Source organism: Amia ocellicauda, chromosome 8 (genome assembly GCF_036373705.1).
Source record: "Amia ocellicauda isolate fAmiCal2 chromosome 8, fAmiCal2.hap1, whole genome shotgun sequence".
Lineage (NCBI taxonomy): Eukaryota > Metazoa > Chordata > Actinopteri > Amiiformes > Amiidae > Amia > Amia ocellicauda.
This window is the reverse complement of record NC_089857.1, coordinates 2416005-2560183: the sequence shown is the minus strand read 5'-3', so window position 1 is coordinate 2560183 and position 144179 is coordinate 2416005. Positions and strand designations below refer to the sequence as shown.

General features: G+C 39.4%; 4 protein-coding genes and 1 non-coding gene across 7 annotated transcripts in view; 1 reads left to right on the top strand and 4 right to left on the bottom strand.

The window, feature by feature from the left end:
- Nucleotides 1-3635, top strand: part of rhobtb3 (Rho related BTB domain containing 3) — a 9175-nt gene extending 5540 nt beyond the window's left edge. Inside the window, exons 5-9 of the mRNA XM_066711705.1 lie at nucleotides 149-254; nucleotides 350-523; nucleotides 934-1100; nucleotides 2572-2668; nucleotides 3339-3635. Coding sequence (XP_066567802.1) covers nucleotides 149-254; nucleotides 350-523; nucleotides 934-1100; nucleotides 2572-2668; nucleotides 3339-3457 — 663 coding nt within the window. The 3' untranslated portion in view covers nucleotides 3458-3635. The remainder of the gene's footprint in view (nucleotides 1-148; nucleotides 255-349; nucleotides 524-933; nucleotides 1101-2571; nucleotides 2669-3338) is intronic.
- Nucleotides 3636-21858: 18223 nt separating this feature from the next.
- Nucleotides 21859-21935, bottom strand: LOC136757809 (small nucleolar RNA SNORD66). Its single transcript, XR_010819629.1, has one exon. It is a non-coding gene; the product is annotated as a small nucleolar RNA SNORD66 (small nucleolar RNA).
- A 23611-nt stretch (nucleotides 21936-45546) lies between these two features.
- On the bottom strand, nucleotides 45547-50604 carry glrx (glutaredoxin (thioltransferase)). The gene is made up of 3 exons (XM_066711819.1): nucleotides 50258-50604; nucleotides 47630-47759; nucleotides 45547-46446 (listed from the first exon to the last, which is right to left on the bottom strand). The coding sequence occupies exons 1-2, from the start codon at nucleotides 50462-50464 to the stop codon at nucleotides 47646-47648; spliced, it is 321 nt and encodes a 106-aa protein (XP_066567916.1). The 5' UTR covers nucleotides 50465-50604; the 3' UTR covers nucleotides 45547-46446; nucleotides 47630-47645.
- Nucleotides 50605-56463: 5859 nt separating this feature from the next.
- On the bottom strand, nucleotides 56464-108613 carry ell2 (elongation factor for RNA polymerase II 2). 3 transcript variants are annotated; one of them, XM_066711815.1, is made up of 12 exons: nucleotides 108427-108613; nucleotides 86926-86973; nucleotides 84353-84474; nucleotides 83936-84099; nucleotides 81156-81415; nucleotides 78036-78160; nucleotides 77630-77765; nucleotides 75603-76197; nucleotides 64494-64560; nucleotides 63953-64124; nucleotides 60336-60380; nucleotides 56464-60119 (listed from the first exon to the last, which is right to left on the bottom strand). In XM_066711815.1, the coding sequence occupies exons 1-12, from the start codon at nucleotides 108556-108558 to the stop codon at nucleotides 60003-60005; spliced, it is 1983 nt and encodes a 660-aa protein (XP_066567912.1). In that variant the 5' UTR covers nucleotides 108559-108613; the 3' UTR covers nucleotides 56464-60002. The 3 variants fall into 3 exon arrangements, with proteins under 3 accessions (XP_066567912.1, XP_066567913.1, XP_066567915.1); XM_066711816.1 differs by having other exon boundaries at nucleotides 77669-77765; nucleotides 108427-108612; XM_066711818.1 differs by lacking the exon at nucleotides 108427-108613 and adding an exon at nucleotides 93211-93345.
- Nucleotides 108614-127206: 18593 nt separating this feature from the next.
- Nucleotides 127207-135593, bottom strand: LOC136755328 (globoside alpha-1,3-N-acetylgalactosaminyltransferase 1). The gene is made up of 3 exons (XM_066711814.1): nucleotides 135374-135593; nucleotides 130462-130524; nucleotides 127207-129998 (listed from the first exon to the last, which is right to left on the bottom strand). Exons 1-3 carry the CDS (start codon nucleotides 135405-135407, stop codon nucleotides 129073-129075), a joined length of 1023 nt encoding a protein of 340 aa, XP_066567911.1. The 5' UTR covers nucleotides 135408-135593; the 3' UTR covers nucleotides 127207-129072.
- Nucleotides 135594-144179: the final 8586 nt, after the last annotated feature.

The following is a 144179-nucleotide window of genomic DNA, read 5'->3' as shown; positions in this document are numbered from 1 at the left end:
AAAAATAAATGTATAGAATTTTTAAGTGCTTTTCGCAAGAAGGAACTGATCTCAAAACACTGTAGCCTACAATGGCATGATTCAAATGCTGTCTGAAACTGATAATCATATTGTTGACTCTCTTCTCTCCCCTCCATCTCCCCAACAGTGCTCAAATGACCATGGGCCCCCTAGGATCCCCCAGCAGGACCCCATCTCTCTGGGCAGGTTCCTCAACAGCCCAGTGTTCTCAGACATCGTGTTCATGCTTGAGGGTCAGCAACATATTGACCTGCTAGGTCTGCTTAAAACAGTGCATAGTCAGTGCTCGCCTCTGTGTCTGAATATCTATGTCTATTACTCTCTCCAGGCACGCCTGTTCCAGCCCACAGGGCAGTCCTCTCAGTGCGCTGCAAGTTGATGGCCATAATGTTCAATGGGAAATATGTGGAGGCCAGCCGTAGTGAGTTTTCCTTCCTTGGCACCTCCAGAGAGACCTTCCTGTCTTACCTGGAATACATTTACACCGATGCATGCTGTCCAGGTGGGTGAACTGTAGAGTAATATAGTCTGTGTTATTGATTTGGCAGACACCTCTATTTAATGCATGTACAATTTTGGCTTATAAACATTGATATTTGTACAACCGTACACTATGTTCTGTAGAAAAAAAGTGTCTCTTTAAAATCATTCCTTCTGGAAGGAAGATGTGTGTGTTGAACAGACTGTATTTTGGTTAGATGACGGAGTTTTGTAAGTGTTTTAACAAGGGATAAATGCAAATTTCTGTATTTGGTAATATCAATTTAAAGGAATTCCACTACACATGCAAACGAGAATGGCATTAAACACTTAGCAGTAGTTTTTCACAAGATTGACATGGTTTTAAAAGTGTTACAGAAGCAATGGTAGAAAAAAACTGGCCAACTCTCCTCCCTCCTGATTTCCCCCCAGATAGTCTCCAGCAGGCCATGTCTTTATTGGTGTTTGCGGATATGTACCAGCTGACCCGCTTGCAGCACTTGTGTGAGGCGTGTGTGTGCAAGTACCTGGAGAGCATGCCCAGCAGGAAGCTGCTCACCACCAGCCTAAATATAGTCACCCTTCTCAGGAGGGCCCAGGTAAGAGAAACGGATGGGGATTGGGGGGGTGGGGGGATTGTAGAAATATTTAGGAAAATATATTGGCGGTATTATATGCAATATAACGTGATTTCCATATAGTGAGGGGAAAAAAGTATTTGAAAGAAACGCAAAATAACTGTCAGTCTCCCTCGGTCTGGGGCTCCTCGTGGAGTTTCAATGATCATGAGAACGGTGAGGAATCAGCCCAGAACTACATGGGAGGATCTTGTTAATGATCTCAAGGCAGCTGGGACCATAGTCACCAAGAAAACAATTGGTAACACACTATGCCGTGAAGGACTGAAATCCTACAGCGCCTGCAAGGTCCCCCTGCTCAAGAAAGCACATGTACAGGCCCGTCTGAAGTTTGCCAACATCTGAATGATTCAGAGGAGAACTGGGTGAAAGTGTTGTGGTCAGATGAGCCCAAAATCGAGCTCTTTGGCATCAACTCAACTCGCCGTGTTTGGAGGAGGAGGAATGACCCCAAGAACACCATTCCCACCGTCAAACATGGAGGTGGAAACATAATACTTTGAGGGTGTTTTTCTGCTAAGGGGACAGGACAACTGCACCGCATCAAAGGGACGATGGACGGGGCCATGTACCGTCAAATCTTGGGTGAGAACCTCCTTCCCTCGGCCAGGGCATTGAAAATGGGTCGTGGATGAGTATTCCAGCATGACAATGACCCAAAACACACAGCCAAGGCAACAGAGAAGTGGCTCAAGAAGAAACGCATTAAGGTCCTGGAGTGGCCTAGCCAGTCTCCAGACCTTAATCCCATAGAAAATCTGTGTAGGGAGCTGAAGATTCGAGTTGCCACACGTCAGCCTGGAAACCTTAATGACTTGGAGAGGATCTGCAAAGAGGAGTGGGACAAAATCCCTCCTGAGATGTGTGCAAAGCTGGTGGCCAACTACAAGAAACGTCTGACCTCTGTGATTGCCAACAAGGGTTTTGCCACCAAGTCAAGTCGAAGGGGTCAAATACTTATTTCCCTCATTTAACATGCAAATCAATTTATAACTTTTTTTGAAATGTGTTTTTCTGGATTATTTGTTGTTATTCTGTCTCTCACTGTTAAAATACACCTACCATTAAAATGATAGACTGATCATTTCTTTGTCAGTGGGCAAACGTACAAAATCAGCAGGGGATCAAATACTTTTTTCCCTCACTGTATTGTGGTAATGTTATAACACAAGGTCAGTACTGTAACAAATTATCATGAAGTTGCTATATGAATGGAAATGTACATGCAAAATAACATCATGAAAAGAACAAATATGTGTTGGTAAAGAGGCATTATATGCTGTGACTTTCATTGATGACAGTATTTTTTGCATAGTGAATTGCAGAAGGGCAACTGCATAAAATCAGGCTGTATCAAGATTCTATATTTCCTACCGAACGGTTAAACTTGTCATATTGGTTGATTTGCGGTTTTGTTTTCTGTGCTCCTTAGCGGCACAACTCACAACAGTTAGCCACCTGGCTCCTTCATTTCATCGCCAGTAACTTTCTGATCTTCAAACAGAGAGATGACTTCCTGTACCTCACTGGTAAGAAATGTTGGGATGGCGAAAGCACCAGTTCAGCTCAGCTCAGAGTTGGGTGGGGGGGTCTTGAGTCAGACCTAATGGACAGATTTGTCATCTTATGCATTTTATAATTGAGTGAATGATTTATTGATGCATTTGTACATTTAGTTTCCTGTGCTCCAAGATTTAAAATGAATATCAACCAAAGAGTTGAAAGTCAACCATATAGAATACAATTGACACACTCATTGTATATATAAAAATGTGGATAAAGTTGTTTTTAATCACAAGAAATAAATGTGTAGCAGCTGAGTTTGCTCTTAACCAAGATTGATGCCAGACCCTGGGAGGACGGGACGGTTTTCTGAGCCATAAATGAACTTGGGCCTTGCACATAGGAGAATAAGACTCCCTTTCATGTTATTCTAATAACTGCTCTGGGTCACTTCCCCTGCTGGAGTGCCTATACTGGGCAATAAATGCAGCCCAGTGAAGCTGGAACTTGAGGAGTATCACTGGCAGCTCCAGTCTTTAATAAGCGGATTGTGCAATAACAAGGATGACTTAAAATACAGGGAATGGAATGCAAAATAAGAATAGAGAATATAATTAGAATAATATAAAAGCACAAAGTGTGTGTGTGTGTGTGTGTGGTTCATATTGTCACACATTTCTGCCTGTTGCATTTCAGAGGAGGAGCAAAAGTGGGTGGAGTGGCACAGGTGGCCGAAGGAGTATTACCTACGCAGTCTGTCTTCGTACCAGCAGTGGGTCGACAGCCATCACACCGAATACTGCACACTTCTATGACTGGGACCCTGGTGTGAGAGAGAGGGGGAGATTATCTGGCATTTGCCTCTGCAATGCACAGTTGTTTTTCTTTTGCCTAATTAAATTATTTTATTTTGGAGAGCTATGCGAGAAGTGGCACCCCCAGCTGTACGCCAAGTACGCACTGTGCATACCATAGCAACATCAGAATTTGTATATAAACTGTCTATAATTGTAAATGTGTAAATAAAGTATTTCCACGTTTTGAGAAAAATCAAATGTTTCTGTTACTGTACTAACACTAGTAACACTATCATGTGATCTGATGTGGGCGGGTTTATTATTTTTTGATACACATTTTGGAGCAGGATTGGTGGATCAACGTTTTATCCTTTTCCCGCCATGATCAGTGTTCTTATGACTGATCAAATGCACTTGCCCAAAAGAAACATGTTGATGAAAAAGTGAATGTGTATGTGTAATAGTGTGTATGTTTAAGAAAATATTCTCCGGTATTCAGTACAGGACACCTGTATTGTTAACACAAGATTGTCAAGTGTAGTGTGTGCTGTCAGACTCCGCTCACCATCTGCACAGCCTCAGCAGCAAAGCAATAAACCCACTGTGCCAAATACTGGTCCTGGTCTGAAAATTCTCCCAAATTAGGTGGAGTGATGTCACCATAACAGATTCATTTGCACTGTGGGCCCTGTTAAACCTTAATCCAATGGACTGGTATATGTCATCGGCATGTGCACAGATAGACCCCAGGGTGGGGCTTGTGCTCCTGCCCTTTTAAGAGCTGAAAATAACTGGCAAGATTGAAATGAGACAATGATTAGTTCCATTGAGGGTTTTATAAAGAGCTCAGTTGGAACGAAAACCAGCAGACAAAGTGTTCCTACAAGACGAGGGTTGATGAGGAGGAGCAGGTGTAGAGAGCTTCAATAACCAGGTGCCTCACACTGCCCCAACAGAGGCAGCCAGTGTACTATTCAACCCTGTGTGACAGCATGGGTCATATAAGGACATTCCAGTACCTATAATCTACTGACATTACCATTGTGTATAATAGGGCTGTCTCCTCAGATAACTATTCCCAAAGCCAGGCTTTTCCAAGCACTGGTGTAGCCAGAAATTTAAACCACTGGGTCCAACTGAAGAGTGTATGCTGGGGCGTGGTTTGCAAACAAAATTAAGAGTTGGGGGGGTGGTGCGGACAAACTGATGAGGAGACCTGATGGGCGACTGGAATGACTGCCACATTCGGACACATCTTGGCTGTGCTAGAGATTCCAAATCACTTATTGAAGTGTTAGGCCTTGTAGTTTTGTTTGTTTGTTTCCTTGAGCTGTGTTAAAGTTATCGGTTGGAAATTGTTAATATATTTGTCATTTGCAAATACATACATTTTACACTGGTTTAAGAGCATGATGTGTCTAAATTAGTTCCCTAATATACGTTTGTTTGTTTTGTTGTGCTTCATGCATTTCTTCAACACATGACTAAACATCATCAAGTAGAGGAATGGATTTTGTATTTAGTCAATGTTACTTTAAACCAATCATATCTGCAATACTATAAAACATTACAATGTTGGTTTGATTCTTAAAATATATTTTCAATAAGATCTTGATATTCAATGAGATAAAAGCTTAGTTTGCTGACATTGAATGTAACAATAATGTGATATATTGTGACAAGTGTAAGTCACACTGGAAGGGCGTCTGTTAATTTATATTTGGGTTTAAGTATCCCAGGCGGTACAGGGTGGAGAAATATTATGAGGAAATACAGGTCAAGATAGACACGATACTAACAGGTGCAAAATCATGAGAAAATGACTATATAGTGAATACATATGTTCTGGCACCAAAACAAATACTGTAGCCTATATAAACATATAAAGGAACGGACATTATACTTTAGAGTGGTTTTCTTTTTTACCTTTGTTTAATTGCTTTTTTTTTTGTGATGTGTGTCTATTTGAAGTTATTTCTCCCGTACCTGTGTAATGGATGAGATGAAATGTGTCCCACTAGGCTGGATTATGGGTAATATCCCATATAAATTGGTTAGTGTGCTTTGTTGGCTATGGTTGCAAGTGCATCTTATAAAACATGGCATAGAGCAGGGTAGCATATATACCAAATCTAAATGTGAAGTATTCACAATACAAGATCCGTCTGTATTTGTCTCTCTAGCACAGATTCACACGTTTTCTGACACACGCATACTAAGTGCTTTTCATACAAAATTGTTTTTAAGGACAAATTTTATTGTATTTTATAATTCATATGGATGCATTTTCGTTATTTTCTGCAACTACAGAAACGAAACTACAATTAAGAAATCACTGTTTTAAATGATGGTATAATCACAATTATGTATTTATATAATTATTATTATTATTTTATTTTTTTTTATTTCTTGGCAGACGCCCTTATCCAGGGCGACTTAATTTGTCTTGTTTTATCACGAAATTGAGTACAAAACCTTTAGCAAATAAAACTATATAGCTGAATTGTTTATTTTAAAGATGATTTTGTAACACTCTAACTAAAAATATGGAATGCATGGTCAATTAATACATTAATTAAGGAAACATACATACAAGGAAGAATACATTTCTGATACAGTTTTCTCTCAATATATCGTTAACTGCGGGAGTTGGTGCAACAAACATTGGGCAGTCGTAAAAAAATATACTGAAAATACTGAATTTTATTTTTGTATTTTATGTTCATACTTTAAAAACTATATGCAATATACATTCTTCGTTTTCAAACGGAGGGTTTTTGTTTTGTCTGTATTAATTAATTTTTAACCCAAATCGGTGTGGACAAAGCAAGATCAATTTTAAAACTATAAGCTACATAGCCTGGAAATGTCTGCTTTTCAAAGCAATCCCGTGGCTGCGCAATCACATGCGATGATATTTCGCTGAGGGAGGAGGCCGGTTTAAGGAAAGTGATGGAATTCACTGTGGTGGTCTCGGTGTCGGAGGTCGTGGTCGATTGCTCCGGCCTTTTTCCGTTGTAAACCAGCAGATCCCGGTGGAAAGTGCTCTCCTTGTAGTCCTTCAAGCAGGAGAAACACACTTTCTTCTCCAGCTTCTTCAGGTACACATTGTCAGTCTTGAAGAATAGATATACGTAAGGGTTCACCACACTGTTCGACACCACGAAGATGCCCAGCACAGCGATGACCTCGTCGTCCAGCTGTGTGATGGAGCCGAAGGCCATCTTCTTTTCGATGATGAAGTAGGGCAGCCCACACACTATGAACAAGATGATGATCACCAGAGTCATTTTGAGCGTTTTGATTTTGGCCCGGGGGATGGTGCTGTTGGTAGCCACTAACCTCAGGTGCTTCTTCTGAGGGTGTCGCGGGTCTGAGAACATGGGCTCCTTCACATGCTGTTCTTTGCGCCATATAGTCCATAGGATCCAGATATATGCACCGCAGAGGATACAGAAAGGGGCGAAGAAAACGGTAATGGCGCCGTATATGATGTACATTTGCAGGTGCCACCTGGGCAGGTGGGAGAAGGTGCTGAGGCACTTGTCTGAGTCCCCAACCCCCTGGACTTTGAAGACAAAAGCCTGTGGGAGGGACAGCAGCAGGGCCGTGAACCACCCAACAAACGCCAGCAGTTTGGTGGGCAGAGGGGATGCCAGTGGGTTGACTATGACATGATGCCTCTCCAGGGCAATGATGGCAATAATGTTGCTAAATGCTATACTGAAGAGCCTGAATCCAACCTGTGCAGCACATCTGTGCTGGCACCTACTAACTTCCTGATATTTTGCAGGATGTGAATGGCAAGCAGTGCATCGTGTGTCCCTGGCACAAGTACAAGATCACTCTGGCAGAAGGGGAAGGGCTGTATCAGTCCATCGACCCTCGTGATCCCAGGAGCAAAGCCATCTGGTGCTCCAAGGGGGTAATGCAGAGGACTCACTCTGTGCAGGAGAGGGATGGTGATGTGTTTGTTACTCTCTCGGACCTGAGCAGGAAGGTGGAATCGGACTACTACCAGTCAGAGAAGTACAAACAGGCCATGAGAGCTACCATGAAAAGATGACAATGTAAGAAATATCATGTGTAAGGAATCCACAGGACCACAATGAATCATCAAGATATTTATTAGATAATGGTAATTCAATTATATAGAGAAACAGGTGACAGAGACATGGAGGATCCCTAGATTCAATGAAGGTTCTGAGCCTCGAGAAAAATAGGTGCGGGCATTTATTGGTTGAGACCTCGAAAGCGAAAAATGAAGAAGTCCATATATGTGACTGGATATATATAACTGGAAGAATCAAAGTCAATGCATTAAATACTAATTAATATGCAAGTCTAACATTATATTGACTACTGAAAAATCAACAGAGCTAATGAGTTGATATGTCAAACACTCCACTTCTGTAACATTGTGGACAACTCTCAGAAACTGCTTGAAGCTTTGTTATCAACGTAACCATGTTTACCTTGTGCCCTGAAAGTATCAAGACAAGGAAAGCAAGTGTTTTGGGAACTGAGTGTCTCTGTTTGCTACAGACTTCTCGACACAGAAGAAAGGCAGATACACACAGGCCTTGTATAAGTCAAAAATAATTAATATGGATAAGTTTAATATAGTTCCTGATCAATACTAGAACTTCTTACATTAAATTGTGTCACTGAGGACACCACAGTGTCCACACACCATGCTGGTGTTAGACGAGGATAAGCCATAGTTTGGAAATGAAGGATCATAGTTCATGCTACATAAGTTGCGTCCACAACATGACATGTCCACTGCATTTCAAATACAAAGTATAAAGATGAACCTCCTGTCTGTACTGACTTATCTTTCCTGAACTTCTTCTGAGTCCTCTGGCTCTGGGAGGCTTGAATAAACTGCTTGTCTGTTGACTTTCTCAGTCCTTTTCAGGATCATGAATACCTCACTTAAAATATTCCAGCTCTTTGGTGCAGCATAAGGAGATGATTATTTTAACCTATCAGTAGATGGATCATATCTCTTTCAGTCTTTCAATCACTGTGTTGTCTTCTCTGGGCTCTCTTTTTCAGCAAAGCACTGTGCTAACAAATGGACTATGTTATATTTGAAACACCATACATCACACGCTAGTATCACAACCTTCCTTACTTGAATGCTTCAATTTGCTAAATACGTTTTGTTTTCCATTATTATTTCTGAGTTCTATAATTACTGTTTTCTAATGATACAGTTATTAAGTCAGAAAAAAACATATGAATCCAAATTATTTACAGCATAATTGTAAATCTTGAAAAACTACTCACTTCTGAATCTTTTGTAGTCATTTTTGTATTACGTTAGTATAAATACATGTTAATTTGGATTAATATGGTTTTTTTTTCTGACATTATGTGAACGAAAAGACACAAATGCGCCTGTTTTCTCATTGGAAATAGGTACATTTCAAAATGTCACTATCCTGGTCACAAAACCAAAGGTTGTTTGGAATAATAGCCATTTTCTATACTTTTGAGGAATAAGCAATTAAGAAATAACACTTGAATAAGAGAGCTGGGGATTTGCAGTGGAGGGTCCTCCACGCCATCATTGCTGTCAGCTCCTTCCTGTCGCTAATTAACCCTGCACAGGTCTGACAGGTGGCCTGTTTGTGAGGAGCGGGAGACTGTGTTTCATTGTTTAAATGTCTTATTAAGGCCAGGATTTTACTTGACTATAGGTTTTATACACTTATACAGAGGGGGAACTCCTCTTTATGTTACCATTCTAAGTTTTTTATTTTTTATTTATTTAGGTTGTCTAATGGTATTGCTTTTACTGATTGTTTCATGTTTCCTTGGTGTTTGTTTCAATAAAGTGCTTTGTAAAACTCAAAATGCTCTCTCGCTCTCACTCTCTCGCTCTCTCCCCAGCCCTCGTCACTCCCGCCTCCCAATCACCGCCCCCGGCCACAAAACCAAAGGTTGTTTGGAATAATAGCCATTTTCTATACTTTTGAGGAATAAGCAATTACTACGCAGGAACGAAAATTGTGTTACATAGTCTTATCCATTGTTTATTACATTATTCACTTATTATTCACAAAACAAAAAATGTAATGAACTGATAATGTAATAACTTTCTCAAATCACTAAGTCATTCTTATTGGCAATCAAGTGTCATGCTTCCATAACACTCACCCCTACTGTTGGTTTACCTGCCAAAAATCTGTTCAGCGGATTGTATACACCAAACCTGACTACTGAATCTTAGTCCTAAATAGTAACACACACACTATGCAGACATAGGGTCATGTATATACTGTGGCACAAACACAGACCTGCTGCCACTACACACCCTGTAGCCAAACCAACCTTCTACAGCGTCGGCATTTCACACAGGCATGAAAAAGGGAATATTCAATGTCTTCTGAGCAATGTTTCAAGCAATGTATTATTATTGTAATGTACTCTTGCACACCATGGCAAAGCCTCTACAATAAGAATACATTATATTCCCCTATAGAAGCCGGGAGGTAGAATGGCATATTAGCCACTGTTCGCAATAAAACATGCTAACAGGCTTGTGACTGTTTTTGGAAAAGGTCTTCAGTGAGTGCCATAACTAAGACACATATCATATCCCTCTACAGCCAGTAGGGGTCACCAGTGAACTGGAAATTCATGAATATATTTTGAAAGTGTTTTTACTACCCATTCTGGTACACACGAAAAAAGAAAACAAATAAAGCAATCTAGAATATTATGTATTGACTTCTGTTGTACAGAGTAGAGAGTAAACTCAACTCTTTTCATGCAGCTTGACTATAGGTTTTATACACTTATACAGAGGGGGAACTCCTCTTTATGTTACCATTCTAAGTTTTTTATTTATGTTGTCTAATGGTATTGCTTTTACTGATTGTTTCATGTTTCCTTGGTGTTTGTTTCAATAAACTGCTTTGTAAAACTCAAAATGCTCTCTCGCTCTCTCCCCAGCCCTCGTCACTCCCGCCTCCCAATCACCGCCCCCGGCGGTACCTCCCCCCAGAACTCAGAGAGAGCCCTCATTAACACAAACTGGGTGAAAATTGAATGAAAACTGAAGGAGTTATGATAATTTATTTTATATGTATTATATACATTTCCCCTACTTTGCAAGTCATTTCTCCACACAGCAACATCCGATCTTCACAATCTTGCTATCATTTGATAGTTTCCAGTGATACAACAATGTTTCTGGCCAAAATAATGCGTTATTAATAGATACAGCTCAACACACCGGCGTATTGAAAACATTGGGGCTGAATTCAAAGAGTTCAAGACAATTGTGCAAAAGACACAGCTAGTGTAGATAACCAACACAGTCCCGTGTGTCATGTCATAAGTCTGAATGGTCAACAATAGTTTTTCACTCCGAAAGCAGGAAGCTGGTGTTGCCTTATTGTGTCGTACAGAACACAACCATGTGACAATTCATATATGTTTTAAGTTATTGATTACATGTTCACAGAATGTTCCATAATGGTTAATGTAATGTTGGTTAACTTTATTTTAGTTTCTATTTTGTGTTTTTTCTTTTCTTTTGCTGTATGTTTGTTGCATGTTTACCACTCTGGAAAGCGCTGTGTGGCTACCCTTTTCTGCTACAGACACACAGAGTCTGACTTGTGAACATTGACTGTTAAGAGACCTGATACAACCACAGCTGCTTATAGACTGTTGATCCTTTCTCTCAGCTTTCAATCCTCTCACTTTTTCCTCCTGTTAAGTAGGGGGAAAAAAGGAAAAGCATTTACCTTCTAAGAGGGTGAATTGAAAGTATTTGTCCCTAGTGCCACCACAATGGATTTGAAAGGAAACAATTAAGATGTGCTTTAAGTGTAGACTTTCATCTTTAACTTGAGGGACGTTACATCAAAAGTAATTGGACATAATCATGAATCCTTTGCAGTCAATGACTGCCTGAAGTCTGAACCCATAGACATCACCAGATGCTGGGTTTCTTCCCTGGTGATGCTCTGCCAGGCCTGTACTGCAGCTGTACTAGTACTCATATTGTTTATTTTGATTTCCCCTATGCCCCCATTCTTAGCTCTTAACGAAGTCTGGATTTACTAACTTTTGCAATCTAGGATGTAGGACTTGTATTGTTTACTGTATATTTCTTATGCATTTGTGTAATTTGTAATTTGCATTATGCTTTGAGCTGTACTGTATTGCACTTTGTATTGCTCTTATATTTTGTAAGTGGCCCTGGATAAGGGCATCTGCTAAGAAATAAATAAATAAATAATAATAATAATAATAATAATAATAATAATAATAATAATAATAATAATAATAATATGCATATACTAATAGTATAATTTATATATAGCCCTACACAATTATAGGCTATATTGTTGTGTGTATATATACAGTAATCCTACTATGAAATGTAATCAGTTTAATGTCTCAATGTACTCTGAAATTGAAGCATAGAACAAATAAACAATTAGAGATAAATAAATCATGGAATCATTTTGTTTAACAAAGTTTAACCCCTTAAGCTGACAAACCCATCTGTACCCTTAAAAGTTTTTATTAATGATTTTTTGTATTCTTTAAAATCCATGACAGGCTTGTTAAAGGCTTCTGAGGGTCCCCATGTTAAGTGTAGGAGGAAAAAAAAGACAGACAGAGGTGGGTGGATTCCAAACAGAAAATCGAAATGTTCAGTCCAGGCGCAGCTCATCCCAACACTTCATACATCCACTGTCGTCTTCTGAAATGTCCCAGCTGCATCTCCAACTGACCTTTTTTTTTTTTTTTTGCATTTCTCCTTAATCAGAAATAAGTGCATTCCAATCTTCCTACACCTAAAAATATATAATCACCTACTTTATTATCAGTGTCATATATATATATATATATATATATATATATATATATATATATATATATATATGCCACCACATACACACTGTTAAGAGCAATCTTACTTTGTTTCTGTTTTGGATTGATTAGACACCTTTATGTTTTAGGTTAAACATTCACCAGAGAAGAATAAATTAATAAATGTTGATCCATTATAACTCCAGCTTTCATCTGTGTCAGAGAAGGATTGGTGCTTCAATTTTTGAAATTATCATTTTAATTGAGGTTTTAATGTATATATACACCCCCCCCCCCCCACCCCCACTCAATTTCTAATGCCAGCCATGTTTAACAGAAGTCCTCCGCTCTCTCTTCCTGGCCTGCTCTGCTCTCTCTGTAAGGCGCTCCAGGGACCGCAGAGAGGGCAGGTCTTTACGGAAACGCCATTTGTAGAAGTTCTCCTCCTTAATATCGTCTTCATCACACAGCGTGTTAAAGGGGGGAAGAGAAAAGAAAAATTAGTTTGCGATTACAGGTTTGGTAAGCTTTACAACCCATTATCACTTATTTTCTTCTATTCTAGCTTCTATACTGTGTCTCCAGTCTGTTGGCCAGCACACACAACCGTCTCTTTGCCCTTGGCTCTCTCAGTCTCAATGGTTTCGGTTACTAAAAAATATGAACTCACAATTGGAACATAAGATGGGGACTGGGACTCAAGGACTGAGGCTGGAAACGTGCAACACTTACACTGCGCTGCTATCCTGCTCCAGCTGGCAGAGACTGGCGTATTTAAGCACTGTAGTGATACATCAATGTGCCACAATTTAGAAACACCAAGACCAGACAACCCATGTTAACAGAGATGCCAAGTTGTCGAGGGTCAATAATGGGAACTACCTACCCTGCTCAGCGGGCTTGGAGCCAGAGTCGCCGCTGCAGCCCTTGGCCCAGGAGAGAGAGAAAAAACAGGCAACCGAACATGCAAATTAGTTCCTTCCCCACATACAGGCTTCAGCTAACAAACTCTGCACTATCATGTCATTATTATCATGTTTATCATGTTAATCATGTGATAATATCACTATTATCATGTTTTCAGACGTCAAATAACACTCAGTCAAAAAGACGTTCCTGAAGAACAGTCAATGCAAACTGGGACGTCTTTTAGTAACTGGCTCGGTGGATAGGTAACACACATACATTATTCTAACTAACAATCACAATTACAAAGCAGCTGACAAGAAACATGCAACATGGTATATAAGTACAAATGAAACCATCCAATATCAACATTAAACACATCCATCAGAACAATGCAGAAAATAAGAAAATAAAACTCTAGGGTTCTCTAGACAAGCAGGGCTGCATACCTTCTCCAGGACCACATCGGTAATGTGGAGTTTCTGCATGCTGGCACAGATGGACTCTAAGTCCAGCAGGAACTGCTGCTCAAGTTTATCCTTCTCAGTCTCCTTTGAAAGAAAGGATGGAAAGAAATGCAAATAAATGCTACAATTGTTCCATTTCCCCACAATACTTGTGTCAATTATATATAACTATTATTATTTATTTTTTAGCAGACGCCCTTATCCATAGTGACTTCCACAATATGGAGAATACATATATATACACTCACCTAAAGGATTATTAGGAACACCATACTAATACTGTGTTTGACCCCCTTTCGCCTTCAGAACTGCCTTAATTCTATGTGGCATTGATTCAACAAGGTGCTGAAAGCATTCTTTAGAAATGTTGGCCCATATTGATAGGATAGCATCTTGCAGTTGATGGAGATTTGTGGGATGCACATCCAGGGCACGAAGCTCCCGTTCCACCACATCCCAAAGATGCTCTATTGGGTTGAGATCTGGTGACTGTGGGGGCCAGTTTAGTACAGTGATCTCATTGTCATGTTCAAGAAACCAATTTGAAATGATTCGACCTTTGTGACATGGTGCATTATCCTGCTGGAAGCAGCCATCAGAGGATGGGTACATGGTGGTCATAAAGGGATGGACATGGTCAGAAACAATGCTCAGGTAGGCCGTGGCATTTAAACGATGCCCAATTGGCACTAAGGGGCCTAAAGTGTGCCAAGAAAACATCCCCCACACCATTACACCACCACCACCAGCCTGCACAGTGGTAACAAGGCATGATGGATCCATGTTCTCATTCTGTTTACGCCAAATTCTGACTCTACCATCTGAATGTCTCAACAGAAATCGAGACTCATCAGACCAGGCAACATTTTTCCAGTCTTCAACTGTCCAATTTTGGTGAGCTTGTGCAAATTGTAGCCTCTTTTTCCTATTTGTAGTGGAGATGAGTGGTACCCGGTGGGGTCTTCTGCTGTTGTAGCCCATCTGCCTCAAGGTTGTACGTGTTGTGGCTTCACAAATGCTTTGCTGCATACCTCGGTTGTAACGAGTGGTTATTTCAGTCAAAGTTGCTCTTCTATCAGCTTGAATCAGTCGGCCCATTCTCCTCTGACCTCTAGCATCAACAAGGCATTTTCACCCACAGGACTGCCGCATACTGGATGTTTTTCCCTTTTCACACCATTCTTTGTAAACCCTAGAAATGGTTGTGCGTGAAAATCCCAGTAACTGAGCAGATTGTGAAATACCCGTCTGGCACCAACAACCATGCCACGCTCAAAATTGCTTAAATCACCTTTCTTTCCCATTCAGACATTCAGTTTGGAGTTCAGGAGATTGTCTTGACCAGGACCACACCCCTAAATGCATTGAAGAAACTGCCATGTGATTGGTTGATTAGCTAATTGCATTAATGAGAAATTGAACAGGTGTTCCTAATAATCCTTTAGGTGAGTGTATATATATATATATATATATATATATATATATATAGCTATATATATATATATATATATATACACACACACACACACACACACACATATATACATATATACACAGTACTGTACAAACGTTTTAGGCAGGTGTGAAAAAAAGTAAGAATGCTTTCAAAAATAGACATGTTAATAGATTTTATTTATCAATTAACTAAATGTAAAGAGAGTGAACAGAAGAAAAATCTACATCAAATCCATATTTGGTGTGACCACCCTTTGCCTTCAAAACAGCATCAATTCTTCTTCATGTTTTCCAGAGCTGTATAGCGGTTCTCTCCTGAATGGTGCTATACTGCATCTCAGTTTCATCTGTAATATAAGCATGTAAACAACTACACAGCCTGCCAAACCACTCAACTGCTGCCAACAAAACAGGGCTCAGAAACTGGGGTTTTGCTGAAAGTCATTGTAAAAGTCAATTGGGTAGCACTATACTTAGGGTTATGTAGACAGTGGAAAAGATTAGTGTAAAATCTCCAAAAGTGGATGGGTGTAGTGGGTGGCAGCATTTGTGTGTCTCTCAGTTACCTTTGAGATCTTGCCGAGGCTGCTGGTGTCAATGGGCCTGTTCTTGGAGACAGGGACACTATTCCTGCCCCAACGTCGGTTGTCCTGCTTGTTCATGAGCTGCTGTTGCACCTTGATCTGCTCACGGTGCTCATCCAACTGGGCTTCCTTGTGGATCAGATCAATTGTCTTAGGGCCCTGGTCACCCCTCCTGGGCACCCAGTTATCCTGAGGAAGGGGAGAACGAGTCAGTGACTAGTAGAGAATGACAAAACAAGAGGCAGACAGGGAATGGGGGGATGGGAAGCTGAAAGCAAGGAAGATTTCTATTCTCCCAACAGTCATTACCCTTCTAAGATCCAAGACGTCCTGCAGCATGAAGCGGATTCGAGAGGAGGTCTTTCTCTGTTTGACCATCTGCTCTATCTGGTTGAAGTACTGGTCCATGGGGGGCTTGTAAAAAGGTCAGACAGAACGATTAGAAAATAGTCCAGACAGTATGGCAGAGCAGTACCGTCATACTACTGAGTGAAGCAGCATTCCTTCTGGAAAGCTCTTGCAGATGCACAGAAACAGTTATTCAGACCACTGTCTAGAGGCCCGGTGACTCTAAAAGACTGATGGCAGAAGAAAGGCTAGTATGCTCATTTTAAAACAACGCAGGAGTGTCAGTGAGACGGAATTTACTCTTTTGGCAAACTGGCCACCCCAGTTTTGGCTCATTATGTCTAGAGAAGAATATGAGGACCAGTATGCAGTCTGACGTGCCTGGATATTTAGCCAGGGCACAGTTTGTCATAGCGGCCTTACCTTTGCCTTCTCCGAGTCCAGGTCCTTGCCGATAGTGGAGAGGAGTCGGCACAGGCACTCCAGGGACTCCTCGTCCTGCTTTCTCAGCAGCTTGACGATGATGCAGTTGTGCATGGTGTTCTCATTGAGCATCTTCACCTTGAAGAGCTGCCCGATGAACTGGATGTTGCCCAGGGCCCGGCGGTGACGTTGGCCCTTGGCCTCCTCGCCCTGCAAACACAGACAGCACTTAATGACAGCCCACATTGGCATTCACAGAGAGGGGACCTGCACATTGTAGAAAGGAGGGGTGCCGGGTAGGGAATCCAATTCTGGGCACTGTTATCAATCCCGGGATTTTGGGATTGTTGTTTTTAAAACAACAATTAAAAAGAGCTTCCCAGCTAACACACATATTAATATGTTGCTGCAACATTGTGGCAACGTTGTGTATTAGTGGGGTCATTTTCGTTTTTATTTATGCATCATGTCATGGATCACATTGAACGTTAAACAGATTGTTGTACTACTAAGTAGCCCAGAGTCTCGAAGATGAGACAAACACATTATTAGAAGAACTACAATGTAGGCTATATACTAGACTAATATACAGCTCTGTAAAAAAATAAGAGACCACTCCAAGTTCAGAAATCAATGATACAGAGCTGTACAACTCCAATTCCGAAAAAGTTGGGACAGTATGGAAAATGCAAAAAAACTAACAAAAAGAGTCATTTGAAAATTCAATTCACCCTGTACTATACTGAAGACACATTATTTGATGTTTTACTTTGTGAATTTAATTTATTTTTGAAAATATACACTCATTTCAAATCTGATGACTGCAACACACGCCAAAAAAGTTGGGACAGTCGACTGTTTACCACTGTGTAACATCACATTTTCTTTTAATAATACTTATTAAGTGTTTGGGCACTGAAGACACCAGTTGGTTAAGTTTAGCAAGCAGAATTATCCCCCATTCATCCATTATGCATTTCTTCAGCTGCGCAACTGTATGGGCCTTCGTTACCTTATTTTATACTTCATAATGCGCCACACATTCTCAATCAGAGACAGGTCAGGACTGCAGGCAGGCCATGCTAGCACCCGCACTCTCTGCTAATGCAACTATGCGCTTGTAATCCGGGCAGAATGTGGTTTGGTGTTTGGACTTCCCTGGAAAAGATGACGTCTGGATGGCAGCATATGTTGCTCCAAAATGTGTACATATATTTCTGCATTAATGGTGCCCTGACAGATGTGCAAATTACCCATGCCATGGGCACTGACACACCCCCATACCATGACAGACATTGGCTTTTGGACCTGACGCGGATAACAGCTTGGATGGTCCTTTTCCTCTTTTTCCCGGAGAACATGACCGCTTTTGTCCAAAATCTATTTGAAATGTTGACTCGTCAAACCACAAAATACGATTCCACTGTGCTACTGTCCATCTCAGATAAGACCGAGCGCAGAGAAGTCAGCGGTGCGTCTGGACAGTGTTGATGTATGGCTTCTGCTTTTCATAGTAAAGCCTTAACTTGCATCTGTGGATGCAGCGGCGAATGGTGTTGACTGACAAAGGTTTACCAAAGTATTCTCGAGCCCACGTCAGGATATCCATTACAGACTCATGATGGCCCCTGTCCCAACTTTTTTGGAACGTGTTGCATACATAAATTTCAAAATAAACATTTACCTTAAAATGGGCCGGTTGCACTAAAAAGGTCTTACTTAAAGCCCTAGCCTTAGTCTAAGTCCTGTGAAATTGGACTTATGTAAGACCTCACGGTAAGACCGTTGCACGAAACAAAACCCCGCGGGTCCTATGTTAGCCCTGGCTTACCTGATGTTGCTAAGCAGCAAAGTTTGGTCTTATTGTTTTTGTTAAGAAAGGAAAAAAAAAAGGCTGCTTCTAAAGTTAAAAAATATAAATTTCACAGAAGATGAAAAACTTGCGATAGTTGAGCAACTAATCATAAGAACATTTTTGGGGAAATGGGGAAAAATCCTGGAATGAAATAACACAAAATGCAAATGCCATGAATCCCACCGTAGTGCGCACTGTAAATGTATTTTTAAATTCGTTTTTTAAAAGTACTTCGTTTTACTTCAATGTTTATTGTATGTTTAAAAAAGTACAATCAATAAAAGAAAGTGTATACTATGTTTTCACGCGTTCAACGAGTGGTTTTTATACATACAACTCGCTGACATCTACGTTTAATAAGCACGTTGAGAGGGGCGAACACTTCCTGCTTGTCCTCATCACATTTCTTAACCCTCTAGTTACATTGACAGCTTCTGCAAACCACACAGAGAGACAAACCTCACTGTGCTCTATCATCTGATATAATAGTTGAAACACTTGTTATATTAAAAATATATAAATGCATCACATAATATGCATATTGTTTTGGAGTGGTGTTTAATACAAATACAAATTTTAAAGTATGCCTATTTGTATAGTTACAATTATTAATATATGTTGCTTATTTTACAGCTGTTTTACCGACAACATTACAACAGGACATTTACTTATTTAATTCCATTTTCTGAAGATGTTGGCCCATTCAAACCAAAAAAATAAAAACTAGGTTTAAAGAGAGGACCTTTAAATCTTTTGTTGTAAAGGGAAAAACTAGAAATCAAAATGTTAAAGTTAAAAATGGCAAGATTCGAGTTTGAAGGGTAAGGAGAAAAGTATAATTGTAATGTATTAAGAGTTGTTGGTTATTAATACAGTTGTCATTCTTTATAATAGATACTAGATAATATATTTGAATTTATATTGTAATAGTCCACCTAAAATATTAATACAGTTTTTATTAATTAAATTAAAAATGTCAGTGTCAAATTAGTTGAAACTATTATTAGTTAAACTTCCATTAATTTGTATATATGCCCATTCATTTAAAAAAATCTAAATTACCTGGCAAATGTGCTGCCATGTTGGTTTCATGTCAGTTTCTATAGCAAGAGATACCTTTTTTCCCATTTAAGCCTGGTGTAGAGTAGGCTTAAAAAAATACTTAAATTTAAGACCAAACTGATTTATTTTTTTGTGTGCAACAGGCCTATTTATGTTGGGCTTAAATGTAAGTCTAAGACCTAAAGAATTGTCTTAAAAGCATTTAAGACCTTTTGTGCAACCGGCCCCTTGTCTTTATACGTTTTTTGTTTAAATACATGTCAAAAAACATTTATAAATCACTCCTCTTTTATTAGCATTTTCCATACTGTCCCAGCTTTTCTGGAATTGGGGAATTGTATATAAAAGCCATTATGTACTAGAATAAGCCATGATTTTTATGTAACAATCGAGAAAACATAGTCAAGGCATGAATTTAGACAAGTGCACAGTTGCGCACAAAACAGTCACAAGCACTAGACTACTACTACTACACTAAAACATACACTGAGCAGTTAAACATTATATACGATAGGCATATATGTTTAGGTTTTGTTTATTATCTGTTACTTAATACAGCAAATTCAGCTATTGTGTATATGAACCCTGCCAACATAAAATGAAATCGCTATGGTGCGATTGACTGGATTAACCTCATATTAGCTGCGTGCATTAAGTGCCTTTCAGACGGTAGACACGAACACTCTGTCACCTTGCCAGCTAAGGAACACTACATTGCATTGCTAGCGTCTCTCATTGACTCAAATTCAAACAGCTGCAAACACTGGTTGATGTTACTGTAGCTAGCAAATGTCAGCTATCCACTAGCCAACATAAAGAGTGACCTGTATGTAATTCAATGCAGGGAAAATGAAGATGTGTCGATTATAATTGTGTTTCATTGTACTGTTTGGTAGAAGTAAAGAAATGTCTAACATATCCTTTGTTTGAACTACTTACTGGAGGTCAGCCACCAATGACAGACTCTGTCATATTCCCACACATGCACTGTACCTACATCATGAGCCAGTGCTTTTATTGAAATTACATAGTTATGTTTACAGTGATATATTGGTGGGGACAATGCAAATGCAAATGTCACTGTTTGCAAAGAATACAATCTCATACGACATTATGAATCTAAGCATGGTACTTTCAAAGTGGCCTTCCCACCCTAGACAGAGGCCCGACGCAGAACATTTTAAGCTTTAACTGCAAGCTACACACACGGCAGCAGAATCCTCCATCATGGCCTGACCCAACAACAGAAGCTCACAAGTGCCTCCCTAAAAGCATCCTGGGTTCTAACCAAACACAACATGCCCTTCACAGACGCGGAGGTATTTAACAAGTGCATGGTGACAGTTTCGGAGGAATTGGCTACCAACAAGTCCCATGGATAGTGTAATTGCATCTGCCAAACAGTTGCCCATATCAGCGTCAAAATGAGCTGATCGAATTCCAGACGTCGAGCCAAATCAGGGATGCGCATAGGAGTGCCGAGTCCTTGTGTGCATTTTGGGGGGCATGCTCAGAGGAACAGAGCACTGTGACAGGCCGCTGTCTGTCACGGCACAGCTCCCTCGCAAACAGGCTGCGGACTCACGGCTGCGGGCAATGAGCACCGAGGCAACTGTGTCGTCAGTGGCAGCTGTGCCTTCTCTATTTAATCCCTCTACTTCCCCGACGAGGCAGCTAACCGCCGAGGATTGACACTACAACCCCTGACTGTCCAGAGCCCCCTGTTTGTGTAGACATTTGCGTGCTTGTTTTGCTTTGTTTTTCCCCTTTTTTCTTGTGTTCCCCTACTGGTCTGATCCAACCCCCAATAAAACCCGGACACCACTGGAACCCGAGACACTCTCTATCCTCGTGTATTAAGTCCGGCATTTACAAGCACAATAAAGAAACTTGCGTTTTACGTGCTAACAATTTTTGGATCAACTTACACCTGGGAGTCCTCATTTTCCTCTATGAACGCAATCAAGACTCACGACAGGAACTGGCATTCACATGAGTCAATCGAGGACTGCCTGCGCATCAAAATCACATCCCTCTCACCTGCCATCCACAAGATTGTGTCCGAGGGGAATGCAACTTTTCCCATTAAGTAAGTAACTTAGTATTTAATAAATAGTTACTGAGATTGCACAACCAACCTGTGCCTTATTTACAATAAAGGACTATCAAATTTCAGTTAAAAAAATAAATAAACAATTTATTTTTTATTACCAAGGATGCATCCAGCTGCTTCTGCTTCTTCTCGACGACCTCATCGCTACCCTTATCCTTCTCAAACTACGTCTTGCAGCGGCTCAACAGCATCTTCCGGAAAGTCACAGTCACGCCCGGCTTGCCAGTGGTAGGGACGTGGAACTACAGAAACAGGAGGAGGGAGAACATAAACCGTAAGCAAGATGGCAACTTGAACTAGCTAAGCATAGTCTGTGTGCCATATAGCTCTGGAGAGGGATGAAACTGAAAGTGTTCAATGAGCTCCTCAGATCCTCTCCTCCATCACTAGATGCCAGGGGCCCAGACACCATGGCACTAATAAGAGATCATCACTGGAACTCTACACTTAGACACACTTGGAACAACCGACACCTTGGCTTTCACAGAGTGTGGGTGAGTGATGGCGAGAGCACTACTACCATCTCAGCAATACTTGATATGCAGTTCACAACAACGGAATCTGCTAGTCCATTCAAAACTGAGCTCCCACAAATTACAATTCCACAGCAAAATGAATCTGATCCATGTAGCATCTTCGCAACCCTCTACCATCCCCTCCCTCCCTCTTTTACCTCACTCTCACACCTGCCACACTCCTTCTCTCACCTCCATAAGGCAGTGGCACATATTGGCGTATGTGACGGAGAAGTTGGGTTCGGAGATGGCCTTCTCAAAGATTAGGTCAACGACACCCTTGAGCCGCTCCTCTGTGTCGATGGTCAACTCGGTCACTTGACGCATCAGCTGATGGAACATCTGTGGGGTCAGTTTGTTCAGGATACTGTGCATCCTGCGGAACAGCTCCTGTTGAAGGGGAAAGGAGGGAGGAGGGAAGGAAGGAAAAAGGGTTAGTTCTGTAAACCTTGGCCAAGTCCATGGTATTATTTGTACTGGTGAGGTGGGTGCTTGTGAGCATATGTAGCCCCTCAGTTCCACTTCTCTATCATTAGAGGTCCAGACACGATCATCACAGGGGCACCAAGTTTACCCACAATCCCCTTTAAGACTAGCAAGTTATTTATCCCACCCAACAAACAAGAACCATGTCCACTGCTCCTACATACCTCTGTTTTGATGGTCTCGGGGTCCGCTGTGGTAGCCTTCCTTATGCTTGGCTTCCAGGCCTTCTCAGCCTTGTTGAGCTTCACTTCACTTGTGAATGACACTCCTGTAATGATCTTACGTGGCTCCTTATTCTGGCCCTGCTGGGAGCCTCGGGGGCCCATTCCTGAGGGCTGGGGGGACAAAGAGTCAGTCGGCTGGTCGGGGCAGGGCAGCACAAATAGATTCTCATGCCACACAATCTCTGAATTGCCTACTTGAGCTGTACTCAAGCGGACACTTTACATTAGCTGTTGGATATTCAAAGGGAACTTGTACAGGAAGAGTCACACCTACAATTTAGACAGATTGAATGTGTTTACAAGCACAGAGGAAGAGGAGAATGAAGAGAAGTAATGTGTCACCATATAACACCCCTTCTCATGTGTTAGTTTAGCTGCCATGTTATTGCATATGTGATTGATTAATTTGAAAAAGATGTTCCTGCACACTGTCTCTACTAGCAAGTGTTATAATTCAATAGAATGCAATATTTTGATCAAAGACCTTATAACACTTGCAAGTAGAAACTGTGTGGGAGCATGTTTTTTCTATCCAGATCCTTTTCCTTCATACACACCTGTCTAGTCTATACAGGTGTGCAATTAGCTTTTGTTATGGTGATAGATTAATTACCTGAATAAATGCCACGTTTTAACATGTTCACCACACATTTACACACCCTCATGCATTTTTGGGGATGTTTGCCTTTGGCTGGTAAAAATACCAAGTGGCTGCTAAGTGGCTAGTGGCCAAAAAAGTTAATTTTATCCCCTGCAGGGGACACAGAGGGGACTTATTGGCCTGGAGAGAGGGGAGGGAGGGAGAAAGGATCAGACCAAAGCCGCTATTCCTTCAAGCCATAAAACAGTCTTCTAGTAACTTCTAGTAACGGTTTTTTCATTTGTAAAAACCTCTGTGAAATACTCATTTAGAACATTTTCCACATCTTGTTTGTTTTCCAAGATACTCCAATTTTTGCTGTTCATCTGTTTCACTTCCTCCTTTATTGACCTCTTGCTGTTATAGTATTGAAAAAAGCTCTTAGCATTAGTTTTAGCTCCAAGAGATATTGTCTCCATCTTAAATAACATAACACTCCCAAAGTTCAGTAAAGAACAAGTAGACAAATTAGACGCACCTTTTTAGCAAACGATTTTGAAAAAGCAATCAACTCCATGTCAAACTATAACACCCTAAGATGCCACACATGAACACAGCCCTTATCTCAGTACTAGTTAAACCAAACAAGGACCAAACACTATGCTCTAGCTATCCCCTCCCCATCTTTAATACATACAGACCTTAAGATAATAAATAAAGCTCTAGCCCCCCTGATTAGAATCTGTAAATCCATTGCTTATCCACCCACGACCAAACTGGAAACCAGAGTACCCAGAGGAAACCCACACAGACACGGGGAGAACATGCAAACTCCACACAGACAGACTCCACTCAAACCCAGGACCTCTGGAGCTGTGAGGCAGCAGCGCTAACCACCACGCCACTGTGCCACACTTTAATGAACATAACAAAACTAAATAAATTAAAAACAATAATTGTATCATTAGACACAGAAAAAGCTTTTGAAGGAGTGAACTGGACATTTCTGGAAGTATTTACAAGTTGCCACAGACAGACACAGGAGAGTACAGGTGAGAGGCAGCCATCTTGTTGTTTGACTAGTTTCAGACCAGTCTTAGCATTCTTCATTTTGTTTTAAGTTTGCCTTAATTGAATTTAGCATTGTCTGTAGTTTGCCTAAATTGAAGTCAATTCAGTTCAGCTTCTGAGTGAAAGCAAATAGGTTGTAGAAAGGTGATTTCGTAGCAGGAATTCTGTTGCAGGTGGGGTCAGTTAGATGTGAATTGGGGGCAGGTAGACAAAAGCTACTTAAAGCAGCTGTTGAGAAAGAGCTGTGCTGTTTCTCAGTCACAAAAGTTAAGCAGTTGGCTAGGTATCTGGAACCAAGAGACTTAAAAAAATAAAAAATAATAATAAAAATAACATTTAGAACGTGAACGTTGTTGGCATGTTGAAATCCTAGAGATCAAGGTTCGTGATCTTCAGGCTCAGCTTGTTGATCTGCGCTGTTTTAGTGATATAGAAGAATTGGTCAATCAACCCATGAAAGAGATGGTGTGCACACCAAAACCTAGGAGAGTTGAGACTTTAGAGCAGGACAGTGTAGAGAACTGCTGGGTTACAGTAGGTCATAACCACAGAAAAGGGCCCACACAACCCCTAGCCACATCCCAAGAGCTAGAAATGCCAAACAGCTTCCAACTACTGGACACCGAATTGGACAGTGACAGCTCAGAGGGTGATGGGAGGGCAGTTGAGCACCAGAGCACCATGGTGCCCACTCCCCCCCAGGAGAGGGAGGTAGTTATAGTAGGAGATTCAATCCTTAGAGGTGTAGATCACACAGTGCGTTCTAGTGATAAGGAGACCTGCATGGTATCTTGCCTGCCTGGTGCTCAGGTTGCAGATCTCCCTAAACTGGTAGACGGGCTACTGGCCAAAGCAGGGGGAATCTACTGGTCATGGTCCACATTGGAACCAATGACATAGGAAAAGGTAGGACAGAAGTTCTGCATGACTAATTTAAAAAGTTAGGAACAAAACTAAAGAGCAGACTTCTATACTTCTGGTACCATGTGCATGGCCATTGAGACAGGATGAGATTAGAAAGTTTAACACGTGGTTGAAATCTTGATGTAGGGAAGATGGTTTTAGGTTTATGGAGAATTGGTCTGTCTTCTGGGATAGATGGGACCTGTACAAACCGGACAACTCAATTGAAGGGGGGCTAATGCATTGGGAGAGTGTATGTGAAGAGTAATTGAGAATAATTTAAACTAGGGACCAGGGGGGCAGGGAGCTCTGACAATGGGAGATGTTCCACTAAGGAAAGAAAACCAAGGGAAACTGCTAGTAGGAAAGTCCTGAAATGTTTGTACCTCAATGCCAGGCAAGTGATTATGATGTTGTAGGAGTGACAGAAACATGGCTTACAGAAAATTATGGTAGATGAACACAAGTTGAAAGGATACACACAGTTTAGGAGGGACGGGCAAAATCGAAGAGGGGTGGGGTAGCATTATATGTGAAAAATGACATTGAGGCAGAAGAACTCAAATTAGATCCCAGTAATGGAACAGAATCTTTTTGGGTCAAACTTTTGAACGAGATCCAGAGAATTAGTGGTAGGAGTGTGTTACAGACCACCCAACTCAGATATTCAACAAGATGTTTCCGTAGCAAGGATGTGGCTGTTATAATGGGGGATTTCAATTTCCCAAACGTAGACTGGGAAAGCCCAGTTGGGACTACAGAAGCAGAAATTGAAATGATTGAGATGGTAAATGACTGCTTTCTAACTCAATTTGTCAGGGAACCAACCAGAGAAAGAGCATGTGTTGACTTGATATTTTCAAATGACCAAGATAGAGTCAGAGGGACACTAGTTAGAGAACCAATGGCAAACTGTGATCACAATATGATTAGCTTTGTGGCATTCTTTCAAAAAACAAGGACCAAGTCTAAAACAATGGTCTACAATTTTAGAAAAGCAAACCTTGAAGGTTTGAGGCGGAACTTAGAGTTAGACTGGATCACACTGGATAGAGATTCAGTCGAAAATGTATGGTTATATTTTAAGAATATACTATTTTAATTTAGCAAATTTCTTAGCAAAACTTAGCAAATTGAGGACCAAAAGACATTGCCCAAAATTGCTTAATAGAAGTATGCAAAAAATATCAAGAGAAAGAAAATGTTGTATAGTGCATACAAAAGGGATGGAGATGAAACAAAATACAATGAATATGTTGAGCTGCAAAGAGACCTTAAGAAAGGAATCAGGAAAGCAAAGAGGGAAATAAAAAGAAACATAGCTCTTGGAGCTAAAACTAATGCAAAGAGCTTTTTTCAATATTACAACAGCAAGAGGTCAATAAAGGAGGAAGTGAAACAGCTAAAGGGCAAAAACAGAAGTCTCTTGGAAAGTGAACAAGATGTGACAAATGTTCTAAATGAGTATTTCACAGAGGTCTATACAAAATAAAAAAGGGAAAACATGCCACAGATTAATAACCAGTCCACTCAAACCCTAAGAGAGATCAGGAGATCAAATGAGGAGGAGGTACTAAAGGGACTAGCAGAATTAAAAACGAGGGAATGAAATGAGGGAATTTATTTTTAGGCCACTAACTCAAATATTCCAAATGACACTTAGAACAGGGGATGTGCCAACTGACTAAAATATGGCAAATGTCATACCAATCCACAAGAAAGGGGACAAAACTGAACCAGGAAATTACAGACCAATCAGTCTCACCTGCATCACCTGTAAAATGTTGCAGAAAATGATTCGACAGAAAATAGAGGAGCATCTTAATGAAAACCACTTGGAGATAGTCAACATGGATTTAGGTGAGGCAGATCATGTCTTACTAATTTATTGGAGTTTTTTTAACATGCAACTGCAGCTGTAGATCATGTGAAAGGATATGATATGATATACTTAGATTTTCAAAAAGCTTTTGATAAGGTTCCACACCAAAGACTAATCCTCAAATTGGAAGCTGTAGGCATTCAGGGTAATGTAAGTAGATGGATTATGAACTGGTTGATGTATAGGAAACAGAGGGTGTCGATTAGAGGAGTTGCTTCTAACTGGAGTGAGGTTGTTAGTGGAGTTCCACAGGGATCAGTATTAGGGCCTTTGCTTTTTCTAATCTATATTAATGATCTGGACTCTGGGATAGTTAGGAAACTTGTCAAATTTGCAGATGATACTAAAATAGGTGGCTCAGCAGATACAATCTCGGCAGCACAGGTTATTCAAAGGGACTTAGATAATATTCAGTTGTGGGCCGACACCTGGCAGATGAAATTCAATGTGGACAACTGCAAGGTATTACATGCAGGTAACAAAAATATCGACTATAATTACACTATGGGAGGAATAGAACTAGATGAAGTAACACATGAGAAACATCTAGGAGTCTATGTGGACTCCTCACTTTCTCCATCCAAGCAATGTGGAGAAGCAATAAAAAAGGCAAACAGAATGTTAGGGTATATTGTCAAAAGTGTAGAAATTAGAACAAGGGCAGTAATGTTAAGACTGTACAATGCACTAGTTAGACCTCATCTGGAATACTGTGTACAGTTCTGGGCTCCACACTTCAAGAAAGATATCGCTGCTCTAGAGGCAGTTCAGAGGAGAGCAACCAGACTTATTCCAGGTCTGAAGGGAATGTCCTACTGAGAGACTGAGGGAACTGAACCTTTTCTCCCTGGAACAGAGGAGATTACATGGGGATTTGATTCAAGTCTTCAAAATCATGAAGGGCAACGACCACATCAAATGGAAATTGGGACATTCAAGATGGAAAACAGGAGACATTTCTTTACACAGACAGTTCTGGAACAAACTCCCCAGCGATGTGGTTGAAGCTGAAAATTTGGGAACATTTAAAATCAGACTGGATAGGATCCTTGGATCACTCAGTTACTAATGGACACCAAACGAGCATGATGGGTCGAATGGCCTCCTCTCATTTGTAAACTTTCTTATGTTCTTATGTTCTTATAATAATAATAATAAATAACACATAATATGTTTTATTGTTGCACATGGAAAAGTTCTTATGGTATTGTAATGTAAGAGTTTTACATAGCCTATAGCTCTGTGATCTAAAGTACTAATTTAATATACAGTTAGATCCATAAATAGTTGGACAGTGACACAATTGTCATTAGCTCAGATAATCAGGTAGGGTCAGTGGACACTTATGTAGGACCCTGGCACTGACCCTGTGCTGTGCTGGTCTGTGCCGAGTGGGAGAGGTGCTGATGGGAGTGCTGGCGGCGCTGGCTGGGGTGGGAGCTGCCGGGACCGGTGTGCTCTGGAGCTCGAATGACGGCAGCGCTCCTTCACTGCCCTGCGCTGTTCAGCTCTGGGTTTTGTGTTGAGGTGTTGAAGAGCAGGGAGCCTCGGTTTGAGCTCAGTGAGTGAAACACAGGACCGCTGAGGAGGGAATTGAGTGTAAATAACTGAAAGGTATTAAAGTTAAATAGTTTCTCTTTAATTTTATTTTACCATTGTGTTTCCTTACAGCTAGAAATAGCTAATGGTTCTTAATGTTAAACTGTGTAGTGACCCCAGGGGTTTGAGGTGAACCCTTGATACACAAGGTACACAAACACACCTCCACACCCTCCTACACACACACATATATACAGCTAGGTCCATAAATATTTGGACAGTGACACAAGTTTCATCATTTTGGCTCTGTACGCCACCACAATGGATTTTAAAGGAAACAATGTGTATGCTGGTTTAAGTTCCAACCGAGTTAATTACTTAATTGATCTAATTACACCTATCCAGGTCCAGGATATTTTATAAGCAACTATAACTTGAATCAAATGCACTTTTAGACCATCAACTGTATAATACCTTGCATGTTTTGTTTTTTTATATATAAAATTTAATAATTAATTAGACACATTAAGTAATTGAGGACTCGGTAGGAACAAAAACTAGCATACACATGGCCCTCCAGGAATTTACACTGCTAAAACAAAACGTTGCCACAACGTGTTAGCTGGGTAGTTTGAGACCCATGAAGCAGGCAGCTTCTTGCACAGAATGAAGGGATGGTATCTTCAAAAACAATATAAAAGTAATCAAGACAAGAAGCATTATAATTACAGTCAGATACCGTACGAGGAGAATACTAACAGGGCATTTATGAGAATGAGATGAAAATGGATGGAAGAATATAGATAAAAGTAATTCTGAATATACTTCACTCAACAAATTCAATATTAATGTCCATGTTACACAAAATATTAAAAGAAATCTCTACATATCACAAATTGTATAACAAATTGTAAACTCCAATACAACAACATTCTAACAATTATATATTTGGACAAACAAATCCCCTAGGAATGATGGCTTACGAGTGAGTTTTGTAAAACATTTAAAAACCAACTGATCGATTTCTTATTTTTTATGTTTTGTGAAGCTATTGAATTAGGATAATTACCTGCATCTCTAAAACAAGTTATAATTGATCCTTAGCCTAATCAAGATACTCTCAAATTAGAACATTGGAGACCAATAGCTTTAATAAATAATGATACAAAACTGTTAACTTTAATATTTGCAGATAACTAGCAGGCAGAAGATTTGCAGAAGAAAGGACTGGGTCAATCTGGCTTTATGAGGAGTAGGCACATATGTAACAATGTTCGTATGGATTTACTGGACCAGGGATGGCAAACCTTTTTTGGCTGGAGTGCCCAAAGTCTGGTTTGTATACTTTGCTAAGTGCCAAAGGGTGCCAATGATAAATGAGGGATATAAAAGTATACACAGGGGCTAAACAGCATATATATATATATATATTGGTTTTAATTAAGTTATTAAGCAAACATGCTAACAAAACAATCCGCAATACAGAAAAATCTAAAAACCATGGACAGATAGAACAACCCCCACCACCACCTTGAACCTCCCCCCTTATCCCCCCTCTGTAGTCTGAGAGCAAGTGCAGCTCCAGTCTGCTAATGGGAGTCTGCTGCAGAATATGAAGCTGAATGAAGCGAGGCACACATTCTTCCCAAAAAAGATTATAAATATGCAGGTTCCATTTTTCACAGATTATTGTGAATTTACAAATATAGAAAAGCAATAGTAATAGCACTTCATTAGCTCGATCATTTTTGGAATATGTGCCTTTTTATTTTGAACAATGAGAATCTTTAATCCTCATTCAAATGAAATCAATCATGCCAAAGCATGTCACAACATTAAAGAATAAAGAATAAGTGCATCATACAATGAATACATCATGCAGTGCTACAGTGCAGTAAAATGCATGAATCACATTTCATCACACTTTATGTTTGAGGATTGTAATGCAAAAGTACATTTAAAACCCCCATTAAATCACAATCTACCCCCAAAACTAAGTCCCACAGGTTCTCCCACTGCCCTACCATTACACACAAGAAGTAGAAGTTTGTTCATTTGGCTGCATTAGTAATCATTCCATATTGTTTTGTTTTGTTTGCACTTACACTCAATGATTACCAATGTGCCTTAATTTTTTTCAATGTATATTTGCTTAATATCTAGTGCTTTTACATTTTGTAAAACAACTAAAACTGGTAGATTAATGCTGTGTTCCATTTGTACTCGGAAATCGGAAATTCACAGTTCCCATTGGAATTTTTAACTGGAATGCCCTCTCAAATCGGGAGTTCCGACTCAGAAACTGAGACGACCCGCAACAACCCCGACTTCAGAATCCAAAATGGCTGCTCAGTCCATCAACAGTAAGTGAAACAGTGGTATTTTACAGATTTAGATTATTAATATATTACACCGTGTAACAATTTTTTTTTTTTTTTGTTCCTGGGTAGTACATGTTATTTCCTAATTGCTTATGCCTCAAAAACATAGAAAATGGCTATTATTCCCCACAAACTTTGCTTTTGTGACCAGGACAATGATATTTTGAAATGTAACTATTTCCAATGAGAAAACGGGTGAATTTGTGTCTTTTCGTTCACATAAAGTCAGAAAAAAACAACATATGAATCCAAATTAACATGTATTTATACTAAAGTAATAAAAAAATTACTACAAAAGATTTAGAAGTGAGTAGTTTTTCGAGATTTACGATTATATTGTAAATACAGTATAATCATAAATCTTGGAAAACTACTCACTTCTAAATCTAAATTCAAATTCACAATTAGGAAAGATCACTTAGTTGTTTGTATTCCAAAAGAGAAAGCACAACAAAGGTTTGCCTGGATGCGTCCATCTTGGTTTTCCGACTTGGTCAACTCGGGTGTGACGTCATTCCCAGCTCCAACATCCAACTTCCGAGGTAAATGGAATGCAGCATAATATACACTATGTGGCACTTATGTTTTAAGAAAAAATTATACAGTAATTACGAGTATGCGCAAATGCACTCTACAAATCAAATGCATAATTTATTTATTTTTGAGAATTTACAGGTTTCTTTTGCCAACTTTTTGAAGTGTTTTAATTGTCGAAGAGTTAAATATGAATGATTGTGGCCATTTCTCCATTTGATACAGGAGATAACGGTATACATAATACTTTCCCCCGCAAACACGTCCACTGCTAATCACAACAGAACAGACTTACAGTTTTTGTCATCTTCCTCCTGCACCCACAGTGCCACACTGCCGCATAAACAGTCATTATAACATTAACACCTCGTCCGTGAAGTGCAGATATTCGCAGTTCTGCGTGGGTATGCACAGCTCCACCAATGGGACAGGAGAATTCTGCAGTTCTGCGCATAACAGTGAAAATTTGCGCACAAGAACCCGACCTAAAACATGAATATTAAGAAAATAACGTGAGCGCTGCTCAATTACTTGGGGACGGTGCCATCACTGCCAAGCATACTGACTGGTGCCAATCAGTTTAGACAATTGGGGTGCTGGCTGGCAATAAACTAAAAAAATTATTTGAAAATAATACAGATAGTCGCTCACTTGGCGTGCCAACCAATATGGCTCTGCGTGCCACAGGTTCACCATCCCTGTACTAGACTATAGTGACCTTATTCATACACAGTTGAGCATGAACTTATGTTAAAGAAACACAAAAATATTTTGGGTTTGGTCAATATTTTCAGAAAGTTATTTGGACTCTATATAATGAATGTAATAGATCAATCGAACTGGCAAATGGGACACCGCACCGCACCTGACCCTTGTTTTCCTGCCCTACATCCACTCTATATAATCCCTTCACGCCCTTTGCGTCTCCCGAAGTACTGTTTACGCCAAGTATCAATTCCAAGCCTTTTGTCTCCTTATTGCCTTTGTATTACAGACTGTTGCTACTCCTTCACGACTCCCGATTTCTGGATTTCCTTCTTTGCACTGTTTGACTGATCCCAGACCTCTTGCCTGCCTCTTTGACCAAGCCTCTTGGATTCTTCTTTGACATTGTTGTTTACCGGCCATTTGACCTCAGATCTGTCCTCGGATTTCTCTTGCTCTGCATCTGGGTCCCCCACCTATGGTAGCCTCCCCGTTACAGAATACTTTGCCATGGTTTCGGACCCAGCAGAGCAGACTGAACTCAAGGCTACACTCGCCAGCCACAGTTGCGCGTTGGGGAAAAATAACCAGATGTTTCAACAAGTAGAGTCAACCCTGGATCGCCTTCTGAAACGTCTTGACTCGACAACTCCTGCTCCTCTAGTTTCCTCTACAGCTGCTGCCACGGCACCTTCACCTGCACCCGAGAGCAAAACCATTCGTCTCGCCGTTCCTGATAGATTTGATGGTTCCCCAGAAGGCTTCCTATTGCAATGCTCCTTGTAATTCTCCCATCAGCCAACTGCCTTTCCCAGCAACTCCACTAAGATTGCCTTTATAATTATGCTCTTAACCGGTAAAGCACTCCAATGGGCCTCTACAGTCTGGACGCAGCAAGGAAGCATAACACGCTCCCTTAGTGCATTCCTGGGACATTTCAAAGATGTCTTTAATCACCCAGCGGAAGGACAGGACGCTGGCGAACAGCTCCTCATGCTAGAATAAGGCACTTCCTCGGCAGCCGACTATGCTCTTAATTTTCGGAGACTCGCTGCTAGCAGTGGATGGAATGAGCCTGTGTTGTTAACAGTCTTTCAGGACTTACTCCCAAACTACAGTCCAAATTGGCTTGCCGGGATGAGGATCTTGCTTTGGAGGATGTAATTTAAGTAGCTGTCCGCCTGGATCATCTTCTCTGAATCCAAAGAAGATCAACACCCGAAGCATCACGCTGCACTGCCAGGTTTTTTCCAGCGCCCCAACCTGTATCCATGCCCGAACCCATGCAGTTGGGTCGTACACAGCTGACAGTGGAAGAGAAAAAGAGATGGATTTGACTGTGCCTGTGTCTCTACTGTGGTCAGGAGGGACATTACCGTGACAACTGCCCTGTTCGCCCTGGCACCTCCAGAGACCCCGCAGCAGGGTTCGAATTCCAGGGGGGATTGGGGGGTTTAACCCCCCTAATTAAGACTTGGACCCCCCCCCCCCAGAAATAGGTAAAAAAGTAAAATGTGGTCTGGAACTCCCTCCCCCCCACTCTCACGCTATTTCACCACCCACCCCCCACTCTCACAGCATTTAATTGTCAGCGCCCCCCCCCTTTAGATCCACAAACGACAATCTATCTGCACCTCTGGTTGCCCTCATCTGTTTGACACTGCTGACCCCCCCCCGATTGTTATTGTATATTTCGCACTCTGCCCCACACTGAGTAGCACCCAATGCCCACTAGTTACCCATGCACAGAGTCTCATCAAAGCGAAAATCTCTTGGGGTCCTAATGCTCTTTTTGTTTCTGCGCTACAGTGACTCAACTAGGCATTCCTCTCCTTCCGTGCGTGCCTCTTCTCCAGATAACGGCTATTGATAACCAACCTATCGGCTCTGGTCGTATTTGTCACCGAACAGTCGCTCTCCAGCTTCAAACAGGCATTCTCCATATCAAAGAAATCTCCCTTCTGGTTATGGATTCCCCTGGCGCAGATCTCATTCTGGGACTTCCATGGCTTGCACATCATAATCCTACTATTTCCTGGAAAACTGGTGAAATCCTCGACTGGGGGTCGCACTGATTTTCTTATTGTCTGTCTATTCCATGTCGAGCCACACACATCGAAAATCCCCTCCTATCCCTACCTCCTGAGTTTCCTTTGGAATACAAAGATTTAGCAGCCGTGTTCTGCAAAAGCCAAGCATCCCAGTTGCCACCGCACAGGCCTTGGGACTGTGCCATTGATCTCCTTCCAGGCTCAGCTCCTCCTAGGGGTCGTATTTATCCTCTTTCCCTCCTGGAATCTCAGGCCAAGGAGGAATACATTAAGGAAGCTCTGGAACAAGGCATCATTCGTCCTTCCACATCACCAGCTGCGGTGAGCTTCTTTTTTGTGGCCAAAAAGGATGGTGGACTTCGGCCATGTCACTGTTAAATACCGTTACCCTCTGCCCTTGGTACCCGCCTCTCTGGAACAGGTACGTGGACCCCTGTTCTTTACGAAATTGGACCTAAGAAGTGCCTACAACTTGATCAGATTTAAAGAAGGGGACGAGTGGAAGACGGCTTTCATAACTGCCAACGGCCATTATGACTACCTTGTTATGCCCTTTGGTCTTGTCAATGCCCCCTCTGTTTTTCAGGCTTTCGTTAATGAGGTACTGAGACCCTATTTAAATCGGTTTGTCATATATTGATGATATTCTGATCTATTCCCCTATGTTTCCTGAGCATATTTCCCATGTCTGCCAGGTACTCCAGTGTCTGTTGCAGAATGACCTGTATGTAAAAGCTGAAAAGTGTGAATTCCACCATGAACGCATTGCATTTCTGGGTTACAGACTGGCCGCAGCCCCAGACAATCAAGGAACTACAGCGCTTTCTCGGCTTTGCCAAATTTTAAAGGCAGTTTATTCTTAATTTCAGTTTGATTGCCTCCCCTCTCACATCTCTGCTGAAAGGTTCTGCCCGTTTCCTAACCTGGTCCGAAACAGCTACTGATGCCTTTAACAAACTCATAAGGTTGTTTTCTTCGGCTGCTATTTTAAAGCAACCCGAACTTCCCCTTCAATTCGTAGTAGAGGTTGATGCTTACGAATCTGGAGTGGGCAATGTGCTATCTCAATGCCACGGCTAGCCATCCAAACTGTACCCATGCACCTTCTTTTCCAAGAAACTCTCTCCTGCAGAATGAAATTATGACATTGGAAACCGTGAACTTCTGGCCATCAAACTAGCATTGGAGGAGAGGAGACACTGGTTAGAGGATGCAAAACATCAATTTCTTGTACTTACTGACCACCATAATCTAGAGTACACACAGTCCACAAAACGACTCAATACCCGACAAGCCCGCTTGGCTTTATTTGTTACCCGATTTCAGTTCATTCTCACATACCGGCCCGGCACCAAGAATACAAAAGCAGACACTTTATCACAACAATTTGATGATCAGACTTGCTATATACAGAACCCATCCTTCCTTCCACCTGCATTGTTGCTCCCATCCAATGGGATATATTGGATCAGATACAACAAGCACTCACTACTGACCCAGCTCCATCTAATTGTCCACCTAACCGCACATATGTCCCTGCCTCTGTATGTTCCCAGTTGCTTCATTGGCTTCACTCAACCCCTGCCTCCAGTCATCCCGGGATTAATCGTACTGTCACTCTGTTCCGAAAAAGTTCTGGTCGCCCACCTTCTTTACTGACGTCACCCGCTTCTTTGCTTGTCTGTCAACCCTGCACTCAATCTAAATCCCCCCATCAATTTCCTGTTGGTCTCCTTGAATCTCTTCCTATACCTCATCGACCCTGGTCTCATATCGCTATTGATTTCATTACTGATCTGCCAAACTCCCTGGGCTATATGATCGATTTTCTAAATCCTGCAAGCTTGTTCCCCTTAAAGGTCTTCCTACTGCATTGGACATTGCCGAAGCCCTGTTCCATCACGTCTTCAGAGTCTACGGTTTGCTGGAGGACATCGTGCCTTCTTTAAAGCTCTGCATGTTAACATAAGTCTTTCTTCAGGCTACCATCCCTAGTCCAATAGCCAGACTGAATGACTGAATCAAAAAATTGGATGGTATCTACGGACCTATTGCAGCAACAACCAGAAAGATTGGAGCAGGTTTTTACCATGGGCAGAATATGCCCAGAACTCTATAATAAGTTCCTCTACTGGCCTTTCTCCTTTCCAATGTGTCCTAGGATACCAGCCTCCCCTGTTTCCATGGACCGAAGACACATCTGATATCTCCGCTGTTTATGACTAGCTTAGCCGAAGCGCTGCAGTCTGGCAAACAGCCCATACGCATCTCAACTGAGTCATCCTTCACCAGAAGACACAGGCAGACCGTAACCGGAGACCGGCTCCTCAATATTAGACAGGGCAGGAAGTATGGCTCTTGACCTGTGACATTAAACTTAAACTCCCCTCAAAGAAACTAAGACCTCGTTATATCGGACCCTTCAAGATCCTGAGACAAATTAACCCTGTTTCCTATAGATTGCAATTGCCACCACATCACTGGATTTCCCCAACTTTTCACGTCTCTCTGTTGAAACCTGTAGGATCTTACACAGCCACGGCCCAGTTGTCATCCCCGGAGTCACCTTAGGCAGGGGGTACTGTCATGTCCCCTGTTTGACATTCCCTTGCTACACTCCCCCATGTCACCACTAGATGTCACCCTTGCTCACTTTCTCCAGTATTTTCACCTATTGAATCATTGCTTCTCCCTACCTGCACTAATCACCGCACCTTTTCCTGCCCTACATCCACTCTATATCATCCCTTCATGCCCTTTGCTTCTCGCAAAGTATTGTTTATGCCAAGTATCAATTCCAAGCCTTTTGTCTCCTTATTGCCTTTGTATTACCGACTGTTGCTACTCCTTCACGACTCACGATTTCTAGATTTCCTTCTCTGCACTGTTTGCCTGATCCCAGACCTCTTGCCTGCCTCTTTGACCAAGCCTCTTGGATTCTCCTTTGAAATTTTTGTTTACCGGCCATTTGACCTCAGATCTGTCCTCCGATTCCTCTTGCTCTGCATCTGGGTCCCCCACCTACGGTTGCCTCCCCGTTACAGTAACACAAACTCTGGCTCTGGCCAAATTAATAAAAATAAACTCAAGGTTTTTGTTAAAGAATTGAAAAGTTGTCAATTTGCAGATAACACTACAATCTTTTTGAAAGACAAAGGGGAAGTTAAAAAGGCTATTGATAGTATAACAATGTTTCATTCTGTATGTGGATTATATTTAAATATTATAAAAAATAATGAATTATTTGCCTTAAAAGACTGTGATTTAAGCAACATATGTGACATTCCAATTAAAAAGGTGAGAGCATATTTTGGAATTAAAATTGATAAAGATCAGGAAGAAAGAAGTAGGTTGACCTTTATGCTCATTATTGAAACAATTAAAAGTTAACAATTAAATGTTATTCTTGGTTTTCAAGGGATTTATTTGTATCTGGCCATGCACAATTATGAAAGTCTGCAGGAGTATTTAGATCAGTCTATACTTTATCTCTCATCTGTTTGTTTTCTTAATATGATTTGAGCTTATAACAGGAATCTGGGGTTGTTATATTCAAATGGATTGAAAATGAATAATTTCCTACAGCTATGGAAGACCTGCGGTCTCCTCTGAATCTTGATCCTCCACCAAGCTCCTCACTTCCTGTAACACAGCTTAAACATATTTTGAAGGATCATGTCTTACCTGCCTTCAGAGTTCTTGTTGAACTGGTCCAGCTCCAAGTCCCATCAAAAACTGGTCCAGCAGCACCTCGTCCACATGCTCAGCTAGTGCCCCAATGCAATTTTACTGTCACTAGATGCACCTCAGGAGGCCTATATCCATCCATCCATTTTCGAAACCGCTTATCCTGGTGAGGGTCGCGGGGAAGCCAGAGACGATACTGACAGGCATAGGGCACAAGGCAGGAATACATCCAGGATGGGACACCAGTAGGAGGCCTATATATTAATATTAAAGGAGCTTTTCATACGGAAAATCAAACCTCATTATTTAAAGAAAGATATACTTAAAATAAATTATTTGGAATAGTTTTTTATGCAATTCCCAGAGGGGCTTCATAACCTCTAAAAGAGAACATAGGGAAGTTTGCAGGCCAGATACTGTTCAGACATCATCCTTATTTTTAATTACAGTAAACAAATTAGGAATTTTTTACACTTTGCTGGAACCTCATCCCATAAGGCGCACAAAGAATATTGGGTTGGATGAGGAAGGTATCACGTGGCATGATTGTCCTGATTGGTCAAGATCATTCTCATTGGTCAAATGTATTTGTCTCGTTCTGACTGGTCACAAACCAAATAAAGCAGAGCTCATTATAGATTTATTCTAATTGGTCAACATAAATGTTTTTAATTGGTTCTCGAATTTGAGCTTCCCTTTCGATAATTGGCACAATCTGCAAGGACAAGGACAAGGACAAACACACACGCCTTTATGTAAAATATGCCTATGCCAATATAATAATACTATTCAGATACTAGCAATAAAAGATGGGATTCTTATATATTTTGTTAAAAATGTAGTTAATTGTGTTTTATGAACTGTAGTTTGAAGAATCTGCACTATTTGCTACACCGACCTCCATTATTAAATGTACAATGGGTGAAAATAAACAATAAATACGACTTTATTGATACTTTTATTATTATTATTACTGATTTTACACATCAACACTGTATATATATATATACAGTGAGGGAAAAAAGTATTTGATCCCCTGCTGATTTTGTACGTTTGCCCACTGACAAAGAAATGATCAGTCTATAATTTTAATGGTTGGTGTATTTTAACAGTGAGAGACAGAATAACAACAAATAATCCAGAAAAACACATTTCAAAAAAAGTTATAAATTGATTTGCATGTTAATGAGGGAAATAAATATTTGATCCCCTATCAATCAGCAAGATTTCTGGCTCCAAGGTGTCTTTTATACAGGTAACGAGCTGAGATTAGGAGCACTCCCTTTAAGAGAGTACAAATACAAATACTTTTTTCCCTCACTGTATATTTGTTTTCCATTAAAATGCATAGAAATACAAACTTCAATAGGGTTTGATTGATTACATTTACCGATAGTTTTTCCCCAAAAGTATATTTTTAATTGAGTCTTGTACTTTTCAATGTTTACTGTTGAATGGCTGAATTTGTTTTGGCAATTTTAATGATTTTACAGTGTATGTTTTGTTATAATAGATGTAAAGCACCTGTAGGTCTAATTGCTTGATAAACTGTGTACAATGCCACGAATATGGAATATGTTAAATATCTACAATAAAAACAGACATACATTTCAATGCCTTAAATTCAGTTCATAAAACAAAAAAATATATATTTTCCCAAAATATGTAAAAATCTAATTTTATTGCTAGTATCCAAATACTATTGTTTTGTTGGCATAGAGATATACATAAAGGCTTGCATTTGTCTGTAGAAATAAAATATAATTTGTCTTCAGAGGAGAACTTGCAAATTGCACCAACCGTTGAAAAGGTCAGATATGAGAACCAATATATTAGTTTTGGTTGATCAATAAGAAAATACTTAAAAGGAGCCCGACATGGTTTGGTTTGTGACCAATCTGAACAAACATTTGACCAGTGAGAAGAATCTTTGGACTTGACCAATCAGGAGCAACAAATACTTTTGTCATCACTAGTGATGGAAATTCTGTCTCGTTTTAGTGAGCCAGACCATTTTGCTCAGCAATAAGAGCCAGCTCTTTCTGCACCCCCATCGGCTCTTCATTTAGTACCACTTCTGGCTTTTATAATTCAGCCAAATTTGTCAATGTTTTAACCTATGATTGGTATGTGTGCACATACATTATGCAGTTTTCCATTATGCTTTTAATTAAGTTTTTTTAAATGTGAAAACAGTATTACACATGTGTATTGAACATTTTATTTATATTGAACTATCCAAAACAAACCATTCCAAACAAACCACACTCAAAATGGAATGCGCAAAACAGCAGCATCCAACAGTTCTAGTTGTTTTTATTACCAGTGAAACATTGTAACATTGTCTTTAGGGCAGACTGGCATTAAGAAAGACTAAGTGCCTCAGGTTAGATTGGCTGATCCATTTTCTTCTCTGTATTATCTGCCTGGTTTTGGAGAAGATGCTGAAGGGACTGATGTTGCTATGATGCCATCACCTTGACAAGTCGTGGGTAGACTGAAGCCTTGGTCTCCCACCAGCTCAGCGGGTCTGCAGCTCTTTGGATAAGATAGGATCTTAATTCCAGTATTGACCTTAATTGATCAATCACCCCAACCACCTGCAATCCATGAGCAGGCAGGGAGGGACAATTAAGCTCCTCCCTGCCACAGTGGTATATGGACTTTGTTTTATTCTTGTCTATTATTACTGCCATTCACCTCTAATGTACAATTTTATAATAATAAATAGTGTAAAAACAATTGTCCACTGTACCTGTCTGAACTGTCCTCTAAACCTCTATTTGCTGTGTTTGTCAGGGAGACACTCGAAGATTAGGAGGGAAATCCCTGACCCGACAAAGCCCACGCTGTCAAAACCAGGTGAGTTCAGTGTGGACTGGAGCTACTGCAATGCACATTAAACCTGGAGGGCTTCATTATAACAGATGTCCCCCATTCTACTGCTAAATCTTGGACATCTGAAATTGTAAGTGGGGTTGGTGTAATTAGGTGTAATGCGAGACAAATACTTCGGATATAGACGACTTTGCGGTAGGCCACCTACCAAACCACCGTAATCCCCAAACATTAAAAACAATGCTTTTCTAATGTACTCTGACCTTATTCAATGGCAGTTTGTAACATGGTTGGTAATGTGTGACTTAATAATCAAAACACGCAACAAATAGTATGCATGACATGCACAGTCTCTGAGTTATACAGGGGCAGCTCAGCTGAAGGGCTGCTCCTTTGGCATCAATCAATCAATCAATCCTTATTTAATAATGTAAATAAGTGTTCCAGGTAGGCCAAAAGGTAAAGGCTTATCTATGCCAGAGCAAGTCATTCCAGGCTTCTTTTTGGCGAGTTTGCAGCTTGATGCTGCTCTGATTTTTAAATAAATATTTTAATTGGATATATTCCTTTAACGATTTTTGTTTGGTTTACAGAACTTGCAGTTTTCTGGGCAATAGTGTTTATAATGCATTATATCTGTGAGGAATAAAACTGAAACTGGGTAAATTCCAGTCTACATTTATTGTATGATTTCTTAGCAGACGGCCTTATCCAGGATGATTTACAAAATATAAGCGCATTACAAAAGTGCAATACAGTATACAATTACAGATCAAAACCATAATACAATTATGAGTTCAAAATTACATAAGTGCATAAGAAATCTACAGTTAATACAAGTCCTACATAAATGCTCTTGAGCGGTATGCTGATTCGCAGAAACTGGACTCGGTTGCCTGAGGGCTGGGGGTCTCTGGTATCAATAGCACAACAAAAGGTTGGTGAAGAGATGGTCTGTGTACCAGCCTTGTATCAATAGCATCTCAAAAGCTATTGATAAAGATGAGTGAGGAGATGCCCCTCCCAAAAGCATGTTAGGCAGGTTGAGTTAATGAGATTCATGGGTGTGGGAGCAAATATGGGAGAGGGGTGAGGGCTCCATTGTGACCTTGTATGCTAATGGGCAGTTGCCGTTGGTCACTCTTGAAGGTGGAGTAGGACAGGCGTTCGAGACGGACTTGTTCATCGAGTTTTGGTATCAGTTTTGCCCTGCTGTACCCAGTTAATTATTTTAAACAGCAGGGGGTTTACGTTAAGTATAGAATTGTATAAAGAACTTATGAAATAACTTTTACACATTTTAAAAAGTCAAATCTAAGCAGATTGTTACTTCAATTAAGTAATTGTGAACTGAGGTCTAACAATAAACAACCAGGTAGGGGACCCCGAACGACCAGGATTGGAAACCCCTGGTCTATTGGTATGGAAGGCTGCTCATGTAGTGGTGTTCGTACCAGAGTAATGTGATTCAGTTTGTTTTAGTTTGACGCCTTGCAGTGCCATTTTGAACTAACGTGTGGATGGAGTACATGTAGGGCTTCCCAATAATACTGACTTGCAATATTGTTATGATGTAATGGCATGCTAACTCACTCTGCAGGATGCAGAGAAATTAATGCATCTTAAATTTGCAAGATTTCTCAGCTGAAAGTGTGCTGCTCTAGACACGCTTTCGAGCTGCGAGTTAAAGGAAAGATCTGAATTAAAAATCCTTTTAGAACTTTGTGTGGTTTCACTGCAGCCGACATTAAAGCCATCTCAAATGAACAGTGTAGTTTTAGCTCGAAGAAGATCCCAGAAATGAAACTGGTGTCTTTTCTGAGTTTAGCATAATGTGGTGCCTTAGGGGTAGATCTTAACTTTTTTTTCCCACTAGCCAGCAAGTTTCACTAGCCCGCCAATTCGGATCCAGTCATTATTTAAAATTATTGTCAGAAAAAGAAAATTGTTGAAAATATTGACAAATTGTGTTATATAAAACTGTAACAAACTTTGTTCCCCTGAAAGGAATAAAAAATGATTGTAAATATGTAAGTAATGATTAATCTACTGCTTCTTTGTGCTCCAATTTTGTATGATTTTCTGTTGTAGGTGAGTGAAATTGACCAGTCCACCCTTACTTGCCTAAAGTACATTGAGTCCCTGCACAGTAGAAAATATGGTGGCAGTGTATTGCACGACTTTGTGATAGAACTAAGCACTGAAACTTTCCTTTTTAATGGATACAGTTGCACAAAATAACCTGGTGGAAGTATTTCTGTTGGGTGCCTGTGAAAATTCCTGTCATTGAGTGCATGATTTTCACCTGCTTACGGCTTTGTAAATGGAATGCTTCAAGATTAAAACATTATTTTGAACTTAACCACCTGAGGCATGAGTTAGGTTTTGTTATTTAATTTGCACTCACTGTCACTCCATGGTTTGTCAATTTGCTGCATCATTCAGGCTTCTAAATGTGCTGTATTTGAACAATACCACTTAAAACGCATGAAATACAGAGTATTCAAATCCCAGCTGCCATTTGGGCTGAACTGTAATATTTATTAAGAAGTCACACACATTGAGTGACATTGCCTTCAAGAATCAAAACATTTAATAAACATGGAACCATCCATCTCATAATACTTTTTAAAACCAATTTTTGATTAATTATCAATTCACATATTCATATACTCCTGAGCATTCTGAGGCACAAAGTGAAAAGTAAATTTTAAAAACAAGTCTGAGAGTAGAATATCAACTCCACAATATCACTCTCTATGTAATATATACATTGGCTTATATCTTAACTTACTGTGTAGCTTATTTATGGTCTATGTAACTGTGTTTAAGGATTTATACACAAGTTTTGTTGTTTTTTGGCTTTGTTTTAGGATTATACTCACATTTAATGATGCTCTGGTCACTCCACAGACCGCCTCTGTTGTCTGCTGCAAGTGGTACATTCGATTACACCTTGACATGTGTGAGTAGCAATCATTTCCAGTACATTTCTATATATAATACTACCAGAGTAAGGCTGGAGAACACAAACTGAACATGACTGCTAGCACATGGTCGGTAGCGTGCATGCGTGAAACTAGCATACCGAAAGTAGTGTACTGAGGACGAAGTCATGTTGTATGGCATAAATCACTGAAAAATCCGTAGATTTCAATCGTAACAGCTCTAAAATGTAATATCTACTAGTCACATGGACTACTTTCTAGAGAATCTGTAATGGCCCGCAGTGATCTACACTAGCCATTGGATAGCAGGCTATAGTTAAGATCGACCCCTGTGTCTTCACATTTTTAAAGTCAATGAGACATAGGAGATAAGGTAAACCGTTCGTGGAGGGCATGTCATCTGGCTTCAGGAATTCATGTAGTTGTGTTATCAACATAACAGTGCAAGTTAACAATTCTGCGGACAATAATGCCTAGGGGCAGCATGTATGATGAGGTTTTGCATGTCTGTGTGTGCTGCTTTGAAATTTTAAGTGTAATAAAACTGTTGAATGGGAAAGAGAGCCATTTGATAGTAATGCATGTGATGTCTGCTTTGCCTTTAGGTTGGTATGGAACAAGGAATTGAAAAGAACAGGGTTTACTGACTGCATTTTAGTTCTTGAGACTGATAAGAAATGCCTGCTGGTTAACCTGCAATCTGTATCCAGGGACAACTGCCTCATTATTGTGCAAATTCCTGGGAGCTAGTGTAACCTGTATAGGTCTTTTGTGTTTTAGTTAAGTGAGTGTGTGTATCCTGTTAGCATAGAGAACTTGTGTATGTCCTATATGTTAGTGCACTGAATCAGTGTGTGTACCACGTCTGTAAGTGCTGACCTGTGCTTTTCCTTAGACAAGCTGCCGGTGGTGAAGGTGGAGGAGTCTAACTGCAGCCTGGACTGGCTGCGCCTTCTAGAGGACTGGCAGTTTGTGGATGTGGCATTCTACGCGGAGGCTGGGGGGGATGTGCTAGGCTGGGCACACAGGGTGGTCCTGTCTTCCTACAGTTGCTGGGGGGAGAAGGGGAGGTGACGCCTGGCTCTTGTCTGCCCTCCACATTGAGGGCTCCGCTCAGTCTTATCTCAGCGAGCGACAGCACTGTGCTGCCCATGGACTCCATCCAGAACAGCTCACACGGGAGTAATGGATACCCCCATTGAGCACGTCTGGGACCTGTTGGATCGGAGGGTGAGGGCTAGGGCCATTCCCCCCAGAAATGTCCAGGAACTTGCAAGTGCCTTGGTGGAAGAGTGGGGTAACACTGCACTGCAGTACTTAATGCAGCTGGTGGCCACACCAGATACTGACTGTTACTTTTGTTTTTGACCACCCCTTTGTTCAGGGACACATTATTCAATTTCTGTTACATGTGTGTGAAACTTGTTCAGTTTATGTCTTAGTTGTTTAATCTTTTTATGTTCATACAAATATTTACACGTTAAGTTTGCTAAAAATAAAAGCAGTTGAAATTGAGAGGATATTTCTATTTTTGCTGAGTATAGTTTGTATTATTGATTTGGCAGACCCCTCTAAGTTAATTTTGTACCAGGTCTGTACAAAAAATAGTTTCTCTTTAAAATCAAGATGTGTGTGTTGAACAGACTGTATTTTGGTTAGATGACAGTTTTGTAAATGTTTTAACAATGGAAAAATGCTAATTTCAGTTTTTGGTAATATCAATTTATTTAAAATGTAAGGAGTTCCTTAAAGCAATTCCTCTACACATGCAAACAAGATCGGCATTAAACACTTAGCAGTAGTTTTTCACAAGATTGGTTTTAAAAGTGTTACAGAAGCAATGGTAGAAAAAAACCTGGCCAACTCTCCTGCCTCCTGATTCCACCCCCCCCGCAGATAGTCTCCAGCAGGCCATGTCTTTATTGGTGTTTGTGGATATGTACTAGCTGACCCGCTTGCAGCACTTGTGTGAGGTGTCTGTGTGCAAGTACCTGGAGAGCATGCCCAGCAGGAAGCTGCTCACCACCAGCCTAAATATAGTCACCCTTCTCAGGAGGGCCCAGGTGAGAGAGAAACGGATGGGGATTGGGTGAGGGGGGATTGTAGAAATATTTAGGAAAATATATTGGCGGTATTGTATGCAATATGTAGCAGTATATGCTACATATAATAACATGATTTCCATATTGCGGTAATGTTATAACACAAGGTCAATACTATAACAAATTATCATGAAGTTGCTATATGAATGGAAATGTACATGCAAAATAACATCATGAAAAGAACAAATACGTGCTGGTAAAGAGGCATTATGTGCTGTGATTTTCATTGATGGCAAATCCTTGTTTCCAATTAGTATTTTCTGCATAGTGAATTGCAGAAGGGCAACTGCATAAAATCAGGCTGTATCAAGATTCTATATTTCCTACCGAACAGTTAAACTTGTCATATTGGTTGATTTGCGGCTTTGTTTTCTGTGCTCCTTAGCAGCACAACTCACAACAGTTAGCCACCTGGCTCCTTCATTTCATCGCCAGTAACTTTCTGATCTTCAGAGAGAGAGATGACTTCCTGTTCCTGTACTGCACACTTCTGTGACTGGGACCCTGGTGTGAGAGAGAGAGGGAGATTATCTGGAATTTGCCTGTGCAATGCACAGTGTTGTTTTTCTTTTGCCTAATTAAATTATTTTATTTTGGAGTACTATGCAAGTGTGGCTCTCTTTTTCTTTATTTGATACTCCATTCTATTTGTTAGCTTGCAACTCTACCCACATTATTACCTTGCATGTTGCTTACCAAAAAAAAAAACCCATAGTTTTACAAAGTAGATGCTGACCTCTATCTACACGTTGACATTTGAATTCGTGTGCTACTGCTGCAAACACATTTTGAACCTTTCAGGGTGAAAGAGGAGACCGATCTATTGTACCAAGTTAAAGGGGAGCTCCACCAAAAATCCATATTTTCTCAGGTTATTCTATAAGTAGAAACTTATTCTGTGGAGTGAGGTTTTCATGTACAGCTCATTTTATGAACCAGAAATCAGAGATCGAAAAATGCCGTGATGACACTGGAGTGCTAACTCTGGAGCTGCTTTGCTGGGAGTCAAATCATTAAAACAAGAAAACTTTATGCACGTTTGATGGCCCCATCACCCTATTTTTCCAAAAGATCCATCGGTTTGCAGTTGATTTCACCACCCAGAACTGTCACCGGTGAAAGCTAAGTGCTGTCAAGATGTAGGGTTACAGACGAGGGCAACAGGAAAGGAGCAAGGAGGAAAACAATCAAGAACGCGAGGAGCATAATAAGCTGAAGTGCTATCTAGCAGGGATAGAGGACTAATATTACAAGTGCTGTCGGAAGAGATGCGTCTTGAGTAAGCGCCGGAATGAGGTCAAGGACTCTGCTGTTTTGACTTCGGTGGACAGGTCGTTCCACCACTATATTAATATATATACTATATTAATGCTTGTTTCCTTAAAGACGTCTGTTCTTGTAACTTTAACCTGCTGGATGGTTCTCAGATCTACTGTATCGTGTAAAGTAGGGGGTTCCAACTCCAGGGTCCTGGAGAGCTACCTGGTTTCACTGAACACCCTAACTACTTTAATGTACCCAATTATATTCAAGTGGTATTGCTGAATGGTCAATGACTAAAAATCATTGTAAACTGTACATCTATAAACTACTGAATCATAGTGAAGATGCCACTTTAACTGGGTTGTAACTTGAAAAGGTCTTTACAATCAATGTTTATGAGCAATCACTCACTGCAGAAACTCACCCCAGCTAGCAATCAGTCATTGAAGTGCCCCAATGGCCTGCAGCATGCCCTCCAGCTCGCCACTCTTATCCAACTCAGCCACGTCACTCCCCCCTCCAATGCATTCCTTGCCAATGAACACACGGGGCACCTGGACAGAGACAGAAAGGGTTAATCTGGACTGGACAAACATGCACACCCACCCCCCAAATAAAAGGAGGGATTCATACACCTGGTCAAGAAGGTTATTAATTTTGACTATGGTCCATGTTCAAGGTTAAATAAAGTATTCACTACACTTAAAAGGACTGTGGTGAATAGTACATGGTCAATATGGAAGTATGTGCACACAGTTCCATCCAAAAAGATGTGCTGTGGAAGCCATGCATGCAGCAAGGTGCACAGATGGGTATTGCAATGGCAGTAGCTTTTGGAAATTACAAGTGTAGTCAGACCAAAGCTTTGCTGTATGAAAATCTAAGTAAATCCAGGTTAAAATCTACATTGAACTTTGACCGTAAGTCATAAGTCCCCTTGCCTGCATCTTATCATTGCAAATACATGACTGAATACTGAGCTACCTTTCAGTACATAACATTTAATTATACCAGTACAATTAGGGCTGTAATATTAGTAAACTGATTACAAATATCCAAAATTATATAGGAATGTATGGATGTATAATCTGTTAGCAATTTGTAGTGGCTAATATTCTTCAAACAAACACCTACAAAAAATTATATTATCTTCTGACCCTCTATAAAAGTGAGTGACAGGAATAACAGTGTTACCCCGAGTCATGATAAAAAAAAACCTGTACATTTATTTAATTAAAGCTTTTTCATAAAAGCTTTTGTGGAAAGAAAGATGTTTGCACTTATTAATTGCATGAACATTAGGTACATCACTTTTTTTGCATCTGAGATTGAAGGGATTGTAATTATGACCTGCATTACACTACATGTACTAGTTTGGCATGATTGATGCAGGTTGAGTACATTATGTATACTATACTCTATACTGCTGCTTTGGCTGCTTTTAATCAGTTCCAGCTCCGGAGCCACAAAAAACAGTTCAAAATAGGATGAGATCATTATTTACAAAAATAAATAAATAAATAAATAAATGGTATTGCTTTGCTATACAAGACATGATAATATAGAACTCTGTTTTTAATGCTTCAGTGTTTATTTACTCTTTAACAAAACTGTTGTTAACCCAGTGGCAATCCAGGTGCAGGGCCCCATGACTCCAGCATGTGACCTTAACTCCCTGGAAAGCAACATTTGGTCAGTCTAAAGTCAGGACATTTCAGATAACAGATGGGGGTACAATTAGGTGAATTTGTGCCCTGAGTTTATAGAATCACAAGTGAAGGCATCATAGAATTACAATCAATTAAAAATAATATATTATGTACTTAACTGTATTTTTGCACTTTGTTTGCACTTATGTTGTAAGTCGCCCTGGATAAGGGCGTCTGCCAATAAATACAAATAATAATAATACTGATAGCTGGTGTGAGAACTGATTTTATTTTATAACCCCCAAAACTCAACAATACCTATGACATATTTTGTTAATTCAAGAATAAATATAGGAGAGGTAAATGGAGGGGTAGAGAGTAGAGCAGTTCCATGACCTCAGCTCTGGCTCCAGGTCCCAGTCCTTAGTTACAATGCTTCCAGTAATTTATAAAAAAAAAAAAAAAAAATCCCATGCTAATTTTAACTCCCTCATGGCAATCTGCCAAGCAGAACTGTTTTTTTTTTTTTTTGTTTGTTTGTTTTTTTGTATAGGCCTGGTAAAAGCTTTTAAAGAAATGCTCAGTTTCCACCTTTCTTGATATAAACTTACATAATACTTTCTGTAGACTTTCAAGTGTTTGTAAAACCACTCTTTCCAAGCTGGGTTCACCCCTGCGATCATGTTAGCAGCCATTACATTTCTCCTGCGCATTTGTTTGAGAGAGACGGTATTACTATGAATGTGGTTTTTAAACACAGTACACAATATACAGAAATAAACCGTTATTGTATGTAATCCATTATCACTTATGTATTCAAACAAAAACTTAAAAACAACAAATCTATTTAATTAAAACTACATGTATTTTACCCAGATAAAAGCTGTTAAATGATGCTAGGACCAAACTTCCTGGTGTCCTCTGCATCTATGACATCACATACATTGGTATGTTTTTGCTTATTTCCACTAGATGGAACTTTTAAGAAAATTTAAATCTAAAGCTTTCACTCACTCGCCACAATGATAGGAATGAATTTAGAACATGTGGTTTCTCGCCGAGAACACTTTACTTCATCACACATTATTAACATGAAAATAACTGACCGTGTACTGATGTATTCATATTTCTACCGTCTCCTATCAAGCACATTAGCAGAGCTCGGCTGTATAGGCTAGTATTCCCCCAACACATGCACATTTCAAATGACATTTCAATAGACACAACGTCTTAAAAAAATATTTATTGGTAGAAGAATTACTATTAAGAATAATAAAACTGCGTGTCACACTCGCACTGATGGTATTTGGCCATGCGATTATATTGGAGATTATTTTCTGTAAAAAATACTCCTTAGAGTCCAGTTTTCTTAAGAAAGCTCCCTGATTACTTAACCCACTCACGGTGCGAGCGCCAGTCTTCTGCAGAAAGTAGTCCATGATGCAGCCCATGTCCGTCCGTTCACTGATGTCGACGAGCTCCAGGTGGGCTTTCTTAAATTTGTACTTGGACAGCACGTCCTTAGCCAGGATGCAGTAGGTGCAAGTGGGCTTCATGAAAAGAACCACTTTATCGCCTTTGATCCGAGCGGACACGAACTCCTGCGCCATTGCTGAGCCGAAGCAGAGCTGCAGGGACGACAGAGCGTCTTGGACGCCGAGGGTCAATTTATTTCCGTGCTGTCACCAAAACAGGCAGCTTTAGAGGGTACAGCCCCTCACCGTCTTAAAGAGCCAGGCAACACAGTGGCGGGATCGTGGGTGTTTGTGTGTGCCTGTGTCTACTTGCACATAGGCAAACACAAATCTCACCTGTTGTCTGAACAATCAATCAATCAATTTTTATTTGTATTGCGCCCTTCGCAGGGTAGCCACAGAGCGCTTTACAGACTGGTAAACATACAACAAACGTACAGTAAAATAAAATACATAAATACAATAAAATAAAATATAGACCTGTAAACATTTTACATGATCTAGAATAAAGTGAGTGAACATTTAAGTTAATAAACCATTTAGGCACGAAGGAGAGAAAAACAAAAAACTCCTATGGATGGCATGTAGGAGACAATGAATCTCTGGGGGTCCACGGCTTAGGGCCTAGGCCTAATGGTTGCCTCCCCTCCAGGCAGTATATTACAGCAAACAATGTGTGTGTATGGACCTATTTAAGGTGAAGCTGAGGACAACTTTAAGATGACTGCTAGCCTCTATAGTTACCAATTAATGTGTATGTTTACAAGTTGTTTAAATGTGATTATAATCGGATGTTGCTCAGTTTTGATTGATATAAATTTGTTGGCTATATTGCGTGAAGTTGGGAAAATACTTTGCTTTGATGTGGAGAGTCACTAGAGGGATTCAAACTGGTTAACCAACTGTAAAACATCTGAGTAACACATCAGTATTTGCAAAACGTTATGAATTTGAAGAAGAACTTGGCAAAGTTAAATAAGATACTGTAGGACTTTGGGGAAGAGGGGAAGTAATTGAATTGAAGAGTGGACTTAATTATTACTATTATTATTATTGATGGTGATAATAATATTTATCATGGCACAAACAACCATCAAACAAGTGATTTTGGATTAATTATTCGCAAGAAACTGAATAATAACATCATAAAATTTGACAGAGCAGCGAAAAGTTACTAACAAATAGAAAGGTTGTCCAAGCTTATGCACTGATACAAGCCACTGAGAATAAGATACAGGAGATTTCAATGAAGAAATAGAACAGCTACTTGAGAAAGGCAGGACACACTCTAAAATCATCATGGGAGACTTCTATGCAACAATCTGAACACTACAACACGATGAGACATCAATGAAAGAGAAGATAAATTAGTGGAATTTAAGGAGAACAAACAATTTTTCACTCCAAGAAAAACCCAAACAGGAAATCAACCTGGAGAATTCCCAATTGAAGGAAGAATGGAATTGACTACTTCTTAACAAGCAAAAAAAAAAAACCCACAGATTGCACTGTCCCTAATGCAGAATCCATATCAGTATGAAAGAGGAAAGAAGAAAATTAATGAAGAAATCAAAGTCATCAATATTATGAACCTCAAAAAAACTTGGGAAGCACAGCAATTTGTATTTGATTTTAGTAGTTTTAGTTGACTACTATCAATGAAAACCTCACCAGTTGAAATGGGAGTAAAATTATAATTATCTGGTTACCAGATGGAGCCTTAAACAAGAGCCGAAACAAACACAGTTAGAAAAGCCCTATCCTGGTGTAATTTGCCAATCAAAATATTTTCAGTTCTTCTCGCCTGCGTGATAGTGATCAGACTGTATCCTAAATATTACAAATATGACAACATATTTATGTTTTTGTCTCCCTTTACCAATATATATTTATAGTATAGGCTAATTTAGTTTTTATCCTCTAAAACATATAAATTACACTCACCTAAAGGATTATTAGGAACACCTGTTCAATTTCTCATTAATGCAATTATCTAACCAACCAATCACATGGCAGTTGCTTCAATGCATTTAGGGGTGTGGTCCTGGTCAAGACAATCTCCTGAACTCCAAACTGAATGTCTGATTGGGAAAGAAAGGTGATTTAAGCAATTTTGAGCGTGGCATGGTTGTTGGTGCCAGACGGGCCGGTCTGAGTATTTCACAATCTGCTCAGTTACTGGGATTTTCATGCACAACCATTTCTAGGGTTTACAAAGAATGGTGTGAAAAGGGAAAAACATCCAGTATGCGGCAGTCCTGTGGGCGAAAATGCCTTGTTGATGCTAGAGGTCAGAGGAGAATGGGCCGACTGATTCAAGCTGATAGAAGAGCAACTTTGACTGAAATAACCACTCGTTACAACCGAGGTATGCAGCAAAGCATTTGTGAAGCCACAACACGTACAACCTTGAGGCGGATGGGCTACAACAGCAGAAGACCCCACCGGGTACCACTCATCTCCACTACAAATAGGAAAAAGAGGCTACAATTTGCACAAGCTCACCAAAATTGGACAGTTGAAGACTGGAAAAATGTTGCCTGGTCTGAGGAGTCTCGATTTCTGTTGAGACATTCAGATGGTAGATTCAGAATTTGGCGTAAACAGAATGAGAACATGGATCCATCATGCCTTGTTACCACTGTGCAGGCTGGTGGTGGTGGTGTAATGGTGTGGGGGATGTTTTCTTGGCACACTTTAGGCCCCTTAGTGCCAATTGGGCATCGTTTAAATGCCACGGCCTACCTGAGCATTGTTTCTGACCATGTCCATCCCTTTATGACCACCATGTACCCATCCTCTGATGGCTACTTCCAGCAGGATAATGCACCATGTCACAAAGGTCGAATCATTTCAAATTGGTTTCTTGAACATGACAATGAGTTCACTGTACTAAACTGGCCCCCACAGTCACCAGATCTCAACCCAATAGAGCATCTTTGGGATGTGGTGGAACGGGAGCTTCGTGCCCTGGATGTGCATCCCACAAATCTCCATCAACTGCAAGATGCTATCCTATCAATATGGGCCAACATTTCTAAAGAATGCTTTCAGCACCTTGTTGAATCAATGCCACGTAGAATTAAGGCAGTTCTGAAGGCGAAAGGGGGTCAAACACAGTATTAGTATGGTGTTCCTAATAATCCTTTAGGTGAGTGTATGTCTGCTGGAAGTGTTTATGAAATGACATACTGTAATACACATGGATATATATATTTTAATATATTTTTCAACATGTCAAGAAAATTTAATTTATCATAATTATTTGGAGTGATTACATGAACTGGGACAGGACATAAAGATTTTGTTTGTACAGAAGGTGGCGCTGTTCTGAAGGCTAAAAAAATGCGTGAGGCTGAGCATCTGATGCATTTCAAATACATAAAACCCAGGGCCCAGTTGTTCAGAAGTAATCTGATTGGATTTTGGCTATTGGATTGGATCAAATCTTGAAAATGGGTTGTTCAAAAGAAAAAAAGGATTCTGAAATTGAATTAGATCACGTAATCCAGTCTTGGTTTTGATCTGGATCCAACCTTCAGTATGTGTTGTTCAAAACTTTTTAGTAGGATTGGGATACGCTTGATCCAGAAAATCAGGATTATCCTGATCCCAGCAGAAAGGTGGATTCACGGTGGATTTCAGGAACAAAATGTAATAAAACTTTTAAATTGGTCAAATAATACAACATTTATATCATGTAGTATATATACTTTTATTTATATTTTGCACTTGATTTGTTAAACCGTTACAGTGATAAAGTAGAAAAAGTAGACCTATGACGTCTTTCAGTACAGTAAATTAAAAAAAAAAAAAAAATTGTCCTCATAAAATAATCCCCCAAAACAGCTGTCAATATCAAACAAAAATAATATATTTAATTTTAACTGTCATTCATCACTGTATATTAATTACAATGACACAACATGAACCAGTCAAAAGTAACTTCTAACAATTGCATCCTTTTTTGCACGTCCTGTCAGTCCCTCATTCTGAGAGAATGCCGGAGGTTGTTCTGGGTCTTCAACAGGCCCAGGTGCATTATAAACGTCATCACAGAGAAGGACATTGTGCCTGGTAGCGATGTTGTGCAGGACAATACAGCCAAGAACTCTGAACGTTCTTTATTTTGTTAACTTTTGGATATTTTATGATTTGAAACACGTGTTCAAAATATTCAATGTATTTGTGAATAATGTATATTTGTTTGTTTTTATTTATTTGTTGTGGGTCAGATGAGGGGTCTGTTTAAAAGAAATTGAAAATGGAAGGGAATGTTTGTATTGTTTTATTGTTCTGTTTTCTGTCTCTTCAAATAAAACACTTAAAGTGACCCCACGCTGACTATTCTACCTGTTGTTCTTTACATAGCTAGTAGCCTACATTGGGATGTGTAGTCCCATTTAGAACACTGGTAATCCGGATTTGGTAATTTTGAAAAATTTGTATCTGGATCAGGGTGATCCAATCCAATGTTGCTTTGAAAAACCAGCACAAAAGTAAGAAGGATTACCTGATCCTGGATAGCAAAACCTTGGATTTGCAAATCCAGATTATTCTGATCCAGATTAAACTTTTTGAACAACTGGGCCCAGGTGATTAATTACATCCCTATAAATTGTGTGTGTATGTATGTATGTATGTGATGTACTTATTATCAGTTACAAGAATCCTCTGTAATGTATAATTATCCCTGTATAATGCACATACATTTTTGAGGGCTCAGTTTTTTATAATGGGTTGGGACACTGAAGTTCATAGGCCTAATCTGAACAGTATTTCAAGTAAAGTTACGCATCAGCCACTATTGCTTTTTTATTATCAACACGGCCTGAACCCAATAGTCGTTTCCCTCTGGTCCACAGTGTATTGATTATGTATTGCAGCAGAATGTTATTTAGATTTTGCTCTTTCAAATCAATTGCTTGTGTTCAGTGCACTGCAGCAGTTACATAACTTTCTATTAATAATAGAAGGCTTCTATATCAGACATGAATATAATGGTCACAGAGTGTCTGTCCAGCTTCTCAATTGTACCAAAGCAGGTGGAGTTTCCTGAAATTCTGCTGCTGACAATTCACCACCCAGATTGTCAGAAAGTTGATGTCCACAAACTCAAGGACAGGCCTGTTCCCCAGTAGCTTTTTTTTCTTTCCAGGGTTTCCAGTTCCTGTGGTGAAAACTGAGACACATTGCTTGGAGGGTATTGACATATATTGGAAAGTATTGACATATATACATTAAAAAAATAATAATAATAAAATATATATATATATATTCCTTCCCCCAAGTAGGGTCAGAAACTACAGATGCCTTCCTCCGATAATGGATATGAAACATACCTCTACACTCTGCCTTGTAGTCATCTGGGATATCAATCAATACATTTTTGTTACCCTTCACAGGTTTGCTTCACAGAATAAAAGCACAAATAAAACATTAGACATGGAGGAGAGAAAGACAAAAGCTACTGTATGAGACCTATATGTATGAGACAAAATACATCTCTGGTGGTTCACAGCTTAAAGCCTAGACCTAGAGGTTGCCTCTTCTCCTGGCAATGTAAATATAAAATAGAATAGGCTAGACTCAATAGGCTAACTTTGACTCTGAATTGCTTATTGAAAATGTATGGAACATTCCCCTCTATAAATTTTTTTTTTTTTTTAAATTCCCTAGTCACATTTAACTGGGTGGAGTAGAGTGGTTATCTGCCAGGGAAGAACAGGAGCTGGGAGATGATAATGATCACAGACTGTTTTTAATACTGTCTGAGTCCTTCAGTGGCACACCTAGCTGAGCCAGCACATTCGTCTGACATCACCATTTAACTGCTGGCCTGTGGGAAACCGCAGACTGTTGTCCTCTCTCCTGGCAATAGCAAGTAATAATCACCAAACAACCTTTTCCTATGATCCATTTACAGATCTTACTACAGTGCAACAGGTGGCTTTGACCTGAGCAGGTATCACAGATGCCCTTATATCATACTACATTAAGAATTACATTTAGGTATGGACTCAATTAGGGTAACACAATTACAAGCCTAGGGGAGAAAAGCCCTCCCTTATATTGCTACTTTGAAATTCACACTTGGCATCCCCAATCCCAGATTAATTCAAAACAAGACAGACTGAAGTTGTTCACATTTTTATTGAACTGATGAAATACATAGTCTGGAGGGCAGGATTGCAACAGATGCCCTTCTGCCCAGTTTCAACACTTCTTTCCAAATTCCTAGCTGCCCCAAACAGGAAGATGACGGCATCACAAATCAATACTAGAAACATCTGTAGATGTTGAAAAACTTCCAGAATTTAGGAGAGCAAGAAACACTTTTTTTTTTTTTTTTTAAATAGACATCCCCTCTGAATCCAGTCATTTTATTTATTTATTTATTTTAATCTTGTAATTCCTTCACATTTCTAAAATCGGTCCCAATTCCTGTCCTTGAAAACTCTTCCTGGAAAACTTTTCAAGTGCTGGCTTCAGTGCATGTCCATCAGATGCACAGAAGGACAGGGATTCAGCTACATGTGTGCAAACTATTAGCACTGTAGACTTCAAAGCCTGTGGTAAGGAATGGCAAGCCAGTTTTTTTTTTTTTCAGCATAAATCAATTATCAAGACAGAAGAGAGCCAGTCACACAGTGTTATCGGTTAAACTGAATCAGAATGGAATGAGTACAAACAAAGGTGCAGTACCCCTATTTACTTATGGAAAAATAGGCTTCAATATCTTATTCAGGGTAGGGGGGTAGTAGTTTGAGAGAGAACTTCTAAAGCTCTCAATACCAAAATTAAAATTCAAACACCAGCAGGGGGTGGGGGCAATGGACCGAAACATTGCATATTTTGAGAAAAAGCTATTTTTTTTTGTTTGTTTTGTTCTTCTATGCTGTCAAACATTTAATTCCTTCGAAGCATATCACATCAAGGAAAAACAAAGACCAAAAAACCCTAACAAACTCATTAAGATAAACTTTTTGTTTAGAGATTTTTCTTTAGGATGGCACCAGTGAGAAATGTCTGGCTATTTGAGCAATCATATACAGACTACCAAAGCCTTGAACTAGGCAAGTTCATTAATTGCTGGGAAATTGACATTTATATGCTGATCATTAATAAGACTTATGTGAAGAGGGTAACAGCAGCTCTCTCTCTTATGAACAATCCATTTAAAAGTTTAAAGTTTAAAATCTGGTGGCTAGCAAATAGATACAGTCATAATGATTCAACCTCACCACCCCACCCCCTTTAAACACAAGTAGCCTACACTTTAAGAGAAACAAATATCTGAGCATCTCTCCTTGGCAGCGGTTATTATACATGATACTGTCTGGATCAGCATAATCTCCAGTTCTGGGATATTCATTTAACACTGTAAACCAGAAAAGAAAAAAAAAAGAAAAAACACTAAGAGACAAGTCAGACCGGATTCAAGTCAAAAGATGAACTGGCACCCCCAACCCCTTCCCCAGTGTTCTGGAGGGATATCAGAAAAACTACAACATTTTAGTTTTAAAATCTATAAATCACAGATTCACTTAAAGTTGCATATCTCTATATAATCCTGTGACCCAGCAATTAAGTGCAACATCAGTTACAAAATATCTGGATCTACAAGGTTCTGTACAATCCTGATAGTTATTTAGGACCCTTTCAATTAAATTAGGCTCTTCAAGAATTGAGACTATAGCCCAGGTGGAGGTTCTCTTTCCAATTCCTTAGTGTGACTTCACAAATAAATACATAAATAAATAAATAAACAATAAATAGAATAAATACTTATTTTACATCCTTCTTGCTACTTGTCAAAAAGGGCAAGAGAAGCTCAAGACAGGTGAGTAATCAAGATCTTGCAGAGTCTGAAACAGATGACACCAGACAAGAGGGGTCTCCTCAACTCTGTCTTTTTAACCTCTGCAGGGATGCAGTACAAATTCAGAACTACTGCAGTATCATGGTAGGTGTAATATAACAATATAACAATCCACACAAAATCAGGATTTAACCACTCCACTATCATATTATGGGGCCAGTACCAGAGGGAAAACCGCAGATTGAAAATAAATTTGTGCATTCTTCTGCTTGGTTTTGTAAATCCTTTGGTTTCACAGAAGTATTTTCTGGCTTACGGTGTCAACAAAGTCACACAGACTGGAGATGCATAGTTTTATTTGAGAAAACCAAGAACATTTTTGGCAAACATTCTAACATTTAGCTTTGTAAACATAATGCTTCCCTTATTCAGTTGGCAGACTTATCATGAAACAATGAAAACAAAAGACAACACACTTAAACTCATCCATCCCAGTAACAATGTTCCCATATAAATTAGTTGTGATTTCAAAAGAAACACTTGGTTTAAATACAGAAAACAGCATGAATTGAAATGAAAGTTTGTGCTATTTGATGATCATACTATATTATAATTAAATACATCTGCTCTGAAATTCCTGGCGACCAGGAGGAATACATTTGTTAAATATACATTTTTTTATGTAGGCGACAGCATATAATTTGCATATAATTTCTCTTTTCAAAAATAATATTTAGTATAATACAAATGTCTCCTACATAATACACTTTAAGTTTGTGTTTCAAAACTATAGATTTAAATCTTTGTAATCAACTTTTCCTTCGTTAATAAAGCTGATAAATGGATATGCTCATTTCAACAGAGAAACAAGCTTAGAGGAAAAAGACAAACCCCAACACTCACTTGCCAGTTTAGTCCTGAGTATCCTGGCATACGGGGAGTAGCAGCAGCTTTTTTCTTATTTGAAAATAAGCATTTTCTCCTGTTCTTTTCCCTCTCACACATGCACTCGCACGCGCACGCACACGCAACACAGGCGCGCTTCAGGCATCCACACTACTCACAGGCCACTGGTCTCTCCTAGGCAGTCTGAGAACTAGGAGGCAGTGGGTATTAACTGGTTTAACACCAAGTGTAAATAAGCAAACACTTTAAGGCAACCTTTGCAATGAGGGCTTGACAAATTGTAGCATGTAGATTACTCCACTGAAATACAGACAGGCACTTTAGTGCCTTGTGGCTACAGTCTACACCCTCCATAGTTACATTTTTAATTGAATATATATGTATAAATGTATGTGCAAATTGCTTGTGAAACCTAAAACCACTTAAGGCAAAAAGGTCTGCATTGCTTAGAAAGATAAAAAGATGTACTATATATATATACACACACACACATATGTATGTATGCATGTATGTACGTGTATATATATATATATATATATATATATACACACATACATATATACATATACACACACACACACATATATATACATGTATATACACATACATACACATGTATTAGATGTACACAGATCTTTATTAACTTTAACACCTTAATTTTTGGTTGTTTTTGAACACCCTTCCTTCAAAGGTTTGCTGCATTAGCAGTTTCTACATGCAAATTGAGATCATATCTGTCGATTCCACACTGCAACAGTGCTGATTCTATGTTGCAGAATACTTTCAAGAAACCAAGTACCTAGGAACCCCAAGGGGGGTAAATGTCTCAGCAAGAAGTATGAAGTAAATTACATATATTTTTTTAATAAATAGGCTTCTCTTTCCGTTACTGGTTTTATCCCCTTTTCCCAGCTGATGGAGTTGGACTGGAGTGTGTAGAAGGTTCTAGTGCCAGGACTGCGTTCGCCGCTGGTCAAACTCTGCAATCACTCTCTTTATGTGTGCCAGCTTGTTGTGGAGATACTCACAACGGCACTTCTCCTCCTGGTAGTTGGGACTGCTCTATAAGCAGACAAATACAGCAAGATTAATACACCTGCAGCAGCCTGGACATTATATAAACAAACATTTAGTTCCATATAAAAATCTGAATACAAAAAATATATTTAATATTATATGCTCTAATAACAGTTTTAAAGTTAGAATGCATGGATAATACACTTCTGTTATAAAGACATTTGCATTACATGTAGGGATTAAAACCCCTTACTAACTCACCTCTTTCATTTTCTTGTATTCTTGCAATACTTCTTCATGTATTATCTGAAAGTATAACAAAACAGTTCCTCAGGCAAGTTTGGATCCTGTACAGTTAATCATTTAGATGTAGGGTTGTGCCGGTAAATGTTATACAACCTCACTGCGTTGAAAAATGTAATGTCGATACAATTTAAAGTATTTTATAATATATATATATATTTTAAATACATTGTAGCGATTCTGAAGCGTTGTGAAGGGCCTTTTAGTGATGCCGTAAGGCTACTGCACTGCAGTGTGGGAGATCGCAGTTCGAATCCCACCGATGCCACTCCATGAGCAAGTGCCAAGTGTCATTCTTCTCAGAATTATAGCCTTGGGTATTTTTTCCTTTTATAGTCATCTTATTTTTTACCATTGTAGGCTATTTGTTTTGAATCAGTATTTTGTTATGCTAGGAAGTGTGTGTTTACATGGGGTGTGACAAGCTGACTTCTAGTTATTCTTCACAGAATCTGCAGAAAGCCTGAGCATTCATTAGCTACATGGTAAGATTCTGCGCAGAATGACCGTTTTTGTGTAGTGCAGATTTCAGCAGTTCTGCACAGATCTGCAGAATTCCACCAATTCCATTTCCTGCAGAAATCTGTTGACATGACGTGAACGCACCCAATGTAAACAAGCCAACAGTGTGATCCAATCTGGGCATGGGAATTTTCTGTAGGAAGTCTGCTTACAGGCATGTAGCCAGAGTTATCGATAAAAAGTGGTGTGATTAAAGTAGGGCTGCAACAAACTGTTTTGATAAATCAATTAATCTGTCGATTACTACAATTAATCAGATAAAACATTTTTTCCAGCATTAAATGCAAGTGATTTTCCTCATCTTGCACAATGCTCTCTTTAAAACAACTTTTATGGTACTTATAAAAACCAACAGAAAATGTATGTTTTTTTGAAGTGCACATAGGAACAGGTTTTTACATTGTTCTCAAAACATCTGTTTTACTCTTCAGTTTTGATAAATAATGTAAAATTAAGAAAACATTAAATTAAGTGTTTACAGGCTCTTCAATATCAAATAGCTTCAACTGCAATCCAATACTGCATTGGTTCTCAAACTGGGGTCCGTGACCTCCAAGGGGTCTGGCAGGTGGGGGTCCTCAGCCAAAATCTGGGCGGCAAAGGGGTCCCTGGGTCCAAAAGGTTTGGGAACCACTGCAATACTGGACTATGGAGCTAAAATGATTCTGATATTTTTCTGAAATTAGACTATACAAGTATGCAGAGTAGCACAATATTTACATTTACATGCACACTGGATGTGATGATGCATCCGATCTTTACGTGCGTGATCAAAATAAGTGTGCATATTCTCTTTCCCACCTTGCACACTGACTGGGAAATGAGTTTGATTCGATCAGATTTTGTGCGTTAAAAATAACATTGACCAATGAAACACGAGAGGAAGATGTAGATTGGTGGAAAAGCTCATCTGTGTGTCTAACCACAAATAATTATACAACAGAGCAAATACAGACCGACAATATATGGCAAACTACCGCGGATGAGCTGGGCATGAATGGTACCTACTGTCTGATGTAGCTAGAATTCTAGAAAGTGGTTTTGCACAGATAAACAAAAATGTGACTTACATTATTTACAAAGATTTGCACTTTCAAATAAAGTTTAACATTGAAACATGCACTCTGCTCGTCTCTTTATGGTGAGATGCAGTTTGTGTAAAAATTATGTAAAAGCTCCTTATTTTGTCAGCAGCCCTGTGGCAAACAAACTTTTTCAATTCCGATATATATATTTATATTTTTAATTCAATATTTATGGCACCAATTTGATCCCATAGTTCAAGCCTTCTGCAGCACTGCACCACAGCTGTGCAATGCACTTCCAGAGGCTCTGAGAAGCACCCCTACACTTGATAGTTTTTAAGTCACAAACCTTTTAACATGCTTTTTTTGTGCAAGGTGGCTAAAATGCCATTCTACTTCCCAGCCTCTGGGGACAGAGGGGAATATGTAGTCTTCTAACCATATAGTATAGCAAAGTAAATGGGAGAGGGAAGGAATTCGTTGACACTTTGGGACATGCTTTGTTGACAGTTATAAGTTTAGTTTAAAGACATTTCTTAAAAATCACCTTTTAAAAATGTATCTAAGGATCTGTTAGTTCTTTAAATCCTCTTAGCCTTTATCACTTGCTCCCCTTTATTGGATAACCTGCTTGTTTTCTTGATTAATTTGTTTTGCCTGTATGTACTATAATGCTGTATTGCCGATCTTTTTACTTAGTCTGATTTTAGTCTTGCTTGACTTGTAGTAGCGTGTGGGTATGATAAGAGCTTGTTATAAATAAAATGTATTGTAGTTGAGGAGGTAAAAAACAGACATAGCTTATGAGACGCGCACCAGTTCAAGAAACTGGAAAGGCCATGTCAGATGAGGACAAGTGACACATCGGATCCAGTGCACAACGACCTGTACCATGCGGAGACCTCATCCTCTGAACACGACTTACATGACTTTCCATAGGTGTAGCTGCAGCCTACGGCATCCTTCATGTTTCCCCACACGTAGCAGCTCTCCAGGTAGACCAAACTAATCGACAATGAAATTTGTTGCCAATGATTTTAGATAGTATTATTGATTTTATCGATTTGTTGTTAAAGCACTACAGTTGAAAAACTGTAGAATTTAATGAAAGGCTGTTTGGAATCATTGTAAGACTAAGTAGTATTTTACCTAAAATCAAACGAGACAGTAAGTTACCAGGTTTCTCTTTATGTAGCTAGTGAATTGAATATGTACTGTATCTTATTTATGATTTATTAATAGTTCTATTGGGGTTTTATGTAATTTGTAAGTGAATACGACAGTTATTTTTGTTTTTAGCACGTTACGCGTTGACTAATTGGTGGCAATTAATTATCAGTGATGAATTGTCACTGGTGATGAAAAGCTTGTGACATATCAACCAGGTACTTTAGGCTCCATTCAAGAATTGTTTTTAAACAAATAGTGAAAAATTATCACTCCGATGTGATTGTTAAAGCCCAGTTGTTTTAATATTTGAATCTAAAAAGTGCATTTCAAATGCTCCTTTTAAAGTTGGGACTTTTACATAACACTTTAATTGTATTGTCCTTGCACATCATCCTTTTAAATCTTCATTTTTCTCTGTGTTGCTATGATAATATTACCTTTAGTTTGTATTTGTGTAGTTCAGCCATTTGATTGAACAAATGGACCCAAGAGTCCTCCTACATTCAGGAAATCACCAGGCAACCCCCGACAGGAATACCGGGCACCAAAGTAAAATTTATATCAATAGTAAAAATCTGTTACCGGCAAAGCCCTATTTAGATAGACTCCATTTAAACTAAAAGAATACTTCTTAACAACCATTTAATAAACCGCAATTATACTTTATAATCCCCCTCACCCACTTCACAAGTTCAAGACTGTTGAGACAGACAAGGCAATATCTATATAATACTAAATAAACGAAGAAATTAAGGACAACTGTCATATGTACCACTCCCCAGGTGATATTCAGGAAGCCTCCTTCTACGAGACTTCTGAAGTGTGAAAGTCAGGATGACACCCATACGCAGCCTGTACCTGATACTCCTTGGTTCCAGGAAAGAGGCGTTTCCGTTCTGCATCAAGCTTCGCAAACCTGCGGGTCACATTGTCCACCCGGGCGTGCAGGCTCCTGTACTCCTCATACTCGGCATTAAAGTCGTTTTTGTAGCTCTGCCGCTGATTGAGGGAAACTACTGCAGTGTACTTGCTATGGGATCCAATTGAAGGGCCAAGAATATAAAGAGGGGGGGGGGGGGGGGGGGGGGGAAGAATAGAGTGGGCTTCAATAAGAAATATTTCTGTACACTCAAATACATAATTTATTATAAATAGAACCCATTGACTAGATTATGGAGACTCATTCTCTGTTCAGTCTAATTATGCGATTAGATGTACTTGGTCTTTGAAAAATACATAATTGACATCTTTGATGCACAACCATACACAAAATAATTATTTTTGTTAACATTTGGAATAATTATTTGGAAACACAGCTCAGAACTCTGTGGGCTTGCTTACAAATAACTTCCACACTAGTGATTAAAGAGCGAGAACGCAGGTTAAAGAGAATACATACATCAAGTAGTCGGGTGTTTCCGTTGTTGAGGAGAGTTCGGTGGAGTGGGTGCACTGATCTTTTGATTCTGTAAGACAACAGAAGGTCTTTTATTTACATCAACTAGGGGAGGGGAAAGAAAAAAAAAAAAAATCCTCCAGCCAAGTCACATTGTTTAGCTCAGAGATATGGTTGTGCTGGAATGAAGTGGCAGATGTTATGGAGGATTTATGAAATGTTTTTATACCACTTCATCACATATGGTTCTGAAACCTGATCACTGGGCTAAATGTTACAGTAACTGCGGTCGACACGAAGCATGGACAACTTTATGCATGGAATAACAAGAGATGGAAAGTTTTGGTGCCATGAACAAACAAATGTGACAGAGTGAAAATGTTAAAATGGCAAATGGGCCAGACATTGCAAGAACAGACCAAAAACGGACAAAATAAGCTATAGAATGGATCCCAAGAGATTAAAAGACCTAGAATTAGACACACAAAAGATGGGAAGATGAAATGAGCAGACTTGTTTCCAGGTCACAAGTGCAAGTGGAAATATTTTGGGCAGGCCTTTATTCAGCAGTGGATTTACAAAGGCTAATTAGAGAGATGAGAAATGTATATAGAGCCTTGCAAAAGTATTTAGACCTTTTCACAATTTACACGATTTTGTTGCTTTAAAGCTTGCAGTCATGACACTTTGAAGAACCTACTGCACACATTGAAAGCAAACCAAAGAAATAAGTAAATTGATATGTAACATTTAAACAAATAATTAAAGTCATGATTGCATAAGTATTCGAACCCTTTGGTGTGGCGAATGTAAATTAATTCAGGTGCACAAAATGACCTTAACAAGCCACACAATTAGTTGAATGGCCTCCGTCTGTAATTACCATCTGTAATAGTGGTTCTTGTGATTTCAGAATAAAAACACCTGTGTGAGGTTCTTTGGTCAGGTAGTGAATTTCAAGCAAAGACTCAACCATGAAGACTAAGGAGCTTTCAAAGAAAGTTGGGGGAAAACAATTGAAAAGCAAGCCTCAGTAAAATGGTAAAAAAAAAATACTGAAGTCTCTTCCCAACCATCAAGAAATAGAAGGTGCATTGCACCACCCAGACACTGCCATCTCTCCAAACTGAGCAGCCAGGCAAGGAGGGCACTGTTGAGGAATGCCACTGTGAAACCAACAACAACTTTGAAAGAGATGAGATGGGATGTGTGTGCATCAGCCTACAATATACAAAACATTTAACCTAACTAGCCTGCAAGGTCCTGCAAAAATGAGACCACATTGAAATGTTTTATTCTAAATGCCAAGCTTTACGTTTGGGGAAGACCCAACACAGTAGATATGACAGTCAACAGCATCCCTACAGTCAAGTCTGGTCGTGGTAGCATCATACCATGGGGATGTTTCTCCTCAGCAGGGACTGGGAAAGTTGGTCAGGATTAAAGGAAAATGGATGGAGAAAAGACAGGACAATGAAACAAACTGCTGTTTGAAAGTGACCGCCAAGCAACTTGAGAGCATTTAATAAATTAAAAAAAAAAAAGGGCAACCTGGAATAATGAGATTGTTTAAGACACGAGTTTAAATTTAGCTGAATTCTGACATTTAAGCAATCCCACATGGGCTATTTAAAATATGCACATACAAAATAAGTGGGAGGGGTTGATCACTACTGACTTTGTTGCATGCACATGATTATGTGGACAAGTTATATATATGCACACAAGGCGAGTTGCAATTGCATAGTGTCATAAGCACAGATTTCTCAGTCACTCTGTAATATGGACCAATTTGGCCATGCAATATAGTTCTCCCACAGAACCATCACTTCTGCCATGTTTTGTTCACATTATAACTAATTTAAGTTCCTTTTTAACATTCTATTTTTATAACTCAAGTAATTAAAATAAGATCTGATGTTGCAGACACTATGCAAGGGGAGGGGGGGCAGTCTGCAGTAATAGATCATGTGCTGTGTTTTGCATAATTGTTTTTAAATTTACTGATAACTAACTTTTTAAACACCTCAATTCATACAAACCAAAGCGACTGCTGCAGATTGCAGTTTTTACTATCCCTGGATATAAATTGTAGTTGGCTTTATTAACAGAGAAAAAGATAAATGGGAGTAAACTAGATTCTAGAAACTTTGTCTACGATGTAAAACGGTAGTTTTATACAAGAGTATTGTTGAATGCAAGCAGTTCAGCATGTTAATATATAAACACATTTTAAAGAATTGCAGCTTTAAAGAGCTTGATTACTTTTCTCATTTATGAGAGGGTTTTGCATTTGACCTGACAGGAAGGTCAAAGGTCATCAGAAAGGGCATTTTCAGCCAGGCATGGGTTCCTATGTGTGTTCCATAGTAAGTATAAGCCTAAATGCAATATGTAAGGAATTAGGAGACAGTTCTCGTTTTGACCTTAAAGAAAGGTCGCCATGGAGGACATTTTTGAACAGACCACATACGTGTTCTTCTTCGAGTTCTATAGCAATCATTAGCCTATCTATACTCTTTAGGACAATATAAACAAGTATTGACTGACCCTTAAAGAGAGGGTCAAATGTCAAAATCAATACAACTGTAATTTATTGTAATATAATAAAAGTTTGTTTTCATTCATAACTTGAAGGTTGCTATCTGCTATTTATTTGTACTATAGCTATGCTACACGGAGAAGACAAGTCTGTAGTTTTTCAGCAATCTTGGATCCAGCCAGCTCGAGGACAGTTTTCCAGGTCTCGTCCTTGACCTTGACCTCAGGGTTATGGCCTCGCTCCGAGGACATGGTGTTAAAAATTGCTCCCATGTAATTTCTCATACGGATAACCGATTACAAATGTTACTTTACAGTTTTTATTTGTTGTTGTTGCAACACACCAGCACATGGGAAGAGAAAAGAAAAAGGTGATTTACTTTTTATTTTTTTTGTGCTAGTTATAACAGTTTTCCCTGTCTGGAAATACCACACTGGACTAATCTTATTTATTTGTCATTTCTTATTTGTATTTTTTTTTTTTTTTTATAATGGAGACTGAAACAAAAATGTTTAAATGTGTTTTCACATTTCTGCATCAAAGTGCCAAACGTCTTAAATGCAAGGAGAAGATTGTGGCGACGAAAGGGACCATGTCTGGATTTACTTAGCAATTAACCGATTGTACCCCTCTTTATGAAATGTATATTAACGACTTCAATAAATCAAATGTGAATGTAGGAAACCTCTACATTTCCAAAGGAATAGCACACTTTACTATTCCTACGTATAGAAATCCCAATGTGACATGGATGTTTTACAGTTTTCGGGCATATCCTCTTATATGTTACTAAATATTTGAATTAAATACCATATACAGCGTTTCAGCTGTAAACTCCTCAAAATGAGTAAGTTATAAATACGTTCTCCTCCAACTGGACTGCAGTTTATGCGGTAGGATATAGCCTACTGAATATAATAGCCTATAGCCAACAACCTGGGCTTTGTAATCAAGTTAGTCATTTTGAAAATTATAAAATCGTGTTGATTGCTGAAACACGTGATTTTCTACACATCATATATTATAATTATTTTATTACCAGATTTGCACCAGATATAGCTTTTCTGCCTGTCCTGATCAGCTCGGCAAAGTTTCTAACTTTCCTGTGGATTTCAATCTTGATCACCCAGAAAACCAGGTTTCTGGATCAATGCTTTGATTAGTCACCCGTTTGATCATGAATGCCAATTAGTGTAGGGCACTGTATTGCTGGAAAGCATGCTCTCTGCATTGATACACAGCTGTAATAATGGAGCCATTTCAAAGCGCTTTCACGTTGCATAATATGTCATTTAAATTGTGTTATTTTTACAACTGGCTATTTAGGTTTTATAATTGTATAAGTCTGTGCAGATGTGCACAGACTTATACAAGTTTACACAATTTGTGTGAAGTTTATTGTATTACTTTTTCATGTTTAGCCTATATGTGCTTATTTTGAAAAAATAAAAACATTCATTGTCAATGTAAATTCAGTGTTTTATCCAACTGTTTTTAATTTTCGTCACACTGCTGTTTTATAAAGGAGCCACACATTATGCGAGTGCTGTGGTTGTATGTACGAAATGGTGGTTTTAGTGTTAAAAATAATTAAACAGAAAATATAGCCTACTAAAATGTTTATAGATGCATATATTTAAATTAAATTGAAACCAACCTAAAACAAGCCATCTAGTCTATTTGCAGTCAATTATGCAAGTGATTTTTTTTTATTTCTAATTCGATAGTCGCAACAGAGCCATTTCCTTTATAAAAGGAATCATACATCTAAGGATTAATTACTTAGCAGATTACCTAATCCAGGGCAATTTACAATTAAATACAAAATATACATACGTAATTATAAATACAATAAGAGCAAGGAATTGAAGTACTCAAGTTATTGTATATTGTAATTTATTGTATTTGTAAGAGCAAATAAATATTATATTACAATGCAAGTATCATTACTCAAATAATACAAATAATAAACCCAGTGGTTCCCATTAATTAACTGTTTTGTCCTGCCAGTTTCAGAATTAACCCAAAATATATATATATTTTTTACTCTCATAAGAAACATACAAGATCGCTTTGTGCTCTGCACCGTCGATCCAGCAAAGGACCTCTAACTCGCAGCCAGTCTCTCCTCTCCCCTTGCACATGAATGAGAGAGGACCTTCGGCAGCAAATGTGAACGCTTGAGTCTCGCATCTAAACACTTGTAATGCATCGGTCCAAACACATTTTGAGGTGACATTGTTTGAGGTAATGGTTAGGAATGTGCATGACATTTTGACTATTGATAATTCCACAGCTGTTGTCCACGATTATTCGAATTGTCGCAAGTTCCAGTGAATACAAAATAAATAGAAATAGCTGGCTGTGTATGTGGCTTAATATTAAAAAATGTGTTTGTTGTTCCTCTTTCCTTTTCTGTCATTGCTAGCATCCCAGTTATAGATTGCGGTAGACAATTTACTTTGTCAAAGTATATCCATGCAGAACTTCTCTGTGAGGAAGCCATTGATTTCCACAGATATGCGCAGATATGCAGAATTCCACTGTTCCCATTGGTGGAGCTGCGCAGATCTGCGGAAATCCCTGCTACACAAAGTTACGTTCTAGTTTAGCCAATCACAGAAATAACAAATCCCACCCTCCCATCAATCTTCATTACAGCTAATTTAGTGTCCAAATGCGGGATGCAAACTTTGCATTGATGTGGGTGCGCCCCCCTCACTGCGAATTTTTGTTTTCTTCTCTTTAATTGACTGCAGTGGAATGAAAACACACTTTAAATACACCAGTAGAACACATGACAGCTTTTACTTAATTTCATTGGTGGCTCAAATGTAGGTTTTTTTTTACAAAAGCTAAAAATTTTCCTAGATCTAGCCTCTTTTCCTCTCAATGTGCATTTAACTTTAAATTTACAAAATCACGTGGGGAAACAATGAAGCCAGTGTGTGTGTGTGTGTGTGTGTGTGTATATATATATATATATATATATTTTTTTTTTTTAATAGCCATGTAAAACATTACCATATTGGACAAATGATTCTTGAATTTGGATATAGTAATGTATTTTGTAGCCTAAATAATAATTAAGATCAAAGACATCCGCAAGCTCTTCAACAGTCGCCCCCCCCTCCTCTCCCATCTCGCCCAAGTCTCCCACCAATCAAGCTTCCTTTTCTTCATTCTCACCTCTCTTGGACTCTGAACTTTCCTCTCTCCTAGGTCACAAACCCACAACGTGTGCTTTGGACCCTCTCCCCATTTGCCTCTTCAAGCGGCTACTCCTGATCTACTCCCCTTCATTTCCTCCTCCTCATTCCTCTCTTGCAGTTTCCCCTCTGCATTTAACAAGCTGCGGTCATCCTACTCCTCAAGAAACCAACCCTTGACACCACCTCTCCTCAGAACTACCACCCTGTCTCCCTACTCCCCTTCCTCTCAAAGACCCTGGAGCGCGCTGTCCACCATCAGCTCGCATTTCTTTCCCATCACTCACTTCTTGATCCTGTGCAATCCGGCTTCCACAGAGCTCACTCCACAGAGACTGCTCTCCTGGCAGTCACTGACTCCCTCAGCTGTGCTCGGGCAGCCTCCTTCTCCTCAGTCCTCATCCTCCTCGATCTATCTGCAGCATTTGACACCATCGATCACTCCATCCTCCTCTCCTGCCTCTAGGACCTTGCAATCTCTGGGACTGCTCTCACCTGGTTCTCCTCCTACCTCAACGACCAGACCTACCAAGTGACATGGCGAGGTTCCTCATCCACCCCCCAAACTCTCCTCATAGGCGTACCCCAAGACTCCTTCCTGGGCCCCCTCCTGTTCTCTCTCTACACTCGCTCCCTGGGCCCTCTCACTGCATCCCATGGTTTCTCTTACCATTTTTACACAGATGATGCCCAGATCTTCCGGTCTTTTCCCTCCTCTGACCCTCTCATCCTCTCTTGCATCTCTTCCTGCTCGTCTGCCATTTCCACCTGGATGCACGCTCACCACCTCAAGCTCAACCTCTCCAAATCGGATCTCCTATTTTTTCCCCCCTGTTCCTCACCTTCTGCTGACCTCTCCATCCCCTTGGAATCTATGACACTCTCCCTCTTCTTCTGCTAAGAACCTAGGAGTCACCCTCGATCCTGTGCTCTCCTACACTCAGCACATCACCATGCTGACATGCACCTGCAGATTCTTCCTGAGCAACATATACCGAATCCGACCCTTCCTCAACAACTACTTAACTCAGCTGCTCGTCCAGTCACTGGTCCTCTCCCGCCTGGACTACTGCAACTCCCTCCTGGCCGGCCTGCCTGCAACTACTTCCCGCCCGCTCCAGCTCATCCAGAACTCTGCGGCTCATCTGGTATTCTCTCTGCCCCGATTCGCACATGCTACTCCACTGCTCTACTCCCTCCACTGGCTCCCGATACTTGCATGCATTCAGTTCAAGACACTGACACTCACCTACCACTGTGTCGACTAGACTGCACTGAGTTACCTGCAGACCCTTGTCTCTCCATACATCTCCTCCAGACCGCTGCGGTCTTCTGGTTCCAGAAGACTAAACCTGCCTCCTCTCCAATCCCCCACCTCCAGAGCCCGCTCCTTTTCATCCCTGGCCCCTAAGTGGTGGCACGACCTTCCCATTGAATTCAAAACAGCAGAGTCCCTGACCACCTTCCGGTGATTACTCAAGACATCTTTTCAGACTGTACTTGTAATTTAGCCATTTATTCTCTTGTAAGATTGGACTTATACAATGTTTTGTCATACTCTTGCCTTTGCATTACTAGCACTTGTATTGTTTATTTTGATTTCCCCTATGCTCCCTCTGCCTTAGCTCTTAACTTTGACTTAACATTGTCTGCTTATCAGCTTTTACAATCTAGGATGTGAGACCTTATGTTGTTTACTGTATCTCATATACATGTGTACATTCTGAATTTGTAAAATGTATGATGCCTTGAATTGCACTGTATTATTGCACTTTGTATTGCTCATATTTTGAAAGTTGCCCTAGACAAGGGCGTCTGCTAAGAAATAAATATACAAATACATTATTGCATTTTTTAAGGTGAGAAATGGGAATTAAATGTCAGATATTACTATTATAACTGGAATATATATTTTTTATACAGTAATCTGAAGTATTGTTAGTAATTTAAGCAAGTTTTTCTTGTGAGCAGTGTAGTTCTGAATGAATGTTCATCTGGTCAACATTTAATTTGCTGCGTTTTCTACTCTGATGAAGTACAGTAAATGTAAACTCTTTACTTTTACTTTAGCTCTTTTAGAGTTGTACAAATTTGATTAGAACCGTCTACATCTAACCCAATAGATAAACTACATGACTGTGGCTTTGTCGTTTAAAATCATTGACCTTGTCCAGCCTTGGCCTTGGCTTGGCCTTGGCCTTTTGAGTCCTAGCCTTGAATCCAAGACTTTGTTATCCAAGTTATGACATCTGAATTAACAGAGTTTACAGAGATAATAGACGAAAGAGTACGCGTTTATTGACAATGGGCTGGGACTTATAGATTTATATAGTTTACTTATTGGTTGATTTCAGTTTTAACAAGATTTGACCTGTATTTTATTTTACCAAGTCAAAAGTGAGTCTAAAATGCTTGATCGTGTAACGAAACTCCATGTGCTAAAACAATTATTAAAAGTTTGTAATCCTAATGTTACCGATAAAAGATGGAGACAATTACCCTGCTAACACAATGTTGCCACAACGTTGTAGTAATGTAATTTATATTGCCACAACGTTGTGTGTTAGGTGGGTAACACAGGTGATGCAGGTGAGACTGATTGGTCTATAATTTCCTGGCTCAGTTTTGTCCCCTTTCTTGTGGATTGGTATGACATTTACCGTCTTCCAGTCAGTTGGCACTCCTGTTCTAAGTGTCATTTGGAATATTTGAGTTAGCGGCCTATAATTAATTTCCCCAATTTCTTTCAGTACTGTTGGAAATATACCATCTTGCCCAGGTGATTTGTTTGTTTTTAATTCCGTTAATGCCTGTAGTACCTCCTCCTCATTTATCCTGATCTCTCTTAGGGTTTGACTGGACTGATTGTTAACCTGTGGCATGTTATCTATTTTTTCTTTTGTAAAAGCCTCTGTGAAATATTCATTTAGAACATTTGCCACATCTTATTCATTTTCCACAATATTTTTGCCCTTTATCTGTTTCACTTCCTCCTTTATTGACCTATTGCTGTTTTAGTACAGGCACTGTGGAGTAGTGGTTAGGGCTCTGGACTTGTATCTGGAAGATTGTGGGTTCAAATCCCAGGTAGGTTAGTGTTGTTGTAGCCTTGAACAAGGTACTTCACTTAGATTGCGCCAGTAAAAATACCCAGCTGTATAAATGGGTACAAATGTAAGTCACTAAATGATAATATAATGTAAGGTAGTATTGAAAAAAGCTCTTTACATTAGATTTAGCTCCAAGAGCTAGGTTTCTTTCCATTTCCCTCTTTGCTTTAATGATCCCTTTAAGATCTCTTTGCAACTCAACATATTCTTTTTAGTTTGTTTTGTCCCTATCCCTTTTGTATCCCTTAAACTTCATGTTAAGTCCAATAGCAAACCACATAAGCGCGTTCAATCTGAAGCCTTATATTTATAAATAATTATATAAATGGACTGTTTCAGTGCATGCTGTAATACTCCATATTATCACGGTTTATGGAATACCTAACTGATACTATAGCCTAACAAACTAAAATGAATTAAATCTTTCATGTTGTATTTGTGGCATTTCAGAATGTTTTAATTTGTCGCTTTAAATGCATGTCTTTGCAGCTTCACTATTAGATTGGTAGTTGGGCCAGTTGGTTTTCATTTCCATTGAGTAAAAAATTATAATACAAAAAAAAAAAAAAAAAAAGTACAATCACACTCTCATGCTCCTGCATTGTTGTCATCTGAAAACCCAACTATCTTTCATCCACAGTATCTGACGCCATTCACCTGGTATTGCAGGGTATTGTAGTGGCTACACACCCAAGCCGTGCCAGGCCAGCTCAGCTCGGTTCTGGCACAGCTCAGATATGCCAGTGGAAAAGGGGCACTATTGACCATGGAGGTTCAACAAAGCAATCACATCTTGGACTCTGAAATTGATTTTCTAATTTGCACACTAACTCTCCCCAAAACATCCACCAAATGGCAGGAAAGCAAAAGTATATTTCATACTACTAATGATGATGTCCTGTCTGGCTTTTCTTTCTGCAAAGGTACATACTGGCTCAACAGCTGGATTTAAGGGAGCTTAAATCCAGCTGTTGAGCCAGTTCATGCTCAATAGATATTGTCACCAGTCCATACAGTTATTGTTCAGTTATTGTTGAGTGAAGGTAGTTAAATCTTAAAATCAGCTTTAGTTTTGAAAAACTGCACGCACCACGTTGCACCCGATCTGACTGTCAGTCATGAGTGCATTCATGGGACGAAATCAACACCAAATCAGCCTGCTGGAATGGTACTGTTTGTACCCCCAAGTGGTCCCATTTGGTGATTACGAACATATTGAATGGTGTTCATAGCATTCACACTGTACTTGATCAGTATATTTAACTCATATTTCACCTAATTCCAGAATGTTTACCACTTCATTATTACTTTCTCCCATATTTTTCATTAAAATAATTCTAACCTGTCAGAGGCCCCCTGGCCTGTCACTCTGCTGAGTCCCACCTTCAAGCAGAGGTACATGACCCACCAGTGAAGTGAGGTTTTGGAACAGCACTTTATAAGATGTCTGATTGGTTACTTGCCTTTAGAAGGCAGGACATATACACTACTTTAGTTTTGAAAGGTTAGTAACTTCCTCAATGGGCAAGACCATGTTTAAATAATAAAAAGAAACGTGCATGTTCAATTTTTTTTCATGTCACAAGAAGGTGCTGGAGTGCTGCTTAGAGATCCCAGAGCACAGACAGTTTCAAATTAAGCCCTTGTTGGTGGTGTTTATAACAAAAGATTTGAAGCCCTATTCAACTGTTGAAGATTCAGATTTTCAGGACATGATTAAAATGCATTAGCCACGTTATGATGTCCCTTTTCGTATCCACTTTAGCAACAAGGTAATTCCCGAGCTCTATGAAGAAATGCGTGGGAGAATTGAAAATGAATTGGCCAACACACCCTATGTAACTCTCACCACAGAAAGTTACCTGACTGACTGCACACTACATTTTGGAATGGGAGATGAAAAGCTCAGTGTTACAAACACGGCCCCTTTATGAGAGCCACACAATTGCATATTTAGCTGATGCAGTGATGAAAGCAGCAACTTTTTTTTTTTTTGGGCCAAATAAAGAGAGTACGTTTACTTTGGAATTAGCATTGTTTTTTTCCACCAATGTACCAAATATATACTGAAACTAACCAAAACAGTGACCCCAAAACTGTGACATAAACCGAAACATTCGTTTTAACCGTTACACCCCTAATCCTGAAACAGTGCACTTTTCAAAGAAGCCTCCAAATATGTTATTCATTGCCATTGCTCTCTCCCTTCCTCCACCACCACGGTTACAATCTACATAGAAATGTCATGTACCTTCTTTGTCAGAGCTCGGCGTTTTCTGTATCCTGGGTGTGCCTCCACCACTCTCCAGACGCTGCTTTTTCCTAGGGATTTCCTCAACCTGTTCAGCCTCGTGCCGGTCCTCCCGCTCCTTCTCCTTGTGTTTTTTGGATTTATTTTTGGGTTTCTTGCTGCTCTTGGGGCCATAGCCCAACACCAAGGGGGGAGTCTGCTTGGTGCAGTCAGAGGCAGGGACGGGAACCTCCGATGCAGTCCGAGATGTGTACTTCTCCGGCTGGTCCTCCAAAGAGATCTGGTTGCGGCTAAAGCCATCCCCGGGCAAGTCCTGCGTGCCACGGCCCTCTGGTGTGCTTGGGGAGTTGGAATTGGAGCTGGTGGGCACAGGGGGGTGGGACACGGGGAGATGGGTTGGTGGGGGTAGTGGCAGGGGGCAAGGGCAGGCAACAGCAGAGGCAGCAGATGGAGGTGGAGCAGGAGGGGCTGATTTCTCTTCGTTAGAAAGAGGCAGGTAGTCATTTGGGGTTGGCAGGACACGGTTGGTGAGGTGCGAGATACGGGTCTTCTTGGGCATGAGAGGGTCAATGAAGTCAAAGTCTACAGTCCGCTTCTGACGAGACAAAAAAAAAAAAAAAAAGGGGTCAGTTTGGGTGAGCACCACAGGTTAGGACAGGGACAGTTGAGGCTCTCCTACACTGAAGTCCATAATCACACCCTGTGCTGACAGCTAATTTCTGCAACTACAGAGTATACAGAAAATGACTTAAAAGATTCCTGATACGCTATGGAGGCAAGGTCAGATACCTTGTCTGACCACTAAGCAATTTAAGTGGTTCCTCCCTTCCATAAGTGTTTGGAGTTTAATGTTGGCATAAAATCATGAATGAATATATACATGAAAAAGGCTAAAAAGAATAGTGCATTAGATCTCAGTGAGAAGGCTGATACAATGGCCTTTTCTTTAAAAATCTAATTTTACAGTACTGAGAAAAAGGGAATACAAGTACATTTGCACTTATGTTGTAAGTCGCTGTGGATAAGGGCGTCTGCCAAGAAATAAAAATAATAATTTGGTAGGTTATGTAACAAAATTAATTTTCAAATTAGATTAGAAACATTCTGCATTGATCGGAGTAGTGATATGGTCAGGACGATCACCTTGACACGTGACTCATGCAATTAGACATTGCAAAAATGTTGGTTTTATATCACTGCCTATACTTACGGACTACCCCACCCCCAAACAAAGCAATGGTGCATTTGTAGTTAATGTATTTATACAGCACCTTGGAAATGCATTCAACATAATTACATGTTCTGTTGCATACTCTAATTCAGAAGGAACATTCCAAAGTTTCAAGACCAAAAGGAATTTGGAACAAACTGTAAATTAGATGGTGCCAACTTGCATACCACCAAAACTCCACAGACTAATGCATCTCTCCTGTTTTGGTTCATTAAAATTGGTTGGTTAATCATGAATAAAGCTCTTTAATATTTTAAAAGTCTGATTTGATGGTAGTTTTGTTTTTCCTGGCTAGGCACTGCAACAGAGAAAGTGGTTTTCCAGGAATTGCTAACATGAAGGAATGACAAGGGAGAGAGAGATGAAGGAAAAAAAATACAGTATAATTGTAAATCTTGAAAAACTACTCATTTTTGCATTTATTATAATTAAATGTTAATTTGGATTCATGTTTTTTCTGACATAGTGAACGAAAAGACACAAATTTGCCTGTTTTCTCATTGGAAATGGTTACAAAATATCTGGACTTCAAAATATCACTGTCCTGCTCACAACAGCAAAGTTAGTGGGGAATAATAGCCATTCTCTACACTTTTAAGGCATAAGCAATAAGGAAATAACACTTACTATTGTTACATAGTGTAATCAGTCTAAAAAATAAGAATGACAAAACTTCATTAAGTTACCATAGTGGTAGACAGGTTTTCATCTTTTAAATAAAGCATTTATCTCTAGCAAGAATTACTACTTTTGTGCACTACAGACAAAGCTATAACTTTCACAAAGGCCAACGCACTAGGGTACCGGTACAGAGTTCCGCAGCAGCAGAATTTACCCGAGGAGATCCAGAAATGGGCTCCTTTGGTGGACTTGTTAGGAGAGATTCTGACTGGCTGCTGCCACCAATGGAATTATACGGAAGGCCAGCTTTACTGCAGAGAAAGAATTAGAAAAACATTTTTGCCTGAACTGACTAATTGCATTATAAAAATATGAGTGTGGATCATTCAATAGTTTATGAACAAGATTAATATAATCATGCACAGTATGATTTTTAAAGAACACACTTTGATCTAAACACTAAGACGAGGAGCTCAAACAGCAGCAGTTATGTTTTTCCATGAAAAAATATGACTGAATCTCAAAAGCTGATTGTGGTAAAGAGTAAAAATCGGGGGCATTTCCATGCAGAACTGATTTACCGAGCTAGTATGCGCTCCAGCAGCAGCCTGTCCTCTTGCGAATAGCCAGGCCAGTCCTTCTGGATCTCTTTATACATGTATTCCTTCAGTGTGTAAGAGTTGTCCTTTGAATTAAGATTTGCAACCTGTGTTACACAAAGATAAAGACAAAACTAAGCCATAAGCATGCAGCAGAGCACATTGCACTAGTACACAGTCGGTGCAAAAAGCAAATTGGAAAATAATGTAAAATTCATATACAGAACAGATTTGTATATTAGTTACAATTTACATATCTCTGAAAGTCATATTAAATCATCACACATTCATCAAGGAAGGGGTACCATTGTTACTAGTGTCTGGCACATTGTCTGCTTTTGTTGAATCAGTTAGGTCTGTAGATGCCTTCCTGAAAATGGCTGTGCTGCTAAAGCCATGTACATCTATACCAATCAGAAACCGTGTGGAAATTTGATTGGGTGTAAAATAATCCCAAGGAAATCTTACATTCTGCTCATATATGTAGCCTTTCATTTTATATGTCATTTTAACATTCAATGAAATATGCAAATCAAATATGGAATTAGTACGAATTGAGACTATTCAGGATTAAAAAAAAAAAAGTTTGACACATTTATATATACATATACACACAGCAGAATGTACAGAATGTGCTGTAGTAGTGAAAAATAATAAGTTGTATGCCAATACCAAATGAGAGAAAAGCAACATAAATTTACAATATTTCATGTATTGTGAAAGAAGGAATTTGACATTATTAAATACTGATGGTTCTGAAAATACAACATACTCTGCAGTAATTATTCTTTTAAGTAGGGATGCACCAATTAAATCGGCCAGTAAATCGGTATCAGCAGATTATAGGCAAAAAAATGTAATCAGTATCTGCCGACTACTTTAAAATGGCCGATTACTTGTGACCAATTGTGGTGTCTGAAAAGTCATCATGCTTACCAAATTTTTAAAATAGGCTAACATTTTTTTCCCCCAGTCACGTGTCAATGACAGATAATATTGTGCCAGGCTGCTTTGTTGTATACAAGGTGAGAGTTTCCACTGGCAGACGCTTATACGGGTGTTTTCACCGGCTAAGCGTCCGGACGCGTCCGTATTTTGTGGCCGGTTAACTATCATATTAACTATGCTGCCAGACGTGTCCGTAAGTGTCTGTCACGCCCACTAAGCAAATACTTCGCTTTCAAAGAGGAGATGTGTGCGTGACTTGTAGACAGACAGGGAAGAGATCAGATACATTATGCTGGAAGATCTCAAATGCCGTGTGGGATCACGAAGAAATTAGTTTTATTAGCAGCATGGAGTGAAATCCACATACAGAAACATTACAATGTTTTACTGCTTACAATTAATATCCAAGTCTATTAAAAACTTGGATTTCACAGGACCCCGGTGCAGTGCCGTGCCTAGTTAAAAATAAACTAAAGGATAATAATTGGAGCAGCTGATTTTAATATTTTATGAACAACTGGATGGTGTTTCAGGCTGTCATTTAATGAATGGTGTGCAGTCTGTAACAGCCCAGCAAAGACAATCAGTGTGAAGGCGAACACGTGTGCCCATTTACAAGTTAAATTAATGAATAAATAAATACAGATCTAGGTTTCCCTCTAAAACATTAAGGACTGGTTTAATAAATGCATCCATAAGTCCATAAACGCCATGACTGAAACGTGCACACTTCAGTTAAATTATAATATTGTAGCTGCCGTTACTGTATTATTGATCGTGAAACGTGTATTGTTTCAACTGTAACTTGCCCTGGTTAAGGACGTCTGCTAAGTAAATTAAAAATAATACGGCAAAAAGTGTCGTTTGCAGTTACAAATCTGTAGTAAGAGTAATAAGGGAGTCAAGTTGTGCCATTTAAAATACATCTACTCGCACATATCTTGATGATGATTACAATTAAAATAATGAATAGCGAAATAATGAATATGAAACATCTGTATTGGCCAATAATTTTCTTATCGGTGCATCCCTTCTTTTAAGGAAATGGTAAAGGGGGAGAGAAAAAAAAAACGTCAATTCAGGAAATGAAACCAAATCGATCAGATTTGTCATAAGCAGCCAGCATGCAGTGACTAACTGCACGGAGAGTGAGAGCTTGGGAGTCCTCCCCCCACCCCATTCTCTACCGCAGAGTGCATAAAATCTCAGAATATTCAAAATGTACCGACTTCTCTACTCCAAGCACCGATTATAACCCACCGTGTAGCATATACCATGCTAGGAAAATTACCTGTCTACATGTGGAACTGATGTACACTATAATAGTCAATGTTTTATTGGGAAGTTTAACTTCACAAAAGTCACAACAGGAGTTATAAGATTAGGAGTTCCACATCAGCATTTGACTTGATAATGTTCTAGACCTAAATAATAATGCAATCTCCGGTTTATAAACTATAAATCACAAATATATATATATAAGGTTACTCTATTTTTAATTTCTCTCATCATCTGTTTAGACATAGTTTGGTATGTATTCCAAAATAAAAAAACTGAAGAGCACAGAATTTAAACCTAAGATACCAAACTTTAATTTACAACTAAGCAAGTCCAATAAAGGGAAAAACAATGCTGCATTTCGAGACAGCATTTCAAAGTATCCATTATTACTGTATATCAAATCTTCTCTGCCAGAAGAAAATCAGCTGGCCATGGTTAAAAATAGCCCCTACCGAGAGAGTTCTTGCAGCATTGTTGACTTTGCAGTATGTGGCTGAGAGACTTGCAGCCGTTGCTCCTCCGTCAAAAAAGGCTGCGCTTTATTTCAGGGGCCTCTCTCAGCCACATCCAAACAAGGACACAACCACCCTCTGCTCTTGGGAAGTAAGACCAAATGTAACCCAAGCACAAAACGCCCAGCAAGTGGCGGGAGATGCAAGCATGCATACAAGAACAAAGTTTCACTGAAAACACCTAAATCTTCAGACCCAGAAAATGAATAAATAAAGCTGCAGTGGTGGAAACATTTAGATGCACACACTCACACTGCTTTGTGGCTAATGCATGTGTGTGTGAGAACGCAAAGGCTAATCCTGAATTGAATACTCATTTAACAAGATGTTCCTCATAGTGGTAGATAATGGGGGGGTTCACCTGCTGCAGCGTTGGTCCCAGTGAGTTCCTGTCCTTCTGATTAACGCCATCCCTTTGCAAGCGAGCCAAGACCTCTGGCTTCTTGTAGGGCTTAAGTGCCAGTAAGTGGATTACTCTATCCCTGTACGGCTTCTGACCCACAGGGTTGTTCGTATTGCACTTGCGTATGGTGTTGGCTGGGTTAATTGGTGTTGAACGTTTCCTCTCGGGCACAGGATCAGGGGCTGAGGGGGCCGGCTTCCGTATCTGAACCCTCTTCCCTGGAGGGGGGTAGACAAAAAGAAATTTGAAATATTAAAATCAAACATCAGCTGCTTTCTTTCAGACACAATAACTAGTCTTTTTAATAAAATGGGTGTAGCCTTCCAGAGATTTTGCTTTACAGGAGGGGAGATTGCATTTGGTATCTTTAGATTAAAAAAAAAAAAAAAAAAAAGTTACGCGTGTTCAGTGTAGTGCACACAATTGATACCAAATGGCACAGTGACAACTTTCCTCCATTTAAATAGGCTGAATGACTGATTACAAGGTTGGAGACGTGTGATACTAATTAAAGAAACTAACTAGTTTGGAATATCACTACAATCCAATGTATTATCTTTTCTAAGGGGTACCAACAAATGTGTCCAGGCCATTTTAGAATATCTTTGTAAAGTGAGCAATAATTAATCTCTTTTCATAGTTTCTTTGCTTTATTCCATGATATACCAAAGGCATGCAAGTATACATGATTTAAATTTAATCACTTTTCAGGAGGAATAAAGCATTATTTCAATGAGCTCTAAGGGTACCAACAATTTGAGCATGTCTGTAAAATACCTGTACAAAAACAGTGATTAAAAACATGATTACTATTTGAGAACTTATTTAAAACTACAAGGGGATGTTTTATTTTGTATGAATTACCTGTAAAAAAAAGTAGAATTTTCCATCAAATCTATACACTAGAAGCTAATGTGACTTAATCAGTAAATTATGCAAATTGGCACCGATGAAGCCTGAAACCCTTCTTCGGAAATGTGTCCTTTGGGATAACCATAATATGCATGCATGTGTATGTACACACAACATTTAGAACTTACTTTCAGTTACCTGCAAGTTTAAAATAACTTTACTATTTGGGAAATACTTTTCACTGTTCAATAAGGATAAACTTTAGAAAATTTGGCAAGCCCCCTATTAAGGGGAATTTAAGCCACACTTAGGACATTTCCTTCTGCGTTTAAAGCTTACACGCACTGATCTCAACTTTCAAAGCTATTTAAAAGCTTAAGACGAGGGAACAATACTTTATGCTCTAGCGATCTCTGTACAGTTGATATTGACACAGTATTTGATTAATATCAGGAAAGTTAAAAGCAACATGGAGACCCCTAATAATTACCTAAATTAAATTCCCTCTTTTCACAGTGCCAGAAATCCAACATACTAAAAAAAAAAAACTGCAAGGAGTTGAAATTATTTCAGTAGATCCCAGGAATTCAGGTTCTCTGCAGTCCAGACTAAATCACCCCACAAATCAACCTCCTTGTAGAATTTGCTTTTGTGAACACTTCATTTATTAGATTACACAGAGTACATTCAAATGTAATATTTGTTCACCTTCTTGCTCAGCAACCACATTGCACCTGCTCTGAAAAACAGTCAGTGCTGCTCCAAAGCAAATCCATAGCATAAAAGACTGCACACTGTGGCTATGCCCTGCAGAAAGTGTTCTGTATCAACAATGTTTCTGCACACAGTTTCACTGAGATTTCAGGCACAAGGAGCAACTGCACGGATATACAGTGCAGATTTAAAGGAAAAAGTTATTGGGAGCGTGGACCACTTTGGGCCAAAACTTTAAGCCATAATGAGTGGAAGATTAACTGGCTAAATGAGCGCTTTGTTTAAACTAGATTGTTAGGTCAGTAACGCCAAAATTGCAGAAGATCAGGCTTTGACAGGACATACAGGTTATTAGACACGAAAACATTTTGCAAATTTTTAACCAGGATAAAATATACAATTCTTGGTTAGAAGCAGAGGTCTAATCTGTGACCAGCCATGGTATATAGATGGATCACATGAATTAATAAGCCGACTGAATATTTCAGCGAGGCATGGCCTAGATGCAATTAAGCTAACAGTAAAAGCATCGCTACAAATCGCTACAAAACTTCATACCAGTTCTGCAATTTGTAATTTTGTATTTCTCAAGCCACCGAGATGAGAAGTCAGCTGCTCCTGTAAATTGTGTGGGGGGAAGTGGCTAATCTAGATAAGAGACATTTCTAAAGTATTCACTCTAGAACCATACAGTTTTACAATTACAAAGCATTAAAGGAGATTAAGACTTGCTAGTCAAACATTAGAATAGAAAGCTAAGATTCAGGAAGCTGGGTGAGAACCACAGTAAATAAAATTAAAATAAAGGGAAACCAAGCTCACAGCTCCAGGACTGCTGTGGTGGCTTACAATGAAAGCAGCATGTGTGTTTGGAATATCCTGAAATCACCTCTAAAAATTAGATTAACTTTTACTTTCCTTCAGATCTTACTGTAATTCAATAGCCAATAGATGGACACCATTTATAACACAAACCCTTTAATTCCTGTGCAAGTCTGCGAGCACATAGAACTCAACGGCTCAGTCATCACAGGTCCCCACATTCTCCTTCAGTGTATTACAGCCTCTCCGTGATTTAAATCATTGAATGCTAAGCTGTGTATCAGTCTTTTTTTACATTCAATGCTTTATTTATTTATTTTTTTAAATAAAAGGAGGGGACAGGCTCTTGCCTCCAAATGGTCCTCCAGGCTTAATAACTTTGGTACTACGGCTGCTCTTCTCCTCCTCAGCTTGCGTCATCCTCTCGCGCGTCATCTGATAGGAGTCATTGGTAGCACACACCGTGATTTTATCTTGCACTGTACCTAGAGAGTCCAGCTGAGAGACTCCATAGCTGCAAACAAGACAAAATAAATAGTTTATCTTTATCCATAAATGTACAACATAAGTGCCATACGTACCAAAACCATGGGGATAAATAAACCCTGTGGTCTATTTACTTGTTACATACAAAACGGGTACCATGCTTCTTGTTAAATTAGCCAACAAATTTGGGCTCTCTTCTGGGAAGGGTTTCATGCCACATGGACAGAATGTACTGGGGACTCTTCTGCCTCCACATCAAGAGCAGTAACATGACCCCTCACCTTGACGTATACTGGTGAATGCAGTCGAAACTTCCCTGAGGGTTGTCTTTGCCCACGTTGGACAAATAAAAATCAAAGTTTCGCAGGTCAGCAGGAGCATCTATTCTTGGAATTTTAATGCGCTGCAAACAGAGGGAGAGATCAATACAATTATTTTTTAAGTGAAGAAAGCCTTTCACTCAAGTTTTAACTCCATGCCATGCAACAGTTTTAATAAATAAAAAACACACCTTACAGTATTATGGAGAACCATTTAGAAACCAGGAGTGCCTTCCACAGTTAAGTGTCCTTGTAAAATAACTAAGTCTGCATAAACTGTGCACATTACTCTGCTGCTGTGAAGATCTGTAAAAAATCTGAAGCACATGGTACCAGTTGCTAAAACAGTACTGAGATGACTGTACTGTACATTATTTCTACCATCTGGGGCTAGAGCCTGCATTCCTCAGTACAGAGGACCAAATAACAGCCTACATGTCAGCAGTTTACTGTTGCGGGTTCAATCACCAGAACAAAATAAATCAAGTGAATAAATACTGTGAAACTATCGAGAATTCATCCCATGTGCTAAACAGCCGAGTAATCAAATTCACAGAGGGGATAAACTTGTATCATTTTTCTGGTAGGATTGCAACTGTTCCAGTAATCTTAGATTTCTGAATAACTGACATTAAAGTGGTACATTCAGCTTTTAGTGGATTATTTTATAGCCCTCCCCAAACCTGTGGAGGTCAATGACCTGCAGTCACTGGAGAGCTATCTGACCTTAACCATGATGATGGATACTATTACAAAATGTCTTGTGAGTTACCTTTTATACCCCAGGGAAACAGGACATCTTCAGAGGCCTATTAAGTTCAATGTAAACATCTGGAACTTTTAAAGAGCTGAATGTGGTTCGTTTGATTTAAAAGAATACTTTGGTGGTGTGAATACAATGTGACAATGGCGTTTTCTGGAATTAAGTAAATTATGACTAATAGACTTTGCTCTGTGCAATTCTAATAATTTTTTTCAGGACATTATCCAATCCATAAATCTTTATAGGATGTTTTGTTGCCATTACTTTGTATGTAAAAAAACAATTGCATGATTTAACAAAATTTGAATCTACATTTTTGACTGAAAGTAGTCACCTTTTGCAGATATAACAGCCGAACACTCGTGGCATTCTTTCTACAATGGAAATCAAATGTTGTTTGAAAAGTTCTTCCCAACACTGTTGCAGAAGTTCCCACAAATGTGTTGCATTTGTAGCTTGCTTTGCTTTCACATCCATTCATTCCAAACCAGCTCGATGGGGTTAAAGTTTAAATTAATCTGCAGCTCAAAATCAGCTTTTCACAGCTGAAACAGAGACTTGCTTAGTGTTAAGTGTGAAGCTGTGCTTGAAGAGGTTGTCCTGTGAGCTGCCTATCACGCAAGTTGTTGACTCTCAGAAACTTGTCTTCTGATTCTGTTCTGGCTTTGGGTCTGCCAGACCTCTTCCTGTCAGAGTTTCCTCCAGTTTCCAAGTGCATTTTGATGGTGTAGGAAACTGTACTCACTGACCTTGGCTTTCTTTGCAATTTCTCTAGGAAAGACCATTACAACCCTTAAAAGAGTAGGTCTTTGTTTTTCTTGCCATTATGATAGCAATATACTACTTCCTGCAGTACAATACTGTCCAAATAATGCTTAAGAGGGTGTAGTAACAGTGTTCCAACACTGCTTTTATACAGAGGGCTTATAAATCAACAAAAGTTGGGACACCTGTAGGAAAATGTTAGCATCAACTTTCAAGGCTCAATTTAGTTCCATTGCTGCAGAACAGCTGTAAGTTGTTAACCCATTACTTGTTCCCTGAAAAAGGCATTTTTTTTAATAACTCTGAAATGTACATAATTTTTGAGTTTTTGGTAACTTTTTTTTAACCTCTGGCAGTTTACCACTTACCTTTCTACAATTTCAGGTTATTCACTGGACTTCCAATAATAACTGGAAAAATTGGTGTTTTTAACCTTTTGACCGGTATTGTATAATGAGAACTTTAACCTTGAACAAATTTAATTACAATTAAACTGGACGGTTACCCCTAACCACAACTCCCAAATCTCTATTTTTAATTTATTTGATCTAATCTGATATTTCTGTGCAAAATGGGATCACTGCCCTTTTTCTCGGGTAAGGAAATTGACGCTTTGGAGACGCGTTGGTGTGGCACTGTCTACAGCATGTCAAATTAGAATCTCATATTATATAGATGTACCATTGTTATTAATGCCATTACCACCACTCTCCAGAAGCTGAAGAGTTCCTGGAGAGATCACAATGTTTACTTTCATTGCGTCACTATTCTCCATTGCTTATGGTGTCAGCTTCAAACTCATTGCCCATTCTGAATTATCCTTTGACCTTTGCACTGTCCATCATGTCAGGACTTTCCACATCATATTGTTACCCAAACGCCCACAATATTGACTGTTTATTCTCTCTACTGCAGTAATTGTATACATCTTTTGTCAAAAAGCAACAAGTGCTTCTGCAGCAATATTAAATACAGAACAACTGCATAATATAAAACTTAAACTTACCCCTTGGAGTCCCATGAACTGTATGGTTGGCTGAGAGGAGGATACATTCTATAGGGGTGAAAAATTAAAAAGTACCAGTTAGCTATCATTACATAATTTCACATAACATGTTTTAAGTAGATTTCATAGTATAGAAGTATTTCAATGAAATCATCTGAACTACATTTATAATTATGTAGATGCTTGGATTCTTTTTTAAAAATAAGGGTGCATTATGGGCTGGATTTTTACATAATAGCATGTTAGTGTCCCATTACAGTATAGTAAGCAGACTGCATCCTAGAAGGATGAGTAAACTATAGTTTTGGTTTCTGATTCACACTTAAAAATATATATGCTTTATACAATGCAAGCCAAAAGAATGAACATTTTTAAAATAGGTTTTTCTCAAAAAGCAGCCATTGTACAACATAAAGCAGGCCTAATTAAAGCCTATAATGTACATGGATCACATTCAAAAGCCATGTGGTTTAAGTCATGTATAGGAAACTGCTTTCTGGAGTCAAATGGAGAGGCACAAATACCAATAGTCTACAGAAACATTTTTATATAGATTTTAAGTGATTCAAATTAATGCTTTGGCTAATTAGAAATTCAAGGCTTTTAAATTGTGGAATTATACAGCATAGGCATTTGGACAATACCTGGTCAACTATCACCATAAAGCACCTCCTAATTCAGTCCTTTGACATTATCCAAAAGAAGTAGAATTTCATCACTACATATTTGTGATCACAAAGAAAAGACCTTCAGAGGAAGTACATGCATAGTCCAGAGTTATACGTTTTTAATAAGGAAAACAATTTTCAAAGAAAGTATATACATTCATAAAGCTGTAATGTATTACTCAAACTAAATAATTAAACCAAATTAGTTAAAATGACATGTATAAACTTAATCTAGAGGAATAGAACACAGCTGCTATACCTCCAGATTATATCCAACATCTTTTGGTTTACATGGCCACTGATTGATAACAATGCCCCGACTACAGACAGGAACATCTTCTGCCAGACAGTGGCCCTTATAGCAGTCTAATGGCACTTTCAAACCTGGTCCCCAAATAAATAGAAACATGATTCACTTGCACACCATGCGTTTCAGTTAAGGTTTGTTTCATAACAAGCTTGATTAGCTCAAGGTATAGGCTAGTAAGAGGTGTGCCTTTGTAGATGCTGCCTTAGTTCAAACCTTCTAATATTCTTACACGTCACTGAAAAACCTTGATTTTACTTTCATTCACATTCCATACATTTTCCTGGTGCGATACAAACCAAACCTAAAATCGCGAAGAAGTTCATTGTCTGGCGAACCACGATTTGAATTATTTGCAAGTGAAATAGATGTGGAAGTACTTGGTTCTCTTTTGCATGTCGTGCTCCTCCTTTATTTGGTGCTTTTATTGTATAACCGTAGACGAAACTGAACATACCAAGAGATTATTGTGCATTTCAGCGAAGTGCATTACCAGCAGAATGTCTGTCTAGTAGTAGTTTTTAGGGCTTCAAGGAAAGCAAGAAGGCTGGGCAGATTCCTTGTGTTTCAGGACGTCACTTTCAGTTTGGATCAGTTCATTTTCATGTGAACCAGAATGCATTTGCTTTCATAAGCAAAATAATTGATGTAACAATGTTGCAAACATACTCTTTCTAGTGGTTTTGGTCGGTTTGGTTTGATCCACATCCTGGCGAGATTACATTCAGCACTAGCAGAAATTTCAAATAGCTCAAAACAAACCGAACAACACTTCAATCCGCATCAAACCGTAAAAGGCCCCCCTGAGCCCCGATTCTCTCATGCCCAATGCCTCTGCATTATCTAGGGAATTGTGAGGGGGGGCGGCACTTTTTCCATGTTCATAGTTCATAGCATATACCCAATCTCCCCCTATGTGAATAACTATTTCTGAATTCACAAATCAGCTGTGCTTTTTAAACAGCAGCACTTCCCATCATTGTTTATATTTTTCTTCGTTCTGGAGTTCATTCTGCTTGATGGGAACAATGGGTCTATCTAAGCCCTGCTTCTTCAAGCGAGAGCAGGCTGGCTATGCAGCACAAGTGACAGCATTATTGCCCAGTCAGAGTGCAAAAAAAGCAGTCATCTTGCAGATTGGTATCAGAAGACAAACTTCACTGGTACAAAGTTTAACTTTCATCAAATTACTGGCAAAGGCATTTTAGTAACACAAATAATAGCCTACATTCCTGGAACATCAAGTTCACATCAAACTAATGCAACAGACAGAAGCTGAGAGTCATTATCTCCTGCATCACTGTTCCACTTTAATCGTGATCACCTGCATACTGTCGAGCTGCAATTACAAAAGTTAAAGTTCATTATGTGCTTGTCATGAGGTTAAACCAGCAAGTTAAAGGTGAGTTAAAAACTAAACACACAATGTTTAAGAAATGCATTATTGATATCTATGAAACAAAACCAAATTCCTTGATCTCAGTTCAAACAAAAACAAAATTCCTGGATTTCTTGCAGATTCCTGAAAGATAGTCTGCTTATGCAAGCAAATGGCCAGCAAATATCAAATTGCATCCATTTAATTAACTTTTCATAACATCAGTGACGTGAAAAACTATTGAATTTGAACAAGTTGTCACATGACAGCTATGGATTAGATTGTCAGTGGCTGTATTCTAAAGTGCATACTACACGTACTGCATAACAGCACTTCAGTAATGTTGAAATGCTCATATGCATGTGTATTATGCAGTTTTGAATACAGCCAGTGTCTTGAGTATTGTTCTCGCCCATGAAAACCTGTTCCATGATGTTCCTGCTAAAACAGCGCGAGAGCTGTACCTAGAGCTCATTTTTACATATTAATTCACTCCTTCTCTATGAATTTGGATGACGTCAAGTAAACAGCAGCTCGTCTCGAGTGCAATAAACTAAAACCATTTAAACCCCGAGAGGGAGAGGGGCATTTAATTTGTGACTCGAGCACATGTCTCGAGTAATGTCAAAACACAGGTTAACTCTGTTTTTTGAAGATCGCTTGCAGTCTTTGTATTGTGCAGGTGGGAAGGGAAAGTTTGTAGTAACATTTATTTTATTAACTGTAGGGTAACTAAGAAGTCTATCTATGAAGGGATAAATGCTGACAGAGAAGGAGAGCCTCTTTCTTTCCAGATGAGAATCTTTAACTTATTAACACCGACGTGAGTCCAACGTATCAGAAATAAAACTATGCCGAATTTAAATTACTTTAATAGCTACTACTAGGTCTACTGTTCTAACATTGACAGATGTATTTGGTGTTATGCGAGCCTCATAGTTGCTGAAATGACTTTGGCTACTTTTTGAATATACATGGACCAAGAGTTTCCATATTCAATTGGTTGGCAAAACAAATGAGTGAACATTGAAAGAAATTAAAAAACTAAACCAAACAAAAAAAAAGCACTCCTGTTCTTGCCACTCCCTCCTGTCTCTAGTGTGCAAAAAACTGACTATGCCTATGCCAAGCCTATACAATTTGATGGTGAACCCTGCATGGTCTAATTGAAAATAAATACTGAATTTTCCAATTAAACTTACAAAACAATATAATTTGTTTTGAAAAATCTTTTATTTTAGCTTTACAAAATATATGTAGGACAGATCAAGCAATACACAGGCCTTTCTATCTAGGCATAATATTACTTTCACTTGATTTATACATTTTCTGTCAGGGGTATGTTGTCAAGTTCATATGAAAATTTGAATGTGGAATGTTTCAACAAAACAAAACATTTATAGTTTATATACTTGGGAGTGTTTGTGTTTTTCTGTTCTGAACCTTTTATCACCTTCAAAGTCTACAATTTATTTATTGGAGCATTAAATGGAAATGAAAAATGTGGGCTACCAAAATCTGTGGCAGGCTACCATAGTTTACTTTTTGGTAGCCCACTGGACTACCACACAAGTGATTTATCCACCCCTAATAAGAGGTTCTGCCGCAGACCGTGCTGGGGTGTTACCATAATACACAGTACATATACTATACTACCGTTCTGAAATTCCTAAACACAACTGGCACCAAGGGTTAAGGATAAGGGATTGTGAACCTGTACTAGATAAGACCAGTAAAGCCAGGTACAAACAAAGCCAACTGCCTATGGGGAATATGCTGAACAACAGAAACCATAAGATGTTTGCTCTTGCCATACATAGACAAAGGGTGTAAGGAATTCAGAACACTGACTCGGCACAGTACAGCACACTGGACACCAGGCCATTTCAAACTGAACAAAACACCAGCAAGCAGTCAGGCAGGCAGACAATAGTATAATTTTGCAAAAAAGCAGTTGGGCAACCATGATTATCTACAATTAAAACCTAATTTGCATAGATGGACTATCTTCTCCACAACCTCCCCTTTAGATTATTGGTAACCATAAATACCAAAAAGTAATATGTGGAATCAGGTCATATAGTACAAAAAAGGCATATGCAATAATAGAACGGGCACAGCTGCTAATCTAAAAAGATTAAACTGCCGCAAAACAAACATTCCCAGAGTAATTATCCAACCAGTCATTTATATAGAAATAAGTAAATAAAATGAAACGGCAGTACAGAGGAGTGGCAATTTTATAAATTTTATAAAATTGTGATTGCTCAGCTAGTACAGCTAATCATTTTTTGTTTGAAAGTAATTTGTTGTTATCCTGCAAGTGTCTCTGTAGCCACTAAAACATTACCAGATTAAGATTTGACAAAATTAGAAAATTGTGTGCATTTCCATTGAATAGCCTATATTGTTGTGCTATAATAAAGGTTGTAATATATACTTTCCTTTAACAGGGTATCGGCACATTTTTAAAGTACAATTTTAATTACTTTTAAGACATTTTTAGTACCTCTTAAGGGAAAAAAATTATACCATTACTGCAGCAAAAGAAATCGACAAACCACAGTATACACCGTTATTTAGTTGTATTGAATTTGAATAACAGAAATATTCAGTGTGCACATTAGCTAACATAACTGCCTTCTCATTACCTAAAATAAAACTGTGGCGGTAGACCAAGTCCAATAGAAAACAACGTCACCCTGCATTTACCATCAAATAAACAACGGAACGACTCGATGGGCATAGTACTTTATCGAGTGCTAGCATAGCGCTTGTGCTTTTCAGATTTCATGTGAGAATCCAGTGCTTGACAACCGGGGATAAAATTAACTTTTTTGGACACTACCCACTGTCTGGTAGAAGGAAAAAAAAAAAAAACTTACCAGCCACTTGGTATTTTTACCAGCCAAAGGCAAACATCGCCAAAAATGCATGAGGGTGTGTAAATGTGTGGTGAACATGTTAAAACGTGGCATTTATTTCAGGTAATTAATCAATCACCATAACAAAAGCTAATTGCACACCTGTATAGACTAGACAGGTATGGATGAGGGAAAAGGATCTGGATAGAATAAACATGCTCCCAAAACACTGTTTCTACTTGCAAGTGTTAAAAGGTATCGATCCTGCGCTCTCCTACACACAGCACATGACCACACTGACCCGCACCTGCAGATTCTTCCTGAGCAACATATGCCGAATCCGTGCCTTCCTCACCGACTACTCGACTCGGCTGCTCGTCCAGTCACTGGTCCTCTCCCTCCTGGCCGGCCTGCCTGCAACTACTTCCCGCCCGCTCCAGCTCATCCAGAACTCTGCGGCCCCAATTCGCACACGTTACTCCACTGCTCCGCTCCCTCCACTGGCTCCCGATACCAGCATACATTCAGTTCAAGACACTGACCCTCACCTACCGCTGTCTCGACCACACTACACCAAGCTACCTTCAGTGCCCTCGTCTCCCCCTTCATCCCCTCCAGTGCCAGAAACTCTACCTCCTCAACACTCTCCTTCCTCCAGAGTCGCTCCTTCTCATCCCTGGCCCCTAAATGGTGGAACGACCTTCCCATCAACGTCAAATCTGCAGAGTCCTTGATCTCCTTCCGGCGCTTACTCAAGACATCTTTTCAGACAGTACTTGTAATATTAGTCCTTTTAATCCCCATAAGATAGCACTTCACAGCATTTTATCATGCTTCTTGCATTACTAATACTTGTATTATTGATTGATTTTCCCCCTTGCTCTCTTTCCCGTAGCCCTTGACTGTGACCTTACATCTTGACAGCATTTAGCATTTACTTACCAGGATGTATGACCTCACTTACTGTACTTACCTGTGTAAACTGGAAGTTGTAAAATGTATTTTACTTTGAATTGCTTTGTATAAATGTACATTTGAATTTGTAATGTTTGATGCCTTGTACTTAACTGTATTCTTGCACTTTATATTGCACTTATGTTGTAAGTCACCCTGGAAAAGGGAGTCTGCCAAGAAATAAAAATAATATTATTATTAATAATAATAATACCATGCATGCCAGCAAAGACGCAGTGTAAACAAACCACACGTTTCTCTTCAGCAGAATCTCTGCGATGCAGCAAAACATGCATGTCTCTATCGCAAATCGTTTCCCCATAAATTAATACGTTTTAATTGATGCAACTTTGTTAAATATCTATGTACAAATACATTATTAGAAGCTGTATGGAAAGGGCATAATAACAGCAGACCTGCCAACTCTCACGCATCTCGTGTCAGATTCTTGTATTATCACGACTTTTTATTGTCACGATTTCAAATTAACTATAAAGGTTGTGACTATTTGTTTTATAAAGGAATATTATGCAATTACAGCTGTTGACCGACCAATATGTTTTTCTTTTTTAAACATTTTCATTCAATTGCCAGTTTAGCAATGTGAACTGCAATGAAAATGCATTACATTAGCATCCTTGTGGCAATGTTTTCCAGTCACAACAGCGAAATACAATATGTATAAGAGCTATCAAGCTAGCTAATTTAGACAGTCTATTTGAGTAAACGACTGACTTTTCCTGTCCACACCACACTCAGACTGCCGCCCTACATTCGGAAACATAACTGTGCGTTACTTATGTACATGTGCTTTTTTATTTTTTTATTTTTAATACATTTGCAAAGATTTCAAACAAACGTCTTGTCATTATGGAGTATTGTTTGTAGAATTTTGAGGAAGATAATGAATTTAATCCATTTTGGAATAAGGCTGTAACATAACAAAATGTGGAAAAAGTGAAGCACTGTGAATACTTTCCGGATGCACTGTATGTAGCCTATTGCTGACTGGTGTCAATAGTATATTAGTACACTGTGCCCGGGGCAGGGCTGTGGTTCAGCGTTGAGTTCCATCTTAGGACCGCAGTTCTTGTACAGGCGAGCAGTGTTGGAGGTGCCAGGTCTGATCCTCTGCCTGTACATTAAAATATTTCAGATGAAAGTTGTATTAAAAGAATTACACAATTAATTGAAATAATTCAGAAAGACATTGTATTACTTGTTAAGTCTAGATCAGAGGTTCTCAATCCTGGTCCTGGAGGAGCCCCTACACTGCTGTTTTTTTATCCAACCGAGATCTCGGTTACTTAATTAAGAACATAAGATTACAAATGAGAGGAGGCCATTCGACCCATCGTGCTCATTTGGTGTCCATTAATCCAAGATCCAAGGATCCTATCCAGTCTATTTTTAAATGTTCCCAAATTTTAAGCTTCAACCACATTGCTGGGGAGTTTGTTCCAGACTGTCACAACTCTCTGTGTAAAGAAGGGTCTGCCGTTTTCCGTTTTGAATGCCTTGAAGCCCAATTTTCATTTGTGCCCCCAGGTGCGTGTGTCCCTGCTGATCTGGATCAAGTCCCCATGTAGTCTCCTCTGTTCCAGGGTGAAAAGGTTCAGGTCCCTCAGTCTCTCAGTAGGACATTCCCTTCAGACCTGGAATAAGTCTGGTTGCTCTCCTCTGAACTGCCTCATAGAGCAGTGATATCTTTCTTGAAGTGTGGAGCCCAGAACTGTACACAGTATCCCAGATGAGTAGGGCTGTGCGATATGACGATATATATCGTATGAAGATAGAAAAACGTCTATTGTTTCATATTACGCTATATCGTTTATATCGTGGTGTCGCAAATTGCAATCTTTACGGCAGTATTTTTCGTCATTAGGACACTTTGCGTTCTTCCCGGTTCTTCCACACATGTCGGATGCGATGAGGAGAGTGAGGAGAGTGAACTGACACACAATAACCAACACAACCAAGAGATACTTTAATGCGCAAGCACACACGGTCCGCCCCGCTCTCATCGCCGGGCTGAACTCGATCTGCACACACCCCCACCCCAGCTAATTTAGATTGAAACCATTTGTACAAAATTAATAAACGTTTGCATTTTAATTAATTGGAAAGCAATGCAAACACATGAAGAAAGTATAATTATCTTTTCATTAAGATGGTGAAGTAGTTCAATTAATATTATTATTATAACTATTTTGTATTAACAACGTGCTGTACTTGTAAGTACAATCCAAACACGACAGTCAGAGGAGAAATGTCTGTCTAGCAGATGTTAATGCGCCACTATAAACCCGGCTGTGCTAAATCTCCCTGAATCTGTACCTTTATCAGCACCTGTGTTCCATGATTACTATTACTTGTGTTATTGTTGTTATGTGACAGTAAATCATATGTGTATATGTATACATGTGCTCTGAGGAAGATAAGTCGAAACGCGTAAGCATTATGATGTTCACTTTTTGTCTAATAAATAATTTGAGACATCGGTGAATATGGACTGTTTTTAGACAGAAGCTGCTGTACCATCCTCCTAATATAATACAGAAAATAGTTCTATATAAAATCCTTGGGATAAGGCACCCCGCATTTAACATTTAATAAAACTATTGTAACGTGAGCTATTTTTAAACACAAACACACACATATATATATATACACACATACACACTCACCTAAACGATTATTAGGAACACCTGTTCAATTTCTCATTAATGCAATTATCTAACCAACCAATCACATGGCAATTGCTTCAATGCATTTAGGGGTGTGGTCCTGGTCAAGACAAGCTCCTGAACTCCAAACTGAATGTCTGAATGGGAAAGAAAGGTGATTTAAGCAATTTTGAGCGTGGCATGGTTGTTGGTGCCAGACGGGCCGGTCTGAGTATTTCACAATCTGCTCAGTTACTGGGATTTTCACGCACAACCATTTCTAGGGTTTACAAAGAATGGTATGAAAAGGGAAAAACATCCAGTATGCGGCAGTCCTGTGGGGCCGAAAATGCCTTGTTGATGCTAGAGGTCCGAGGAGAATGGGCCGACTGATTCAAGCTGATAGAAGAGCAACTTTGACTGAAATAACCACTCGTTACAACCGAGGTATGCAGCAAAGCATTTGTGAAGCCACAACACGTACAACCTTGAGGCGGATGGGCTACAACAGCAGAAGACCCCACCGGGTACCACTCATCTCCACTACAAATAGGAAAAAGAGGCTACAATTTGCACAAGCTCACCAAAATTGGACAGTTGAAGACTGGAAAAATGTTGCCTGGTCTGAGGAGTCTCGATTTCTGTTGAGACATTCAGATGGTACAGTCAGAATTTGGCGTAAACAGAATGAGAACATGGATCCATCATGCCTTGTTACCACTGTACAGGCTGGTGGTGGTGGTGTAATGGTGTGGGGGATGTTTTCTTGGCACACTTTAGCCCCCTTAGTGCCAATTGGGCATCGTTTAAATGCCACGGCCTACCTGAGCATTGTTTCTGACCATGTCCATCCCTTTATGACCACCATGTACCCATCCTCTGATGGCTACTTCCAGCAGGATAATGCACCATGTCACAAAGGTCGAATCATTTCAAATTGGTTTCTTGAACATGACAATGAGTTCACTGTACTAAACTGGCCCCCACAGTCACCAGATCTCAACCCAATAGAGCATCTTTGGGATGTGGTGGAACGGGAGCTTCGTGCCCTGGATGTGCATCCCACAAATCTCCATCAACTGCAAGATGCTATCCTATCAATATGGGCCAACATTTCTAAAGAATGCTTTCAGCACCTTGTTGAATCAATGCCACGTAGAATTAAGGCAGTTCTGAAGGCGAAAGGGGGTCAAACACAGTATTAGTATGGTGTTCCTAATAATCCTTTAGGTGAGTGTATATATATATATATATACACACACACACACACACACACACACACACACACACACACACACACACACACACACTCACCTAAAGGATTATTAGGAACACCATACTAATACTGTGTTTGACCCCCTTTCGCCTTCAGAACTGCCTTAATTCTATGTGGCATTGATTCAACAAGGTGCTGAAAGCATTCTTTAGAAATGTTGGCCCATATTGATAGGATAGCATCTTGCAGTTGATGGAGATTTGTGGGATGCACATCCAGGGCACGAAGCTCCCGTTCCACAACATCCCAAATATGCTCTATTGGGTTGAGATCTGGTGACTGTGGGGGCCAGTTTAGTACAGTGAACTCATTGTCATGTTCAAGAAACCAATTTGAAATGATTCGACCTTTGTGACATGGCTACTTCCAGCAGGATAATGCACCATCAGAGGATGGGTACATGGTGGTCATAAAGGGATGGACATGGTCAGAAACAATGCTCAGGTAGGCCGTGGCATTTAAACGATGCCCAATTGGCACTAAGGGGCCTAAAGTGTGCCAAGAAAACATCCCCCACACCATTACACCACCACCACCAGCCTGCACAGTGGTAACAAGGCATGATGGATCCATGTTCTCATTCTGTTTACGCCAAATTCTGACTCTACCATCTGAATGTCTCAACAGAAATCGAGACTCGTCAGACCAGGCAACATTTTTCCAGTCTTCAACTGTCCAATTTTGGTGAGCTTGTGCAAATTGTAGCCTCTTTTTCCTATTTGTAGTGGAGATGAGTGGTACCCGGTGGGGTCTTCTGCTGTTGTAGCCCATCCGCCTCAAGGTTGTACGTGTTGTGGCTTCACAAATGCTTTGCTGCATACCTCGGTTGTAACGAGTGGTTATTTCAGTCAAAGTTGCTCTTCTATCAGCTTGAATCAGTCGGCCCATTCTCCTCTGACCTCTAGCATCAACAAGGCATTTTCGCCCACAGGACTGCCGCATACTGGATGTTTTTCCCTTTTCACACCATTCTTTGTAAACCCTAGAAATGGTTGTGCGTGAAAATCCCAGTAACTGAGCAGATTGTGAAATACTCAGACCGGCCCGTCTGGCACCAACAACCATGCCACGCTCAAAATTGCTTAAATCACCTTTCTTTCCCATTCAGACATTCAGTTTGGAGTTCAGGAGATTGTCTTGACCAGGACCACACCCCTAAATGCATTGAATCAACTGCCATGTGATTGGTTGGTTAGATAATTGCATTAATGAGAAATTGAACAGGTGTTCCTAATAATCCTTTAGGTGAGTGTATATATATATATATATATATCCCATAACAACATAACACACGTAATAGTAATCACACAACACTGGCCCTGTAATGTGTTGCATTCTGCATATATTTACCATGACAGCCTGCATGTAGTATTTGTTAGTTTCGCATATTTAATGATTAACAAAATACTTGTAGTTTGTCTTTGGTTTTATTTTGTATCTTGATTGGATAAAAACAAAAAATAGAGATATATATTTTGCATCGCCCAAACTTCTAAAAATAGAGATTATTTTTAAGTCATATTTCCCAGCCCTACTGCCTAAGAAGGTTTGTATAGGACTTTTATGCAACTGTGTGTGTGGATGCACATGTAAACCTTGCAGGCAGACTAGAGCAGTAGTTAAAAATTCCACAAATGCATTTTGTATGTGCTCTTATTTGTGTTGTTCCTCCCAAGTCTGATCTTGATTTTAATGAAGAACAGGACTGTACAGTGCAACACGAAAAAAAATCAGTCTGTGCGATGAATGAAATTACCGCAGTAGTACCCGTGCGATACAGTTTTGCGTGTGTGTGAGAGACAGAGCTGCTTGTTTGTGTGAAGTGAGGGTTTGTGTGCTTGTTTGTGTGTGAGGTGAATCGATAGTGCATCGCTATTCTACTTGGTGGTTGTAGTCTATCGTGCAATTAAAAATCATGTCTGCACAGAGTCCACGGCTGCGTTCACGACAGACATACTTTGCAGAGTCTGCGCAGAATCAGCGGGAAAAGACGTCACTAGGTCACGCATCCACCAACTACGATGGCTGCATCCCAAATCGCACACTTCCCTCGTCCCCTTCCCTTGCGGGGCAGAAGTAATAGGGTGGCCATCTTAAGGAGTGTCCAAATCCCTTAGGGAGCGAGTGAAGGAGCCTAATCGAGCCGTTTGTGCCCTTTAATGCTCCCTTCGGCGGAGTGTACAAAAGAGCACACTTATGCGGAAGTGTTTTAGTGCTGAAGTCCCAAAACTCTTTACGTTAAAGGCGTTATGGCAGCGGCGGGTGCATATAAATATAATGTTAGCTAGACAGTTGTAGAAACTGATAAATTACGTATCAAAGAAATAATACATAGATAATATAAAATAAATATGTAATCATGATTTAAATATACGATTACAAAGTTCAGCCAAAGAATGTTTCGGCAGCTATCAATTAATTAATTAATGAAGTAGTAGCCTATAAAACTAGGAGCTGATATTATCAAGCAATGTATTTCAAAATTATTATTTTGATTAAATAGGGACAGATGAAAAGAAAATATTGCTTAGGTACTTTTTCGGTCAAAGGCAAAGGTGCTGAATGTTGACGCTGAAGTGTGTCCCATTGAGTGCTTTTAGCTTTACCCTACACCCTCCCCACTCAAGTGCACACTCTGTGACGTCAGCACAACATCACGCGAAGTGTACACTTCTCGAAGGGTGTAGGGAGCAAGTGTGTGATTTGGGATGCAGCCGATGTGTGCACGGCCGCGCAGCTGCTCAAGAGGAACTGTGCTGGAGCAGCCGCAGCTGCACAACAATAACCGAGCGCAGTGTGACAAAAAGACATGTTTCAGCCAGAGACAGAACTCACTGCATGGGCAGTGCCACCTATTCAGGGGTGTGAATCGTGTCATGAAGGATCTTATGAATTTCATGCTAGATATGGCAAAGCACAACATAAATAATATTTTAAAGACTGTCAGTTCAACAGTAAAATAATATGTATGTTTTAGTGGTGTATGTATACATTTTAACCTAGTTTTCACGTATTATGTGCATTTGTAAGTTGCACACCTGGCAAGGAAATCCATAATAATACACACAAAATGATTTGCATGTGTATCTCTTTCAAATCACACATTTAATGTAGATTCGAAAAAAGTAATTAATTTGATCAGTATGTTAGTATTTAACCCTTTAGTGTCCCAACAATGAGCAGGGATAAAACATTCTACTAATGCAAGATTATTAAAGGGTCGTAAAGCTACTTGTTCTGATATGAACTAATTAAATGGCCCATTTTCTGATTACACTGTAAAGTATGAAGCTGGTGCAGCATGAAGGGAACTTCAATTACATTAACTTTCATGTCTCCACTGCTCCACAAGACTTAATCCGTATCAGCACACAAGGTTGCCCATTGGAGCAATTTAACCCTAGCCAGGATGCAGCAAAATGGTTGTCCTCTTCTAAGAGGGCCAGGAGGCCAAATATGAAAAAGTGGCCAGCAGACATGCTAGATCTGTGACACAAACGCACACGCACATGCACCACTTCCCATGTTTGTTTTTGCTCTCTTATTAGTGATTTACATACTCTTCATTTAATACAAATAATATTGTATGTATGATGACATACATTTAAATTGAGATTTGCACTGCTAATTTGAAGCGTAATATATTGATGTTTTGTATACAGTTTTTATGCCCCTGCAATTTACCATTATGGGCAAATAAAGAAAATGTTTGTCTTGTTTGTCTTCTTGTTAAGGTTTGGAATTTGTGTGCCCCTATGCAACATTCATGTCCTTTGCCAGTCACATACCCCTTTAAGTGATGAACTGCACTACTTGTGGCGTTTTATACTCGTGCTACAATTTTGTGGCCTGTGCTAAAAAAATACCTATCAATCTCTGTAGCACCAGTGCTATGTGCAGTGCTATATAACATACAGCCCTGAAGAAGGAAAAAAGTATAACGAAATGGCAAACCAGTGGTGCTTGTTTAGCCCAGGAGTCCCGAATCCATTGCCTGAATGATTGCAGAGGGTCAGCACTCACAATAAGGACTACTTATTTGTTTTATATAGAAATCACACCCTGGTGGGCTGTGTGTTATCCTCAGTGCATTTCCCTGTTAGTTTCCCCATTCCCTGTTGATCCTGTTCCCTATGCTGATTCCGCCTGGAAACAATTTCCCATTAGTCTCTACTTATTAGATGTACAAAGTTACTCCCTAATCTGATCCACTACAAAAGTTATCGGTATACAAGAAACTTAACTAAAACAGACTTCCACAGAATGCTAAAGATATCTCTGGTGAACAATGAGATTACATAAAGATTCAAGAGAAGATAGTAGATACTATGGATTCAAACCTAATTACCTTGAACTGGCCCCTCTTTCAAAATAAGATACAAATAAAAAAACAAGGCTTCTGGTTCTACACAACCTTTCAAATTCAACAGTTTTGAATATATAGATTATACACACTACATTTGATGTACATGATTCTCAATTACAATGATTTTATTCTATTTTTAAAATGTACCCTTTATGGCTTTGTGGCTGTACCCAGTGAAGACGTGAGTTCACATGTAGGTCACACTGAGCTCACCAGAGCAGACCTCACACTGAGCTCACAGCGAGGTCACCTTGTGAGCTCACTGTGACCTTTACACAGGGGGCACTAAATATCCTCCATGTAAATTAGATAGTCAACTCCGCCTAATTTATATGGGAAAATTTGTGTTACCCGAAACGGTGCATTATGGGATGTGCATGAAGTCTTGGTGTATTTTTTTTTCCTCTCTACATAATGGAAAGCCTGAATAATTTCTTATTCCAGTCTTCTCTTTTAAAAACGATTGGATTTTTAACACCATGCACCTGGATTGTATTAGAGCAGCCCTTCTCACAGATGGGAGAAAAGCGGGAGTTCACTCTTGTTTAAACATGGAGTCTGTGGTGGCTGTGAAGACCCCATGCACTCTGCAATTTCTCAGAAGACAGGATCAGTGAAGAGCAATATGGTAAGGCATTTTCATTTACTTCTTTTGTGTTTTCCAGAAAATTGCGATCATGAATAAAGGCAACTGCAACCAAAACATGCACTAGTCACTGTAGCTGTGTCAGTTTTCTTTACTAAACACTAGAATCGCCGACATTTCACACCACACACAACCGCAGAGCCCGAACAATGCGCGGCTGCTATGAAACGGCTGTGTGAGGAAAAATAAAGACTTGGTTAAAACTTAAGTGAAAATTAAAAGTGGTGTATACATCGGTATGCACAGATCTAATCAGATTTATACATTTATAAAACAAATAACCAATTATACAAAAGCATAAAACTAAGACATCACATCTTGTGCAAAGTGAAGCGCTTTGAAATGGCAGACGCGCTCTGTGCGCCACAGCAGACCACACCGCGTTATTTCATTATCATGATCAATGGCTGATCAAGGCTTTGATCCGGATCCCGGGTTTGACTGAATTCCATGGAAAGTTAGAAACTTGCTGAGCCGGCCAGGACAGGCGAGAGCTCAGTGCAAATCTGCAAATAAAATAATGATAATGATGAATAGCTGTAGAAAAGCACGTGTTTCAGCAACCAACACGATTATAATTCTTTCACACTGACTAATGTTTTACAAAGTCCAGTTTGTCGAGAAACAGACCCATTAAGAGTTCTTAATGCTTTAGAATTTGTGGAGGCTGAAATACTTTGAATATACTGTTTGACCTCATTTTCAAAGATAGTTTTATATGACTACATTTATGAATGTGGAATAAGATTAAATAATAATCACTTTCTTTTTCTTTAGTGTATTCAGTGAAGGCCACGTCCGCTCCCTGACATCAAGTATGGTCTTCATTTGTAATGAAAAATATTTGATCATTGCCTGTTTGCTTGAAGTCATGCAGGTGGAAAAATATGGATTCTCTTTAAGTAATTTGTAAGTATTTTCATTCTTCCAATTGATGCTATAATTGTTCTTTACCTTTTCTGTCTTGCAGCAAATACTAATATTCAATGTATCATTCTTAAAACAAAAATTGGAGCATCTGGAGCAGAATCAAGGAATCATCATGAGGGATCATATATATATATATATATATATATATATATATATATATATATACATACATACACACACACACACACACATATACACACACACACACACACACACACACACACATATATATTTTAGTTTCTAACGCAGCTGCAGGTTATTAAGCACAGAAAATATTTATAACTGAATATATAGAATATATTTATAACTGCGTATATTGTGACATAGCTAAAAAAAATAATGGTAATATATAAATGTGTAGAAATTCACACGTTTCCACACTCAACACTACTAGATTTTTTCAATGACTGATTTTATTACAAAGCCCAGATTTATTGTATTCAATATAGCCTACTGCATATAAACTGCGGGTCCAGCGGTTGAAGGAGAAAGTATTAAATTGAACAAGTTTACAGCTGAAATGCCATATAGGTATTTAATTAAAATATTTAACATACAAGAACGAATATGTGGGAGAAATTCACATAGCCACCAAGGCTAAATAATCAGTTTTAGAATTGAGTGTTACGTCTGATTAAAATAACAGCAATTTAAAATTAAGAAAGATTACATTAATTTGCTTCCATCTCCCATTGAGAAAGAACATTCCACACTCAGAGTTGCGGGCTCTGTCAGTAATATTTTTTTTGGGGGGCACTAACGCTTTGATAATGTGATTGGACTACTACTAATAATACTATTAGGCTACAATGTAGACCTATTGTTTTTAAAACTAATAGTGAAACATTGCAGCTCCAATATATACACGCACATTTAAATTTTAAATAATCCCAAATTTAAATTGGGATTTTAAGTCAGTATTACTAGATAACACTTTAAAATAACTATCTGCAATGGAGTAACTTGTACATCATTCTTTTAAAATGTTAATCTTTATTTTTTTCTGTTTGTGTGTATCACTATTATTTTGTATCCGTGTACTTCTACCGTTTGAATATAACATAATTGGAAAGTGAATTTTAAAAGTCTTCCTCCTTCTAAAAGAGTTTTGGAACAAAGCCCACCGACGGTAATATCAATATATGTAGAACAATTTAAAAGTCTGTCACCGGCACAGCCCTAGCCTAATCTTAATGAGATTAATCTATGTAAACCCAGAGCCATTAAATAAACAATACAACTCTGCTTTGTTGAAAATCTCCACAAATCAAAAGATGAGTTGCACTCATGCTTTTACACTTCAGGTTATTCAGTATTATACAATTAGTTTAGATTCATGCACAATTTAATTAGAATTTTACATTTCCAGTGAAAAATAATATTTCTAGGTCTCTGAATTTAGAATGAAAGAGACTCAGTTTTCATTCTGTAAAGCTGTGTGAACAAAAACACAATTTTCGTTTTACTTTGTCTTGCTACCTAGTTTAGCAGGCCTAAATGGTATACAATCCACCTTTGGACAATTTCACACAATAAAACTAAATAGTTATTAGTGGTAGGTGATTCAAATGAAATTTCACTTAAATTTCGATTTCAAATTAAAACCAAATTTGATTCTTGAACTCTTTGATTTATACTATGGAATGTCAATATTCAGCAATCTCTTGTGCCTAACTTGCCAAACTCTTGAGGCGTTTGCTTGCAGCCTCTACAGTTACAGTACTAACAGAACAGGAATTGTAGTTTTAGGTAGACTTGAAGAGTCCCCTGTGCCAGCGCCTGTATGTTTCCAGGATGTGAACTAGCAAGGTAAGTCAGGAAGACTGTGAGCTGCAACCAGCCAGCAAGTTCAGCAGAGGTAATGAGATGGATAAAGAATGATTAAATCATGTTGAGTTCAGCATTAAGCCATTTAACTGCAGAAGGAGATAACATGAAAATGTTCACACTTATTTTTTATAATCTTAGCTATCCAGTAGATATCTTTAAAAAAATATATATATATTATATATATATATATATATATATATATATATATATATATATATATATATATATATATTATTTTGTAAACAATGCTTACACAAAAAAGCATTTTATCTATTCCTTAGGCCCATATTACAGTTTCAACAGGTGTGTAAAACAGGAAGAAATCCTGGACCAAGTATTTTTTTAGTAACAATTCAATCTGTCAAATTTAAAAACAATTATTAGCTGTTCTTTTTGTAATAGCTCCACTGAAACAATGTCACACCTTGTCTGGAATGTGTAGTATACTCTAAAGAGTTTTGGATTTCTTTTGGATGACCTTGCACTACATATTGGAAAAATACTGTCCTGTTTCAAAGATAATGCCAGTGATAATACATTGTAATGTAATTATTTTCAAAGCTACATTTAAGAAGTGTAAATTCTCCACCCCCAAAAAAATTTTTTAGCCTGATTGCTTACTCATCCAGTGTCATACAAATTCATCAAGAACTTTTTGTTAATTCTGTGCATCCAGTTTGAAGAAATTTGAATTTATTATTTCACTTTCAATTGCTGGAAGGAAACTGTTCCGAAGTTTGAACTTGCATATAGCCTGAGTGGTTGAACCAAAATAAGTCTAGTGACCATTTTTGTTTTTTATAACCTTATTCTGCTTTAAGTAATAACTCAATACTAATTAGTTAAGTGGTGAATCAATAGTTTTACATACTGGATTAATTCTACATAAAACACAGAAACCTACACTCCCCCACCATTCCCCTTGATTCACACTGTGTAAAGTAAATGGATAGATAATTTTAAAATGTTCATGTTCACAAATTATACTGTTTAGCAAGGTCACCGTATCAACTTATAATTTAATCTTTATGCATACACCTGCACAGCCTGTATATTCAGGTGGTGGTTAACCAATAACATTTGCTTATGTTGCAATCCATTGAATGGTACTTTTTTCTCTGCCTCCTATTCCCCTCGTCTATGATGGCTGCAATTCAAAAACCACAGATCCGTGTACAACATGTATTAAGTTTGTTTTATTCCTATTTAGCTATATAAATCATATCAAAGTGCTTTTGCTGGTGGTAGAGTATTAGTATCAACAAACAATCTCTAATGCCATATCTAATATAAACTATTTAAGGGGTCCCTTTAAATTCAAATTGTGCATGCATGTTCAAGGGGGAAAAGTTGCGGAACGGATTCTGAAACAAGCAAGCAATAACTACAATCTGTTCCATTTTAATATTGATTCAAAAAAGTGAAAGGGATTTTAGCAATTTCAGCAACAAGTGTGACAGACAGCCATTTGAAACGAAAATATCAGTGCAGAAAAAAAATACTCTGTACTAGGGACTGGTAAACTGTCTAAAGTGGTCATCAAAAAAGATATAGGCTACATACTAAAAATCACAAACGAAATACTATGAACACATTAATCAGGTACAGGAGAATATGGAAAGAAACTAGTGTGCAAGCTTTTATAGTACTGTATAGTATTAGAAATGCTGCCCGTCATTACACTGTGGAAAGCCTGCCTTTCTAAACCTGAGTTTGTACATCGGGTGGAAATCATTTCTTAAATAATTTAGAGTTCACTTTGTACCGGGCATAATTTAAAATAGAAGCACTACACTAGTCAACTGAGAAAGTGGAGATGAGACTAAGGTACTGTGGTCCTGTCAGTCAATGCCACATATCAAAAAACCGCTTTTGCACTTCTTTTGAACTACATTTTTCAATGCATGCTGGGAGATCTGTCCGAAGAAACATTGCCAATGAATGAAGTACAACTCTGTATTGGCTGTCAGATAACCTTGTGGCTATTTCAAATGAATAATAATAATAAAAAAATCTGTTTATAGATAAAATAAAATAAAAAAGGTTAGATTTTAAACGAATAAAGAATGTAAGATCCATCTGCAGATACACAGAAACAAGACTACCTAAAGATCACTGCTGCTTTAAGACAAACACTGCCCTGTAAGCAGCTTAGCCATAGCAGCAGTAAAATCAATTTCAGAGAGAGAAAACTACATTCTGCAACCAGTTGTTAAATACAGTACTCATACAGAAAGTGAATAATAGCATATTTTAAGATCATTAAGATCGCTCGAATACTTGAAATCGTTAACAAGCATTCCCGATTTTCACCGTGCTCTCACTTTTGCTAACCTTTAATCAGGCGACCAATAGTATTTTAATCCCTGTCTCCGGGCCACCGCACGACTCCATTGCGAATTCGAACATTCAGCATTTTAAGAACCCGATCGCAGCTTCAAACGAACGCTTCTCTCTGTCGCTTTAAAAATAAAAATCACAATCCTACATCATTGTGGACAGGGGATGTAAAATGTCAATCTATTCCAATACAATTAAAACCAGACTACAAACTATTGGTATAGGACAGGGGATCAGTAAAGTATAATTGAGACCTTAAGAATATAGGGTTCAGTAGTGTTAGGTAAAATAGAGATCCATTAAACAGTTGCTCTCAACATTTACTGCAGCAGGCAGTAAATTAACGATTTAATAAAATACATTTTAAAAACGCACTAAAATAAATGTGTAAAAAACGACACTAAGGAAAGTTAAATCGTTGCTTTATTAAAACCAGAACAATCCTACAATACAATGTAAACGTTTGAAACACATTTGAAACACTTCAGTATACAGATTTCTAAGTTTAAGTAATGAAAAATGAAGTAAAAAATTGGAATGTTGCCAATAACTGGAATGCAAAGTTGGCATCGTAATACCGATAGGCTACCAGTTACGAATACACTTAATAAAAGATGGGCGAGGAAAACGGCATTACAAACTACAACCGATTAATAGAGTGAACATATAAACGGAGAAGAGAAATAGCGTTCACGACTATAAAGCTGTGATCAATAACAGACCCTAAACGTCTCAATCCAGCTGGCAGACAGTATGGCACGAATAAGGGAGAGGAAAAAGAACAGGCTGCCTAACTGATCAAGAATAATACAATTCATAGACTTTATTTACAAGTCAAATTCTAGTTGGACAACGTTAAGGAATTATTAATAAGCATTTCTCAGGAGTCAGCTTTTTGGATCATCACTCTTAATGATAATCCCCCCCCCCAAAAAAAAAAAAAGTCCACGAATCTTTCCTGGAAATGTCATCGTTACAGCTGATGCAGAGACAGCCCGTTGCTGTTCACCATTTAGTTTTAAAGCCGACAAAGTGTATAGGAAGCATAAAACGAGCGCTGTGTCGCGGTGCACAGAGAGAGGATGGGGGGGGGGGGAGTTTTCTGCAATTATAAATAACTGTCTGTAAATTTAAAAATTGTTTCTTTCCTCATCCCTTGTTGAATTAAGTTTCACTTTATTATAATTATACTTCATATTATATGTACAGTTAAGTTTTTTACGGTTGTCGTTGGTTTGGTTTTATTTATTCATTCATTCAATGCAGTTTGGTTTACCTTGCAGTTTTGGTAGTTTTCCAGCGCCCTGAATGCTGTCTCGGTTAACTTGACGTGGAAAGCCGTGGTCCTGCTGGCTTTCCGTCTCCCACACGACAGCCCGTACCTTCCATCCTCACTCAGCGCCGCCATCTTCGCCTCCCCCCGGCCATCCCCAGCTGAGCGTCATATAGAAGTGCAACCGAACTTACTGCCGTGTCGCCCGCAGACGGAAGGCCACATTTCCCGCACGTCAGTGCTGTGATTTGTCAGTTTGCAGCAAACGCTTTCTGATTGGTGCTCACGTCGTCCAGCTGCTGAACTTTAGCAGGAAGTGTCTCCTAAGTGGCTGTTAACACCTGCCACGGTGCTCAGTTGCTGTATGAATACTATATATGTATGTATGTGTGTTACAATGTAAGTTTGTACATAATAATAATAATAATAATAATAATAGGTAGCATTTAGATACAGTGTAGTATGTCTGTTTGTGTCCATTGGTAACACAAAACTTAAAATTTTCATACAAATGTTAACTGTAGTTTTGTAGCTGCACTAGTGCTTTTATATTTACATTCGTCTTATTTAGTTAATCTTTATTGAGTAGTATTTAAATATTTTAAATCCAGTATTTTCTCCTAGATTGTCTGATAATGTATTTCCCTGTCTGTGAGATTAAATTAATCAGGTATCAAAAATTCCCAAGAACTGTGACTTTCTCTCATATAATTGTCACAGTTCGTGATCACAATTATGTTATTTTTAAAATGTCTCTCTATTTATTCACTGGTTTATTTTCTAAATGCATTATTCATTTTTTTGCACTTTATGTATTGCTTATACAGTGAGGGAAAAAAAGTATTTGATCCCCTGCTGATTTTGTACATTTGCCCACTGACAAAGAAATGATCAGTCTATAATTTTATTAACATGCAAATCAATGTATAACTTTTTTGAAATGCGTTTTTCTGGATTTGTTTTGTTGTTATTCTGTCTCTCACTGTTAAAATACACCTACCATTAAAATTATAGACTGATCATTTCTTTGTCAGTCGGCAAACGTACAAAATCAGCAGGGGATCAAATACTTTATTCCCTCACTGTATATTAATCACCTTGCACTATATGGTTTGTGTTTCAAGGCATTCAAGACAGAAAACACTTCTTCACACAGAGAGTTGTCACAATCTGGATCAAACTCCCCAGCGATGTGGTTGAGAACATTTTAATAGACTGGATAGGATCCTTGGATCACTCAATTATTAATGGACACCAAACGAGCATGATGGGTCGAATGGCCTCCTCTCGTTTGTAAACTTTCTTATGTTCTTATATTCTATTCCATTATTACCACATGTGTTTTGTTTATTCACTTTACCACAAGCCCCTTACCTATTTGCCCTGGGACTGCCCATGTGCTTTTCACTGAAATCTCCAGCTGCGCCCCAACCTATGTGAGGGAATAAGAACTGGTTGTTCCGAAGAGAGATCAGAGCTGAGAAAAGGAATGGAGGCAACGGCTCTCCCCGGGCAGGAGAGGGGCTACGTGGCACTTGGAGCTAGGGCAGGGAGGAGAGGTGGCCGGAGAAGGGATAAGCGACCAGGCTCTCCACCCGGGGCCAAGTGGGCGGAAGATTGGCACGTGGGTGCCTGTGGCAGGGTGGGCAGAAGATTGGCAGCTCCATGGCTCTTGAGCAATGGTTCCCAAACCTGTCCTGGGGGACCCCCTAGCCTGCTGTTTTTTGTTCCAACCGAGCTCTCAATTACTTAATTGAACTAATAATTTCCTAAATCAGAGCCTTTTAATTATTTTAAACAGTAGAGGTTTTAAGTTTTACACAATTTAATGCTTCACGTGTCTGTCACGTGAGGTCACATGACATATATAGTACACTGAATCATTCATCTTCATACTGTGTACTGTACTACTTACTAGTCAGAAAATCAGTATTTACGTATGCAATATGCAGTATGTATTAAGGTAGTAAGCGGTTTTCGAATTTGTATTAAGACTTTATTTATTGTTAGAAAAGACGGTGAATTATTTATTTTGTCTGGATTTATGCACTAGCACTTTATTATCTTAATATCTGCTGCTAAGTTGCTTTCCCCTCCCTTCTGGTGTCCACTGGTGTCCAAAGAGCTGTAAGAAGAAAGACAAGATTACGGACAATACAAACAAATTTGATTAACTAATACTTACCTGCTGTGTAAAGATCCCCTTCCGGCTACCTCTGAATGAAGCTCCACTCATTTCATCTGGGGCTGGATCCAGGGTGCCTGCAAAGGCAAAGAAATCAATGTACTTCCCATGCATTTCCCAGGCTTTTATTGTGGCAATGATACTCACCTGATAGGCTTGCTGTTTTGAAGCCTCAACCTGTTAAGTTGTGCTCCTGCAAATTATCAGCAACAATATTTGTGTTTATCGTTATAGATTAGATTCCTTACTTTATGATTTTCTTGTGTTTACTTTGGGTAGGGGGTTTTAGCCATTTTATCGCCCATAATATTAAAGGTGGGTTTATATGTCTTGGGTCCTGAACTGAACTTGTTGATGCTAGAGGTCAGAGGAGAATGGGCCGACTGATTCAAGCTGATAGAAGAGCAACTTTGACTGAAATAACCACTCGTTACAACCGAGGTATGCAGCAAAGCATTTGTGAAGCCACAACACATACAACCTTGAGGCGGATGGGCTACAACAGCAGAAGACCCCACCGGGTACCACTCATCTCCACTACAAATAGGAAAAAGAGGCTACAATTTGCACAAGCTCGCCAAAATTGGACAGTTGAAGACTGGAAAAATGTTGCCTGGTCTGATGAGTCTCGATTTCTGTTGAGACATTCAGATGGTAGAGTCAGAATTTGGCGTAAACAGAATGAGAACATGGATCCATCATGCCTTGTTACCACTGTGCAGGCTGGTGGTGGTGGTGTAATGGTGTGGGGGATGTTTTCTTGGCACACTTTAGGCCCCTTAGTGCCAATTGGGCATCGTTTAAATGCCACGGCCTACCTGAGCATTGTTTCTGACCATGTCCATCCCTTTATGACCACCCATCCTCTGATGGCTACTTCCAGCAGGATAATGCACCATGTCACAAAGGTCGAATCATTTCAAATTGGTTTCTTGAACATGACAATGAGTTCACTGTACTAAACTGGCCCCCACAGTCACCAGATCTCAACCCAATAGAGCATCTTTGGGATGTGGTGGAACGGGAGCTTCGTGCCCTGGATGTGCATCCCACAAATCTCCATCAACTGCAAGATGCTATCCTATCAATGTGGGCCAACATTTCTAAAGAATGCTTTCAGCACCTTGTTGAATCAATGCCACGTAGAATTAAGGCAGTTCTGAAGGCGAAAGGGGGTCAAACACAGTATTAGTATGGTGTTCCTAATAATCCTTTAGGTGAGTGTATATTGAAATGCATTTTGATGTGTTCAAATGGTGGCTGACAAGTCCCAAGGGGTGGGGTAGGCATTGGAGAATGTACGGTAAAATTATAGTGCTAATAATACATAAGTAATCTGGAGCATGAGGGAGCATAGTTTAATAAGAAAGTGAAGGAGACCAGGTTGTGGTATCACAGGTACAACACCCAGATATGTCTTGAGCAGATGCCTTACTGTGCAGTCCTGACCTTGATGGGTAGGTTTTTCTACAATTTATGGGCAAGAGTGGAAACAGAGCGGACTCTGGAGCAAAGGGAGCAGAGAGGGGTACAGTGAGTACAGTGAATCTTCTGGTACAGGAAGACTGGTCAGGAGGAAGTGTAAGAAGAGATGTGAGTATGTCAGCAGCTAGGTGCAGTCTGGCATATACCACCGATCTTTAACTGCATGTGAGCCGAGATTGGGAGAGAGAAAGAGTGGTTTAGTGGAGTAATGTGTGAATCAAGGCAGAGACAATACCAGATGAACAGCCAAGTTCTGGATGAGCTGGAGCGGGCGTGTAGTAGATGCAGGCAGGCCAGCCAGGAGAGAGTTGCAGTAATCCAGGTGGGATAGAACCAGGGTCTGGACCAGCAGCTGAATTGAGTAGTTGGTAAGGAAGGGATGGATTCTGCCTATGTTGCTTAGGAAAAATCAGCAAGTGTGTGTCAGAGTGGAGATTGCAGAGTGCTGGGAGTAGGACGGAGAAGGATCCATTTTATATCATGGATATATTCTGGCTTCAGGGCATCCGGCAGCTATATTACTTGGATGACTGTCTAGTGTACGCCCAGTTGAGGGAGCAAGTAGTGACTCATATGGTGTTGATGCTCATCCATCTTTGAATGACATCTCCAAATGAGCGCATATGGGTTCGGTTTGGCTGGGCAGGAGTAGATCTCTTTGTCTTGCGAGAGTCCACACAATGCCCTCTGTGATTCTTTGCCCAAGACACAGATGGTCTATTTGCAAGCTACATCTGCACCCCCCCCCCCCCACCATTTCTATTGGTATCCCTACATGGCACCTTGATGTTGTGCTTGAAAACATTTTTCAAGGCTCCCTTTGAACCAGTGGGCAGCCAGTATGGTGAATGTTTTGGGCCAGAACCTCCCCCCAGTGGGATAGGCATATTGCCTGGGCTGGCTCCTGTCTGTCAGATTGTCATTCCCTGATGTATAGGCTGGATGTTAGGAGATCCTCTCCTTCTATTGGAGCACAAGTGTTGGGTTAGGCTGAGCTTTTGGAGCTGCTCTGAAGTGCTAGCTTTTTGAATTCTCAATTTTCTTAATGTGGATTAGTTGCTTATTCCACTGCCCTCTTGTTGCTAGGTTGATTAGTGGCCCAGGTTTTGGTAATTAACAATCATGCTCTTCCACATTTTCTGTATTGGTCTGCTAATGTTTCTGTGGGTGGAATTAATCAATTAGTGTCTTTGTTAGTGGCCAGCTTGACAAAAATAGTCGGCTGGCATGAGAAGAAAGTCTTTGGTGGGTGATGCTTCTTCTAGGACAGAGATGTTGAAGGAACAGAGCTCACTGACTGTTTCTTTATTTGGTTATATTTTTGGCTTATTACAAATCTTAAATTCAACAAATAGTTGATAATAATAATAATTTTCTTGTTGTGATGAATTAAAATGACAAGCCTTCTATTTAGGAGACGAAGCCTCTGTCTTACCTTATTTTATTTTATTTTATTGTTAGTGGTTTATTTATTTGGTTATTTTTTGTTTGTCTGTTTTCAATCTGTAAAGTGCTCTGTAGCTACCCTTCAAAGGGCGTTATACTAAATAACAATTGATTAACTGATAACCTGCTTTAAAAGTAATTTAGTAACAATATGTCATTTATTTAATTGTCATAACTTTGTATTTTCCTGATATCCTTTAATCATTGCACCTTAATTGAGATATCAAAATAATCCTTTATTCTTTCACTTAAAAAGGGCCTGAATGCTACCTTGCATTGTATGAAGAATGTGTTCATCTTATAAAGGGGTTCAATTAAAGTTGTGAATCACATGTCGCTAGAAGGCATAAACAGAGTGCATATCATTCTCCTCAAGTCATTCAAAACCAGATTGAATATTTAGTTATATCTGTTTCAACATGTCTCCAATTTGTGATCTCTCAATCAAATAACTACCATTATTAAATTATAGGCGTCATCTTCAGGAGCAAATTTAATGAGAACAACTATTGCTAGTTATTGCCAAAGTTGCAGCGTGTATGCATTTGACTGATTATAACCTGATGCTGTTTTTAAAGTGAGTTCATTGTATATAATGTTTAACACTAAGTGTTACACAGTTTGCCTCTCTTTGCCTAGACTCCTGAAGCCATACACAGCAAGGTACTGTTCATATTTTGAATTGCAAGGGAAAATACTGCTAATGGAATGGAAAACATGATAACCTTACCATAGTTCAGCAATAAAGTAGATTATAACGGCATGATAAGATAAGCAAAACACTCAGAACATGTATTTCTTTTGGGAGCACCATACAGGGAACACTGAACACCATGGACCAGGAACTACAGTCCACATTTATAGAAATACATAAAATACAGTGCTATTACAGAACAACAGTATAGGTAGGAATTACAGAGCAGAGATGTGTATATGTGTTTTCAACATTGAGGTTCTTGTAATGATTTTAAACTTTTATGTCACATTAGATCGGACACTCATCAAAGATTTCTATCTGCAGATAAGGTCCACTGGTCCCAGACTCAAACCTGTGTTTGTGTATTAGCCAATATGAGAAGAAAACAGACTATTTCACTGAAGTAATCAATATTTATTTAGTGTGTTAGTTAGCTTATTCTTCATTCAATCATATTGTTTGTTATTGTATTATATAATAATTCATCCAACATTCCAAGCAAAATAATCAAATATATTTATCAATGACAATAACAAATAGTTTACAATAACAAAACAGGTTTGTAGCTTTCTGAGGCTTTCACAGTTTTCTTTCTTTGTTTTACTCTAACTATTGTAATACTAATACACAGTTGGAGTTAAAACAAATGAGCACATAAAACTGCTGCTATTACATTCTTTGATTTTGCCTCTTCATAAATCACATTCTCTTAGTTTTTGTGAATGTGAACACAAATTAAGTAATGCACAGGCACACTTTTTCTGAACATTGTTGCTCTGTTGAGTTAGAAATTTAGAAGCTCTGTACAGCAAAGTACCATATGTCTCCCCATTCCTGTCAAGTCAAGCACGGAAGGGAACATTCTAAACAATCTAAAATTTGGGTAACCACATATGCTGAATGATTCTTGGCAACAGATTAATGTTTCAAAAGGGTTATTAAGTGAGTAAGCACAGCAGGAAGTTTAGTAATGCATATTGTGTAGGACAGCTACTCAAGAAAGACCACAATTAGATGACTTATAGTTTTTCCTCATTCAGGTGAAAGAGGTAAAACATAATCAGGTTAGTGCTATCCAGAATGCTATCCTACTAGTCATAGTTTAATTCACAGTGTGTGCCACAGATTCAGTTTTTTTATTTTAATAATTGTGATAATGGGAAATAGTTTCTTTTCGCTGTTCGGTAACTTTTTAGGTAAACAGTACCTGTAGGACAACATTAATTCCCAAATTAACAGACAAGAAAAATAAATCCTCTTGTTAATGTGTATAATAACTCAAGTTAATAAAAATCATTGACCAGGAATCCTTTGAATTAAGAACATAACAAATATAAGAGACTTATTTAGAGAAGTTCAGATTTTCAGTGTTTTCAGTCCTTGTTTCATAGTTGAGTTTGAACTAGTCCTTAGGGTTGACTGGAGTAGGATGCAAGCAAATTATAATATTCTTCTCAAACTGATATACTAATCTTCCACTTAAAAAAAAACAAAAAACATTTTACTAGATGTGTGCTAGAGTTTTTGGGAGGGCGTAGCAAAGTAGTGTTATCTGAATGAGACAGACTCCAGGAATTATCACACTGCCACCCAGAAAGATAAGCTAGAGTTCTTATTTCACGTCTTACCAATTTACTAGATTTTGTGAGCAAGCAGCAGCAGCAGATAAAAGCATACAACATTATATATTTGGTTTCCAGAAAGTGTTTGATAACGTTCCACACAAGAATAATCCAGTAGTGTGGAGTTGTGGACTCCTGAGTGGAGGGTTGTGGGTTTAGTCATAGGTGGGGGGTCCTGCTGTTGTACCCTTGATCAAGGAACTTTACTTTACATTACTATTACTTCAATAAAAATCCAGCTCTATAAATGGGTTATTATATGTAAAAAATAATGTGATATATTATAAGTCTCCCTGGATAAGGGCATCTACTAAGAAATGTAATAATAGAAAAACTTGAATTTATACCAGTTCAAGGTAATGTAAGAACTGGTTAATGTATAGAAAACAAAGGGTAATGATAAGGGGAGTTGCCTCAGAAGGTGAGGTTCCTCAGGGATCAATGCTAGGGCCTTTGCTTTTCCTAATTTAAACTACTGATCTAGACTCTGGTATAGTTAGTAAATTGGTCATATTTGCTGATGACACAAAAATAGGTGGTGTTGCAGATACAGTTTCAGCTGCACAGATTATACAAAAGCAAAATGGCAATATTCAGATATGGGCTGAGACCTGGCAAATTACAATGAATGTGGGTAAATGCAATGTATTGCATGCAGGCAATACAAAAATCAACCACAAATATACATTGTGAGGTATTGAACTAGAAGAAGTAACATATGACAATGATCTAGGAGATTATGTAGACTCATCTCTTTCTCCATCTAGCCAATGTGGGGCACATAAAATTCAAAACATGTTACGTTAAAATTCTACAATGCACAAGTTATATCTCATCTGGAATTTAATTTAATTCAATCAAGATGGAACAAGATGATCCAAAACTGTAAACTAACTGGGGTTCTGTTAACCATTCATGGATCTGTTATTTTTCCTTGAATAACACTGTACTATCAGCAGACCTGACTGGGGTAATGCTATGTTTTTGTGGGCCATGTACAGATTTTAATGCATCATAAAATGCATGGGAATTATTGGTATCTGCATAATCTTGAATCTCATTGGCTTTTCTGAGCCAATATTCATTCTCCATATTACGTAGTTGTTTCTGTCTCAACACGGAGGGTTCTCCAGACTAATTACAGGACTGAAGGGAATGTTGCATTCAGACAAACTATAGGAATTCAATATTTTTAGGCTGGAACAGAGAACATTATCAATCAATTTTAATATGTATAGCGCCCTTCGCAGGGTAGCCACAGAGCGCTTTACAGAGTGGTAAACATAGAAAGAAAAGTACAGCAAAATAAAATACATAAATAATACAATAAGATAAAACAGACCTTTAACAGTTGAAATTGTCTATAATAAACTAACAAAATAAATAAATAAACTATGAGGCATGGAGGATAGAAAAACAAAATCTCCTATGGATGGCATGTAGGAGAAAATAAATATTTGGGGGTCCACGGCTTAAGGCCTAGGCCTAATAGTTGCCTCCCCTCCAGGCAATATAGTTGTTACAGCAGCAAGGAGATCAGAAAGCTCTTAAACGGTCTTCCCTCTGGTGGGAGCCTCTAAGATTTTAGTGACCACTAAGTTTCCGGCTTCCTGAGATCTCAATGGCCGACCTGGAGTGTATTCGATAAGGAGATATTTTAAATAGGGAGGTGCCAGTCCCTTTAGTGTTTTAAATGCTAATAAGAGAATTTTTAAATCTATCCTGTAGCGCATGGGGAGCCAGTGAAGAGAAACTAATACAGGAGTGATGTGTTCATGTTTTGATGTGATGGATTCTTGCAGTTGCATTTTGAACTAACTGAAGTCCAGAAATAGCTTGATTTTTGCTACTTGATAGAATGGCATTACAGTAATCCAATCTAGATGTAACAAATGCATGTATAAATTTCTCAGTGTCATGTAATGAGGGGAATTGTTTTAGTTCAGCAATGTTTGTAAACTGGAGGAAGGAAAATTGTCACATTCTGAATGTGTGATTCAACGGATAGATTATGATCACAGATTATGGGGGATTTGATCCAGGTATTCCAAATTATAAATAGTGTCAATCCAGAGGACCTCTTCCAGATCAATAAAGACACAAAGACCTAGGGACACAAATGGAAACTAAGTTTAAAGCCCATCAGAAGAGAAAACACAAAGAGTTGTGACTGTATAGAACAAACTCCCCAGCCAAGCTGACTCCTTGATATCATTGAAGAATAGACTGGATGTCAGATGAGCATGATGGATCGAATAGCCTCTTCATTTGTAAACTCTATGTTATTATCCATCCATCATGCACTGCCTTATTTAAGAGGTTAAAGAAATGATATGAGAAAAAAAAAAGTACAACAGACTCCTGTTTTATAATATTGTAGTGATCTCGAAGCCTCACTAAGAGGCCTGGGCCTTTTAGTGATGCGGTAAGGTTCATGCTGTGTGATGTGGGAGACTAGGGTTCGAATTCTGCTGTGACACAAACCCCCCAGTAAATTACACATGTATGGATTCCAGAATACAGACTTTACATTTATGGTAACAACTACTTTGGACAACAAAGAAGCCAACCAGCATTTACAGTAGTACACATAAGTTTCTTACCCAACTGCTGCAAGAACATTGTATAATCCTTTCTGCAATGGAGCATCAAAGGTCCAAATGAGGTCCTCTTACAGAATAATGTTGTTCCTTTTGTGTTGGACACAACATGTTTAAAGAGACGAGTCTTCTTCTGAAATTATAATATTCTTTCATTCTGATAACCTGCCTATTTGCAGATTTATGTGACGAGATTACCTAGGCAAAGGGTACACCCTATTCAGCATTTCAGATAATCTTGTCAGTCACCTTCTGAACCTAGGATGACCAGTGTCCAGCCATCACACCACAGACATTTATGCTCTATTTGCAATCACAGTCTGTCCCAGACTAAATTCAGATTATATTCTGCTAGTAGCAGAATGGGTTGTATATGTTCTAAGGAGTTGGTGGACTTTTGAAATAGGTGGGGTCTTGAGGAAACATACACACTGGTAGGGATATGGTATTGTCACAGCTCGTGTGCCAATACAAGGTGCTCACCTTGGAGCAACTCATCCAGCTGGCGGTCAGGCTGGATAACCTGATGAAGATGAGGGGAACCCGGTCTTTTTCATCTCCAAGAAGGACGGCGGTTTTGCGGCACTGCATTGACTACAGGGGGCTCAATGAAGTGACTGTGCAGTACCGATACCCGCTGTCCTTAGTGCCAGCTGCCCTGGAGCAAATAAGAGGGAGCTCGTTACTTCACCAAACTGGACCTGCGCAGCACCTACAACCTCATCCTGATTCGAGAAAGGGGTGAATGGAAGACGGCATTCATCACACACACGGGCCATTACGAATACCTGGTCATGCCGTTCAGTCTTGCCAATGCCCCTTCTGTTTTCCAGGTGTTTGTGAACGAGGGACTGTGATCCTTCCTGCATCGCTTCGTCATCGTCTACATTGACGACATCTTAATTTACTCTGCCTCCCTCTCTGAGCATGTTTCCCAGGTGCGACAGGTGCTCCAGTGTCTGCTGCACAACAGGCTCTACATCAAGGTGTAGAAGTGCTAGCACCACCAGTGCGTGGGGTTCCTGGGTTATGTCATGTCAGCAGCATGCACATGGACCTGGAGAAGATGAGCGCTGTCACTGACTGGCATCAGCCCCGCACTGTGAAGGAGCTGCAGTGCTTCCTGGGCTTTTCCAACTTTTATTGGCGGTTTATCTGCAATTTCAGTTCTGTCACCTCTCCACTGACTTCTTTGTTAAAGGGATCCCCCCGTACTTTCTAATGGACGGACTCTGCCACTGCCACATTTGCACGCCTCAAGACGCTGTTTACCACAGCCCCCATCCTCAGACACCCGGACCCCTCTCTCCCGTTCATCGTGGAGGTGGATGCCTCTAAATTCAGAGTGGGGGCTATTTTCTCCCAGACACACGGAGAGTGCGACCCCACTTGCTGAGGTGGATCCACTCGACTCCTGCCTCCGGTAACCCAGGTGTCAGCCACACCGTCGCCTTGCAGACACCACCCCACAGGTCTGCTTGAGCCGCTTCCTGTCCCTCACCATCCATGTTCACACATAGCCGTGGATTTCATCACCGATCTCCCCAAATTACAGGGCTACACCACCATCCTGGTGGCCATCAATTGGTTCTCTCATTCCTCTGAAGGGACTCCCCACTGCGCTCAAGACGGCGGAGATGCTGTTCAACCAGATGTTCCCCATCTATGGGCTGCCAGAGGACATTGTTTCTGACAGAGGTCCCCAGTTCACCTCCTGTGTCTGGTCTGACTTTTTCAAGGCACTAAATGTAAAAATGTCAGCCTCATGTCCGGCTATCACTCCCAGTCAAATGGGTGATCAAACCACCATGGTTGGTGGTAGTCTGTTTTAAGATGACATAAATGGTACCATTTACACCACTGCAAAAATTAAACAAAAACAACAACAATCAAAACAAAGGTCTATTATTTGATTGCTTAAAAACAATTGAAGAGACAGTTTTCATATTGAATTAAAAACCAGTCAACAACAAGAAAAGCATAACAAAATATTGAATTCAATACAGAAGAAGCTGTAAGCTGTTGGCATTGCCAGCGCTGAACAGTCTGTCAAGTGTCCTGTACTAGGTCACTTCTAATGTGTATTATACACCCATCATGGGACTAAATCTTTAGTTAAATGACCCATTATACCCAAAAAGTTGAAGAGCAAAAAGCTAAAATGGAACTTGCTGAAAAGAGTAACATACACCCACAAGCAAGTATTAAAGAGAACCACCAGAATGTTAAGAGCAGACACTTGTATTCTCTCTCTGTGTCCTTCTTCTCCAGGAGTGTACTATGGTGTTGCACTCTGAGGGTTAAACTGCTCCAGTGAGGTTCCTGTGGCACAGTCAAGCTGCATGCTTACTCACAGATTGAAAACGTTCTTTTCTTGGAAACATATCTGCTTCAATGTATTTTTGTTTCTTCCTTTTGACCTTGAAGTAAGATAATGGATGATTACCATCTGGAAAATATATACATTACCAGTAAAGCAAACCAAACAAGCCTGTTTGGTTCTAGCTGTATTTGAGCACGTCTAATACATTTTCTTGTGCATTTGAAAACTAAAGGGAATATTTTGCTAAACCCTTTGTAAACAGCGGTTTTCATTGTCTCCTGCTCCACTCTGCTTGTGTTATATTAGCACAGGTCGGTTTTTTGCTGTCTTATTCTGGGGGTCAGATCTGCTGTGAATAATTGTGCATTAATATAATTCATATACTATAAAAGTGGAAATGTGGCTATAGTACCACTATGATATTCAATGGGAATGTTAAGGACAGCTGACAAGAAACAGAAAACAAGATTACTTGGTTAAGGTTACTATGAAATTTCCATGAAATCTGAATGTGTTCGATTTCTTTGGATTTCATGAAATCCGAATGCATGAAATCGCATGATTTCATCGGGTGAAATCAGATGAAATCGTGACACAATCACACGCTATATAAAGGGCGTTTGGGAGTGAGACTACGTGGTGAAGTTTGGAGTTTTGAAAGAGAAAAGCAAGGAAGATCAAGAGTGTAAATACAATATGTATAGGCATATTTAGTTATGGCAGCTTCAGCCATGCTGTACATTGTGGCAAAAAGAAGACAGCTTCACTGAAGTCTATCAAGTGTACACTCAGTATTTGTTGCAGAAATTAATGAAAGCAATACTAGTTTCAGTATTGTACTTTGCAAAAATATATTTGTCCAACGTATTTGCATATTTGTTCAAAACTTGTACATTAATATTTTTGCGATATCTAACACTGATAGTCTTACATTGTTTCATGTGTGCATGTAGTTGTACAAAATGAAAAAAACAAGAAACAACATTGTACACTTTTCTTTGCTAAAACTATTTTTGTTACATTGAATCAGGGGTATGCATGAATCTGGAAGGCACACTACATGTAACGGTAAGATAAAACAACATAAATGACACCAAAGTCGTCACAGTACAGTTCTTAAAAGATTTAAACAAATAAAAATGTTAATTATAATGACTGGCAATTATACGGTGAACACTAGAAGCGTTGACCTACAAGAGCCAAAACTATAGAATAAAAATTGAGTAGAAAATAGAAATATGAACATAAAACACAAAAATTATTGTTATAAATGACAAAGCACTTTTTTTTTCTAAACGGTTACACTGCACAGTCAAAACAGATGAAACAAGTGTTTATTTGCGGGGTAATCGCTCAATCTGACTACAGTTGTAAGAAGACATTTGTAATGCTATACAATGCGTGTGCTTTTCAAGCACATGAAAGACTGTAGACTGTAGGTGAGGTAGAGATTGGGACGTGAACTTGATTTGTGTTTATAAATAAAAAGCCGTAGGCATATTTTATACATATATTTAGGAAAAGTCACGAACAGGTATGCACAGTGTATTCAGTAACGATAGGTTGCGTATGCAACCCCGGTTATCTGAAAAAGGAAGCACTGCCCAAAGGGGAGGGGTTTCTGTGCACTTCCGTAGGAACCCGATCGAAACGTCACTCTATCAAAGCTGCCATTGGCCTCTGCGCGCGTCACTCAGAACAGGTCCCTTCCACTTCCTGTTCTATAAAATGTGACGTCAGTGCAGGTTCGTCCTCTTTTGCCGAGAGCTAGGACTCTTACGCGACCTTGCAACCCTTGGACCTTGCAAACCCCTTGGAGGGGTTACTGTATAACCAAACCGTTGCAAGGGAGGAGGCAGCAAGCTGATAAGGGAGCCTGCCCTGAGGTGTACCGCTAGGCAATACAACTCCAGACAGGAGCCACAGAGGCCCCTTGGAGCCAAACTGGGCTGTCCAGGAGCAAGGACCATAGTCACACTCTACCGGGGACTGTCTGCAATCAGCATATACAAAGCAGGGCTACAGAGGTCAACTCTTACGCCCTCTGCTTACAATAGCAAGGCCGGCTGCTCTACTAGTGCATCTAGGAGCGAGGCAGTATATATACTTGAACAAAATACAGTAGCTACAGCTGGACATAACAGTATGCACTGCGCGGCAGCAGGAACATTCATGCTGCCTCCCTGCAGCACAGGAAAATCACATTCACTGAACGGTACAGAGCACCCAGCTCCACTGTACTGTCATAACAACTAAACACATCGCGGGGTGCAGGAAGCAAATCATGCACCACCACGTGACACGGGAGCAGTTGTCACCTATTAGCGCAGCTAATGCAGGACAACAGTAGGCTCTACCATGACCATCAAACCATAACATTGCAGTGTACAGGAAACCGTTCATGCACTCTTCGCATAACATGGGAGCATTGGCCACTTGCTCCACTAGCCCAGCTAGGAGTGAGGCCAGACCAGCTCTACAATGTTGTACAAATTAACAACAATATATATCATGTGACAGCAGGAACATTCATGCGGCTTACGCACAGCACAGGAGCATCCAACTCAACTGAATAGTACAGAGTGGAAGAGCTCCACTGTGTTGACAAGTAGATTTCGTACAAACGAACTATATACACCACGGGGCGCAGGAGCCTGTGATGTGCCACATGTGGGACATCAGAGCGGTGGCCTAGCACAGCTAGAAGCAAGGCCACACCAGCCTGACTATGTCCTGACAAACGAACTCTATACATCATGGGGTGCTACAGGACAACTACAGCTCTTACCGTGTGAATAAATGAACTATGTACACAGCAAGGCACTGGAGAAAATCAAGCGCCCTCCGCTGGAGGACAACAGCAGCAGTCCCCTTGCTCCATGGCATACACAGCCAGAGCAGGCCACAGACCTGCTTACCAAGGAACTATATACACAGTGAGGCAGCGAAACTCGAGTGCCATCAGCTGTGAACAGTTACAGTGAGCTCCATGCTGCACAGGTCAGAGAGAGCCACAGTCCTGCTGTTTAACACATATTATATATATATATATATATAGAGCGGGGTACAGGCCAGACGCATGCACCACCGCAACACAATGCACAATTAACTAACTATATACAGGGCGGCCTCATAAGGCAACATGACTGTAGGCCGCATGACAGACCCTGGGAACACATCGACAGGGCTGTCAGTAAATCCAGGAGCAGCTCCCGTGGAAGGGTAGACATGGTTCACTAGCTCCCTCAGGATGCACTTAACAGGGGCAGACTGGGAGAGGAAAAGGCAGGAGCCAGAGCTTGTAGGCTACTGGGGCTAGACTGCAGCCAACATCGGGTTCCCAATGGAAGGGACCGGTCCCGTCACGTCCAATCTGTAGAACCGGGCAAATGTAAGCAGCGATGCCCAAGCTGCAGCTGCACAAATGTCTGACAAGGGGACACCCTGGAAAAGGGCCCACAATGTGGCAATGCCTCGAGTTGAGTGGGCCACCAGGTGACCAGGCACTGGGGTCCCAGTGGACTTGTAGGTCATAGTAATAGTTCCCACAATCCAATGCGAGAGGTGGTGCTTTGGCCCTGTGACTAAGCTCCACAGAACACAAACAGTTGGTCCAAGTGCCGAATGTTCTTTGTGCGTTCTAAATAGCACCTGAAGGCCTGCACAGGGCAGAGCAGGTGAAGCCAACTCTAGCTTCAGATTAGCTGATTGCAGTGGCTCAAATGGGGCTTGGGAAAATGCATCCAGCACTACATCAAGTCACCATCTGGGCAGTGAAGGGGTGAGAAGAGGCCGTAGCCGTCAAGCTCCCTTCAGAAACTACGCAGCCAGGAAATGAGACCCAGGGGGCTCACCATCAATCTGGACATGACATGTGGAGATGGCCACCAGATACACTTTGAGCATGGACGGGGACTTGCCCTGGTCCAACAACTCTTGTAGAAATTGCAGTATGACCCCAATGGAGCAATTAGCTGGGTCATGACTTCCGTTTTGGCACCAAGTGCGAAACGTCTGCCAGCGGTAGGAGTACTGCGACCTCATAGAGGGAGCTCTTGACGACTGAATAGTGGCTACTACTGCGTCTGACAGACCCCAGGTTATCAAGCGATCCCATTCAGGGGCCAGGCTCAGAGCTGGAGCTGGTTGGGGTGCCAGAGAGTGCCCTGCACCTGGGACAACAAGTCCGCCTGCACTGGGAGCTGCCAAGGCTCTCTGTTCAGGAGGGAGGTCAGGTCTGCGAACCAGAATCTGCGAGGCCATTCGGGCACTACTCAGACAGACGGGGCACCGGACCTCCCCACTTCAGGCAGGCAAGGTGCGGTGCCCACTAGCGGCACAGTGGTGGGGGTGAGAGTAGGAGGGGGGTCTCTCCATCTTCGCAGAGTGCACACGGACACGTACCAGAAAAGTGTGCAGTGGAACATCTAGAGGGATTGGCCGCTGTAAGTGTGTCTCCACCCGGCACCACTATTGGACACAGGGGCACTGCAACACCAAACCGCAGGCAACCTTACTGTGCCGGACAGAAAACTGTGTATCCAGACACCGGAGTGCGGGATACAAGCGACACGTAGGCCCGTAGGCTTAACCACACTGTGTGTGCTGGGTTTTCTGGGGACACTGGGTAACCCGGGGTCCGGGGTCTCGGGGCCGAGGGTAGTAGGCCACCAGCTGAAGCAGAGCCTAAAACTGAGGCCACACACAGGGACAATGAAGCGTAGAAGAGCTCTATCCCAGCAAGCTGAGAGTGCGAAATCTCCTACAGCCACAGCTGCGGGCTGTAGTGCAGCCGCAAGATGTCGGAGTAGCCCCTCATGTGGGCGAGTTCTCTTAATGACAGAATGAGGCCCGGCATAGGCCGGGCGGCTGGGTCTCGGATTTGACTGCCGCTGTTTGAGTGACGGGCACAGGGGCCAATGGTAGCTTTGATAGAGTGATGTTTTGATTGGGTTCCTATGGAAGTGCGCAGAAACCCCCCCCCCCCTTGGGCAGTGCTTCCGACTTGAAAGATAACAGGAAGTGCCATCCAGATGTCTTCCTTGTCCTGCTTTCACCTCATTTTCACCTCATTGCCAATTAATTAAACCTGGGCTGCTCATCCCAATTATTATAGGGGACAACTTCCTCACACAGTCCTGTGTTTTCTGCTTCGACCACCAACCTTTAGATTTCCTCGACCATCCTGTTTGTTTGATCACCTGACCTTTTGCCTGAACCTTTGATTACGAGTAAAGCCTAGCCTCTATTGTCAGTCACTGACTGTGTGACCTAAAAGGCTCTTCCCATGTCTATTCACTCTGTGCCAATTGAATCACGCACATTTGCCTCAAGGGAAACACAAAATGAACATGGGTAGCCATTGTAACTGTCTGCAGTGAGCCCTGACCTGTACATACTGGAACCCAATCTCCTTCACTCTTTCACTGTTCCTTCCAAAGGTATCTGTTTAGCTGTTTCATCCTTAGTTGGTGTTGATTCAAGATCTGGTCAGTAGATGCCAGACTGACACTTTGTAGATTCTGAAATATTTTATGTTCTTATATATTTGTAGTCTGGATCTCTTTCAAACATACTGAGTTGTTTGAAACTGCTGTATCTACAATGGCAGCCTCCTGCCCATATGGAAAAAATATATCAAAATCTAAGAAGATTGTTATATGTTCTACTTGAAACTTATAAATAATACATATGGCAGCAAATTCACATATAAGATTCATAGTGTATTCTTGTAATATCTGACTTATATGGGTACGCAAAGCCAAACATAAATGTTGCATGTATTGTATAAAAATCATGTAAGGTGACATACACATGTTAAAGCACTGGTTTGTTTTACGTGAGGTGGTGACATAGATATACATTTGAAATTCTGTAGTCAAGGTTCAGGACGAGAAGCAGGAAGTACAAGGCAAGACAAGTTAACAATAAAAAATTACTTTCACGGTTTCACATAGCTAGTTAGCTAAATATTAATGTGTATGTTTGTTTATTTAATGTCAGTGAAGGAATAGTAAAAAAAACAAACCGAACTATGTCTTGTACATATAAAAAAATCAACCAGTCAAACACCTCTTTCCCTGGTATTGGACTGTTTCTGTTACATCGTGGATCAAAGGTTATTTAAGTGTGAGATCAAATCGGCATTGTTGACTTTTATATTATTTGTTATAGTTATTTTGCTCACCGCTTTTCTTTGTTGTGTGATTAACAAGAAAGACACCTTTTTGGTAAAGATCGTAACATGGCTGAAATTACAACAAATGCTAGGAGGAGGATTATGATCGACATCGATCAGGAGTAGTGAATATCTGAGTAAAAAGCAATTTTATGGATTTACACATACATACTAATAATAATCATCATTGCCCTGGTGCAAACCGGTGAAAATGCAAAAGGGTAGGAAAAGGAAATTGAGGTACAAATTAGAGCTGAAGATTTTATTTAGTATACTTCATGACCAACAAGAAGACCTAGGTGAATCACAAATGACAAGTAACTGCAGGAGAATTTGTAGGACTCCTTATAAGGACTACGAGAAAGCATTTGATTCAATATATACAAACTCATCATCAAATCAAAACATTGAGGAACATGGTGAGGCACCGCCCTGAACTGCCCTGAACTGGGAGAGGAAAAATTACCAGGGAGAACAGCTGACCGCTATTCCCACCTTGAATGGCTCCCCCTTTATAAAGCAAGGAAGCACCTGGCTTCCTGTTGTGGTGAGGCAAGAGAAGAAACTGGGAGTGGAGAGAGCATAGTGACAAAGAAGAAATTCTGATTTGGATTATGGTAACATACTTCTTGAGTTAGATATCTGTTTAGAGAGGGACCCATGTTATGTGTTTAGGTAGGCTCAATGAGGAGCAATCTGACTCCACCAAGCCACGAACAAGATCAACATCTACAAAGGAGTACATCAAGCAATCTCTCCAAAATTATTCACGGCAACACTCTTCATGAAAATACTCCTTTGAATAATTGTTCAAGTCTTTGGACTAGGAATAAAAAATAATCAAGAGTTTACTTGAACAACTTTGAGATGGAGTACAGCATACTTTGGAAAGTCAATCTACCCATTTGCTTGAAGAGAAAAAGTATTTGATCAGTGCACACTTGTCAGTACTCACTTATGGCTCTGACCTGGTCACTAAGCACAAACATTTAATAGAAACTGGAAATAACACAAAGAAGCATGGATAGATGCATGCTTGGAATAACAAGAAGACACGGAAAAACAAATGGTTCCAAGAAGAAACAAAAATATGTGACATAATTGAAAGAGAGAAAATGTTAGAATGGCAGTGAGCCAGACACATTCAAAGAAAAACATACAAAAGATGGACAAAGGAAACCATAGAATGGATGCAAAGAAAATTAAATTAGAAGATCACATGGAAGATGAGAAGGTGAAATTGACAAATTTGCTCATGTGACCTGGAAAAGAGAGAATGTACATCAAAACAAGTGGAAACATCTTGGGGACACCTTCATCAGCAATGTATCATTAAAGGTTGTTGCTGTGGCTGCTTGTTTGTAATGAAAAGGATACATGTAGATGTAGATTTTAACCATTCAGAATTTTTCTTCAGATTTGTCACATTTCTCCAAACTAAAGGTTTATGCTCTCAAATCAGTTAATACAACAATTGAAACAGACTCTCATTTTGCAATGAAATTGAGCTGTTTTGCAAATGAGTCTGTTTCAATGGTTGTATTAACTGTTTTGAGAGCATAAAACTTTAGTTGGGAGAAATGTGTCAAATCAACTGAGAAAAGTTAGTTAGTTGTGTTAGTTTTGCTTACTATGTCAAGGGTGGTGGCTGTGTTAACTGTTTGGAAAACATGGACCTTGGTTTGGGGAGTTTTCTGTGCAGTGTTTGGGGAAAATGGTATATGTAGTTTGTAATTTGTGTGAAATCAATGAAAATGTACAATGAGTTTTGCGAAATGATTAGATGGCTGTGTTGATTGTTTTGAGAGCATGGACCTTAGTTTAGAGAAATGTGTCATATCAATTGAGAAAAAACTGTTTTCACTGTAGAAAAGTCATGCTGTTATGCTGTTAAAAAAAATCTCCTCTTGTTATCTTCAGTCCAAAATCTTTGGATATTTCAATGTTGTGTATTACATTATAGTTTCTCCCATTTGCATGAAGCTCATATCAACATCCAACTACATTCAGGGATTCAGGGAAAAGAATCCCAGGTATTTCTGTTGCCTTTCATGCCTATGATTTTATAAATGTTTTCCTCTACTATTCATCCTAAGATTTTCATTTCTCTGCATCAAGTGCTATAGCAGTTGGCACCCTTAGACTCAGAGTCCTGGAAGCAGCCCCTCTGCAGTGAGAGGATCCTTTTCACTTGAATGTTTGATGTCTCTGGGGCATCCCACCAGCTGTACTCTGGGGAGAGGATTCTGCTGGGCCTCTTGTTGATGAAGAAGCGGTTAAGGTAGCTCTCCTCGAACAAGAAAGCATGATAACTCATCTCCATATCCTGGATGATGAACTGGGAACAAAGCAAGGCTAGCTCATAAATCTCAGAGCACAAACCACCATAGAGCTCAGAGGTGTAGTAGTAATCCCCTTCTGAGTCTTCCACATAGGCCTTGGAGTCCAGCGTAGTCTCATATGGAAATGTATAGTGGGGCCTGTTGAAGTACACTGGGTGGAAGGTGGCCACCAGGTCCCCTAGAATCTCAGCCCCCACCCGGTTGATGAAGACTTGGTCGACGTCCATGCAGAAGAGGTAATCCACCTCATTCTTGATGAACTCCTTGATGCTGCTACTCAGCAGGGACATTCTCGTCCTGGAGAGGTGGACCCACTCTGGCCTTTCTGCAATATATAAGGCCTTGAGCTTACGACCGGTCCTCAAGCTTAGATTGGGGATCCCTCGCAGGTTGTCTGTTAGTATGTAGTAGGTCACAGCCTGTCCTTCCAGAAAGTACCTCTCTGCTGAGACAATGAACTTCTGTAGGTAGTGGGAATACTTCCCAATGACAAACACTGCCAGGCCTGTGGTGACCCCCTTGTCCGCGAACTCCATTCTCCTCAGCTGGGACTCCTCTCTATCTCCCCACACAATAGGGGCACCCCAGGATGTCACATTGATGAGGGGATCCACCTTTTTCCCACTCGCTGTGGACAGATAGGTAACAAAAGGCTTCTCCCCTGCTGCTCTCTGGTGCAGTTGCGCCTTCAGGAAGTCTACAAAGATGGAGAGGACAGAGAGTGTTATTGGGATAAGAAAGTTAATAAGAATAGAGAAATCATGAAATCATTAAACATGTTGAAGCATGTCACAAATGGAAGAGGTTAGTCACTTTGTATTTGACAGAATCAGAAGACAAATAAAATGGACAACAAATTGGACAACTTTACAACAAGATCAACAACTTCTAATTATAGGGCATGATTTATACATTGCAGATACTATTTTTTTAATTCAAAAATATTTTAGAATACAGAGTTAATCAATTGTTGATCAACTGTGAAAGTTATTATTAAACCATAATCAAAATTAATGATTAACAGCTGATAATTGAAGATGTCCTTAAACTTTGCTTACTTTTATGATCAATACAATGACTGCAAGCAGGGTTTCGGACCACATTTTAAATCTGGTGCATCTGCATAGATGAACTATCATGCCCTAAGTGCCAAAACTTACAGATAAATCCAGCCATGGCACAGCAGAACAAGACCAGCCTTCTCCACGTTCCCCTCTCCAGCCCTGCAGAACAGAGGAGCAGTGGGATTATCAAAGCTCTGAGGTCTGCAAATGTCTGAATATATAAGATTTAGGGCACCCTGCTGTTTAGAGCCTAGCTTGTCTTGGGTTGCTCACCAAAGTGAAATTAAACACAATAATAATTATTATTATTATTAAAATAAACAAAAGACATTTTTCTTTAAACAAGAAACAAGAAATGTGAATAGCAATCCTTACATTTAATAAGGGTTGTGAAGAAATATTTGTTTTTGGGTGGTATTGAAGTATGTAAATGAATACAGCTAAAGCACAACAGATTCTTTAATTTGATATTTTGTTGTATTTTTAGTTGTGTAAACTTTCTCATATATTTGCCCCACTGTCTGGAGACATCCCTTGTTTGTACAGTTAATTATTTCATATTCTTATGTAGTAGCACATTTCTAAAAGGGAAAGAAGAAACAGTAAAACATGAGAGCACTGAAGACAGAACAATATTTCACACAAAGTAAAATTAGGCATTTTCTTTCCTTCAAAGCTTTTAACTAATTTGTAGATTGAACACAGAACTGGGATTATCTTGAAAGAGAAATGTTTAAAAAAATCATAACAGGGTAAAAATATTTTACATCATACATAAATGGATGAAAATGCTTGGTAACAGTCTTTGGAGCTGTGAAGAGTTCAAAAGCTGCAGTATTACTGTGGAGCAGTATTTTTATATATATCTGTAGCTTTGGGAAGTTCATTATTCATAGTTATAGCATTTCCTTACAATATTTAGTTGCATACAGTACCAAAATTATTTTTTGTTAATTTTATTTCCCTTGAGGCAAATGTGTTGCCACATGTATTCATATACGTGGATGAAGCAGGATTAAATTTGTCCAGAGAGAGCAGACATGGGAGGAGCCTCATTGGTCACAGAGCCACAGTCAGTGTGCCAGGCCATAGAGGTGGGAATATTTCCATGTCTGCAGCATCTCAAGAGAAGGTGTTCTTTACTGTTGGCCCTCAGCACACCTGATTGTTTCCCCGACCTCTTGTACAATAGAATTATATGCTCTTGAAGAGAGAGAGAACTGATGAGGCTTGATATGCCTCATTCTGGCATCCTGGTCCTGAGTATCTTCAGAGGACTTGATTTATATTTACTGTAAAGTATTTCCAGCTTCATTTAATGTATCAAAACATTCCTGTAACTGAATATAGTAAAACAAATTATCAAAGCATTTTTTGCTGTTGAGTGAAATTATTTCTACTTTGGTCTTTGAGTACAGCTCATGCTGGGGTGAAATGTTTACTGGCCATTTACGCTTTATTATACAAACAAGCGGACAACAAAGAGAGCATGTACTCAGGGCTGTCCATGTTATATTGATGCTCATAATTAGCATTTATTATGCCATTTTGAAATGACTGATGGAAATAACTTTTCATTAAATGACAAATGATACTGTTTTGATGGACTGATTTGATTCTTGTGACATGTATTTGCTGTTTTAACAGTCTGAGTTCATTTTGCTAAGGACTTATGACATTATGTCCAAATGTGTGACAGTTTGGGGTGTGTGTAAATTGTTTTGAAAAAGTTCATTCAATTAGGAGAAATGTGCTATGCAATCGAGAAAACTAATTTCAGTGCATAGTTCACAGGCTGCTACTAAACTTATGTAGCCTATTGTATCCAGCCTACACAACAGAATATCCATAAAATAATACTAAATGGAAAAATGAATTCAACTCACATGCTTTAGTACTCCTCAAGCTTCCCATAAACATGCACCCATTGTTTATTTCACTGACAAAACTAATTGGCGACAGTGCTCATATTCACTTCCAACCCAGACTAGAGAAACATCAGCAGGCTAACGTTTAGGCATTTCTGTGAAAACAATACCTGGATAATGTTTGCACTTTCAACAACAATGCCTCACGGCTGTTCCTACCACGAAGTGCACCGAGATGGAATAAATAAATAAATATGTGGTAATAATAGGCTACATGAACCAACCATCATCATAATATTTCTCCAATACACTTCTGTGAGCAGGGCAATTATTTCCTTATATTTTCTTGTAATAATCATATTAAAATGCAAGAATATGCCATGCATTACAGTCAGAAAATATTACGTTAGGTAGGTATGTAGCTTAATATTAGCGCATACCGTACACACACACATATTTACACACACAAGTTTAGTTAAGCCTTAACTGCATGTTTGCTGGATTGGAGAAACGTTAAATACTTTTGTCTGTAAGCCTACCAACAAAGACACTTGATCATGTTTTATAGTGAATCTATACTGTAGCCTAGGCTATACTGTTAGTATTAACGATCAATATTACTGTTGACAAGTGTACATTGGAACAATGAAAGCAATATCAAAATGCAATACGTACAGTTGTTAATGCCAGTATGCAAAATGTCAATATATAAAATATATAAATGGTATCTTACTTTCATTTCACAATACAGTCGATCGCTGCTTGCATAACATTTCCAAACTCCAGTATTATCATTCCCTAGTTTTGTGTTTAAAACAATTATAACCTGTCACAAGCTCTCTGATGTCTGATTGGTTACTTGCCTTTTGGAGGTAGGACATATATGATGCAACTGATTTGGTAATTTACTTATTGAAAGCGGGACTAAGCACAGTGACAGCTCAAAGAGCCTATTAGGCAATATGAAATGTATTAAACGAGAATAGAATGGATATCATTATTAGGCATTGTACTGACATATATTATCACTTGTTGTCATTAATATGTTATTTATTTTTAATAGGTTACTTGAAGTTCTGTATTTGTTTTATATGTTTTCTCCTTTCAAGACTGCTCATTATGAGCGGCTCATGTATAGTGCCAATAGTAGCCCAGGCTTGGGTGCACCCCCCCAGCTTCCATTCACCAATCATAATCATAGAAATCGTTTTTTTTGGTAATATCTGTTTTTTTTTTTAACCCTGGCACGTAGGAAATCAACCTTCTAAAATCAAACATCTGCGCCTCTCTGCCCCTGCCCCTCCCCCAAGTGCATTGCAGGCTGGCAGGTGGCACAGACACAGTGCTGCCTGCACCCACAAGAGCAAGTCCCACCATGAGCAAACATGACATAGATACATAATACTTTGTAACAAATTTTCCCCAAGCCACATGCGCCCTTTGCTGGCTTGGGCCCCAGTAAGCCCGTGCATTAAGTAGGGCCTGATTACAATGGGTGCATGGTTCACCTTCCTCATTTCAGAGCTTGGTGTCTCATGTTAGAGTTATAATGCTGGAAGATGAGCCAAATACAAAGTGTTCTTTAAGAATTAAGTTCTCAGATACATCTACCATATAGAGTCGACGAACAGGCTTTCTTCACTGATGGCTAAGGTGTGTGTATTTGCATGTAACTGTGCAAAAAATAAAATAATCCCCCCCACCCCCATATAGAAAAAAAGGAAAAAAAGGAAAAAAATCTGGTAGAATTTTAAATTGAAAAAATCGAATTATTTTTGTATTATATGATATTTAATTAAAAAAAATATATATTCAGGTAGAAATGGGATTTCATTCAGAAACAAATTGATAAACATATCCACCAAAAATAAATGCACTAGGTTATAGATACCTATTAACAGACTAGAAAAACATTGGGAGCTATTTTTCCATTTCTTTCTTTCCCTTTTTCTTAAGGTTTGCAGGAATAACTGCAGGAGAATACCCTGAAAAAGGAGAACAACCATTTCTTTAAGGAGAGAAAGAATTAAGTAAATCTAAATCTGTTGTCAAAAAGGCACTGTCCAAATAAATAGAAATGCCATATTCCTCTTCTACGTTTGAAACAGACAGATGTGCAAGTTTTCCACTGATTCTGGGAATTTTCAGGTTTAACCCCAATGTCCAATGATAATCAGTAAATATAACTAGAAGTCACATGTGTAACAGCTAGCCTAATTCAGTTTATAGTCATGTCTCCACTTCATTTCAATCACAGACAAGTGATCATGCATAAATTCAATGACAGCTTTTCAAGATTCGGGGAGATTTCAGGATTAATCTGAATTCTGAAAATGGCATTCAGGGGTAGAAATCAGGTTATTGGGTGAAAGCCCAAAATCAGTGCCCTTAACTGTAGGTTACATTCCATTATAATTGTACTACTTAAATATTGTAATTTAACTTTTGATTTGGTTAATAATGTATTAAGCAAGCAAGCAAGCACACAGAAATATGGTACCCTACACACATATGACAAACTCACAAACAAAATAAGCAAGATGAAGAAATAAAATAGAAGAAGAGGGGATTGCTTACAGAGCTATGTGTTATACACACACACTCACACATGCAAGCACGCACACACACACATACAAATTAATTTAAACTCATAATTTAAGTATAACATCAACAGTGACCACAGAGACTGAATTTCAGGCCTGTGTAGTGGACTGCAGGACTTTATTAACTGTGGAGGTGCTGTTTGCCAGTGGCTGCCATCACTGGTACAACAATGCTGCAATAATCCAGCCAGCTCTTCCCTATCCCTACCATGAGAGAGTAGTCTCCTGTCGCTTCAGGCATGTCAACTCAACGACATAATCACACACACATCTGAAAAGTGCTTCCAGTGGGAAAGATAGTGAGAAAACAGAGCCGAGCAGAGCAGACGGGCAGAAGATTTTCCTGGACAGAAACTTTACCAGCAGGATACATTCCAAATGTTTCAGTACAGACGTGTGATCTCAAAAAGAAAGACAGAGGGATAAAGACAATGAAAAAATGGGTGTAAAATCACAATTTAAAGATATATTTTGGAGGGAGAATAAAAGAAAAGAAAGCAATGTTGTTCTGTTAAGAAGGTAAGCTGGCACACTAACCTGGAAGCTGTTTTGTGTGCAAGAACCTTGCCATTGAGCTTTGTTGCTGTCTTGCTGCTATTTCTCTGCAGAAGTAGGTCAGGAAGCTCTATGCTAAGAAAATACTTCTGGGCTGTGGTAATTTGAGCTGAAGCTTTGGATTGTACCCAATGCAATGGAGCACAGATGTTGAGCATTAGGGAGCTAAGCAGTGATTCATGCATTCAGAGCACATGCATTTGTCCTTCCTTAAAGAGCTAGTATTATGCCTGCGTAAGTTATACAGACTACTTCCTGTAAGTGAATTTAGAATTTATTAAAAAAAAACTGCCAATTAAAGGGTAAGTAGCGCCATTTTTAAAATCAAGGTTTTATGCATTTTATGTGTTGTTATAGTGTATAAGTAAGATACATTACCACTCTTCCAGACTGACTTTTCATATAAACAGCTTTTGGAACTTTTATGGTCTTATTTAGTAATTATAGTTTCCATATAGATAACATGAAGTGTCACTGTTTCCACAGCTGTGGGAAAAACAGTAAAAACTACTATTTCTTTCTGCTTTCCAACAACAGAGGAGATTTATCCACAAAGGAGATTGTGAAAATTAACACACATTCAAAACAGGAAAAAAAAACAAAGTCTGATCACATTGCATTTACATCACTTGATCATGCCACTTGCCTACACTGGTTTGTATGAATTGGCTAATGCACAGTAATGTATGGTACAGTGTGTGTTTGCAAGGTAACTTTCTTACTTATTTCTTACATATACACTACCGGTCAAAAGTTTTAGAACACATACATTTTTGCAGTTTTTAATTACATTTATGCAGTTTAATGTTTCAATGTACTCTGAAATTAAAGCATTGAACAAATAAACAATTGGAGATAAAAAATAAATAATGCAATTGTTTTGTTTAACAAATTGTAACCCCTTAAGCTGACAAAGCCCTCTGGTAGGGCACCAAAAGATGTGAAGCATTCTCTGATGTGAATAAATTGGTTTTTATAATGGATCTGAACTTCTCTGTGCTTGACAGAACATCAAATAATATACTGGATTAATCGTTAGGTTGTTCTGAACAAAACAAGCCTATAGGCAAAAAAATCTGATCGAAACTGAGTGATCTGTGACCGTCTGAATGAGACAACCCCCCCTGCCGGAGCGGACTACGTGTTTAACCCCCGGGCTCTGAATGACGGTGGGCGACACTTAAACTGTAAATTGGATGAGTTTGAGAATGAAACGTGCTGGTAGCCAAGAGAATAAGCTTTCAAACGATGTGGGCATTGTAGGAATACAGTGTAACTTCTATGCACAGGAACTGCGTGTAACACTGACAAATAATGCTTAAGAGGGTGTAGTAACACACTATATAACTCTGAAATGTACATTATTTTTCAATTTACCGCTTACCTTTGTACCATTTCAGGTTATTCACTGGACTTGAACTGTTTACATTTCAATACAAACTGGGAAAATAGGGGTGTTCTAGAACTTTTGACCGGTAGTGTACATTATAACACTGAAACTTTCTTAGTTATATACTATAACAACACATAAAGATGAATAAAAAGATAGGTTGCGAAAACAACCCTGGTTATCTCAAAAAGAGAATTCCACCCACAGGGGGATGGAGCATTGTATGTTACTATGGGGATCCCATGACAGATTTTTTATTTTTCTATGTTGCCACTCAGGCAGACCCTCCCTCTGGCTGTAACTAGAACAGCACACAGCAACTCATTGTCTTTACCTCGCAGCCTTTGTGTAATATTCTCTTTTTCAGATAACCAGGATTGCATTTGCAAAGTATCGTTATCTTTCAAATTAAGAATACTACCCAAATGGGTATGGGATACTGTGGACCCAGGCTGTCGAGAAGGAGGAGAGCAGCGAACCCACCTGTTGGGAGATGTTAGCGTCCAGTAGATGTTGCACCAAATGTGAAGGGGGGGGCAGGGGTTCCCGGGGACAGACTTACTGCTCTCTTCCATCTTAGTCGGGAGGGGGGAGGAAGCCTATCCCAGGCGTGTTGGATCTCTGGCAGTGGAGGCACGGGCAGGGCACCTGAGTCTTACCTGCCCATTTCTAATGTGCAAATCTGGTAGAGACTTATCCACATAAACTCATGGCTGTAATTTCTGCCAAAGGTGCCTCTACCAAATATTGACTGATGGGGGTGATTACTTATGCATTACATTATTTTCTGTTTTATATTTGTAATTAATTTAGAACAATTCTGCAGATTATATTTTTCACTTTGACATGGGCATTTTCTTTGTTGATCACTGGCAAAAGCTTCTGATTAAATCCATTCTGATTTCATGTTGTAACACAATGAAATGTGGAAAAGTCCAAGGGGGGGTGAATACTTTTGAGAGCCGCTGTATGTATGCTAACTCACACTTAGCTAGATAATCATATGAGTAAGTCTACAGCTGAGGGAAAATAGTGACGTGAGTCTGACGGGAGTCCTTGTTGAATGGCAAAAAGTGACTAAGTTGCTGTACACCGTACTAGTTAAAGCAGGCAGAGTAGGATAGCTTGGCTAAGTAACAGCACACAGTGGCCTATAAGCAGCTTGAGTGAGTTCCCCATGGTAACGTGCAATGTCTCATCCCCCTTGGTTAAGAATCTCGACTTGATAGATAACCGTGATATTAGAAATGGTGCTATTTACCCTTTAAAATAAAGCAACACCTGCCTATAGACAGTGAAAATAACCCAGCCTGCTCCCTAAAAATAGAACAAAAAATTGTTTGGGATTTGATGATGAGACTAGCTTAATCTGTCAGATGTGTAAGTCATTGCTTTCAGAAGTTTTAATACCTTGTGGCTTTCTTATACAGCAACCGTTTTAACTGTGGCATGTTGTGTCTGAACAACAAAAGGCAGCATTTCCAAGCAAGTACATGTCATAGTTATTTTAACTTTTGCAAACAGATCCTAAGAATCCACACTGAGAGTGCAGGCCCTGTGAAGAAGCTCATATGGAGAAAGTTAAGTGGAGAGATACTGCTCAGTTGTGGAGAGAATGAAAGTCACTCCTTCCAAGAAGCTGTGATTGATAACTCTGTGGTTTAGCTATCACTCAGAGCAGACTCTTCATGTCGAGAGGGAAAGCATCTGGGAAACATGTTTGGCTCTCCTGGCAGCTCAGTACACTGTGGACCATTCTCCCTGGTTTCCACTCACTTTTTATTCTCTGTTAAAGGAAAAGCAAACTCCCAGTAGTAGTAACAAAAATATATAATGTATAACACGAGTTCTGACAACTGAAACACCCACCTAAAGCAAAAGTACTGAACTTCTCCAAGGTTTATTCATCATGGGAAATTCATGAAAAACACAATAAAATGGATGGTAAACTCATAGGAAACCACAGTAAAAGCAAATCATCTATATGTGAGCCGGGGAGACTGGGGAACTCCACTGAGTATTTTTACCTTCTACAAGGGAGAGCAAACACACAGAATTATTGAAATAATTGAGACAAACTTAAGTAGGTCGAAGAAACAGTGCGGAAATCTATCAAATGCATGTCTTTGCTTCTGCTCCGCTGGGTGCTTGGCTGCTCCCTCTAGTTTGAAAGGGCTCTGCACTGTGTTCATTTTTAACTAAGCGAGCTCTTGGAGTGAGGCCAGGAATTTTTAAGCATCTGCAGGCCAGATATGATCTCACAAAGAGATACAGGAGGGCAAGGTAGCAGTAACAGAAATCCAGCCTGCATTGGTATCAGACAGGTAAAGGACAGGTTTAATGTGTGATGTGAGACATACTGTACTACACAGTATAATGATTTATATATGTATATTTCCTTTATGAAAAGTGTTATATACAGTTTTAATTAATGTAAATATACTGGACAGTATATGTATGTATTAAAAAGACAGACTCCTGAATGTCATCTTGGAAAAACATATAGCTATAAACACTCTGCACCATACTGTGCCTTTTCTTTAGCAAAAGGAAGAACAGACTCCCACAGACTTACTCTTCTTGCACTCAGCTAGGCTAGGCGTTGCCACAGCAAAGGAGGAATGCACATAGGCCATTTGTGCTGCTAAACATGACTCAGCACTTCAGGGCAGTCTCGCTCTGTTGAAACATGACTCAGCAGCTTCAGTTTTCAATGCACACCAGGGACCTGGAGAACCGTCTATAAAGCCTGTGTGTAAGGTGATAAACAAACCCCACCTACACACTGATAGCCAATATGCCAGGTTTTCTATCTAAGTTAAATTGTACAATGTCAGTGAAAAACACTGGGCTTTTACAGTGCATATAGGAAGTATTCACCCCTCTTGGACTTTTTCATATTTTGTTGTGTTACAACCTGAAATCGTAACAAATTTAAATGAGATTTTTCCCCAGTGCTTTACACAGCCTACTCCACACTTTCAATGTGGGAAAATATTTGGGGGTGAAAAAACAAATACATTAAAAATAAAAATAAAATAACCTCCTTTTAACTTGCTTCCTTTTATTCCCAGTCCAAAGTCAATTCCAAGAAATTCAAGAGTTGCCATCAAGAGTTTTAGAGATTGTGTCTCCTTGATGCACTCCTTCGCAGATCTTGATCTTGTCAGTGTCTTCATTGATTAGTGGTGGATATATTTAATAATAGTTATATAGGTCTCCTCAGAGCCCTGATGACTGAGATTGTATATATTGAATAAAATGCTGTCGCACAGTGAACAAAGCACAGAGGAAGCTCTTGATCTTTCCAGTACTTCTTGTATAACTTGTTTATGATCCATTGTTATATCCACTTCTAATTCCTGCTTGTTCTATGGGTTGGGTGAAATCCAATACATATATACTGTCCCTGCCGAAAATGTCACATTTCCATGACTTACAAATAATGTACACAAATAAATGTTTTTAATTAACTGATTGCATAAATATTCAGCCCCCTAAGCCAGTACTTGGTGGAAGCACCTTTGGCAGCAATTACTGCTGTGAGTCTTTTTGGATAGGTTTCTACCAGGGATGGTGTAAGTTTTACCCATTTCCCTCACGAAATAGCTCTAATTCTAACAAGTTAGTTAGGGATTGTTGATGGACTGCAAGTCTTACCATACATTTTAATTTAGATTCAAGTTTTAAGCTTGACTGGACCTCTCAAGGACACTTTCTTCATTTTAAATAATTGCAGTACAATTTTAGCCTTGTACTGCTAGTGCAAAAATCTAGCTTCTGGTGACACTTCTCAGTGGTTGGAGTGTCACAGGTCATCCTGGTGCCCACACTGGCCAGCGCCAATTGTTACCTGCCTGCAGCACACTGTTGAGCTTGCTACCACATCTGTTTTCTGCTTTATTGTTGTATTATTTCCACTTATATATATGGACATATATTGTGAGTTGCCTGCCTCGGGCCTGACCACAAATACAGAACCCTGGAGGATCCTGACTTTTGTCCTAACTGAGCGCATTTTGGGATTCTTTCAATGTACCTATGCTTGTGTCGGGCGACTGGACAGCACCCATCACTAGCTAGCTACTAGTGTTTGGCTACAGTGACTCGCCTGAGGCTCTCCCTCAGTCTGTTGCTGCCCTCATCATAGGCGATCCCCTCAACGCATCTACCCAGATCCTCTTATTGTCCATCTCGTGGTCCCCCCCTTGTTACTGAGAGTCCATGAATCTCAACAGACACAGTTATTCTACATGCAGACTACTTTCTGTAATTTCATGGAGCCTTTGTAACCACTTATTCACAGTGTTACTAAAGTATCTGAGTCTTGGTCAGATGGTTTAACATGATAATAATTATATTAAAAGAACACTGCAATCAGCAAAAAATAAACAAAAGAAAAAGGAAGCCATGCATTCTTACTGAATGAGAACATTGTGAATTCTTATCCAATAAAAAAAAAAAAGCATGCATACCAACACCGCTGATAACTCTCCACATTCTTTGCTCTAGCTTGTTTGACAGTGACATGCAAGCCCTGTAGATACTTTCATCTGTGGATAAGAATCTCTGGAGTAAAGGGGAACATTTGCATGTTCACATCCTGCAGCTCTTCACATTTAACTCAGAATTGCAACCTGAGCCAAACACACACACACACACACACACACACAATAAACAGCCAGGAGTGTTTGAAGATGTGATGCAGAGATACAGGAGGAATTCAGGATCAGGGTGGTAGTGTGTTAGTCATATTCATAAAAATACTACAAAACTGATATCCCAACACAATCAATTACAAAATTAAATCTAGTATTAATATATGTTATTGTAGTGCTGTACCACTTAGCAAAGCAATGGTTAAATCATGAAACTCACAGCAACCAGTGCATTAAACACATTGACTATACAGCAGGATAAAGTACATAACTGTCAATGATTGGCTAGGCAAGTTTTCTTTGTTTAAATTCACCCAAAACAGCGTCCATATGTTTGCATTCATCTCCTCACCAGAGCTCTGCTGCCAATATGCGAGTTGAATCTGTGTTGCCCCCTGCCGACAGCTTGCCGCTGCACATGCAGACAAATGCTACCAATTTACCTGTGAACAGGGGCCCCTTGAAAACGAGGACAAAGCCATAAGACCGTGTAAAATAATTGTAACACATTATGTTATTGCATGAGTTGTCCTGACTAAAATAATAAAATGTGTTTCTTGCTCCATCTAGTGGCATATTCCGTGCTTTGCAGATCTATCTATCTATCTATCTATCTATCTATCTATATATATATATATATATATATATATATATATATATATATATATATATATATATATATATAGTGCCTATGGAACTATAGAAAGTCTATGCCCCCTTGAACTTTTTTCACAATTTGTTGTGTCAGTGCCTCAGAGTTTCACTGATTTAAATTAGGATATTTTCAACTTATGTACACATCATACTCCAAATTGTTGAGGGGTAAATGTTTGAAATGTAAACAAAATTATAATGATAATACAAATGTTGCATATATATAATTCAAACCTGAAATATGAATATTGGAAAAGTCTCCACCCCCCTGAGTTAATAGTGGTGGAAGCACCTTTGGCAGCAATTACAGCTGTGTGCAATTAGCATTGGCTGTGTGCTTTGAGTCGCTGTCATGTCAAAAGGTAACTTCATTCCTAGTTTCTACATTCTTGTAGAGGGCAACAGGTTTTCCTCAAGACTCTTCTGTACTTTGCTCATTCATTTTCCATTATATACTGACAAGTGCCCCAGTCCCTGCCAATGAGAAACATCCCCATAACATGATGCTGCCATCTCCATGCTCTACAGTAGGGATGTTGTTCTTTGGGTGATTCACTCTGTTGGGTTTGTGCCAAACATAAAGTTTTGCATTTAGGCCAAAAAGTTTGTCAGACCACAAAACCTTTTGTCACATGGCTACAGAATCTCCTGTGTTTTCTTCAAGTGGGATTCAAGATGGGCTTTCATGAGTACACTTTGACATCTCACTCTTGGCAATAAAAGCACATAGCTCTTCTAAAGTTGTCATTGGGCTCTCTTATCTTAGTTGTTATTGGTCTCCTTCTTTGGAGGGGCAGCCTGATTTAGGGAGGATCTTGGTGGTGACATACACCTTTCACTTCTCAATAATCTTCTTAACCATGCTCCAAGGCATATTCAATAGGCCTACCTTTGATATTTTGTATACCCATCCCCCAAATTGTACATTTCTACAACTTTGCCCTTTGTTCTTTTGAAAGCTCATTGGTGCTCATGGTTGATTCTTTCCTTTGAAATGCACTACCCAGCAGAGAGATACAGGAACTGCTGAATTTATCCTGAAATCATGTGAATCACCCCAGTTTTACACAGGTGAAGGTCAATTGGTCAATTATGGGTAGATGAATGAACAAAAAATGAACACACACATATATACACCAATCAGCCATAACATTATGACCACCTGCCTAATATTGTGTAGGTCCCACTTTTGCCGCCAAAACAGCCCTGACCCATCGAGGCATGGAGTCCACTAGACCTCTGAAGGTGTGCTGTGGTATCTGGCACCAAGACATTAGCAGCAGATCCTTTAAGTCCTGTAAGTTGTGAGGTGTGGCCTCCATGGATCTGACTTGTTTGTCCAGCACATCCCACAGATGCTCGATTGGATTGCACTGTGTGTTCTGACACCTTTCTATCAGAACCAGCATTAACTTTTTCTGCAATTTGAGCTACAGTAACTCGTCTGTTGGATTGGATCACACGGGCCAGCCGTCGCTCCCCACGTGCATCAGTGAGCCTTGGCCGCCCATGACCCTGTCGCCGGTTCACCGCTTTTCCTTCCTTGGACCACTTTTGTTAGGTACTGACCACTGCAGACCGGGAACACCCCACAAGAGCTGCAGTTTTGGAGATGCTCTGACCCAGTTGTCTAGCCATCACAATTTGGCCCTTGTCAAAGTCGCTCAGTTCCTTACGCTCGCCCATTTTTCTTGCTTCTAACACATCAACTTTGAGGACAAAATGTTCACTTGCTGCCTAATATATCCCACCCACTGACAGGTGCCATGATAACGAGATTATCAGTGTTATTCACTTCACCTGTCACTGGTCATAATGTCATGGCTGATCGGTGTATATATACCCAGGAAGTCTACACCTCCTTACAAAATGCCTCATTGCCTCACATTAAAATGCATTAAAATATAAACTACAAAAACAAAAGTTTTAGAACACGTCAATTTTTCCAGTTTTAATTGAAATGTACAAAGTAGATTTTACTTTTTTCTTCTGCACGCCCTAAAAACCCTCACCTGTGATTTGTAGGTGGATTTGTCAGCAATGGACATTTGAACATTTTCACAATTTGTAAGGCGTACATTTCAAT

Excerpts from the sequence above, each read along its gene's own strand:
- glrx (XM_066711819.1), bottom strand. The coding sequence starts at position 50,464 with ATGGCGCAGGAGTTCGTGTCCGCTCGGATCAAAGGCGATAAAGTGGTT. Across the intron at positions 47,760-50,257 it reads AGAAGACTGGCGCTCGCACC|GTGCCCCGTGTGTTCATTGG; the intron begins GTGAGTGGGTTA and ends GTCTCTGTCCAG.
- ell2 (XM_066711815.1), bottom strand. The coding sequence starts at position 108,558 with ATGGCGGCGCTGAGTGAGGATGGAAGGTACGGGCTGTCGTGTGGGAGA. Across the intron at positions 84,100-84,352 it reads ATTCACCAGTATACGTCAAG|CTATGGAGTCTCTCAGCTGG; the intron begins GTGAGGGGTCAT and ends TCTTGTTTGCAG. Across the intron at positions 77,766-78,035 it reads CTGGAGCGCATACTAGCTCG|TAAAGCTGGCCTTCCGTATA; the intron begins GTAAATCAGTTC and ends CTTTCTCTGCAG.
- LOC136755328 (XM_066711814.1), bottom strand. The coding sequence starts at position 135,407 with ATGGCAAGGTTCTTGCACACAAAACAGCTTCCAG. Across the intron at positions 130,525-135,373 it reads GCACACAAAACAGCTTCCAG|GGCTGGAGAGGGGAACGTGG; the intron begins GTTAGTGTGCCA and ends TCTGTTCTGCAG. Across the intron at positions 129,999-130,461 it reads TGCCATGGCTGGATTTATCT|ACTTCCTGAAGGCGCAACTG; the intron begins GTAAGTTTTGGC and ends CCATCTTTGTAG.